General features: G+C 41.0%; 1 protein-coding gene across 5 annotated transcripts; it reads right to left on the bottom strand.

The window, feature by feature from the left end:
• Positions 1–25,050: 25,050 nt before the first annotated feature.
• On the bottom strand, positions 25,051–122,735 carry CHST15 (carbohydrate sulfotransferase 15). 5 transcript variants are annotated; one of them, XM_048858268.2, is made up of 8 exons: positions 122,398–122,735; positions 61,483–62,558; positions 58,732–59,071; positions 52,890–53,036; positions 49,157–49,313; positions 33,846–34,002; positions 27,948–28,095; positions 25,051–26,708 (listed from the first exon to the last, which is right to left on the bottom strand). In XM_048858268.2, exons 2-8 carry the CDS (start codon positions 62,023–62,025, stop codon positions 26,518–26,520), a joined length of 1,683 nt encoding a protein of 560 aa, XP_048714225.1. In that variant the 5' UTR covers positions 62,026–62,558; positions 122,398–122,735; the 3' UTR covers positions 25,051–26,517. The 5 variants fall into 5 exon arrangements, with proteins under 5 accessions (XP_048714225.1, XP_048714224.1, XP_048714226.1 ...); XM_048858267.2 differs by lacking the exon at positions 122,398–122,735 and adding an exon at positions 121,458–122,199; XM_048858269.2 differs by lacking the exon at positions 122,398–122,735 and adding an exon at positions 121,590–122,199.
• Between the last annotated feature and the right edge of the window lie 21,444 nt (positions 122,736–144,179).

The following is a 144,179-nucleotide window of genomic DNA, read 5'->3' as shown; positions in this document are numbered from 1 at the left end:
AACCTAGGAGAACAGCACTTTGGAGGACAGGATTAAAATTCAGAATAATCTTGACAAGTTGTAGAATCAGTCTGAATGCAACATGATGCAATTCAATAAAAGATAAGTTCAAAGTATTTCACTTAGGAAGGAAAAAACAAATGTACAACTACAGGATGGGGAATAACTAGCTAAGTGGTTTTACTTCTGAAAAGCATCTGTGGTTATAGTGGATCACAAATTGAATGAGAGTCAACAATGTCAGGCAGTTGTGAAAAAGGCTAATATCACTCTGGGGTGTATTAGCAGGAATTTTTCCATGTAAGATATGGGAACTAACTGTCCCATGCTACTTGGCACTAGTAAGGCCTCAGCTGGAGTACTGGGTCCAGTTTTGGGTTCCACCCTTTAGCAAAGATGTGGACAAATTGGAAAGAGTCTAGAAGCGAGCAACAGAATTAAAAAAAAAGTTTAGAAAAACCTGATCTATGAGGAAATGTTTAAAAAAAAACCTGGATATATTTAGTCGTGAGAAAAAAAAGACTGAGGTAGGACCTGATGCCAGGCTTCAAATAGAGCTGTTAGAAAGAAGAGGGTGATCAATTGTTCTTGAGGTCCACTGAAGGTAGAACAAGAAGTAATGGGTTTAATCACAGCAAGGGAGATTTAGGTAAGATATTAGGCAAAACTTTCTAACTATAAGGATAGTTAAGCATTGGACTAGATTTCCAAGGGAGGTTGTGGAATCCCCATCACTGGAGACTGGGTTGGACAAACATGGTTCAGGTTTACGTGCTCCTGCCTCAGTAGAGGGGGCTAGACTTGATTACTTCTTAAGGTCCCCTCGTGATGTCCTGTACCTTTAAATGTTTGCATTCCATCCCACCACCAACCTCAGCCTGGTCCAGTCCACACAAGAGATCCACTTCCTGGACACTACAGTGCTAATAAACAATGGCCACATAAACACCACCCTATACCGGAAACCTACTGACCGCTATTCCTACCTGCATGCCTCCAGCTTTCACCCTGACCACACCACACGATCCATCGTCTACAGCCAAGCTCTGCGATACAACCGCATTTGCTCCAACCCCTCAGACAGAGACAAACACCTACAAGATCTCTGTCAAGCTTTCTTACAACTACAGTACCCACCTGCAGAAGTAAAGAAACAGATTGAGAGAGCCAGAAGAGTTCCCAGAAGTTACCTACTACAGGACAGGCCTAACAAAGAAAATAACAGAACGCCACTAGCGGTCACCTTCAGCCCCCAACTAAAACCCCTCCAACGCATTATTAAGGATCTACAACCTATCCTAAAGGATGACCCAACACTCTCACAAGTCTTGGGAGACAGGCCAGTCCTTGCCTACAGACAGCCCCGCAACCTGAAGCAAATACTCACCAACAACCACATACCACACAACAGAACCACTAACCCAGGAACTTATCCTTGCAACAAAGCCCGTTGCCAATTGTGCCCACATATCTATTCAGGGGACACCATCACAGGGCCTAATAACATCAGCCACACTATCAGAGACTCGTTCACCTGCACATCCACCAATGTGATATATGCCATCATGTGCCAGCAATGCCCCTCTGCCATGTACATTGGTCAAACTGGACAGTCTCTACGTAAAAGAATAAATGGACACAAATCAGATGTCAAGAATTATAACATTCATAAACCAGTCGGAGAACACTTCAATCTCTCTGGTCACGCAATCACAGACATGAAGGTCGCTATCTTAAAACAAAAAAACTTCAAATCCAGACTCCAGCGAGAAACTGCTGAATTGGAATTCATTTGCAAATTGGATACTATTAATTTAGGCTTAAATAGAGACTGGGAGTGGCTAAGTCATTATGCAAGGTAGCCTGTTTCCTCTTGTTTTTTCCTACCCCCCCCCCCCCCAGATGTTCTGGTTTAACTTGGATTTAAACTTGGAGAGTGGTCAGTTTAGATGAGCTATTACCAGCAGGAGAGTGAGTTTGTGTGTGTATGGGGGTGGGGGGGATGTGAGAATACCTGGATCTATGCAGGAAATAGCCCGACTTGATTATGTAAAGAGTTGTCACTTTGGATGGGCTAGCACCAGCAGGAGAGTGAATTTGTGTGGGGGGGTGGAGGGTGAGAAAACCTGGATTTGTGCTGGAAATGGCCCACCTGTTGATCACTTTAGATAAGCTATTACCAGCAGGACAGTGGGGTGGGAGGAGGTATTGTTTCATATTCTCTGTGTGTATATAAAGTCTGCTGCAGTTTCCACGGTATACATCTGATGAAGTGAGCTGTAGCTCACGAAAGCTCATGCTCAAATAAATTGGTTAGTCTCTAAGGTGCCACAAGTACTCCTTTTCTTTTTGCAAATACAGACTAACACGGCTGTTCCTCTGAAATCTTTAAATGTTTGAGCACTCTTCCCCTCCCCAGTGAAATGCATCAGTTTCCTGCTGGCTTCAATTGTGAACAATTAACATTTCCACAGCAGGTAGCTGTGCTTAAATGAGCTCCTCTGTGTCTGAATCACCTTCTCTACTGGGTCCAGAGAGAACACCTTCCATCCCTACCTTTCTATGCTTGTATGATTTACACGGAGCTTCACGGAAGTGACTCATTATATAGTGGAATAATGTTCTTATGGTGGAGCACTCAGTTTGGACTTAGGAGAGGTGTGTTCAAAGCCTGACTCCACTATGGAGTTCCTGTGTGAACTTGGGCAAGTCATTTAATCCCTTGGTGACTAATTTTCCCTGTATATCATGGGGATATGTTAATATCCCCATCCTCTGTCTTGTATATTCAGACTGTAACTTCTTTGGGAGAGGGATTGTCCTCCTATGCGTATGTACAGTACCTGGTATACTAGGGATCCAATCTTGACCTCTACGCACTACAATAATAATTATTCTTATATATCTTATAAATAAAACATATAGATGTAGTGACTGATACACATGGTGAACAGAGGGGTAAATATTGATTGCACGCACAGGAAATCGCACAGCTAAATCGGACATTAAGAATCTCCTACAGTCATGGAAAGCTAAATTTTCAGCTGGGTTTCACTAAAGTCACCATTGGCAGCCTCCATTTCAAGAAAACGTTTCGCAACCCCCTAATTTTGTTGCTACGTGTGTGTGTGTGTGTGTGTGTGTGTGCGCGCATGCAAGTGAATTCCAAGCACAAACCCTAAGCATTAAATAGAGAAGTACACTACGTATTTAGCTAATACTTGTGTTTGTAAATTTTGTGGGTGGCAAAAAGTACGGGTTGAAATCGTGGTTACAAAAGAAAGGCCATTAAAACTAGTAGAAAAATTCTAAATTTAAAAATTCTTTAACAAATAAAAGGACTTATCTTTGGGCAAAATTTCACAACTAGCTCTGGAAGCTAACCTTTTGAAAACATAGGCTGAGATGTCATATTAGGGTGAAAGTGAGCAAAAAATTACAATAACCCTCTGTGCACAATGCATGAGGACTTACTGTGGTCATCTAGACTCTATAAATAACTAAATATAAGGAAAGCAAAGGAAACTCTGAGCCCAACTGCGAAGATTATTCATGATGATTTATTCATTTCAGATGTAGCTTCCACATGCACCTACATCAGTCTAACCTGCAAACCTGATGCTTTGTTATCTGTATCAGTTCTGCTCATTAAAACAAGGCTAGTGTGAAAGATGCTTTGAAGATCACAAGGAACAAAAGTCTGCTTATCATGGTGGACTCAGGTGGGCTGCAGAAATGAAAATCTATAGAACTCGTCCAGGTTTCAGTCACTTTGAGGAAAACTAGGACAAAAGTATAACGGCAAAATGGGACTAAGTGCAAATTAATAAAATACAATACTTTCTTTGTGGTTGAAATACCTTAGACTAACAATAAATTCTATACAGCCTAAATAAATTAGAAATTTTGCTCGTTAGATACTCCCATAGACATAGTACCAAACAGAAGTTAAACAAGGCCTCCGAAAAGAGCAATAGCACACAAAAGAAAGTTTATAGGCCTTTGTTAATCTTGCTGACATGCTCTAGGGAAAATGTGAGGTACTGCACTGGTAACCTGTGTTGTTAATTGAAACATTCCAAGCCCTGAAAGCAGGGAAGTTGATATCTACTATGGACATTGCTCCATTGCGTTGAGTACTGTTACTGCTTTCTGACCGTTTGAAGCATTAGTACAGAAGACTCATATCTTCGGAGGGGAGGGATAGCTCAGTGGTTTGAGCATTGGCCTGCTAAACCCAGGATTGTGAGTTCAATCCTTGAGGGGGCCATTTAGGGATCTGGGGCAAAAATTGGGGATTGGTCCTGCTTTGAGCAGGGGGTTGGACTAGATGACCTCCTGAGGTCCCTTCCAACTCTGATAGTCTATGATTCTGTTTGCAATTATTCCATACAAGATAAATAATGGATATATAATAAAAAATATTCAGTAAGAAACTAGGCTCAATTGCATGTCTATCAACCACATGACTCCTTTGGGAGAGGGAAAAACTGTGTGTAAAATGACAGTTAAGAAAAGAAAAGTATGTTTATCTTCTCTGGACAGAAATTTGATAAAGCAGCCAAAATGGTTTCATTACACTTAGCTTCAAAGACACACAGTAGCTGGCTGCTTTCAGATTGTTATACTGTTGTACCCCTACTGTGTGAAAAAGTCTAATTTTAAAAGGACATGGTGAAGTATTTGAAGCCCAGCTTGAATATATTTTTCAAGTTGCATAGTTTAAAGGGTTTTTCTGTTCATCATATTACACTGCAATATTGTTGGTTTTAAGTCCATTGATCCAGCAGGAAACAAGCTGGTCATTTGCAGCAGTAAAATTTCTCCCGACATTACCCCATACCACAGGCCTTACAAAGCTAGGCTAGGCTCTCTGAAAGCAGACTTTGCTTTTCTCTGAGGCATCTGACTTTGTGCTTGTACAGCCCCCTATTAGAGCAGAATCTCAACACCTGAAAAATGGTCATGAATTCTGCCTCACAACACCCCATGTGTGGGAGGAAACTTTTATTGTCTCTGCAGATGGGGAACCAGGGCACAGAGAGAATTCCTGGCATGCCCAAGATCACATAGGAAGTGTGTGACAGAAGCAGGAATTGAACCTCCCTCTCCTGAGTCCTAATGTAGTGTGTCAGCTGCAAGACCCTCCTTCCCCTGCGTTAGTTACTGGCTACTGCCTACACAGTTGATTCGCTGGAGCAAATCTCTGATCCAACAAGGCACTTAATAAAAATTAAGAAAATTTAAACAAAAACATGTGCATATAGCACCACATGTTCAATAGAGCTCAGGGCCACATTTTCAAGCACTCGGCATTCACCACTGGGGACACCGTCAGCTTCACTATTATATATTATAAAATAGTTTAAATTAAAAATCATCAGTTAAAGCGACATAGCTTTAGATCGAAGCTAATTTACCTTGGACTATAGCAGGTCTTGTGGGGATACCATATAAACGCCCCTGGTTGGCACACTTACAGTTTCAACCATTCTAATCTCTGAGTCTCAACCCAGGATCATTTCTTAATTCCCTGAAGCCAAGTGAGGACAAGCAGCAGCCCATATTGTTCGAATGAAGAGTTCTTCAGTTCTCTTTACAACACAGCCAAACTATTCCGGCGTGCTGGTGGAATCCCACTGGAACAAAGTGGCCTCTGCTGCATACTAGAGCTGTATCTGGCCCTTTCACGGGTCTGGATCTTAAATCTTCTACTCCTTCAAGTTCCTGAACCTCACTACTAAAACCGTAAACTTCCTGCCTCCTACAGCTCCTGTCTCCTAAAAGTTTTATCACACCCAAATTCTTAATGCTCAGAATCTTCTGGATGCAGAAGCTTCTGATTTTGATTGATTGCTGAGTTGTTCTCTTTCAAACACCCTTCTTAGTTCATGTTGTGTTTCTTTCAGCCCCCACCTCAGCTAACATAAAAATGCTCCCTTACAGGTATGTTAATTTCTGCTTAAGTAATACAGACTTCTATACTCATAAGAATAAAGACCTTTTAAAAACATTTCAGATGAATGCAAGCACATGAAAACATTCTATCGCAAATACAATAATCATAAATCATTACAAAAGTTATATTGTCCTTAAACCAAAGTTAAACTGCTCAGGACTGCCATCTAGTGACACTAAGGAGTACATTTAACATACAATCAAACTTCCAGAGCTGCCATAATAAGAGTTATAATTATCCTTGTAGACAGCATGGCTACTTAGCTTTGTGTTTGGAATAAAAGCTTGGGGAACGATCCTGTTCTGTGATACACAGCGCTAACCAAATCTTTCATGGTACATACCTATGCAAGGATGGGGACCTTAAGTGTCTTTTGGGGAATTATTTAAGTTGGTTTTTAAAGTGTATTTACTTCTGCGGCATGGTAAAACTGAAACCTGCAAAAGATAAACAATCATTTCTTATTTTAATGTACAAATGTAAAGCCAAAATATGTTTGGGGCCTTAATACCAGACACATTTGGTATATGACTTTGCTGGAAAATAAAAATTTTAAATACCTTTAAATAATTCTGTAAAGTCATAAGCTGATGGCTTTATATAAACACCAATGTGTTACAGAATAAATGCATCTGTGAAGTAGATATATATAACAGATGTGTCAGTAGGGATGATGAGTATGTCTTTTTTCTGTTATACGATGCTGTGGGATATATAAATAATGCATCTGAATAATAAACTGACAGAAGTAAGGCTGTCAGATTTAGGTTTGCCTCCAATATTGCCTGGCATCATAGGAAAATGAAGTTGTCACTTAATGCCATCTAAATACTGTAATTTATTGTGTACAGATTTGGGGCCAGATTCTTCAGTGCACTGGATTGGAGTTATTTTTAATTTATACTGGTGTAGCTGAATGGCCAGAATGTGGCTGTTGCTCTGTATATCAGTTTGCCTTTCAAGTGATCGACGAATGTGTGTGTTATGTATGAGAGAAACAGGGGAAAAATCATAGTTAATGTAAATATCTATGTTTGGATACAGTCAATACTAGGTCAAGTCTCTCAGGCCTTACACTAAAAACCCAGAGACTAATGCTGTTCAAGTTCTTTTGTTTTTGTCTTTTCCACAACTCTCCCAAGGAACTTTTTATGCTGGTGAAATTGAATCTTCAAGTCGAGGAAAGGAAAGTAATAAATGTAACTGAAGTTGCCCCTCATGCTTTCCTTTGGGGCTTTCAGACAAAACCAAAAGAATGTGAATTCACAACACTCTCATCTCATTTTTGTGGCCCAGGTTGTCTTCCAACATTACCCTCATGGAGAATCCCCCTCCCCACCGCTATCCAAGGATCCCATTTTTCCACACAGAATATATTTGGTGGGGAAGAGAGTCCCCTATAGCACCATTCCCTTTCCCGGGATGTCACAGAGCTAACAGTGTGACGGAGGAATGGGTGGGGCATAAAGTGGAAGGCTGGGGTGGGCAACTGGACTTCAGAAAAGCAGACTTTGACTCCCTCAGGGAACTGATGGGCAGGATCCCCTGGGAGAATAACATAAGGGGGAAAGGAGTCCAGCAGAGCTGTCTGTATTTTAAAGAATCCTTCTTGAGGTTACAGGGACAAACCATCCCTATGTGTAGAAAGAATAGTAAATATGGCAGGCGACCAGCTTGGCTTAACAGTGAAATCCTTGCTGATCTTAAACACAAAAAAGAAGCTTACAAGAAGTGGAAGATTGGACAAATGACCAGGGATGAGTATAAAAATATTGCTCGGGCATGCAGGAATGAAATCAGGAAGGCCAAATCACACCTGGAGTTGCAGCTAGCAAGAGATCTTAAGAGTAACAAGAAGGGTTTCTTCAGGTATGTTAGCAACAAGAAGAAAGTCAAGGAAAGTGTGGGCCCCTTACTGAATGAGGGAGGCAACCTAGTGACAGAGGATGTGGAAAAAGCTAATGTACTCAATGCTTTTTTTGCCTCTGTCTTCATGAACAAGGTCAGCTCCCAGACTACTGCACTGGGCAGCACAGCATGGGGAGGAGGTGACCAGCCCTCTGTGGAGAAAGAAGTGGTTCGGGACTATTTAGAAATGCTGGACGAGCACAAGTCCATGGGGCCAGATGCGCTGCATGTGAGAGTGCTAAAGGAGTTGGCGGATGTGATTGCAGAGCCATTGTCCATTATCTTTGAAAACTCATGGCGATAGGGGGAAGTCCTGGACGACTGGAAAAAGGCTAATGTAGTGCCCATCTTTAAAAAAGGGAAGGAGGAGGATCCTGGGAACTACAGACCAGTCAGCCTCACCTCAGTCCCTGGAAAAATCATGGAGCAAGTACTCAAGGAATCAATTCTGAAGCACTTAGAGGAGAGGAAAGTGATCAGGAACAGTCAGCATGGATTCACCAAGGGCAAGTCATGCCTGACTAATCTAATTGCCTGCTATGATGAGATAACTGGTTCTGTGGATGGGGGGAAAGCGGTGGACGTGTTGTTCCTGACTTTAGCAAAGCTTTTGACACTGTCTCCCACAGTATTCTTGCCAGCAAGTTAAAGAAGTATGGGCTGGATGAATGGACTATAAGGTGGGTAGAAAGTTGGCTAGATTGTCAGGCTCAACGGGTAGTGATCAATGGCTCCATGTCTAGTTGACAGCCGGTATCAAATAGAGTGCCCCAAGGGTCGGTCCTCGGGCTGGTTTTGTTCAATATCTTCATTAATGATCTGGAGGATGGTGTGGATTGCACCCTCAGCAAGTTTGCAGATGACACTAAACTGGGAGGAGAGGTAGATACGGTGGCAGGTAGGGATAGGATACAGAGGGCCCTAGACAAATTAGAAGATTGGGCCAAAAGAAATCTGATGAGGTTCAACAAGGACAAGTGCAGAGTCCTGCACTTAGGATGGAAGAATCCCATGCACTGCTACAGACTAGGGACCGAATGGCTCAGCAGCAGTTCTGCAGAAAAGGACCTAGGGGTTACAGTGGACAAGAAGCTGGATATGAGTCAACAGTGTGCCGTTGTTGCCAAGAAGGCCAATGGCATTTTGGGGTGTATAAGTAGGGGCATTGCCAGCAGATCGAGGAACGTGATCGTTCCCCTCTATTCGACATTGGTGAGTCCTCATCTGGAGTACTGTGTCCAGTTTGGGGCCCCACAGTACAAGAAGGATGTGGAAAAATTGGAAAGAGTCAAGCGGAGGGCAACAGAAATGATTAGGGGACTGGAACACATGACTTATGAGGAGAGGCTGAGGGAACTGGGATTGTTTAGTCTGTGGAAAAGAAGAATGAGGGGGGATTTGATAGCTGCTTTCAACTACCTGAAAGGGGGTTCCAAAGAGGATGGATCTAGACTGTTCTCAGTGGTAGCTGATGACACAACAAAGAGTAATGGTCTCAAGTTGCAGTGGGGGAGGTTTAGGTTGGATATTAGGAAAAACTTTTTCACTAGGAGGGTGGTGAAACACTGGAATGCGTTACCTAGGGAGGTAGTGGAATCTCCTTCCTAGACATTTTTAAGGTCAGTCTTGACAAAGCTCTGGCTGGGATGATTTAGTTGGGGATTGGTCCTGCTTTGAGCAGGGGGTTGGACTGGATGACCTCCTGAGGTCCCTTCCAATCCTGATAGTCTATGATTCTATGATAATAGAACATGCATTCCCAAGGCCCTCAGAAAAGTCAGCAGAGATTCAGTGCTGCTTGGGGGTTCATTAACAGATCCACCACAGCCCTCTGCACTGGGGAAACCTTTACAGAGGTGTGTGTGTCCTGCATGGTGGCAGCTGGGGGAAGGACTAGAAGTTCAGTGCCACTGGAACTATGCTCTTAGGGTGCCAAGGAGAGCCACATGGGGTCTTGGAGACAGTGGGGAAAGCCCTCTGTAATGTGCAACAGAACCACTGCTCATTATTTAGAAGGGAGGAGCAGAACCCATCCTCAACCCGCTCCAGAAGAAATGACTCAAGGCAAATTCCATGATGGAATCTTCCCAGAGATTTCTTCTCCCATGCATACTTCCATGTCAGGTTATGACCAGTTCAGTTTGATTAGCCATGAACTCATAGTAAAGTAACTTTCCAAATGCCATTCCTTTCCCTCACATTCCTTCCATCAGAAAGGGACCCAATGAAATCCACCAGCAGCAGCATCACTCTGGTATTAGCCTGTGCTGAACTTTCTCTAGTTCTTCCATTAATGAGTCATTTCTGATACTGCTAAATTTCCAGGTGTTTCCTGCCCTTTTGTGGTACTTTGTTTTGTTAATCCTACACAAGTCCTCAATGATACTGTAAAGGTACCAGAAGTTTTAAAACTCTAAGCTATATTTGTGTGCATAGGGGAGATGGATCATTGACCATCCTTGCTGTCATTTGAGAACATTGCTTTGAAAGGCCCTGTAAGATGCAGCAGGCTGTTAGAAATTACATTTTTGTAATTTCCGCCTCCAGGCCCAGCATCCCATCATTTCCATCAACAGCTTCAAATTGGGAAATCCAAAATTGTGAGGATAGCCTTTAAAATAAAAATTAAAACCTTCTTTTTGGCATCTGAAAATCCACAGTGTTCCAACTTCCCCCAATCAGAACCTGCTTCTCTTGAACAGCTACATCACTGAAATGTCTCTATCTATGAGTCAGGACAGAGAGTCACCTGAAAAAACTACCGGCATGGACCACAAAACAATGCCAATCTGAGTAAGGTCATATAATCTAGCCCTTCCATGTGGAGTAGCGTGGTACCAACCCTACAACAGTCACAGGACAAAACCATCCTTCTGGTGCTGAGCAGAATGGCTCAAGATGGACAGCAGCAGCACTCGCTGCTGGTAGAGCTGGGAGAGAAATAGTTTCCCATCCCACAAAACTTTTCAAGATTTCAACAATTTTCCCATTGCACATCAAGACAAAGCCAACACCTTCCAAAGTTCTCCACCAACACACGCGTGCGCACACACACACGCACACACACACCCAGAATAGCCAACAACCCATTGGTCATGCACTCCATTAAATATTCATTGGGCCAAAGAGCTAGGATGACTGACTCTATAGCCCAGTGGGTAGGTCATTCATTTAGGATGTAGGAGACCTAGGGTCAAGTTCCTGCTCCAATGAACATTTATTTATACAAAGTGGAATAGCTCCACCAGGGAAGACTGAGAAAGCACCCACTCCATAATAGCCAATAGTCTGGTGGTTAGGGAACTGTGACCCAAAGACCTCTTGGCACCAGAGGGCAAAGCAGGGCAGTGAAAGGGTGACAGGGATCCCCTGGGTCTTGCATCTACATACTAGTTCACCAAAGGATGTCATATAAGGTCTGTACTGAAAGCCTGTGTCACACTGGTCCTCATAATCATTGTGAAATGTACATATAAACATGAGCGAGCAGTTATGAATATATACGACAAATTATGTTCTCTATGTCTGAGAGCTAAGGCAAGTCACCAAAAGGTGATTCACATACTCCTGTCAGGCAGGGGGGATGCTTCTCTCTCTCTGGCTGTTCCTGGACAAATAAAGTACAGTAGAATTTCAGAGTTACAAACACTTCGGGAATGGAGGTTGTTCATTATTCTGAAATGTTCATAACTCTGAACAAAACGTTATGGTTGTTCTTTCAAAAGTTTACAACTGAACATTGACTTACTACAGCTTTGAAACTTTACTATGCAAAAGAAAAATGCTGCTTTTAAGAATCTTCATTTAAATGAAACACTCACAGAAGCAGTTTCCTTACCTTGTCAAATCTTTTTTATAAACTTTCCCTTTTTTTAGTAGTTTACATTTAACACAGTACTGTACTATATTTGCTTTTGTGTGTGTGTGTCCCTGCTGCTTCCTGATTGCATACTTCTGGTTCCAAATGAGGTATGTGGTTGACCAGTCAGTTTGTAATTCTGGTGTTCATAACTCTCTGAGGTTCACAGTAGATGCTTATTTACCAGCAGGCTACTGGCTATTCTGGTCTCTCTCTGTTTTTGACCAGACATTCCATCCTGTGCCTGAGAATTCTTTCCTGACAAAGTTTCGTAAAAACTGGCACATTCCCGCAAAAAGTTTTGATTTTGATAAATCGGCATTTTCCAATGAAAAAATGGTTTGTCAAGAAACTCGCTACCAGCTGTAACTACTGGTCTTCTGTAACAGTGCGCCCTGTGCTCCAACTAGCTTGATGGAAGCTTGCTTACAAACTGGTTGGCTAACTGGCTATGCTCCCTGAGCTGGACAACTGCACTCCTATAATGGCTTCTGACGTCTCAAGGAGTCCAGCTACATGGCAACATTTCACACCTGGTTTTCCAGTAGCTGTGCAGCTGCAGGGTGCTAAGAACAGCATGAGTACTAGTGCAGAGAGGGACCAGGTGTTTTTGTCATCATGTCATGGAATTCTGTGCCCTGTCTCCTCTGGCAGGAACACTGTGGCTAGCACTTTCAACCACCATAAGATCTGCCACATTATGCGCCTTTATGGGGATCTTTCATGTAATCTCAATGAACTGTCCACCATCACCACCAATGCCAAACACTGTCATTCAGTAAATATCTCCTCCAATGTTGTTGCAGCTGTGTTGGCCCCAGGATACAAGCATCCTGAAATAAATCTTTCCCAACTCCCCTCTTCTGGCCTTCAAACAAACCCTGAATCTCACTAAGCCCATCATCCAAAGCAAGTTCCCCACAGACCAGGACACTCCAACTCAAAGCAGCACCAGACCCCACCAGAAAAGCAGATGCAAAACCTGTAGACAATCTCCACTGCTACAATGATCAACACCCCCCACGACACACCTTTCAAGATTCATGGTTCTTACACATACCTATCAGACCATGTAGCATACCTCATGCAGTGCATCAAATGCCCCAATAACAACTGTGTGGGTGAAACCAAACAAACAATCACTACATCCTTGAATGAACTCACTCAGAAAAATTATAAAAGACACCATATCATTTGTGGGTAAACATTTTTCACAAAGTGATCACTTCGTATTTGATTGTTCAATACTCGTCCTCAAAGGAAACCAGCACAACACCTTCAAAATACAAGCCAGGAACTTAAATTCATAACTCTTCTAGACACCAAAAACCATGGACTTAACAGGAACACTGGTTTCATTTCTCATTATAATAATTTGTAATTCACCCCACTGCTTGACTCTTAATTGCTTACTTCATTTTAAATGGTTTCCTACAATGTTTCAACTCCTTATGCATAATCATCTAAATTATAATCCTCAGTTGCCCACTTCAACAAAGTGATTTATGCTTAACAATTTGTTCCAACTTGTATTTAGCTCAGACACGCTGATTTCCTTCCCCAGACCTGTAGAAGAGCTCTGTGCAGCCCAAAGTCTTGTCCCTTCCATCAAAAGAAGTTGGTCCAATAAAAGATATTACCTGACCCACCTTGTCTCTTCATCATAAATGGTAATACAGAAATACGAGAGAGAGGCCATGGCCTATTCTTTGAGTTAATAGCTTTACCCCTGCAATATTTGTTACCCAAATATTTGTCAGGCTCTTTACAATGATTTATAATAGTGACTTGTCTAGCTGACACTGTCCTTGATAGTTTTAAATTATATATTAAATGACTTGTGTAACAGTCACACAGAATATCTCTAACACCCACTCTTTCCTCTTCTTAAATTCATATGTAGATTTAGCCTCTCTCCAGAATTCTTAATACTACAGAATATCCCTTAATTGTGTTTTCCCACAGAGAATACAGATCAGAACTTTCTAACTCTTCATAATTTGTTCTTTTCCCAACTTGAATGTATACAGTGCTTATTAAAGTAAGGACATGAAAGCACTTGCTGGAAGCAGCTGTAATGCAGTTAGACTGTGTGCAAGAATTTCTAGGGACCCCTTTCTATCATGCCTCATTCCAGACCTGCACCTCCTTTGGTATTGTGTGGCCAACTCTTATGATTTTGTCATAAATCTCATTATAATTATTGTTTTCCTTAAAGCCCCAGCTCCTGAAGTCAAGTGGATATGTGATGATTTCAGTCTTCTTTCTTAAAGAAAAAGTAAGTTTCTAGCCCTTATGGCTTTGGAGAAAGCTTCATAATGTGACCCCAGTGCACGCTAAAGGCTCAAAAAGCAGAAGGCAAATAAAAATAACACCAAATTTATTATTTTTACATAATCTCATGATTTTAAAGCCAATATCATGATTTTTTTTTGTGAGCCGGACTCATGGTTTTTGAATATGTGGAGTTGGGAAAACTGTTTGGTAGTTAGTTCTGGGGCATTTCTGCAGTAGAGAATGACAGTGGTTCTGCGCAATGAACTGCAGAATGGTTTTGATATTCTCTGGGGGTCTAAAATGAAACCTCCAGGGCCATGTTCATATTGAGACTGAGGACCCAATTCATCTTTAAGTTATTCTATTATCAATATTTATTTGTATTACCAAAGGACCTAGGAGCCCTAGTCATGGCCCAAGACTCCATTGTACTAGGCACTGTACAAACGCAGAACAAATTGACAGTCCCTGCCCCAAGGAATTTACAATCTACGTATAAAACAGGAGACAACAGACTGACAGACTGTGAGCGATGAGAACAAACTGGTGAGTATGATAGGCAGTAGTATCCGTGTACCAACAGCTTAACCGCTGTCAAGTTTGTTCTGGCATCCCAGCAAAGGAGAGTTTTGAGGAGGGATTTGAAAGTGAATAATGAGGCAGTTTTGCCGATGTCCAGAGTGAGCATCTCTCAAGCTGTTGGGCAGCATGGGAGAAAGCACAAAGGTACTTGTATGAAATTTAACAAATGATCAGAGGTGAGCACTGACAGCTCAATAACGAATGAGAGATGATAGATAGGGTGGGGATTAACCATCAAGGGCCTTGAAAATGAATGCAAGCAGCTTATGTTTTATTCAATAGACAGCGGGGAGCCCCTGGAGGGTTTCAAAGAGAGAGGTAGCATGATCAAAGTGATGGGTTAGGAAAGTGATCTTTGCAATAGCTTTCTCAATGGACCTGAATGGGGAAAATTGCATTTGTCAAGGCCAGAAAGAAGGATATTTACGATAACATAGATGCAAGAGGATGAGAGCTTGGATAAGAGTTTTAACTGTACGGATAGACAGAATGGGTGTCTCTTAAAGATTTTATGCCGAAAGAATCTGCAAAATGTAGACATAATGAGGATCTAGAGGGAAGTCCAAGTCAAAGATGATGCCCAGGTTACTGATCTGGGGGACAGACAGATGGTGGTGTTGGCCATAGTGATCAAGTCTATCCCTATTCAGAAAAATCCTTAAGAATATGCTTAACCTTAAGTATGTGCTCAAGTCCCACTAAAGTCTGGGATTTAAGCACTTGCCAAAGGTTAATCATGCACTTAAGTGCTTTGCGGAATAAGGATGGATGACTGACTAGTTGGCAATAATTATTCTTTACTTAATAATCTTGTTCCGTTACCCTTTCTCCTAAATTGATGTCACATAAACCCTGAGAACCATGACCATGTACATAAATAATGTCAATATTACCTTTTTCCTCTGATGAACTGCTCCTATTCCACGTGTCCCAAGCTAAAGGAAAATTTTTATTAATACAAGGTTAGAATCCCAAATAATCACTTGAAATAATAAATCACAATACACCTCACTAAAATGTTATAAATGTAGGACCAGTGCCACTAAGGGCATTCCAACTACATCCATTTACAACACCCAGAGATATGGCATGTTTGATGTTATAAGGTTTTTGTTAGTTTGTTTTTTCTTCTTTCTTGCAGCCATTTCAGCTTATCAAAAATTCCATTTTTCTTTTTCCCACCTCCCCCCCTACAAAAAATAGGTCTTTACTCTTTTTCTTATTTCTCAGTCTGATTTCTTCTTTCTTCTTCTTCTTCTTCTTTTTTTTTTGGCTACATCTCCTGGTTTTATTTTCCTCAGTGCAATTTTGACCTATCAATTTCTCTTACCACTCTAAGTTTTTATTTGGCTCAAGTGCATTTTTATGAGCTTGCTTTCTTCATTTTCACTCCTTTATGCTATTTTGTAAACGTTATATGTTGCATCTTTTTATTGCTCTTTTATTTAGAATTACACTGTTATTCCATATACTTCAGGAGAGTTATTCTTCACTGTGTCCTCTTTATGCATAGCTGATATAACGTTGGGTAGTGCTTAGGGTTTGATTTTATGGAGGCCCATAATTATTTCTAACTCTCAAGTCAAGTATTTCAATGTGTACTTCATTTTTTCAGGTTTCAGAGTGGTAGCCGTGTTAGTCTGTATCAGCAAAAAGAACGAGGAGTTCTTGTGGCACCTTAGAAACTAACAAATTTATTTGAGCATAAATAACACTGACCCCTTTTATGGCTCCTTCCATATCAGAATTTCACAAGTTAGGTTGAAAACTAGAGAGAATTTTTAAAAAATAATTCTCAACATTATTGCAAATGTTGACTACTGTACAAACTGATAAAAACCAAAACCGAAAAAAAAGTGTTATAAAATATTTTAAATTTTTCCCCACAAATCATTTGTTTGAAATTTCAAAATCTGAAAACTTTTGACCACTCAACTCTTTGCAAACAATAATCAATTGGGACTCACAGTACCCCAGGATATAGGTAACCCCAACTATCTGATGGTCTCTGGGGAAATCCAAACATTTTGCACAATGACGGGGACTGACCAACAGGTTTTAAGTCTGATCCCTTAGAGTTGCATTTCCCTGGAGCTCATCCTTCAAATCCTGTTTACTGGCTTCCTTGGTAATATATATTGTGAGACAACTTCTTCAAGGCCACAAATAGCTAGGCTGTGAGAGTCCCCCTAGCTTAGAGTTCAGTGAACAGGATCCTCTGCAGCAATCTAGCAATGCTGGTTGTCTCGGCTGGAGGAGACTGGAGCTGTGCTGTGGAAGGTGTGGAGCACAGTTGAGAGAGGATATATTGGCTTGGGAAGTAAAACAACCACCAAGACGCATAATCAAGCTCTGGTTCACCATGTTGGTATTGTATTAATTCCTTTTTCACGGTAAAGAGAGGTTAGGTAATTTACCCAATATCAAAGTCAAATCCATGACACAGGAATAGAAAATTTGAAAATCTTGAGAACTAGTCTTTAGCTCTAATCCCTAGATGATACTGCAGTATAAGCGAGGTGAGGGTTGGGGAGAGGGTGGTTTGGCAGAGAAGAATCATACGCAAATATGTGGGCAACCCCTGAAATTCACACAGGCAGTATCCTCATGAGTCACCATTTCTGTGTGTTATTGAGGCCTGATCCAAAGCCACGGAAGTCAATGGAAAGATCCCAGTTGATTTTAAATGGGCTTTGATCAGGGGCAGATAGCTCTTCCAAATGCCATAGGAGCTATTGTCACATCACAGCACTGACTCCCTGACTCCAACCCCTTCCCATCCAACTTCAAATGCAACGCTTCCCCTTTCTTAACATAGAGGGAAATATTTTTCAAAGTGTGCAGCACCCCAAATGTATTTCATTTAAAGAGAACATGTGACTTAAACCATATTATTTTGTGACACTAAGAAGCAGTGTTCTCTGAGAGCACATCTGTATTTTTCTTTAAAAACGTGTCATGTACAGTAGCTCTCAGATGCCACAAGTGCCATGTGATGAGTTACCACAGCAACTGCTGCTTTGGTAACAAATAGCCGGCTGAAAGCTCTTGTAGTTTGTACATGCTCTTTCATCATTTTCACCCTTGGTTTTCCATGTCTGTTATGCATAACCAAAAGGTAGCCACATAGTGTACCATGTAAGGGGAAGGGGAAGGAATTGGTAAGCTTCAGGAAATAGTAAATTGTGCTTACAGCACGTTCTGTGCTCTCTAAGCTTCCCCCCACCCATTTCTGCAATCTACATGGAAAATAAGTCTTTTTCCTGGGAGGGAGTTTGGTGCAGGAGGGGGCTGAGGCAGGGGATTGGGATGCAGGAGGAGGTGTGGGGTCTGGGGCAGGAGAGGGGGTGGAGTTTGGGTGCAGGAGGGGATTCTGAGCTGGGGTAGGGGGTTGGGATGCAGGAGGGGGTGCGAGGTGCAGGCTCCGGCTGGGAGGCGCTTACCACAAATGGTTCCCGGCTGGCGGTGCAGCAGGGGTCAGGCTGCCTGCCTGCCTGCCATAGCCCCACACTGCTCCTGGAAGCGTCTGGCTGCTGGCACGTCTCTGTGTGCCCCTTGGGGGGAGGGGGACAGCAGGTCTCCATACACTGCCCGTGCCCACAAGCTGCAGGGATGGTGCTGGGGGCAGGGGCAGTGCACACAGCAGCCTCCCCTGCACTTGCCAGGGGCCACAGAGACGTCCCAGCAGCCAGCTGATTCAAGGAGCAGCGTGGGACTATCCTATTGGGATCCAGGAAGTGGATGCTGCTAAAGGATCCCCCTCCAGCCTAAGAGGGGGATCCACAGGACCTGGAAGGCAAATGAGTACGGGGGACAACTAATGAAATAACAGGGACAGGAGTGCGGTCAAGGGTCAAACGAAGGGGAACTAGATGGGGGACTATGGCAGGCAGGTAGCCTGCCTGAGCACCCTTTTTAGTGGCCCAGAGATCGCTTCCTGTAATTTATTTTTGCGCCCCCCCCCCTTGAGCGAGGGTCCTGGGCTGCAGTCCTAAAGCCCCTGCCTTAATCCAGCCCTGGCAGGGGGCTAGAAGAGATGGCTACCTCCCACCCAGACTTCACTGCAAAGATTAAAGGAGCAAAAATGCCATACCTTTCTTATTTCTCCTTCAGTATGGTTCTGCTTATTTTCTGTGGCCTGAATTCCTTCTCTGCCCCCACTCCCCAACCATTGCCTGCCTTCCTGGAGCAACTTTAAGACAACCCCACAAAGCTGAGTTGTCAGTTTCAGAAGATTTGAAATGCTGCTTTTGCTGTGTGACAGTCTAGTAAGCTGGAAAATAGCTCTTGTGCATGACCGTTGGAAATGCATTACAAATGAGAAGGGTTTTTGTTGTTTTGTAAAGTGAGCTTTTCCAATGTCACTTGAAATGGGAGCTACTCACCATTTCTCACATAAGACACTAACCAGCGAGCTGGGGCATTTTAGAGTACTTACAACACTATGGACCTGTTTTAGAGCCCACTGGAGTCAATGAAGATTCCCGTTGACTTAAATGAGCTTTGGACCAATCTGTACAAACTCAGGTTTAAACACTGCCGCTTTGCACCCCATGCTGGGCTGCTGCCTCTATATAATTTAGGCCAAGGAGCCCAGCTAAGTTATGGTAACCTCCTTGGGCTGCCTTACGGACTGCAGCACTGCTTGGAATCGCTCCAGCACTGTGTTGTGGCTCTGCTCCAGATATGCTCCTGTGTCAAATCACCTGCCCTAGCCTGCTCCCCCTACACTTGGGCTCCTGAGAGGATCCTCTGAGGTTAGCCTTATGGCTGCCTTCTGCAGTGCCTATGCAGGAAGAATCCTGCCTTGCCAAATCCAGAACACTGAGAGCCCCTTTCTGCTATTCCAGCCCTTTTACCCAGAAGTATCCTCCAGCACCGCAAAGTACACGGATCACAAATATCCTTGCCCCAGAGGATTAGCCTGTGCCTTGTACCTCAGAATCTGAACTATTTTTATTTTGTTTTACTTTGCCATATCAAAAAAGCCTAGCCCCCAAGAGCAAGTCGTTACAGTGAAATATATGCTTGCCCTGGAAGCAAGAAGTTGAGGACTAAGGGCCTCCAGTGGTGCTGAAATGCATACAGCTCACTACAACTCCCTGCCAAAGGTGTACTAGTGAGAGCAGCACTTGTTCTTATGAAATGTTTTTGCAGTGCATTTAACTGACTGAGGCATTAAGAAAATTATATGTACTTTACACAAGCAATTGTTTTTATTGAGCATATGCATACTAAAATGGCAAAAAATATCTCCTTCCTGTGAAATGTAATGTGGTGATTACCGCTTGGATCTTTTAAAAACATTATTTCTGTTAAATGCAGCTTAATATATACACTGCAGGATCCTAATGCTGTACCGCAGACTTGAGCCTGGCAGTCATTAGACCCCTGCCGTGCAGACTTGACCAATAATCATTTTAAATGCCTTTGTATTGATTGATGCAGAGCAGAGAGCAGAGTTTTTACGAAAGTTGATATTTAAGAATAGAGGTTCCCTGCAGAAGCTTACCAGTGCTGAAATCAACTGAGGCTAGTATCTGTCAAAGGATTGCACATGTGGGGCCTGATTCAACGCTCAGAGACTTATAATGTAGTCTTTAAGGCCAGAAGAGACCATCCTAATCATCTAGGCTGACCTGCCCATCGCAGGACATAGAACCTCACCACCCACTCCTGCAATAGGCTCATAACCTGGCTGAGTTACTGAAGCCCTCAAATCTTGATTTAAAGAATTCAGGTAACAGAGAATCCACCATTTACTCAAGTTCAAACCAGCTAGTGGCCTGTGCCACACTCTACAGAGAAAAGTGACCCCCCCACCCCAGGTCTCTGATTGGGGAAAATTCCTTCTGACCCACAATATGGCATTGTTAGCCCCTGAGCATATGGGCAAGACTCACCGGCTAGACACCTGGAAAAAATTCTCTATAGTATCTCAGAGCCCACCCCATCTAGTGTCCCATCTCCAGCCGTTGGAGATATTTGCTAATAGCAGTCACAGATAGGCCATATGATATTGCAGGCAATGTCATCACACCAGCCCCTTCGTAAATGTATCAAGCTCAATCTTTAAACAAATGGAGTCTTTCCATGGGCTTCAATGGATGTTGAATCAGGGTGATAAAGAACAATGTAGATTGCCAGTGGAAGTGTGACAGTCTCCTCACCAGAGCTGGCTTTAGGATTTTACACCACCACCCCCATAGCCACAAGAATATTTTTGGCAGCTGCTCTGCCCCACTCATTCTCCTCTGCCTAAGGGTAAGCACATCTACAAGTACTGATTACTATTACTAAGCAACAGACTTCACAGTCCTATGTTGAATTAAGACTTTTGGGTCCCTGGCACAGGTTTGGCAATTGCCAGAAGTTGGCTCTACCTTTAACTAGATCTGTGCTAATGAACCCCTCCATACAGAAGCTGACATTTTATCATAGTCTGTTATTTGAGCTACAGTAAAAAAGGATCTTTCAGAATGAGGCAATGGGGTCTAGAGCGTCAGTTTCCCCACTTCTATAATGGGGATTGCAATACTTTTCCTCTAAGAAGCATTGTGAAGAATAATTAGTCAGTGGACATAATCCTGAAAGCCAGACATACACGGAACTCCCACTGACTGTACAGGGGAGCTCGGTGAGTGTCAATTGCTGCCAATGTCAAAACTCCCACTGACTTAACTGGCGCTGGAACAAAGTCATGGTATTCTTACGGGATCAGGTCCTATGTGTGAACAGTCCTCCATAAATGGTTCGGCTTGGGCTCACAGTGGATTGTACCAATGGAATCTTGGGGACAAGGGCCTCTGGTGGGGGAAAGCCCACTTGGAAGGCATTTGTTGCAGCACGATGTGCTTGCAGTGACTTCTCTGAAGGGAACCACCCATGGACAGAAACAGACTGAGCTCACCTCCCAGACAGTATCTCCTGGCAGGGCTCAGAAGGAGCCTGAACTAAAATGTAAAGCTATCCTCACCCATGGTGGAGCCCCCAGGGAAGAGCAGCTGTGCAAATGCTGCATGTCATTCTCCAGTGCATGGTCTCCATTACTGGAAGGCTGGGCAATTTAAATCTTTCTGCACCAGCAGGGATGAATTAAATCCCTGAAATGTTCATCATTATTGTATCAAAGACTGAAAATGTATCCATGGAGTGGACATTAGCAAATATGCATAAGACCTCATGACAGTAATTAAAAAAGGTTTCGCACCTCCTTTTCCATCCCCTGCAGACACAGGGTCGAGAAATAAATTCCTGTTTTATACAGTAGGACAAATATTTGTGTAACTGAAATATTCTTATTTTACTCCTTAGAAGAAACAGAAGTTGGTTTATTGGACAAATAATATTTCCCCACATTGACCATAAGATGGCACTGAAACATAAGCATTTTTTCCTAAAGGAGGCACCATAATATTTCAAAACCCTGACGAAACACAGTCACGCACACAGTACAGCGTGTTAATATTACACAGGCCTGTATTAGATTTACATGTTGTATCTACGTGAATCACTTTCTGCCACACAGTTTTGTCTTGCCCGTTACAGCAGACCCTTTGGCTTAGTTGGAAATTATATTAATTCTTGGCAGGAAGACATTTTCAAAGCTGTAACAACTTCATTGTTTATCGCCAGTTTATTAAGCTGAAGCATACAAGCCTATATAGTGGAATCAATAGACAACAATGTATCATTTTCTATGTAAATAAGAAAGTCTGTTTATCTTGGTAAGAGGCTTTTGTTGTTGTGTTTTTACTTCTTTTTTTCCACCTATAAAAAAATACTAAGATTTAATGCCGAGGGTCTTACAGAAAGCACATTTTGCATTCTTCTGCCGTGTTGCTGAACTTTACTACAGTGGAGACAACATTTGGAAATGGCCCTTCCCTTAGTGACTCTGGGACCAGGGTATCTCCAGCTTTCCTGATTAAGTGAAAACAGTGGGTGAGACACATGTATTCTATGTATTTCAGGTTGTAAAGAGCCACTGACACACTCTGGCAAGCCTTAAAACACACTATACTGAAAATATATACATATTTTAAAGTGAAGTACCATTATGTGGGTGCTGGATGGCTCTGGGCTAGAGCAAACAGCACTACTACTTATGCCTCCCCCACCTGGTTTACCTCTTAGAATCCAACCCCCACCCATAGTGTCCAACAGCTACCATCACTGAATTATTGTCCCGCAGAGGAACAAAGGATCTTGGGAACTGAACTATCCATCTTCTGACCCACAGAGAGCTTCTTGCCAAGTCAGGCTTCAAGTCCCTGGATAGGCAGCACTGGGAAGCTTGCATGATGCCGCCCATACTATACCTGTTCTCTGGCTAAACAGAGGGTTTGGATCTCGAGAACTGTCAGCATGGCATCTTTGAAGACTACTAATTTACCAAACGCTATTCTACTGAGAGAGACACTAGTTTGATATTTTCTTTCCAATCCTGGGAATCAACAGTGATATCCGCACATAAATGGAAAAGTCCCACCTTACCAACCTGCTCCTGCTGTTTTACCCAGTGATGTCATAAACCTGTGTTATGATGCCGCAATTTGTCAAATTGTGATGTCACTTTTAGGCAGCACCTGAAGAGATGGGGCAATAAAAGCAGCCTAGTTAGAAAGGTGGTCACTTCCATTTTCCTAATGACTACAGTAACCTGAGAAATCAGTAATGATAATTGGCATTTGATAAAGTACAGAGTTTGTTGGAGCGCAGCAATACATCTTAAATGCAACCTTAGGACACAAAACCATGTATAAATGCATGATGATAACCTTAAAACATCCTAGCTCTTCTCAGATATTTCTCTTTGTTTTTACATTCAATGAAGGCAAACTTAGACAGAGATCTAGCCTGTGTACATTTAGCAGCACTTCTTTTGAGCACAAGTGAAATCTGATCTTTCCAAATCTTCAATCAATCATTTTTTGGAATATACTAGTTCCCCTCCCCATTTTCCATTTTTGAATCCATAACCTTTGTACCAATTATCAGCTGGCATCCTTCCGATATGTTGCAGTACATGATCTGGTTGTGACCCAATGGTCTCTGGCTGTGGTCCCATTATTGTCCAAACTTGAGTAGGAATCCTCCAACACAAAGTCAGGGTGCTCTGGGCAATAATGTTGGTGAACAGGTAGGATGTGTTCTTCTGTACCATGAGTTAGAATTGAGTAATGTCCCAGCATGGTGCTGGGGGCAAATAAGTCTTAATACAAAAGTGTTGATCGCTAAAGGTTAGACTGTGATTCGGGCTATGCCCCACAGACTGGAACTAGGGCAGGAAGCCTGGAACGCAGCGTTCCCCAAGGACGGACGACGGCCAGCTGGAATACAGAAGGAGGCAGGAAGCGACCCAGGGAAGCTGACTTGAGGCTGACACAAGATACCACAGGGTGAGTGAAGGTAGAACCTGGTGGAGCGGGAGGGCCCGTGTTCCTCTTCCCTCACCAAGAATTGTACCCATTCGGTGGAGCTGCTGCCTGGAAACTGAACCCACTAGGTGGGGTTGCCGCCAAAAACTGTATCCATTAGGCAAAGCTGCTGTTTGTGGACTGCACTCACAAGGCGAGGTTGTCACCAGAGATGAACCACTGGGTGTAACAGCCACCTGGGGCCCTAACTGCCTCCCGCCCACAACCCTTTGCAACCACTGAATTCAATGGGACTATTTATGTGAGCTAGCGCTGCTCAACATGGATGAATGCTGTACAATTCTAGCTCAATGCAATTTGGTCACAGTCATTCCTGATACAAAGTGCTAACAAAAATATCTTTAGCATTTATCACTGGTGAATCTGTACCACCAGTTCAGGATCTGTGCTATTGACAACTGAATGGAAACCAGAGAAAACGAACCAGTACAGTGAACTCCCACAGAAAAATGTTTTTGGTAGTTTTCATCCACCTTTCCTGACTACTGATTCTGGTATACAATAGGGCTGACCACATTATTCAATGTAAATAATATTTGTTGAAAGTTTAGACCTTATTTCTGTTCACAGAATGTTTGAATCAATTCTGATTTCAGCAAATGTGTCAAATATCATAAGTATTAATTGAATAGTTCTCATGAACAATTTTGAATATAAAATGTTTGTGACCTAAAGAAGAGCTCTGTTTAAGCTGGTCTCTTTCACCAGCAGAAGTTGGTCCAATAGAAGATATTACTTCTCCCAACTTGTCTCTAAACTATTAACATTTGCGCTGTGAGAATGGGTCACCTGAATCCCATGGTATTTTTTCTGCTCTCAGATTGGATGACTGAATCTTTTTAAACAGGAGATTTGCAAATAGTGAATACCCAATGATGAACTTCTGACATGAATTTTCATTTGTGAAATGTTCAGAATTTGTGAACAATTTCCACACTATGTGTCAGTCAAGGGAGAGGTGGTAAATAATAAATATGACTGCAGAGACAGCAACGCAGTGAAGTCAGTATAATTATTTGCAAATATGTTTGCGCATCTGTTTTTTATTATTATTATTCAGCCAGCTCTACTATGGACACAGGCACAAGAGCAAAATAACAGTATCCAAAAGTAAGAGCACAATATACTAGTTAGAACTGGTTCTTTGGACTTTGGTGCATCAGCTTTAGTTGATCCAGTTTGGAGTCATTTCAGTGAAGATATCACGCAGTCCTTGAGAGAAACTGTACTGAAATAAGTGTCTTTATTTGGCTATAATCCACTCTAATTTTTTTTAAAATCAACTTTACAGTTCGAATATGCTGGGCCAAATTCCACCTTCAATGAGATTCTGTGGGTGTAACTAAAAAGTGAATATAGCTTGCTGTATTTTAAATAAAAAACATGAAATATTGCGCAGCTGAACTTACTTAAACAAAGAATGTTGTGCAACTTCATCAGTTTATCTGCACCTATCCTACTAGAATGAAAGGCATTATATTGTCATGCATGATACTGTATGATACCAGTGTATGAATTTAGTGATTAAGTTTTAAATGGTTTCAGAAAATCAACATGTTTCTTTATAATGGAATACTACACAATAATTCATGTAGGGCCTGATCCAAATCCCACTGAAATAAAAGACTTCCACTGATATCACTGGACTTAACATGAGACCCATTATTGGTTTCTTGGGAAAATAGGTAGATGAGTGGACTCTACATATGTGCATTTAAATAAATAAAATTAAAAAAATCAAATAGAAACTTGTGTATTTCTGTTATTCTATATTATGCCAAAAAGTGAATAGCTTTTTCTTTAACTTAATACTTTCAAATTACTCATTCTTGCACTGAATATGCAATTCCTCTCTTACTACAAACTGTAGCATATTGGAGGAGTTAATTAGGTTTGGGAATTACTTAAATGCAGTAATATATAAACACATAACCAAGTGACTTTTCAATGTATCAGATTAGTTAATTAACGTAAGGTAATACCATTAATCTGGGTGATTCTGCACTGTGTTGATGCACTGTAGTTATAAAAAAAGAATTTTGGATTTAATTCAAATAAAGATTTTAATGGCTAATGGATATTTTTTATTACTTTGGAATGAATGAGGGGAGAACATACCTTGAAAGTGATGACATAAGTGTAGTTCTAAGAGACCAATGCTAATTATGTATTGTACTGTTTTAGAGAAGATTAAACTTCAAAACCACAGTCAGACAGTGTAAAAGAACTCCTTCATTCCAAGGCTATTTCCATACTGCTCTGTTGCTGGGGGGGAAAGAAATGGCAAGAGATTGATAAACAGGATGTTTTACATTCTCACGAGGAAAATGTGATCTAGCTTCAGTGAAATATCGTATGCTAATGGAAGAGAACTCTCATCTCATTAGTTTTGCTTCTCCTTGAATGGATAAAATGTAAATGTGCACGCAAAAATAGACTTTAAAAAATAAAAACTCCTTAAAGCACTGTATTTGTGGAAGTGAATTTACATATTATGTCTTTTTCCATAAAAAAGCATCATCAAAAAGAACCTGCGCCAGTTTTGTATTAAAAGGCCTATAGAAGTCTCTTAGAATCGCCTTTGTTGTTGGTAACATGGGTCCCAGATTTCGGTCTTCAGGACGTCTAGTGTTTGAAGCAGGACTCTTTGTAATTAGAGCTTCTTGTTTCTCACTTATAGGCCCTGCAGTCAACAGAAAATTATTTTAATGTATTTCTTCCCAAAATGTTCATGGTAAAGAATGTAAATGGACAAGTAAATAGGTTTGTCAAGAAAAGATTAATGGAATTTTGGTAGCAGTGGTTATGTTCCAGAATATTGGCTACGGGTTTAGTTTCGTAAAATACATCACAGTTCGAATACATGGAAATACTTTGTTTTCCTTTCATATCAATTAATCATCCATGCAATAAGCAACATAAATCATTTCTAGAGGTAGAGATGTGTTTTCAGAAAACAAATAGGACAGTAAAAATAACCATTGATGTGCATTCTTCGGTAACAATTATTTCATTTTATTTCCTAATTTTTGTTATGTTATGAAGGAGCCACCTGATACCTGTCAGGGTGAACTTCACCCAGTTAAACAGTGCAGCACTTATTTCTGACTGTAGTCCTCTTTAAGGACTTTGGTGGGATAAGTGGTGTTATGACGACTCTCAGTATAGGAGCAAACTTTACCCCTCCTGAGTGGTACTTGTGCACCGCAGGCCTGATTGTGCTAGCACTGACCTCTTTCAATGCAACTTAGATGAGAGGCGCAGGGGCCAGACTCCTTATCTGTCCAATCTGCTAAATCTAATTACCTAGACCAATGTTTGGACTCAACCAGGTTAATGTGCAGCCACATCTCCATCCTCCTCCTGTCTTCCCAATATCAGGCATTGTTCTGTCTGCCAATGTTGTTCTGACAATCAGCAACTGATGTCTCAGTCAATGACAGTCAAAACATATTCCCCAAGACCCTAGAAATGCTGCCTTTTATAATACTCAGATTCTGGATTTGCTGATTTGGCAACAAAACACATCATACCATTGAAGCATTTCACCTGGCTGTCTAGATCACTTGGGCCAGCTCTTGCTCCTGCTGCAGTTCATGACAAAAACTCCCACTGACATTAACAGAAGTAGGATCAGGCCCTACATGCTCAAACACATGAACGAAGTACCAGGTTTCTGATTTTATAACATCGTTATTAATTCTTTGTACACTTTCTTGCACTGTCCTTACTCAGACAAAACTCCCATTGAAAACAATGCACGCTTTGGAACCAATGGTAATTTTGTTTGAGTTAGGACAGCACAATTTGCCCCTCTGTGAACACAGATGCACATCTTGGATGTTGTCTCTCCGTAAGCATTAACAATCCAGAATGTAAGCATGACTTTTGCACTTCACTCAAAGAGCTAGATGATGCCTACCTAAATCCAGAAACTGGAACACAATATGCATGGTGTATTTAACATTGGACGCATGATCCTCTAAGCGGAGAACTAGTATCTGACCCTTGTCAAAAACAGTCAGCCAGTCCAAGAGATACACAACATAAAGGCCAACCTGTAGCCTCACCTACAAAAAACAAAACAAAAAAGTTGAGTTAATTCATTGATTCTATCTTGTATCAAAATTAATGAATATTCAACCCACTGTTCTCCATGGGAAGGAAAATCTATTTTGGATTTGATCTAGAAGATTTTAAAAATATGATGCCTAGAAAAAATTTAAACCTTGATCATGTAAGCTCTTATGCATGAAGCAGTGCTATTGACTTCAGTTGGGCTACTTACATAATTAAATCCTTCAGAGTTGGACCCCTAGATTTGTAAAATTATATCTCAATTCAGTAAGGGCCTGAGCCCAGGTGCTTAGGGCCCTGTCTTGCTAAGTGCTGAGCACTCTGACCCTCAACCATTGAACTGAATAGGTATTCATGGAGATGTTTAAAGCTAAACATATGTACAAGTACACTCACCTTCATCAGGGCCAAAAGGTGCAGATCTGTGCACAATGGTAGCTGAAGGCACTCAGCACCTTTCAGAAATGTCTTACAAACCTTATGATGTATTGGGGTTGCAATTCATTCCTCTTATCAAACATGCATTCTGTAAGGATACTTTATACTCACAGAATATACCAAAGAGAAAATACTTCCATAAAACCTCTTCGGTTTTGATATGATCAAAATATCTGCACCACCCTTCAGCTGTTGGACTATTCCGTAGAATGGCATGAATTACTATGGCACAAGCCTCATTTTTTCAAGCCAATTAGAATCTGTTATCTTTTGCTTGATGAAGAATGATCACCGGACAGTTGGGCCTGGCAGATTCAACCTCACAAATGTCCAGAAGGAAAAGGTCACCAACCTTATCTTAAAATGAAGATGGCGGAGGACTTGTGTACTATTAAACTATACTCCTGTTAGTCAATATTAGTAATTCCTAGAGAACCAAACTAAAGTTAGGGGCATGGCATAAATACCTAGATAGATTTAGTAGTACACCGGCTAACTGTTCAACAGAAGACTTATACTGTATTATACTGTAGAGGAAAATATGATCCTTCTCTTTTATGTGAAGGGACAAATTTTCAGTCTGACATTAACCTGGTCTCCATTTTTGCTCGATTTTGCACGAACATTTAAGGGTGCAGTTTAGGCTTCTTAAAACTCCAAGTTCCTGTTTGTACCTGTGTTTGTTTCTTTTTTACCCATTCAGAAACAGAAACAGAAAAGAGGATGTGAAAACCTGCCTTTGATAAAAGAAGCTTGGTACATCTTGGAGTCACAGTCAGCATAGAATTGACAAAAGCAGACAACTATGTCTTGTGCTCTTTTAGTTGACTTGAGTAATTGCAGTTATGACCTAAATACTGCTGAAAGAAGTCAAGTTTTGAATCATTACTACAGCAATGGAAAGATTATTATAATTAATCTATAAAACAACCTACACTTCCTGTTTATTGATGTGATTTGAAAAGAAACACTCTGCTTTCTGAATTGCCAGTAAAGCATAGAAGGAACATTAATCTGATCCAACTATTATCGATCATTGTTATTAAATTACAATTACAAATCAAGAACATAAATGGAATATTTTGGTTTCTACTTTTATGAGATGATGACAAGTAGAGAAACTAATCTATTCAACCTGACTCAAAATCTATTCAAACTTAAAGAGCCAATTTTCCAAAGCAATCTCTGCATATGCACTTTCAAAACTGCACATCTACATTTTTGGGCACTTAAGTTTTAATACCTGAGTTTTTGCAAGCCGAAAAACTTTTAATTTGCATTAGAGTAGCTGTTTGCACATACAAAACAGTCTTTGGGCACACAGATTTAGAAACTGACATTCAAAAGTTCTCTCGACAAATTCAGTCCTTACTCTTGGCTCAGATGTTATGTGGAATATTTCCTTTCTGAGTAAACAGTTCCCACAGTTTATTAACTCATTGTATTATTATTATTTATTTGTACCATATGTGACAAAGTTCCTCCTCTGCCTTGGTGGGTCCTGCGCTTATTGGTGGATTTGCTCGCCTCAGAGATTCACGGCAGCCCTCAGTTTGGCCACTTTTGCTATGGCTCAAACCTGCCGTCCACTCAGCTGACCTCATCACTGGCCAGCAGGGGAAAAAGGAAGGAGAACAATTTCTGCAGTCTCTGCTGGCCCACCTAGTGGGTCGGGGGACAGGCCAGGGACCTTCCCCTCTGGTGGGACAGTCTAGGGCAACTCCTCCTGTATCCAATAGGGAGTTGGGGGGATTGGGGGAACCTGGGTCCTCCCTCCACTCTGGGGTCCAGCCCAGGGCCCTGTGGATTGCAGCTGTCTACAGTGTTTTTTGTAACAGCTGTGTGACAGCTACAACTCCCTGGGCTACTTCCCCATGGCCTCTTCCCAATACCTTCTTTATCCTCACCACAGTACCTTCCTCCTGACATCTGATAACGCTTGTACTCCTCAGTCCTCCAGCAGTATGCTTTCTCGCTCTCAGCTCCTTGCGCCCTCTTGCGCACGCCTCACTAACTGAAGTGAGGTCCTTTTTAACCCAGGTGCTCTGATTAGCCTGCCTGTCCTAATTGATTCTAGTAGCTTCTTAATTGGTTCCAGGTGTCCTAATTAGCCTGCCTGCCATAATTGGTTCCAGCAACTTCCTGATTATTCTGGAACAGCCCATTATCTTACTCAGGGAAAAGGGACCTGCTTAACCTAGGGCTAATGTATCTACCTTCTATCACACTCCTGTAGCCATCTGACCTGACCCAGAGGTATAATCATGATCATTACAAACCATTATGCCAGGTACTGAACAAACATACAATAGAAGACAGTTCCTTTCCCAAAAATCTTACAATCTAATAATTATGGTTATCTTAGAAACTGTGACCTGACATTAGTTTTGGGCTGCTTGTGAGTTACAGGGTAACCTATGCAGCAAAATTCCTTAGGTACATATTGTATATAATGCAAAAATTTAGGAAAGTATCCCCACCACCACCATTACATGCCAGAGCTATAAGCTGTAAATAATTTATTTTAACTATTAGCCTCACATATTGCAGTATTACAGGATCAGAGCCACATTATTCTAGGCACTGTACAATCATACAGCAAATCATCTACGTGTATTCCTCATCTTTATTCCTCTTTCTCCCAACAGGATGGTACTGGGGCAAGTAAGAAACCAGTATCAGTTGTGTAATGTAGGTTGGGATACTGTATTTTATAGCATTACTGAGCTTCTACCCAAACAGAGAATTCTGGGATAGAATTAACACTCACTTAATCCAGTAAGAACTTCAAACATAAAGTCCCTTTGTTGCCCAGGATAGTCACCTTCACTTCTTTTTGGACATCTGAAAAAATGGCATGATATACAGGCCTGTGTTTTGCCACTGTTGTTCCAAAACAAAATCCCCTTTTCAGGAAAGTCATTTGCTTTCCCCCTATAAATTATGCAGTGCAACTGAGCATTTTCCAAAGAATCCTCCCTGACTGCAGTCTCTCCAATTTTAGTTTGACACCCCTGGCTCTCCTTCCCTTTCTTTGGTTAATATACTTTCTATTGATGGTAAGTGAAGATAAATTGACGAACGCCCCTTCTCTGTACAGAGGGTTACTTATCAGCAGTGGCAATCGCTATGCTACTTTTTCTTCTGGTCTCTTAGGAGTACTTTTTTTCTGCTGTAGTCACACAGCTACTGATCTAACATCCAAGGTCATAGAAAAAAAATCTAGTCTTTCAATATATAACAAATTACACATATATAGACTTTGCCAGCTATGCCTGAGAGGAAGCTGAAAAGTCCATTCAGGAGCCTAGCTGGCATTCCATGCTTTATTAAGGATACCCATTGGTAGCTTTCTGGAAATATAAATGATCTCAAAAGAAAGAACAATGAGTTAATTTTCAGAAGTACCTTCTTCAAGGTGCTGTCTAAGAAGAGGAATAAACTGTGGGACAAATGATGATGGTCTAGGCACCTGGGGGAATACGAGGGGTCTGAGCAAGTGTATTCATGCCACAATGCAACTACATTTGTGCAAGGGAGACAGTTTTTTTGTTCATTTATTGTGCGATGTTATGTTTAACTAATATATGTCATGTCATATATAATCATTGTATGATAAATAGAGTTAAGTTGTAGGATTATAGAAGTACAAGATGGATCAGTAGTTAGAAGTGATAATTATGTATTAGGTATCTAAGTATGTAGGGCTGAAACACAAGGCCTACAGGCTGAGACCTGTAAGATGTCATCTTAGCCATACTAGGCCATAGGCTTAAGAAATGCTTGGCATAAGTAAGTGACCAAAGATACTGTGATACTGTGAAAAATTAACAGCAAAATGTTTTGCTTACAAGATACCCAGTAGTCATATTTTTCTAATACATGCCTTAGCTGCAGGGTACACTATGCGCATAAATACTAATGAGGTATAGTCAGAATCTCATTATAAAAAGAGGGTGTCCAGACCAGGAAAACTGAGCTCCCTATGGGAAAACTCCAGCAGGAACCATCTCGCTACTAAATGATCAACTGGCAAGGCAGCCATCAGACCGTAAGAATATCATTAAGGATGTGAGTATAGCTATATTTATAACTTGTGCAGAGGTCTTTATAGAATTTTTATATGCATGAGTAATCATAACTTTAGTTTTAACTTGAATAAAATTTGTAAAACAAACTAGACCTTGTACTTGTAAATGTGGGAGTGGTCCAGATCCTTGGTCTTTATGTGTTCCTAGAGACTAAATCTGAAACAAGTAGCAGAGGTGACTTTCTTTCTGTTGAGCTTGAAACTGTAGCCACTAGAGCCGAACCCCTGCTGGTGTAATACCACATTACAAAATTCACTTTAGATAAAAAAAAAGGCTATTCTGTGTCTCTTTCAACTTCCATTTCTGGATGACGAGAACAGCAACAGTAAGGAACATGGGGCTTGATTCCCATTCCCAGTACTGGAAAGACTCTCACTGACTTCAATGGGCTTTGGCTTGGGCCTATGATACATGATTTCCTCTGAGGTTACTTTAGTAACTGGAGGAAATGATGATGAGATGAAATTTACTGTAGTCTGGAGAGAGAGGAGGAGTAAAGTGTCCTTCCACCCAAATCAAGAAAATGGGAGGTAAAGGGCTAGATCACACACACCTGGTGCTTTACAAATGCATCCCATAGTAAACATGAGATACTGCTATGTATCTCTAGATAGATAGATATTTGCAAAAACCCTTTTTTCACCCTCAAACAAAATATAGAAACAAATCAACACTAAAAATGTGGATTTTGGACCAAGCACACTGAGATTCAGCCCTTTTCTGCTGTGCACAGTTTTAAAAAAGCGTGAGAGAGAGCACATTTAATCTAGCTATCAATAGCCTTTTCCTGGGAAAAAAAAATCCAGCATAAATGATGTATTCTTACTTGCAGTTCGGAAATTGCCTTATCTTTGCCAGAGCTATTTTTTGGATAGGTTTGCAAGTGAAGATTAAACTGTAATCTTTGCTAAATGTGTTCTTCATGCTCCTGCCCACGAGAACCAATGTATTTTTACTGCTGGCGCTCATCAGGGAACAGACTGAAGAGACAGCTAAGCCAGCACATCAGTTTTTACATGTATGAATATATTTTTATGTCACCAACTTAAAAAAAAAAAAAGGAGGAAAGTTTGTTGGTAGTCACAAACTGAACCACATCTTGATTATAATTATAATTATTATTAATAGTTTGCTAAGGATCCTGGTATTTTAATAATCCAGACAAAATGTTCTATTGTTAAGCAAGGAATCAAAATGTTACTGGAAATACATACAGGCATGGCATTGTTAAGAGTGTTGTTGTAGACACAGGCTCTCAGTGAGTAATCCAGCATGCAATTTTCAAACAGCTGCAGGGAATCTGCCACTTTTTCATGAAAGTCTTCTGCGGATTTATTCGCACTTGCAAAGTACAGATAATCCGAGTACAATCTGTGAATGAAATACATGTGTAAATGATGAATGAAATTCAAGAAAATCAATTTATATTATTGAAAATAAGATAGCAATGTTACTTGAGACAAGAGGGCCTGAATGTAACATTTACCCTTTAGTAGCTTATCCAAAACCTGCTGAAGTTGATTTCAGCGGGCTTCGGCTCAGACCTTAAGGGTCCAATCCTGTGAGTTGCTAAGCATCCTCCACTCTTATTAAAGTCAGCATCTAACAGGATTTGGCCCTAAGTAGTTAGGAGCCAATCCTTTTCTGAAGAGAAACTCTTGAAATATATCTTTGTTTATTTTGTATTAATTATTGTTATTCTGTATTGCAGTAATGCCTAGAAGCCCCAACTAAAAAGGGTCCTATTGTGCTAAGCTCTGAATGAACCCATAGTAAGAGACAGACCCTGCCTCAAAACAGCTTACTGTCTAAACAGACAAAATGGACAAAGAGTGGGAGAAGAAACCGAGGCAAAGAAAAGTAGAGTGACTTTTCCAAGACAGCCCGTAGGAGAGCTGGAAATAGAAACCAGGTTTCCTGAGTCCTAGTCCACACTGCCTCTCTGTATGCTTGGTATGCAACGTGATGAGGAGCTGTATCATGGCACAATCTGTGGTCTCACTCCTGCTGTCTCTATTCAGGCAAAGTTCCCATTTAGTTCAATAGGAGTTTTGCCTGAGTAAGAACTACAGCACCTACGGTCCACATATATACACAATACCAATATTATAAGCAACCATGCTGCAATACCTTGCTCTGCAGCTATTTACTAGCCATCTCGGCCATACAAATTTGAATTACGGTGCAAATGGCAGGGTGCACTGTGATTTCAAATATGAAATATTTGTGCAAATCATTTCAAACATTTATAGTTGCTTAAATATTACAAGACAAAGATTACTTAAATTCTGGTTCATTTGGATGGACATAAAAGTGTAAAATGAAATATTTATTTTATTTGTTTTTAATCCCTGGGACTCTGATTAGAATCTCTAGATGTCAACATCATTTTAAAACCAAACATAAGGGAAATGCCAGGATGTGACAAACAAAAGATAGTTTATCACCCTTTGAATGAGATACATATGTCATTTTCACCTGTTTGGGGCTCATGAGATATATCCAGAGTCCTGAAAATTCTGCACCACTTCAGAGCCAATCTCTGCAGCAAGGGTGAGAGTACAGAAGTATTAGGAGCCCAAAGAATCCATTCTTGGACACAGAATTTGAGAGATCCTGAATACACTTCACTCTCCGTAAGAGCATACGTTTATGTAAATCATGATCTAAATGTAAAAGTGGATTTTATTTCACAGCTATAATGCTGGAGGAACACTGAATCCACTTCCATCTTCGATGCCCTTCCCATTTTTATTAAACCAAAAATATCAGGCTGGCCAGAGATTTCCACAGAAGCTTTAAAATACTACTTTTTATTTAGAGAGGTTAGGCCCTGTTTCAGCAAAGCACTCCGTACACGAGCACTCCCACTGGAGTCAAGCATGTGCTTCAGTGCTTTGGTGGATCAGGGCATTTATCACAGTATGAGTTTATGAACTCCTAACTCATCTAAAAAATGAAAAGACAGAAAGAAAGGACAAATGAAAGGGTGAGAGTAAGTAGAGGAGAGAGAGGTTGGAGGAATAAAAGGATAGCGTTTCATATAGACAGACTCTTAATTTCTGAACTTTTAGATTTGTTTTTAATTTCATTTTTACATATTCAAAAAACAGTACTGAAAACTTGAGAAAAATTGAGAAACTGATGATGAGACACTAAGGGCTCTGTGCAACCTTTTCTCAAACCAGTGAACATGGACTCATGCAAGTAGCCCTATTGACTTCAAAGAGTATGTCTACACTACAGCTGGAAGCGTGCCTCCCAGCCCAAGTAGATGGACTTGCACTTGGTCTGCTTGAGCTAGAGTGCTAAAAATAGCAGTGTGGACATTGCATGGGCAGCAGCTCAGGCTAGCCACCCAAATCCAAGCCCACCCAACACCCTGGATCTGAGCTCTGGTGGCTAGCCCAAGCCACTGCCCATCCCACAATGTCCACATTGCTATTTTTAGTATGCTAGCTGGAGCAGAGCTAGTGCAGGTCTGTCTATCCAGGCTGGGAGGCTCTCTCCTAGCTGCATTGTAGACATACATACCCGGTGCTCGCCTAAATAAGACTTCACCAATATGAATAAGGCTTGCACAATCAGATCCTTAGCTGGCAATGTCAGGAGGAAGGACATGATTTGTATTTACTTCAAAAAGCAAAAGATAATCTGTAGCTGTCTGTCACCAGAGACCCAATTAAGAGCCCTGTCCAGTATGGTTTCTAATTTTTGGCCACTCCCCAGCCCAGCAATTCTGTTAGCAGATTGAAGAGAATTTCCATAGAGAAATATAGATCTTGTTTGGAAAATTTAACTGGTAGGCAGTCAGAGCCTTCTGTTATTACATTTCTGCTCCTTGGCAAAATTTCAAGTGTGCATCGATTCCTCTAGATTTATCTGCAGAAGTGATATGGGATTGGGCCTACATTAGTTGCATCTTTCTGTTTATGTACTGAAACAAAACTGGTTCACCTGTGTTGTTGAAGTTAACAGTTTTTAGCAATATTCTACTACAACAGGAGAGAGGATTAGAATTCAAAATGATCTTAATAAGTTGGATAATTAATCTGAAAACACTAATATGAAATTCAATAATGACAAGTGTAAAGTTCTGCACTTAGGAAGGAAAAATCAAATACACAAATACAACATGTAGTATGACTAGTTAGGCAGCGGTACTGCAGAAAAGGGGCTTTTAGTGGATTACAAATTAAATGAGAGTCAACAGTGTGATGCTGCTGGAAAAAAGGCAAATGTCACTCTGGGTTGTATTAACAGGTGTGCTATATTTAAGCCATGGGAAGTAATTGTTCCACTCTACTCGGCACTAGTGAGGCGTTAGCTGGAGAGTCCAGTTTTGGGTACCATACTTTCAGAAAGATGTGGACAACTGGAGACACTCCAGAGGAGAGCAAAAATAAAAAAAATTAAGTAAACATAGGGAAAATGTGAAAGAATTAGGCTTGCTTAGTCTAGAGAAGAGAAGACTGAGAATGGATGTAACATCTTCAAATATGTAAAAGGTTGTTATAAAGAGGACAGAGATTAATCATTGTCCATGTCCACAGAAGGTAGGACAAGAAGTAATCAGTTTAGTTTGCAGCAAGGGAGATTTAAGTTAGATATTAGGAAAAACTTTCAAACCATAAGAATAGTTAACCACTGGACCAGGTTACCTAGGGAGGTTGTGGAATCCTTCTTGGAGCTTTTCACAAACAGGTTAGACACACATCTGTCAGGAATGATCTAGGTACACTTAACTCTGCCTTGACACAGAGGGATAGACTAGATGGCTTCATTAGGTGTCTTCTCGCCCTGCGTTTCTGACTGTGCACAGTCATAGACACATTTCAATGCTCTGTTTAAGGACTGCTTGTATAATTTCTCATGGCCACCAATGGATTTAATCCTGTCCTTTTATTTTTGCTTATAGGAAATACTGATACTTTTTAAGTATCAAGCGCCTCAGCTTCTCTACTTCAAAATTATTCTTCTCTTTAAGGAGAAGGCCATAGAGTTTAAAGTAAGCAATAATTGTAACTGTATGATTCTCAAGCACATCACTCCAATCCAGTTGCAGAAACACCAGTTCTCTTAAGGAATGTGTTGACAAGATTCCATGATGAGAAGTGAAGGGAACAGGCTTTTGGCAGGAAAATCCTACTATCCATCCGGAAATTTCAATTCCCCCTTCTAGCACCTGAGGGAGAGAACCAAGGCTCTGCATATTTCCCATCCATCTGCAAAGGTGAGGAGGGAAATACCAGTTGAGCAGCCAAATGTTGGAGATGGATTCTAGGAAAGCCATGAAGATGTAGGAGGGTGGGGGATCTTACTCTCTTACAGGCCTCCATGCAGTCCTGTAGGGTCAGGCCACAACCTGCCCCTAAATAAACTGAGTAGTGTAATCTGATTAAAAAAAAAGTGTGGTAATTGTCAGAGTAGAAGGCACCAGCTTTTAGTGTTTGGCTGATAAAGGCAGGCAAGGAAATGTATGCCCCTTTAAGCCCCTACTCACTGACAAGAAACAGCCACTAAGTATTTGGCTGCCCGGATTATTTTGCTGCCTTAGGCATCTGTCTGTTCTGGTGTATATGGAAGATCAGGCTGCAGAGTAGAGGATATGAGAAAAAGATGGGGGAGAAGCTGAGGGACAGAAACAGCAGAGTTTAGTTATATGTGGCAGGCATTAAGCACGCAGCAGTATCTTCTCCTGGAAGTGCATAGTAATACATGTGCATGGAAAGACTGCTGTTTGATAATGGCACGTTAACAAAAACCCTAAATGAGGATCAGGCTGGAAGAATCTCTCTCCAGGAGAATAGGATCAGGCTGACAGTTCTTGCCATCCAGGGTACAGGAGAACTGGCGCTTGCAGGAGGAATGGAGCCAGCAAGAATCATTTTGAAGATGAGCCATAACTGCAGTTTGTTTAAAAGGTTTAATTTTTCTGATTATTTGTTCTAATCATCTAAAATAATGTTTTTTAAATTGAAGAGCTGCTGACACCTTATGGAAAGCATTTCTCTCTCTACTCAACCGCCTACATTTTCTATATTTTTTTCCATCTGTTTTTCAATTCTAGGGACAGCTGCATGAAAATAAAATCTTTGTTGATTAGGATTTCAGCTGCTCCTGGTACTTATTGCTCACTTGAAGTCATTATACTCAATCATAAGTTCACACAAGTAAATAACATGGCCATGACTGTTATGGCACCCACAAAGGATTATGAAACAAGTCAACCCTGATATAAGCACGTGCGACTCCAACTGAAACCAGTGGGACAATTTCTGATCTCAATTGCACTGGGAATCTACACAACTGATGTCACTGGGAACTTTCCCATTGAATTCATTGGAAGCAGAATCAGGCCCTAAATGCAGAATGACTGTATTGAGCCAAAGGACAGAATAAGGGGCTCATGCGGTGTACTGGCTGTCCAAGGCCCATATGAGCCTTGCAGCAGCTGAAGACAAGCCTGGCCACACCCCTTCCCATAATCCTGACTGCACCAACACATTCCAGAATGCCCTCTGTACCAGCAGTCTCTTAATGTAATTGACAGCAGAATCTGGACCAATGAGAGTTGCAGCCTTTTATGACAGGGCTAAACTTGCTCCTATGATTTCAGATGAGGCACAAGCAAAAAGGGCAAATGAAATCCTAAACAGACAGAATCTACTTCCCAGTAAATACCAAGTTAGTGAAATGGAACCCACTTTTTGTCTCACGCATATTACAACTGGCAAAGTGAAACACCCATATTACAGAGGATGGTAAAGTAATGAGAAAATTCTGGATAAGTAACATGAGGGAGGTACTTCAACCAGCTCTCTTGCATAAAATTACCATGTCTTAAACCCTAAGGTCAGGAGGAGCATTTAACAGTTGGGAAATGCTCTTCCAGTCCTCTGTGTCAGGAAACGCTGGCATGGCTCTTTACAGCTGACAAACAGGGAGGGACCACTCTGGCAGTTCCTGTTTTGCAAAGTCATGATGTCAGGAAATCTAGTCAAGGAGAAACCACAGCAGATGACCTGCCACCTAATACCATGCAACCTGACTGGATACGTAAGCATCATGATATGATGCTCCTGGGTTAAACATTTCAGTGCCAACTTCCACTCTCCTCCACCAGTGCAAATGGAAGGGATGTGCCCTGCTTTATTACGAAACATGTTCAGAAAGCCTGCCTGGGATGACTTCTTATTAAATATTTATATGTTGATTGATGTAAATCAAAGCAATTTAGATAACTGATTTTAATCATGATTTCAGATCAACAAGCAGGAAACTTTGATTTAAGTCATGCTTTGCATTTGTACTTTAGTTATTTTTCTGAAGAGTTTGATTCTTATTGGTTGATACCAATAAACCATATTGACTGGCAATTAAATATAGCCTTCACACTAATTTTGGTGCTTCATTTGGCTCACAAGAAGGATACACTACACTACTCACACACACTTATTTAAGTAGTTATATCACTTATTTATTAAAATTCCTAAATTTTATATTTTTAATTTGTTATAAAATGGTGAATGATGCATTCTTTATTTATTAAAAGGCAATTAATTTTTACTTGAGATTTGTGTCAAGTTATATTTTGATGGAAATTCAATTAAATATGCACAACACTAGCATTTTAAGGTCTTTTTATTGAATAAAACTACTGTAAAAGTGCTGGATAAATAAGGAAAAAAATTATTTAGAAGCTTATCAAAACATGTTTTGCATTTAAAACTAACTGATTTATTATACAAAAGCAAGTATTATTGGTAGTTAGAGTGAACTGAATGGATTGTTCTGATTAATATGTCCTTCAAGATGTTAGGATTAGTAGATCTCATCCTCTCCAATTAATTTTTATTCATATGCTGGGAAAGGGAAGCAAGCATTCCTGCTTTTTCAACTCCCAATTGGTTTCTTAACTTTTAGTGAACTAGTCACTGAACTCAGCTTGTTGAATAAACTGAAATAAAGAAAATATTCTCTCTGCAGCTGCTGTTGTGAAAAGTCAGTTTTTCATTTCAACTAACTTTGTTTCTAGGTACTTATATAGTGGCTTCCACCAGCTCAATAGTTTGACTTTCTTTAAAATTTGGCAGCACACATGTGTTGCTTAATATTTTTTGTATTTAATTTAAATAACTTGAATAGATTATAATAAGTTTAGGCCTTAGCTTAGGTTGTCAATTTCCAATTGAATTTTAATTAAATTGTATTATGTTAGCACCCAAATGTCCCAATGGGGACCCATTGTGCTGGGCGCTACACAAACATACAAGAGACAATTCCTGCCCTGAAGGGCTAGTCTTCACCCATCACCTCCTTCCTCCAGATGTAGTTTAGCGCATGGTTTCTAGCACAGTACTGATAAAATAATTATCAAAATTTACAGGACAGGAGAGAAGATGGGTTTGCTCTTCCCTCTGTTGATGAACTGGAATTTCACTGCTGACGTTTATCTCGGACTTAGTTAAAAATGGAATAAAACTCTGTAAGAGTGATAATGGGATATCACCTTGTAATCACTCAATAACATTTAGCTAGTTCATGTAGATACAGGAACTGATTAAGACATAGGCACTATGGGTATGTCTACACGCTGCATTTAACAGGCACGGCTGGCCCATATCACCCAACTCAGGCTCATGTTTAATTGTGGTGTAGACATTCAGGCTCAGGCCCCCAATTAAACAGCTCCTTAGCCCAAGCCACACGAGCCCATCAGCTTACATAGGCCAGCCATAGGTATTTAACTGCAGTGTAGACATATCCTATGGGGCCAATCCAATGCCAACCGAAGTCGATGGCAGTCTTCCCACTGGGTCAGTGGGTGTTGGATCAGACCTCAGAGGCACAAGCCTAGTGTCTCAGCTCAAGAGTTATGTGAGGACATCAACTGATGATCTGACTTTATATTTCTAAAAGCCTGAAAACGTGACCCAAGCGATATCAGTGCCTGAGTCCGTAGACAGCCTTTAACTATAGTTCTGCTCTCAAATGGGAGAGCTGCCCCATGCATTTTAATGGGTTATTAATTCAGCATACTGCTGTTCTGGGGGCCTCTGACAACACTCACTCACAGGGATAGTATGCGTGGGTAGCCCTTGCTGCCATCACCCTATAATGTTTTTTCTGGGGTGGTAACCTGCCCAAACAAACATGTTTGTGGACCCTACCAGCGTAGTAGATGCCTTTTCTGTGGGTGAGCCATGGCAGTGTGGCAGGGCACACTGAAACCCATGAAGCGTGTGTCTAGCGCTGGAATTATTTGGTGCAGCCCTGTTTTGGATAGCCTCGTTAGAATTATGTGCTTCCCCTCACCCGCATTTTTGTGGTCCTCAATATATTGCCTTTATCTTTGAAACTGTGTATCTGGCCAGATGTGTCTAGCTCAGTAGTAAAGGAGAACTAACGTCAAAAGTTCTCCAGTGCTATAAAAAATTGGAGGAAGTACACCACTGTAGATTCTTGCCACTTGTGTGTGGCATTAGAGGCTACCTAGAGAGGCATGGCCCACAACCACAAGCTACAGCATACATGGGAAACTTTGGCTCAAACTGTGTGGTCCTTATAACATCAGTGAAGACTATCTACTCTTCCACTAACCTCTCAGGTCCCCTCACCGCTTTCCTGTGCAAGGTAAGGACCTTTTACCGGAGACCTTGTCCTTGAAGGATGGTGAAGCCCTACCCTGCAGGTGGTTGAACTGCCCTGAAAATATATATTTGACAAAATGTGTTGTTGCCATGAAGGGACTGTGGATCATGCTGCACAGCTTCACTCTGCTCCTCAGGGCCTCTGTTCTTTGCCTTTGCTACCCTCTGCACCACAGTGCAAACGAGAGCACAGTACAAATCCCTCTCTACTGACAGCCTGCTAGGGCACAGCTGCCCAGGGAAGAGCTAAAACATAAATGGAAAAAAAAGCTGTTTGTGTCTAATACACAGGAAAAATAGTTCAAGAACAGTTTATCTTTGTAAAAGTTCAACCCCATACCACTGCCAAAGTCAGCAAGTCCAAGGATGACCTGTTAAGTAAGTGTTAGCTGTGGAAGTTAAATATGCCCCAGACATTTTAGCTTAGTACTTTACCAAGTCTTTCCAAGATTTTAACAAACAAACAAAAAAACCTTGTATAAAGAAAAGGAGGACTTGTGGCACCTTAGAGACTAACCAACTTATTTGAGCATAAGCTTTCATGAGCTACAGCGCACTTCATCGGATGCATTCAGTGGAAAATACAGTGGGGAGATTTATATACACAGAGAACATGAAACAATGGGTGTTACCACACACACTGTAACGAGAGTGATCAGGTAAGGTGAGCTATTACCAGCAGGAGAGTGCGGGGTGGGGGGAGGAGAGGAGGGAAGAAAATAACAGAACGCCATGAGCCATCACCTTCAGCCCCCAACTAAAACCTCTCCAACGCATCATCAAGGATCTACAACCTATCCTGACGGATGACCCATCACTCTCACAGATCTTGGGAGACAGGCCAATCCTTGCTTACAGATAGCCCCTCAACCTGAAGCAAATACTCACCAGCAACCACACACCACACAACAGAACCACTAACCCAGGAACCTAACCTTGCAACAAAGTCCGTAGCCAACTGTGTGTCCACATATCTATTCAGGGGACACCATCATAGGGCCTAATCACATCAGCCACACTATCAGAGGCTCGTTCACCTGCACATCTGTGATATATGCCATCATGTGCCAGAAATGCCCCTCTGCCATGTACATTGGCCAAACTGGACAGTCTCTACGTAAAAGAATAAATGGACACAAATCAGATGTCAAGAATTATAACATTCATAAACCAGTCAGAGAACACTTCAATCTCTTTGGTCACTCGATTACAGACCTAAAAGTGGCAATTCTTCAACAAAAAACCTTCAGAAACAGACTCCAATGAGAGATTGCTGAATTGGAATTAATTTGCAAACTGGATACAATTAACTTAGGCTTGAATAAAGACTGGGAGTGGATGGGTCATTAAACAAAGTAAAACTATTTCCCCATGTTTATTCCCCCCAACTCTCCCGCTGTTCCTCAGACATTCTTGTCAACTGCTGGAAATGGCCCACCTTGATCATCACTACAAAAGGTTCCCCCCGCGCCCCCACGGCTCTCCTGCTGGTAACAGCTCATCTTACCTGATCACTCTCGTTACAGTGTGTATGGTAACACCCATTGTTTCATGTTCTCTGTGTATATAAATCTCCCCACTGTATTTTCCACTGAATGCATCCAATGAAGTAAGCTGTAGCTCATGAAAGCTTATGCTCAAATAAATTGGTTAGTCTCTAAGCCCTGGTCTACACTAGGATTTTAGGTCGAATTTAGCAGCGTTAAATCTATGTAAGCCTGCACCCGTCCACACGATGAAGCCCTTTATTTCGACTTAAAGGGCTCTTAAAATCGATTTCCTTACTCCACCCCTGACAAGTGGATTAGCGCTTAAATTGGCCTTGCCGGGTCAAATTTGGGGTAGCGTGGACACAATTCAACGGTATTGGCCTCCAGGAGCTATCCCAGAGTGCTCCATTGTGACCGCTCTGGACAGCACTCTCAACTCAGATGCACTGGCCAAGTAGACAGGAAAAGAACCGCGAACTTTTGAATCTCATTTTCTGTTTGGCCAGCAATGGCAAGCTGCAAGTCACCATGCAGAGCTCATCAGCAGAGGTGACCATGATGGAGTCCCAGAATCGTAAAAGAGCTCCAGCATGGACTGAACGGGAGGTATGGGATCTGATCGCTGTACGGGGACAGGAATCCGTGCTATCAGAACACTGTTCCAGTTTTCGAAATGCCAAAACCTTTGTCAAAATCTCCCAGGGCATGAAGGACAGAGGCCATAACAGGGACCCGAAGCAGTGCTGCGTGAAACTTAAGGAGCTGAGGCAAGCCTACCAGAAAACCAGAGTGGCGAACGGCCGCTCCGGGTCAGAGCCCCAAACATGCCGCTTCTATGATGAGCTGCATGCCATTTTAGGGGGTTCAGCCACCACTACCCCAGCCATGTTGTTTGACTCCTTCAATGGAGATGGAGGCAACACGGAAGCAGGTTTTGGGGACGAAGAAGATGATGATGAGGAGGAGGTTGTAGATAGCTCAAAGCAAGCAAGCGGAGAAACCGGTTTTCCCGACAGCCAGGAACTGTTTCTCACCCTGGACCTGGAGCCAGTACCCCCCAAACCCACCCAAGGCTGCCTCCTGGACCCGGCTGGCGGAGAAGGGACCTCCGGTGAGCGTACCTTTTAAAATACTATACATGGTTTAAAAGCAAGCATGTGAAAGGATTAATTTGCCCTGACATTCGCGGCTCTCCTGGATGTACTCCCAAAGCCTTTGCAAAAGGTTTCTGGGGATGGCAGCCTTATTGCATCCTCCATGCTAGGACACTTTACCACTCCAGGCCAGTAACACGTACTCGGAAATCATTGTACAACAAAGCATTGCAGTGTATGTTTGCTGGCGTTCAAACAACATCCGTTCTTTATCTCTGTGTTATCCTCAGGAGAGTGAGATATCATTCATGGTCACCTGGTTGAAATAGGGTGCTTTTCTTCAGGGGACATTCAGAGGTGCTCGTTCCTGCTGGGCTGTTTGCCTGTGGCTGAACAGAAATGTTCCCCGCTGTTAGCCACGGGGAGGGTTGAGGGGGTAGCCACGTGGTGGGGGGAGGCAAAATGCAACCTTGTAACGAAAGCAAATGTGCTATGTATGTAATGTTAACAGCAAGGTTTACCCTGAAAGAGTGTAGCCACTGTTTTATAAAATGTGTCTTTTTAAATACCGCTGTCCCTTTTTTTTCTCCACCAGCTGCATGTGTTTCAATGATCACAGGATCTTCTCCTTCCCACAGGCTAGTGAAGATTAGAAAGAAAAAAAAGCGCACTCGTGATGAAATGTTCTCTGAGCTCATGCTGTCCTCCCACACTGACAGAGCACAGACGAATGCATGGAGGCAAATAATGTCAGAGTGGAGGAAAGCACAAAATGACCGGGAGGAGAGGTGGTGGGCTGAAGAGGGCTGAAGCTCAAATGTGGCGGCAGCATGATGAGAGGAGGCAGGATTCAATGCTGAGGCTGCTGGAGGATCAAACCAGTATGGTCCAGTGTATGGTTGAGCTGCAGCAAAGGCAGCTGGAGCACAGACTGCCACTACAGCCCCTGTGTAACCAACTGCCCTCCTCCCCAAGTTCCATAGCCTCCACACCCAGACGCCCAAGAATGTGGTGGGGGGGCCTCCGGCCAACCAGCCACTCCACCACAGAGGATTGTCCAAAAAACAGAAGGCTGGCATTCAATAAATTTTAAAGTTGTAAACTTTTAAAGTGCTGTGTGGCATTTTCCTTCCCTCCTCCACCACCCCTCCTGGGCTACCTTGGTAGTCATCCCCCTATTTGTGTGATGAATGAATAAAGAATGCATGAATGTGAAGCAACAATGACTTTATTGCCTCTGCAAGCGGTGATCGAAGGGAGGAGGGGAGAGTGGTTAGCTTACAGGGAAGTAGAGTGAACCAAGGGGCGGGGGGTTTCATCAAGGAGAAACAAACAGAACTTTCACACTGTAGCCTGGCCAGTCATGAAACTGTTTTTCAAAGCTTCTCTGATGCGCACCACACCCTCCTGTGCTCTTCTAACCTCCCTGGTTCTGGCTGTGTGTAACCAGCAGCCAGGCTATTTGCCTCAACCTCCCACCCTGCTATAAACGTCTCCCCCTTACTCTCACAGATATTGTGGAGCGCACAGCAAGCAGTAATAACAGTGGGAATATTGGTTTCGCTGAGGTCTAAGCGAGTCAGTAAACTGCGCCAGCGCGCCTTTAAACGTCCAAATGCACATTCTACCACCATTCTGCACTTGCTCAGCCTGTAGTTGAACAGCTCCTGACTACTGTCCAGGCTGCCTGTGTACGGCTTCATGAGCCATGGCATTAAGGAGTAGGCTGGGTCCCCAAGGACAACTATAGGCATTTCAACATCCCCAACAGTTATTTTCTGGTCTGGGAATAAAGTCCCGTCTTGTAGCTTTTGAAACAGACCAGAGTTCCTGAAGATGTGAGCGTCATGTACCTTTCCCGGCCATCCCACGTTGATGTTGGTGAAACGTCCCTTGTGATCCACCAGAACTTGCAGCACTATTGAAAAGTACCCCTTGCGGTTTACGTACTCGCCGGCTTGGTGCTCCGGTGCCAAGATAGGGATATGGGTTCCGTCTATGGCCCCACCACAGTTAGGGAATCCCATTGCAGCAAAGCCATCCACTATGACCTGCACATTTCCCAGGGTCACTACCCTTGATATCAGCAGATCTTTGATTGCGTGGGCTACTTGCATCACAGCAGCCCCCACAGTAGATTTGCCCACTCCAAATTGATTCCCAACTGACCGGTAGCTGTCTGGCATTGCAAGCTTCCACAGGGCTATCGCCACTCGCTTCTCAACTGTGAGGGCTGCTCTCATCTTGGTATTCGTGCGCTTCAGGGCAGGGGAAAGCAAGTCACAAAGTTCCATGAAAGTGCCCTTACGCATGCGAAAGTTTCGCAGCCACTGGGAATCGTCCCAGACCTGCAACACTATGCGGTCCCACCAGTCTGTGCTTGTTTCCTGAGCCCAGAATCGGCATTCCACAGCATGAACCTGCCCCATTAGCACCATGATGCATGCATTGGCAGCGCCCATGCTTTCAGAAAAATCTGTGTCCATGTCCTGATCACTCATGTGACCGCGCTGACGTCGCCTCCTCGCCCGGTATCGCTCTGCCAGGTTCTGGTGCTGCATATACTGCTGGATAATGCGTGTGGTGTTTAACGTGCTCCTAATTGCCAAAGTGAGCTGAGCGGCCTCCATGCTTGCCTTGGTATGGCGTCCGCACAGACAAAAGGCGCGGAACTATTGTCTGCCGTTGCTCTGACGGAGGGACAGGCGACTGACGACATGGCTTACAGGGTTGGCTTACAGGGAATTAAAATCAACAAGGGGGTGGCTTTACATCAAGGAGTATTTCAGGCAGGACTTCACGGACGGTTCCAATAAGAAATGGTGCACCTAAGTTATTGTTCTTATTGGAACAAGGAGGTTAGTTTGGCCTCTGATTGATACATGGCTAGATTACCTCGCTGCACCTTCTCTGTGAGTGACTGCATTGTGACGTAGTGGAAGGAGTCCCCTAGACGGGGGTGGGGGGGAAGCAAATGAGTACAAAACAAAGCTGGTCTATTTCTTGTTTTGATCCACTCCATCTATCTTTTACATCTTTGGCTGGCAGCAGACGGTGCAGAAGGACTGCAAGCCATCCACATCTCATGGCTGCTCGGCAGAAGATGGTACAATAGGACTGCTAACCATTCTCATCTCTTGCCTGCCCGGCAGAAGATGGTACAATAGGACTGCTAGCAATCCGTATCGCCTGCCTGCTCACCATAAGATGGTTCAATAGGACTGACTGCAGGACTAAAGAGAATGACCTGGTCAAGTCACTTCTAATGTAGTCCCTGCACCCATGTCTGCCCAGGCGCTCCTGGCCGACGTGACCAGGAGCACCTCGGACATGATGATGACGGCTACCAGTCCTATTGTACCGCATGCTGCCACAAGGCAATGGGTTGCTGGTGCTGTGTAGCAATGCAGTACCACGTCTGCCAGCACCCAGGAGACATACGGTGACGGTTACCTGAGCGGGCTCCATGCTTGCCGTGGTATGGCGTCTGCACAGGTAACTCAAGAAAAAAGGCGCGAAACGATTGTCTGCTGCTGCTTTCACGGAGGGAGGGAGGGAACGGAGGCCTGACGATATGTACCCAGAACCACCCGCGACAATGTTTTAGCCCCATCAGGCATTGGGATCTCAACCCAGAATTCCAATGGGCAGTGAAGACTGCGGGAACTGTGGGATAGCTACCCACAGTGCAACACTCCGGAAGTCGGCGCTTGCCTCGGTACTGTGGAAGCGAGTTAATGCACTTAGAGCATTTTCTGTGGGGACACACACACTCAAATATATAAAACCGATTTCTACAAAACAGACTTCTATAAATTCGATCTAATTTCGTAGTGTAGACATACCCTAAGGTGCCACAAGTCCTCCTTTTCTTTTTGCGGATACAGACTAACACGGCTGCTACTCTGAAACCTTGTATAATTTGCTTATTTGGGGGCCATTACCAATCTTCCTTTTAAATATTCTGCCCCTTTGGAGATGTAAACCCTACTACCCATTGTTCCTAATCTGAATTGAAGCACTACCCAGTGCCAGTTATTTTTTTTCAAATGTTATTAAAATTGAAAATTTCAAAACACTTGGAATGAAGCCATAAATATTTACAAAATCTAAAGTTAATTATAAATCAATAAAGCTACAGGGATTTTACAAGTATTAACACTTATACCAGAAAAGAACTAGACCTCGGGCATATAAACAGTATAAGTACACTTATTACAGCTTAAAAAAAAAACAACAACTCTTGTTTCTAGTGAGAAAGAATTCCACGCATTGCTTTATTGCTAACCTTTCAACAGGATCCCTTAGCATGACGATAAGTTTGGCATGGGGCTGGAAAGCATGGATGAAATCCTGGATTAAAAATGGAGGTTCTCCATCAGTACTGTTGTCATAGAAGAAAACCCAGGCATTGTTATCCCACATTGTAGAAGCACTGGCCTCTCCTAGAAATGAAAAGTATTTACAATGAGTATCTTTGACTAATTTTTTTTCTTTACATTGGCACAAAAGATATAGATCCTGATCCTCAGCTGGTGTAAATCAGTCTGGCTTCATTGACTTTGATGGACTTATGCTGATTTACACTGGCTGAAGATCTGGCCCATCTTTCTGCAGAATCAGGAAGCTCTTACTGTTTAAATGTAGTTATAGTTAAAGACATTTATATAATTACACAAATTATCACTATCATTATGCCAATATATTTAACTTTAAAAGGGTGTGATCAATTATATAATGCACAAAATTTGTACTCTAGTGGTACTATAACTATTTCCTACTGTCCAGACAGGAAGAACTTATATCCCATCAAGATTTTCAATTCCACCTTATCTTGAAGGTACTTTCTAAGAGTTACTTTTAACACTTCCCTAATTGCAGGGAAGTAAGCCCTAAGTGAATGACATCATTTGTAACTGGCCAGCCAGATAAAAATGTAAAGAACCAGACCAGACCAATCAGTGTTGCTTAGCCCATGAACTGAGGATCTGAGAGATCCACAGGCAATGTGGGAATAAAAGCATCAGTCAGCTTTGCTGTGTTACAGTGTATTGAATCTTTCCTTCTCCTCTGTTATTATTGGAGCTTTATTGTACACCATAAGAGATACTGTACAATAGCATCATGTCCCATAGTCTCAAGTACAGATATGCACTTAAAAGGAAGACAAAATAAACTGATTTCACAATGAATAATAAAATACAGTTAAAGACCAGATTCTGATGTCTTTAGGTCAAGAAAAAACCTTACTCTGAAAGCAGTGTTATTTATTTTAATAGGACTACTCCTGGAGTAGGCTGCTACTCAGTAACTACTCAACTGAGTAAAGGATATCAGAATCTAGCCAATAGTGCCACATACTACATCTATCTTTTAAAACTGTACTGTCTCCTTCTGCTGAGTAACACTAAAATTTATGAGACAAAATTTGATTCAACAAAATGTATGCTTTAGCCTTTTTCAAGCTCTCTCTTTTTGCCAGTGTGGGAGGCACTAATTTCTGTTAATGAGTTTTTGAACCAAAAGGGATGAGGAAAAAAAAACACCTTGTAATTGATAGTTCTGTGATTTAATCATGTACAAGTACATATATGCAAATATATTCTTATTGTAAGGAATTTTCCTTTTCTCTTTCTTTGCCTCCTCTTCTTCTTTGCATTTGAATCCTCATTTTGGAAAAATCCAATCATGTTTTTAAATTTAAAATAAAAATTGCCAAAGCCTTTATACTAAATAAGCATTTATCACTTTCTTTAGGCTCCACTTTTACTTAATGTACTTCCCTAAAAGAGCCTGGAAGTCATTAGAGACCAGAATTATTTACTGATATTCTCATTCCCATTGTTTTGACAGGAGATGCTGGGGCGCTACAGTCTAAGACTGGAAGTCCAGAAGATCTTTGATTTCTCATTCCAAATCAATTATAAACACTATTACTTGACCTTGAGCAGATTATCTGACATGTTAGTTCAGTAGCGGTCAGTTCAGCTCAAAAGCTGGATAAAGTGGAACCGCAAAAGACTAAATGCAGCATTGGAGCAAAATCCCCCCACCAAACCAGGAGTGAGAGTCTGTATTTGTATTAGCAGTGTAACAAACAAGGTCCAGTGCTGTAAATATGTGTGAAGGCATATGTGGAATATAAATCTTGCATGGACTGAATAAGAGCAGTGCATTTAGATATATGAGTACTCTGACAATCCAGATTGGCACAGCTTCACTGAAGTCTATGAATTACACCGATTTTAAAACAGAGAATTTGCCCCACAGCTCCAGCCAATTTAAGAGCTCTGTTAGGCCCCAGATGCATTGGAACTAATGTTGTCCTACTGTGTGGGAAGAGGGTAGGAAGTGAGGAATCCAGACAGACAGTGGGCTCCATCCATCCTATTGCACAGAGGTGTTTGGGGGGCCAAGCAGCTGTCCAGGGCACGGGTGCAGGCACAAGCATGAGTCCATATATTCATGAATCTACCCCCAAGGAAGCAGTGGGCAGCAGCTACAGAGGCTACAGTAACTGTGCCAGAAAGCCTCTGAAAATAATCAGCAGCCTTTCATCCATCTAGCCAGCCAGCTATCCCACAGACATAAGCGTGGTGTCTGAACAATTAAAATATTCCTTTTCGCCTTCACTCATTTGGAACTCTTCTGCACAACAACCCACATAGGACCAGAATCTGCTGTCCTTACCTACAAGAATAAGAATAGTGGAGTCTAGTCCTTACTTTGCATGTGGATTTGGCCCACATGTTTACTTTTGTATACTTCCTCTCAGTTTACTCATTCAGGGGAGTGAACTTTAAGCTAAAGATGCTGTTTTTTGTGCTGTTAATTCAGTATAGCTTGTGTTCGGAACCAAAACAGGATGACTGTGAGGAGCTAAAAGGAAAAAGAAATTAATTCCTACTCATTTGACAGTGTCTCTTTACACCGAATACAGATCTAATATCTGTAAAGAGAGTACCCTATTCAACACATGTTGAATTAATCACTGTTCTATCCACTGCATTTATATATCAAATTATCATAGCACAATCAAATATATACTAATTTTTCCTATGGACTTAAAGCACATATTGTATGATTAAACTGCCTACTTTCATTAAAGAATAAATTTACACTGTCCTTATCTTGAGATTAATGGAATAAAATCATGTCATGTTTTCATAAAACATTCTTGTGAATTTATCAGATTAATGATTGTAAATAAAAAAGTCCTGCTTAGAATGCCTGAAGCTAGAATAGCAGTGTACTTTATAGGTCTTCTAAAGATCTACTGTTTTATTTGAGAAAATATATTACCCAATAAAGGTATGACTCAAAGATGGTTAGAATTTGAAAATACTGTTACATGACAAAGTTAAAGGAATGTTTATAGTTTTAATTAAATTTCCCTTTTTAATAATCTGAAGTTTAACAATGCAGCATTCTAAGGAAACCTGATTTTCATGCATCATGTAGACTGTCTCTAGACTAGACTGTTTTTTACTGAGGTCATAAAAAACTGATTTAATGAGCATAATAATTCAGAACTTTTCCTGCAAACTTAATAAGGGCCAAAGTAACCTTAGCGATAAGGGAAACTGAGAATACAGAAAAAACATGAACTTTAGAAAAAGTTGTAACAAGAGGTAAAAGTACTTAAAAATGTACGCTGCTAATTTAAATAAGTGAACTGAGTTTATCTAAGTGTTCAATACTGTGAAAGTATTGTAGACTGTAATATAAAAAGCAGGACTATCTGCAGATGTCCCTGATGGCAGAACTTCACAGGACCCAATACTGCAGTCTTGCCAGGCACAGCACATCCATTTAGGTAAATGAAAGCAACCTGCCTCCAGAGGAAAACAAATAATGCACCTATCTGTGGATGGGGGCCTTAACTGACATGAATGACCCTCTGCTATGATTAACTTACCCCGGACACAAGACACTTTGATTAAGCTGATTTTACCATCACTATAAATGTTACAACTAATATAGTACCATTGACATATTTTCATAAGTAGTATTTGCAGTACCAATGATGATGTGGTTCATCTTGCTGTGCCCTTTTGTTACATCACTCTGTAACACACCCTGAATCTGGTGTGCAGCCAAGTCAAACAGATCAAGGTAATCTTCCACTGGGTAGCGATCATGAAATCCATCCCTCAGACGAATTATTCCTAAAAACAAAACCCTAATGAGTAAAAAAAGAAGCTAGAAAATGAAACTCAAAAGCCAGATCCACAGTTGGAGTAAATCAGCAAAACTCCATTGATATCAATAAATCTACAGCATTTCACACCAGCAGAGAATTAAGCCAAGGAGCATAACATTAAGATAAAAAGCCAATTATGAAGTAGTTGTGATTCAAGATACTACAATACTAAGATATAAATTCATTCTGAGAGGAAATATTTTGAAGTGCTATGTTTTATAGACCCTGAATTAATAGCTTGAACTTTCTTCTAAGGTTAGGTTTTGAAATGAACATAGAGGGCCAGATTCTGCTCATTTACACCAGGGTAACTGGAGTCACTTGACTTCGGATTTACACTGATGTGCCTAAGAGAAAAATCTGGCCCTGAATCTGTCAATTACACCCACATTTAACAAATCAGAAAATCAGCAGATTAACAACATGGACTGTCTTCCAAATTTGAAGCAAACAGCACCTTTCTGCAATTCTTGGCTTCGACAACAATTTTGCCTAAGGGTGAATGGATTTCACAGACACTTTCAAACAAGATGGGAAGGGGAATTAAAAAATCTGGAGGAGATGTTTTGTTTATTAATTCTTTTCACCTATCAATCTAATTAACAATAATAGTAAATTGAACTGGTAACAAGATTATTTCAAGGTATAATTCCTATTTTATTCTTTTGGGGTGGATCCAATTCCTATGAAAGCCAATAGCAAAACACTCCAATCCCTATGCTACTTTTTCCTCTATATTCACCTTGCAGTATCACCAGCCCTCATTCTTCATCTCCAGCATCACCGGCCCCTCTTAGGTATACTCTGCTCCTTTTCCCTTTTTTGTGCCTGCTCTCTCCACTTGTTGCTGATCCTCTTCCCATTTCCCCATTCCCTCTTGTGTGTTCCCCCCAGTCTCTGCATTCCTGCTTCTTATTCTAGAGATTAGTAAGGCCCAGCTCTAAGAAGCTGCCCTTGCCTTACTTTGATTTACCCATCCTGGCTCTTCAATTGCAAATTACGCCAATTTAGATCTTTGGGAGTCTAAGTGCTAGGGAGTTTGTTAATGTAAGGAAATCTAATGTTACACTTTACCTCTGAATTTGGCCATCTCTCCCATATGCACCATCATGGCAGACACAATCAGCCGAGATGCTTTGGCTGACAAGCTCTACGTTTAAACATCTGGAGATTAGAAGCGGGGTATTCTCTGTGGAAGGTTCTAGGATCTGAAATTCACTCCCTCCATTGATCTGATAGAACTTGAGCCTATTAACCATCAGGTCATGATATATGGCTTATCACTTATTTCCAGGCTTTTGCCAGAAGGGCTGACTGTGAAGAATGAATTTGATTTTAATAGATTTTTAAGACTAGGCGAGAATGCATTATGATCATCTACTCTGACTTTCTGCTTTGTACAGCCCATAGAATTTCACCCAGTGATTCCTAAAGTAGAAGGAATTGTTTCTTTCCTATTATGTCTAATTTGGTGGGGGGAAATCTATTTGATTGTACTTGTGCTATACTGTGTGATTCCTAAATTATGACTGTGCACTCAAAATATCTGGTGGGCACATTTTAGAAATCTAAATATAATAATAAATTAAATACATTATTTATGGTAACAGACAAGGAAAAACTAATGTTGAAAAGGAGATATCTATCTATCCTTTCCTTCATTCATTTTGTTTCCCCGTGTGTATGTGTGTGAACACACACAAATATAAAATGTGTGTGTAAACAGATATAGATACCTCCTTTTCCATGTGTGCGGGGTCAAGATCTATATGTCTAGCCAGAGAAATGCAGAGTGCCTCCAATCTCCATTCAGCCAAATACTGAAATCCTAACTCGGTTGTACTCAGTCTTCACTCAAGGATATTTATATAAATAAACCATTTGTGGTACATATATGAACATTACACAAAATATGACAGATGTTATTAGAAGTGAATCAGGAAAGTTGGGCTTTTCTAAAGTCTAGCCTACAGAGTTAGGTCAATGTAAGCTGTCTTGCATTGACCTAACTATGGAAGTGTCTACACTTAATTTCACTCCTGCTGACGTAACTGCCCTGCTATGCTGACTTAACTCCACCTCCATGAGCGGTGTACAGTCAAGGTCAATATAGTTAGGGCAACGCAGTGTCAGCGTAGACACTGCATTGCTTATGTTGATTGTTACTAGCTTTCAGGAGCTATCCCACAATGCCCGACACTGACAGTACAATTGATACAAGTGCTCCCGGTGAGGATGTGCACCGCTGACATCAGGAGCAAACTGCAGACATGCACAAGCAATGTGATTACTGTGGTGACTGTATGCCAACATATGTTAAGTCAACTTAATTTTGTAGCGTAGGCATGGCCTAAGTCTGAGCCAACTTTCTACCGAGCTGCTGTTCCAGAAATGAAACACTGTTGTGTTTTCACTAAGGGCTACTTTTCAAGGGAGTTTAAAGAAGAAAACAAATAAAATCTAAAAAGGGCACGTAACAATTTCCCTGTGCAGGATATAAAATCCCAGCAAAATAAAAAGATAAAACACGTTAGCATATGCTAATGCAAAAAGTATATGCTTTTAAACCAAACTAAGGAATACAATCATAAAAATGTACAACTTGAAAGGACCTAAACATGTCATTTGGTCCTGTCCCCTGCATTGAAGCAGGACAAAGTACTACCCTGACAGGTGTTTGTCTAACCCTTTTCTTAAAAACCTCCAACGATAGAGACTCCCCAGCCTTCCTAAGTAATTTATTCCTGTGCTGAACTACCCTTACATTTAGGAAGTTTTTCCTAATGTCTAACCTAAATCTCCGTTGCTGCAATTTAAGCCCATCGCTTCTTGTCCTGTCCTCAGTGGTTATAAAGAACAATTTATCACCCTCCTCTTTATAACAATTTTTACATACTTGAAGACTTATGTCCCCCCTCAGTCTTCTCTTCCATAGACTAAACAAACTCAGTTTCTCCCTCGTAGGTCACTTTTTTTCATAGATATTAAGGTCAGAAGGGACCATTATGATCATCTAGTCCGACCTCCTGCACAACGCAGGCCACAGAATCTCACCCACCCACTCCTGCAAAAAACCTCTCACCTATGTCTGAGCTATTGAAGTCCACAAATCATGGTTTAAAGACTTCAAGGAGCAAAGAATCCTCCAGCAAGTGACCCGTGCCCCATGCTACAGAGGAAGGCGAAAAACCTCCAGGGCCTCTTCCAATCTCCCCTGGAGGAAAATTCCTTCCCAAACCCAAATATGGCAATCAGCTAAACCCTGAGCATATGGGCAAGATTCACCAGCCAAATACCCAGGAAAGAATTTTCTGTAGTAACTCAGATCCCACCCCATATAAAATCCCATCACAGGCCATTGGGCCTATTTACCATTAATATTTAAAGATCAATTAATTGCCAAAATCATGTTATCCCATCATACCATCTCCTCCATAAACTTATTGAGTTTAAACTTGAAGCCAGATAGGTCTTTTGCCCCCACTGCTTCCCTTGGAAGGCTGTTCCAGAACTTTACTCCTCTGATGGTTAGAAACCTTCGTCTAATTTCAAGTCTAAACTTTCCAATGGACAGTTTATATCCATTTGTTCTTGTTTCCTCATTGGTACTGAGCTTAAATAATTCCTCTCCCTCTCCGGTATTTATCCCTCTGATATATTTATAGAGAGCAATCATATCTCCCTTCAACCTTCTTTTAGTTAGGCTAAACAAGCCAAGCTCCTTGAGTCTCCTTTCATAAGACAGGTTTTCCATTCCTCAGATCATCCTCGTAGCCCCTCTCTGTATCTGTTCCAATTTGAATTCATCCTTCTTAAATATGGGAGACCAGAACTGCACACAGTATTCCAGGTGAGGTCTCACCAGTGCCTTGTATAACGGGACTAAAACCTCCTTATTTCTACTGGAAATACCTCGCCTGATGCATCCCAAGACCGCATTAGCTTTTCTCACGGCCATATCACATTGGCAGCTCATAGTCATCCTCTGGTCAACCAATACTCCAAGGTCCTTCTCCTCCTCCGTTACTTCTAATTGATGCGTCCCCAGCTTATAACTAAAATTCTTGTTATTAATCCCTAAATGCATGACCGTACACTTCTCACTATTAAATTTCATCCTATTACTATTACTCCAGTTTACAAGGTCATCCAAATCTTCCTATATGATATCCCGGTCTCTCTCTAAATTGGCAATACCTCCCAGCTTTATATCATCCACAAACTTTATTAGCACACTCCCACTTTTTGTGCTGAGGTCAGTAATAAAAAGATTAAATAAGATTGGTCCCAAAACCGATCCCTGAGGAACTCCACCGGTAACCTCCCTCCAGCCTGACAGTAGGACCCGCTGTAGTCTCCCTGTTAACCAATTCCTTATCCACCTTTCAATTTTCATATTGATCCCCATCTTTTCCAATTTAACTAATAATTCCCCATGTGGAACAGTATCAAACGCCTTACTGAAATCTAGGTAAATTAGATCCACTGTGTTTTCTAGGCTTTTAATCATTTTTGTTGCTCTCTTCTAGGTTTTCTTCAATTTAGCTACATCTTTCCTGAAGTGTGGTGCTCAAAACTGGACACAATACACCAGCTGATGTCTTGTCAGTGCTGAGTATAGGGGGGAGAATTACTCCTCATGTCTTGCATGCAACACTCCTGCTAATACATCCCTGAATGATGTTCGCTTTTTTTTGCAACAGTTTAACATTGTTGATTCATATTTAGTTCGTGATCCATTATAACCCCCAGACCCATTTCTGCAGTCCTTCTTCCTAGGCAGTCATTTCCCATTTGGTATTTGTGCAGTTGATATTCCTTCCTAAGTGGAGTAGTTCGCATTTGTCCTTATTGAATTTCATCATTAAATTCAGACCATGTCTCCAGTTTGTCAAAACCATATTGCATACTAATCCTGTCCTCTAAAGCACTTACAACCCCTTCTAGCTTAATATCAATTACAAATGTTATGAGTGTACTCTCTATGCCATTATCCAAATCATTGGTGAAGAAAATGAATAGAACCAGACCCAGGACAGATCTCTGAGATCCCACTCAATATGGCCTTCCAGCTTGATTGTGAACAATTGATAACTATTCTCTGAATATGGTTTTCCAGTCAGTTGTGCACGCACCTTATAGTAGGTTCATCTTGGCTATACTTCTCTAGTTTGTTTATGAGAAGGTTATGTGAGACAGTACCAAAAGCCTTACTAAAGTCAAGATATAACACATCTACCGCTTCCCCCCGCATCCACAAGTCTTGTTACCCTGTCAAAGAAGGATATTAGGTTGGTTTTACATAATTTGTTCTTGACAAATTCATATTAACTGTTGCTTATTACCTTATTTTCTTCTAGGTGCTTGCAAACTGATTGTTTTATTTGCTCGATGATCTTTCTGGGTACTGAAATTAAGCTGACTAGTCTATAATTTCCTGGATTGTCCTTATTTCCCCTTTTTTAGATGCGTACTATATTTGCCCTTTTCCAGTTCTTTGGTATTTCTCCCCTCCTCCTCGGATATACTCCTCTATCATTTTATCAAAAGTTAATGGGGGACTTACTCATAATTTGAAGAAGGGACTACTCTTTGAAGAGCTATGCTTCCATTTCAGTAGCTGCACTTCTTTTGAAATGTTAGAATACATGTTTACTCACCAAATCGCTTTCTTGTCCACCAGTGTGGTTCTTTAATTGCTGAGAATCTAACGTCTGGGTGTAACCTGAGCCTGTCATAAAGATCAGTTGTTCCACATTTTGGCTGGCCTATTATGTAGAAATGAGGAAGACAGCGCAGCCGATAGTGCTTATCCTTATAATGATACAAGTGGTTCCAAAATACTTTTCTGAGGTAATCAAATATGGTCCGAAAACGCTTTGAATACAGTGCATATGAGTTTGTTGTGTAAGGATCTGTGGTAGTATTGCCTCTATATTCTTCATACCAACAAGGATTCTTGCTATTTGGAAGGAATTTATTAGGAATTACTGAAAACATCTGCAACATAAAGAACAGTAATTTCAGTCAAGGCAGCAGCAAAGTTTATAATCACACTTTCTTATTTAACATAATTAGTGAACACAATGCAACCACTATCATCATAATCTTTCTATTATTTATTTATTTATTTTGGCAATTGCACAGTAGAGATAAACCTCTCCTGCTGACCGAACTGGAGCCAGATCCTGCACAGCTGCATGAGGTGGAGAGAGGGTGCAGAGCTAGATGGAGAAAGGAGAATATTCATACACTCACTGGTTTTAAGGCCAGAAGAGACAACTATGATCATCTAGTTTGACTTCCTGCATAACATAAGCCATAGAATTTCACTCAGTAATTCCTACAGTGGAGGAATACTTCCTCCTGAATCCATAAGTGAATGTGATAAATCCCAGTAATTTACGGTCAAAGTACTGCACTTAATCAAGAGTCATACAATGCCTCTCACAGCTCCCCCGGAGAATATGCATCCCCGAACCACCCCAATGGCTGCTGGCACTTTTAGAGTCCAGCCCAATTCCTGTCGAAGACAATGGAAAGGCTCCCAGTGACATCAGTGGGGATTGGCTTAGGTCCTAAAGAAACAACTGAGTCCAGAAATATTTGAGAATAAAACTGAACAGATTTTCCATTGTATTGTATCACTTAATACCAGAAGTTTTGTTTTTGTTTTGTTTTGTTTTTTGGGGGGGGGGAGGGTCGCTGGGGGCGTTAATGAAGGAAAGATTGAGGACAAAATCAATGTAGTAAAAAACCGTCTTCTGCTGTTAGCTCTATCAGGTCTAACCAGAGGCACTGTATGATTCTTTCTTAAGTGCTGTACTTTGATGACAAATTGAGTGCTTCCAGCCTCCATTCAGCCAAATCCTGAAATCCTAACTCAAGTTTTACTCAGCCTTCACTCAGGGATAAATCCCATTTCTGATTTTACTGAAAGACTTCCCAATTTAGCCCATTGACTCCAATGGGAGCTGAGATGCTCGGCCTTCTCAGGATCAGGCCTTATCTTTATGCTGCGAGCTCAGCTAAACTCTGTGGAGCCTGCTGGACTCTGCAGTGCTACTTAATTTATGGAATCCTTAAAATAAGCTTGCAAAGAATAATCATTAGGAACACTGATTTAGCCAAAGATAAAATACTCAGATCAAATTAACTTCCAGTTTTTAATTCTGAAATACAAGATTTGCATGAGTGATTGGAATACCAATTACTAGATTTCTGGGAAGGTACACTAGCATTCAGTTATTAAGGGAGGCTGTTTTTTATTTTATCAGTTAAATGTTTTGGCACATCTGACTAACTCCTCTGAATTATTTTGAATAAAACGACAAGGAATAAGTTCAATGTAATTATACTACTCTTGCAAGATTGTCAGACTTCTTGTCTCAGATGTTCAGATCATTTATATAATCCATCTCTTTTGCCTGTGGCTCAAATACAAATAATACATACATACATACATGCATACATGCATACATGCATACACACACACACACACAGAGAGAGAAATGTGCATGGAATAACAGCAAATTATTGACTAAGGTGAAGATGCAAATTTACTAGACTTGTGTGCGGTCATCCCTGCTTTATGGTTCAGTAACGTGGACTACACATGCTAGGCACATAGGGAAATTGAATAGTTTCCACATGAGATGCCTGCACAAGGTCCCAAAAATAAAGTGTGAGGACAAAATACCAAACACAGAGGTGCTGGAGCATGCAGACTGACACACTTAGAAACCACTATCCAGAAGAAGAGGTTGCAAATGCTTGGTCATGTCAGGAGAATGGGAGAAGACTGTATCCTCAAGAATATTTTGTACGCTGAGATTCGAGCCAGCTCTAGAAAGTGGGGTCACCCTTTATGTGTTACAACGATGTGTGCAAAAATGACATGAAGTTGTTCAGCATCAATGTAGAAAGCTGGGAGGAGCGCACAGAATCCCAGTGCAGAATGTCTGGCACTGGATACAGCTCAACATGAAGCAGCTTTGATCTAGAGGATGGAAGCAAAGCAAGAAAGAAGAAAGCAGCGTGCTGTAATCTTGGACTACAACTCAGACAACACATGAAACTGTGAAATTTGTAACAAGCTGTGTTGCTCTCGTTTTGGGCTTGTCAGCCATAAGCGGATTCATCAGGCACTTGATTAGACCACTTATGCATATACCATGGTCCAGTGATTTGACAGTTGCATATTATAAATATACAGATGTATCTATTTATCTATCTGTAGAGACAAGTCTGCAGCAGTTGGTGTTCCAGATCCTCAGCTGGCATAAACTGGCATATCGACTTCAATTGAGCTATACTGTTTTACCTCATCTGAGGATCCAGCCCAGAATACTTGAAACAAACAAACAAAAAAAACATACATCAGTTTCAGGGGGAGTTTAGTTTATACTTACATGCAGTTCTTGTTTCTTCAGGTCTTCTAAATCTGGATGTTGTCTGTTTATAAACTCAATCTTTGAAGTAATAGTGTCAATAATTAATTTAATGCTTGGATAATCCTTTACATATGAAATATTAATTTTAGAAGGCTGGTAATGGTCTTTCATTTCACTAAGGCTTTCATTGTCCATTAAGTTTGGATTGCCAGTAAAAGCTCCATAATGGAATGGCGAAGGTATTAGCAATAGGCCATGTTTGGCTCCAGTCAGTATGTATGATGCCATCACTAAAGTCATTATTATCAACCCAAATATCAAGCTGCATAGCTTCCCTTTCCTCAAGCAAAAAAATCCATTCCAGCTTTCATTATGATCAGTCCTTACTTCCAAAACTGCAAGCAAGTTCATCTGCTTACTATCCACATACAAAGGAATTATATTTTCTTGTTTGCACACAGGACACTTCTGGTTATTATGATTAGACCCACGGCATCTGAAACAGTGTTTGTGCAAGTCATTTGGTAATAACTGTATGCAACAATTAATGCAATGCCTCATATTAGTACCGTTAAACTGCTTATTAATGAGCTATGAATAGCCAGAAAATATTTCTGATGCATACAAATTATTTTCTGAAAACTTGAAATAATTTAATTCCTTGCATTATTATGATGTAGTAATTCAAAAAGCCAGGTTCAAACCAAAACACCTAAAATATGCTGAAATTAATACACTGCCTCAGTCACAAATGAAAAAAATACAAATAAAGGTACTGTGGACATGTTTCATAAAGATTTGGCTCCTTAAGGGAAATCTAGTAAAATAAAAAGCAACCACAAGTCTTGCTCAAGTTTTTCCCATTGAACAAAATGAGATGGAAGAAACTTCACTATATAGTGTGAAAGTACACAAAAAATAAAAAGACCTCATTGTCCTCTGATGTATTTAGGAGTAAGCAATATATGTAGCCCAGACAGAAGGTGCCTTGGAAAGTCCCATATGCTCTCAAAAAAGGTAGGTTCCAAAATGGAGTGCTGCTTCTGAAAGTTTCATCTACATAAAGGTAGCTTCAAAGATCTGTGTTGCATAACCTAAAATAAAACAAAACAAAAATATATATGGATATATGCCAATGGATAAGCCATTACATTAATCAGCTGCAATACAAGTACGATCTATAACTTGCAAACAAATTCTTAGTTAATTTAGCAACCTTAATTGAAATGTATCTTCTACTTAAAGACAAAAAAAAGTATAGTTACAAAACTTAAACACACTGAAAATTTGGAAACTCAGCTAAAAGTTTCCAATAAACTATCACTCTCTTTAACCCGTAATTAGACTCAGATTGAGAGCCCTTTGCTCACTCTCTTGATCTGTTACTCGTGTTCAAGTTGCACCACTGTCTTCAATAATTGCTCACCACTGTAACTAAACAGTTTATAATCTGGCCCTTTCTTTGGAGACCTCTTCAATTGAATACATGAAGGCCCTTAGGCATCACAAACTAAAGTGTTAGGGCACCTAAAGTACCTAGAAAATCATAGGAACAACACTGATCCACAAACCTAGGCTCCCTATACGATGAATGGGAAGAGACAGGTGCCTTAGAATATGATTCACAAAAGAGAGCATGGTAGACGGCTCCTTACCTAAACCAGCCAATGGGAGATGCTGATGTGCTAAGGCCCACCCCTTTCTCAGAGATAAGCACCTAAATCCAGGCTGCAGGGAGGTGCCTACCTCTAATAGCTATCCACGAATGGGAACCCCTCTCCTAGCTTAGGTGCCTATATCATTTCTTGTAGGAACCAGTTAGGTGCCTGACTCACTCCATGTGAAACAGCCAGAGCCACAGACAGTAGGGGTTTTTCATAGAGTCATAGATTCCAAGGCCAGAAGGGACCACTGTGGTCATCAACGCTAACCTCTTGTATAACACACGCCATAGAATTTCCCCCAAAATAATTCCTACAGCATATCATTTAGAAAAACGTTCAATCTTGATTTACAAGATGTCAGTGACAGAGAATCCACATGACTCTTGGTAAATTGTTCCAATGGTTATTCTCACTGGTAAAAAAGTATGCCTTATTTCCAGTCTGAATTTGGCTAGCTTCAACTTTCCACCATTGGATCATACTATACCTTTCTCTACCAGAATGAAGAGCCCCTTATCAAATATTTGTTTCCCAGGTAGGAACCTATAAGGTTAATCCAATTACACCTTAACCTTCTCTTTTATCCATCCATATTTATCCATCAATTGCCCAAAAGTCCTACAATGATTAACTGCAAATTCCTTTATGTATGATATGTATCCTCTGCATTTTCATTTCTCATGACATGAAGATTTCCCATTAACTCTAAATATAAAACCACTGTATAATGGTAAATATTTTGAATCAAAGATGAAAACTCCCAATACATTTATCATCCAAATACAACTGTGTAAGTCTATATGTCCCTTCATATAATATTGGCACTCCATTCACCTGAGGCTCTCCAAATGTTAATGAACAATGAAGCTTTACAACATCCCTCTGAGGTAGGAAAGTATTATATCCATTTTAGAGATGGGTAAACAAAAGCTTATTTATTTGGTAAAATAAACAGACTGAGTTCCTTGAGTTTAACAGTATACGGCAAATTTTCTAACCCTTTTTATCTTCCTGTGGTTTTCCTTTGAACCCTGTCCAATTTATCAACGTCCTTTTCGAATTGTAAACACCAGACCTGGAACAGTATTCCAGCGGGATTTACATCAGGGCCATCATGTCAGTGGTGATGACCTAATAACTTTTAGCCCAGTGGTTAGAGCACTCACCTGGGAAGTGGGAACCCCAGGTTCAATTCCCCCTTGCCTGGCAGAGGGGAGAAAAGATTTGAACATGGGTCTCCCACCTCTCAGCAGAAGGCTCTGGTGTCTGAGACTCCAGGATATTCTCATGGGGCTTCCCTCAGTCTGTCCTTTTGAATCTGCTTGACTGTACAATAATACTTAAACAGTCACTGGGCGAGACACACACACACAAATAAAATGACTCTGTAGCCCAGTGGTTAGGGCAGGGGTGGCCAACCTGAGCTTGAGAAGGAGCCAGAATTTACCAATGTGCATTGCCAAAGAGCTACAGTAACATATCAACAGCCCCCCGTCAGCTTCCCCCCCCCAGCACCGCTGATCAGCACCTAACCCGCCATCCCTGCGCCTCCCGCCTGCTGCGATCAGCAGTTTTGTGGTATACAGGAGGCTCGGGGAGGGGGAGGAGGAGGAGCAATGGCATGGCAGACTCAGGGGAAGGGGCAGGGACCTTTGGGGAAGGAGAAAGAGCTGCATGTGGCTCCAGAGCCACAGGTTGGCCACCCCTGGGGTAGGGCATCTACCTGGGGGGCAGGAAACCCTGGGTCAAGTCCCTCTGTTCCAATCACTCTTCATTTATCCACTGTGGAACAGCTTCAAGAGGACCATAATGAGGGACTTAGGCACCCAAAAAACAGAACTTATTTGCCTAAATCTGGGTTTAGGCACTAAGTAGCATCTGGATTCCACCCCTTCTGCTCAGTGTTCAAGAGTCTAATATGTGAATACCCAACCCTCTTCCTGTTCATGGAAACTGCCTCTATTATATTCCCAGATCAGAGACAGCATCAAACAAAAAGCAAACACAAACAATTTGCACAAGCCCCTTTGCTGCTCAATCCTTTCACAGGGCACCCACTGCAACCAGAGCTGTCGCCTTTGACCTCCTCAGCAGACTGTCAATCCTTAAAGGAACAGAGCAGAGGTAAATCTAACCCTGATATTCCCTTTTGAGTGCTACAAATCCATTTAACCAGAGGGGAGGGGTAATAGAAGCAGTGGCTCAAAAGGTTGGAAAGTGGTGTTTCTGACAGTTTCTTTCAACACTGCAGGGCCTTTTAAAGACAGAGTGGAGTGTCCAGTTGAGTGAAGGTTGTGGATGTGCTGGCAGTCAAGAGCAAGAACTCAAGATAGGAGCTCTGGTAGTTGGACTGGGTAGCTCTGGGATGTTGTGGGGGGCTACAGATGACCCATGATGTACAGAAAAGTCATTGAGAAACTTACCATTAGCAGTCAGTTTACATTTTGGAAAGGCAGTTTTGCAATGAAATGGTTAGGAATGTTGTGTTTCTTCAATAAAAATATATATTAGCAGTGTCATTTGAGAGCTAAGGCCCCAGCAAAAGCACTTAAGCATGTGCATATCTTTAAGTATGGGAGTAGTCCCACTGAAGTCATAGTAGACGGAGTTCCTTTGATCAGGGTAAAGGCTGGATACAGTATCTCATGCAAAGACTTCCAAGCACTGAAGTCTTCAATGGCACTACTCACAAGCTTAAGTTTACAGGTGCTTAAGTGTTTATTTAGATTGGGGCCTAAATCATTGCCATTTAAATACTTCACCACACAGGTGCTCATGTAAAATCAGAGAGCAAAGTCATTAATAACTTCTTTATTTAAAAGCAGTTTTGTTTGAAATTACCCTACTACAGGAAGAATTCAGAGCAGAGAAATCAGAAGTGATAAATCCAAGCATTAGCTTCCCAAAAAGAGTTACATTCTTTTAACTAAGGCCAGAAACTTATTTTTTTAGTATCTTAACTCAGAATCAGATATGCTGATTTGCTTCAAAGCTTTTATTTTATTTATTCATTTAGTTATTATCTTCTTTTAAGTTTCCACATATTCAGGAAAAAAAAATAATTTGATTTGTTTTGTTTTCGACAAAGCTAGGAGGGCAGGGTGTCCAACACAGAGCTTTTGGGGTAACAAACAAAATATACTAGCCTCTGGTATATTTAACATCTAATAATCCTTTGGTTTGGGCAAAGTAAGCCAGAAAAGCTTTTAAAATAATTTTGGGGAAAAAAACAACAACACTACAGTGAATGTAAAGTGAGAGGGATAGCAAAATGATGAAGGAAGCCAAGGAGGAAAACAGCTGGGATGCATTGTTATTAATGGGTAATATTTAATTTTGTTTTTAATATACCAGTAAACAGTGTAAACGTCTCTGTTGAGGGGGATCTTATTGAAGTCTCTCCCTTTCTCACAGTCTTCAGAAAAAAAAAGATAATAAGAATCAAATACCCATAAGTTAGAACTTGGTACAAAGCCTACTGAAGACATTGGCAAGACTCCCATTGATTTCATTGGGCTTTGGGTCAGGACACTATGCAGTGGAGATGTGGACACTGAAAGAGTTACCACTCTGTAGCATGAAACAATACCAAAATTACAGTTCTGATTAAATGTATTTTGACATACAGCATGAAGCCAATTACGGCTTCACCACTCCTTAAAGAGCTGAAGATTAAAAGCTACTTAAATACTCAGTCTCCCTGCTAAGTGATACCATGACAAGAATGTGCACAACCTGAGTATATACAGTACTCCAAAGTAATCCAATGCTGGGCAAGAACAAAGATGCCTACTTCCAGAGGGTGAATATGCTTGGTCTGACCTAAGTGTTCTATGAAGCTGAATACAAAGTAACAATTGAAGACCTAATACCTCTTTACAAATCTCTGCTTTTGAAGTATTTCTCCCTTGAGCCACTGTCACCATTGTCAGACAGGGGAATAACGTGACTCACTTAAATAAAAAAATTGCACACTTAAGTAGGCAAAATGTGATTGATGAAGGAGAAATAGTTGAATCTGTGACAGTGCTTAAAAAGCATATTTCCTATACAGGAGTCTCAAAAAGAATTACACATCAAGAGCCAAATGGCCTAAATAGGGAGCAGTGAGGTCCATCCTGTCCCATAGCGAGCTTTGGGGGAAGGGGTTGTCCTCATTTAGGAGGGTACAACCTGCTCCCCCACATGTGGCTGGCTTGGCCCACATGCTTTTAGAGAGTGAGGTAGGCACATGATCCTTTCTCCTTGCTTACCATCAGGTTCTGTAGGCTTCCAAGAGCACATCAAGGGCGTTCTCATTTTTTTTTCCTCCACTTTCCCTGTGCCATCCACACAATGGCCTGCCACAAACTGAGCTTCAACAAGGTTGCCATTTAGAGCAGTGATTTAACTGGATTTTACAAAACATCAATTGTCCCCGATAGCTAGTCCCTGAACTCAGAAAGGGATAACAGCCTCTGTTCTCCTCCAAAGTTCCATAACTGTGTTTTCTCTAGTCCTCTGTCTCACAAGACTAGAAAGAACAGTACAGTATTAACAGATTACATTTACCACCTAAGCAAAGAGAGTAGCTTGGGAAACTGCAGTTCTCAATACACACACACACAAAATAATTCAGCTAAGCAAGTTAGATAAGGAGGAAGGGGCATATGAGATGGAAGTATTGAATGCCTTATGGTCCCGAAATACAAGCCAAAACATCGTTATCTTGGTCCCTGTTTTCTATTTCCTTCTTCTTCGCACACATGAAAGGAGATGGCATTTACTCCGCATTGCTCTAGCACTTTCTAAGCCACATTGCATCGCCAATCATCATGCACCCTTCATACATAGTTTTTATTTCAAAATCAGACAGTTATGTTCCAAAATAGGAGCTGCAAGGAGAAAATGGAAACTAGAGGCTGAACCACAACGGTGGGTTGTGTTGGAGATGAGATAACTTCCACAGAAATAAAAAAGCATTCTATTTTCTAGTCTCTGCGAGGGCAGCCTCAATATTAACGTGAGCAACAGAAGGATCATTAGCAAACCATTTATAAAAAATTGTCATTGAGAAACCCTGCAGGTTAGATAATTGAAAGTCCCTTGCGTGCAAGATCAATAAAGGGCATCCAGTTTCCCCATAATAATCATAGGAAATTATTGCAGATAAAAGCTGAGATAGCAGAGAAGAGAGAGCGTGAAGAGTTCAAGAGAACATTAACTTTAATCCGGCGGGGGGAGAGAGAGAGAGAGACACACTAGGTAATTAAATGATGGTTTTAATGCAATTAATCTATGGCCTTGACTAAGACAGAGAACCTTCTGCCAGCTTTTATGGTATCCCTAAAGGCTCAATACCATCTTCTGACTATTAAATGAAAATACATTTTTCAAGGAGCCTTAATCAAAATATGAAATAAAATAGATGTTTGGTTATTCATATTTAAGAAAAAATGATTCAATAATATCAGCGTGGCATAGAAAATGTACTAAGGAATCGCTGTAATAAAAAGCAACATGTCATCTGCAAATAGGTCCAATTTACAAACAATGTCCCCAATACAGACATGCCTTGGTGAGCTCTGACTTCAACCACTGTGATGGTCTCCCTGCTTCCCAGCTTGCCACGGTCCATCAATCCAAAACGCTGTTGCTATGATCATCTTGCTTGCCTGCTGCTGCTATCACTACCCTTCTCCTAACCCTTTATTAGTTTCTTTTACTACCAAGATCTCATCCTCATTTTAAAGGCCCCGTACAACTTTTTCTGCTTGACTTCCAAACATCTTTGTTCTCTCTTCTTCCTTCATTCTATCCCAGATTCCAGCCTAATTCATCCTTTTGTTTCCTTTTCTCACTATTGCCTTCCTCCATGCTAACCATTATGACTAGTTTCAGAGTAACAGCCGTGTTAGTCTGTATTCGCAAAAAGAAAAGGAGTACTTGTGGCACCTTAGAGACTAACCAATTTATTTGAGCATAAGCTTTCGTGAGCTACAGCTCACTTCATCGAAAGCTTATGCTCAAATAAATTGGTTAGTCTCTAAGGTGCCACAAGTACTCCTTTTCTCATTATGACTAGGAATCAGTTCCTCTGCTGACACATCAAGGAACCACCACTTCTTTCAAATCCCACCATAATACAATTTTCCCACAAAGCTTATTACTGTTAATCCACCAAGGAAAGAAGGGTCAGAAAAAAATTGCTATATTTTAAATCTATATAAATATATATGTACACACATTTATAAAGTGCACATTTTGCACTACTTTAAGATAAACCTACCTTCTGATCATCTAATGTATTATTTCTTATTACTGATGTGTCATAACGTACGAGTCCTGGCACTTAAAAATAACAGGTCCCTACCTTGAGGGATATGAAATCTAACTAAAATATTCCACAGCAAGGAATGACAATACACAAAGGGTGGAGAAAAGGGTGAGAGAGGACATGGGTGAAAGAGCCTGAGATATACTTGCTTTCAAGTATGTTTCTTGAAAAATCTATTTTTGTTTCTGATTTTAGAAACCTGTATATATTTATCTTAAACAATACATATTGAAACTCAAAGCAGTGTCCAGAATAAAGTCTAAGGTGAAGGTCAGTGATGAATCTAAGTTCTGAAGAGGGTTATGTCAACACTGCAATGAAAGACCCATGGCAGTGAGTCTCAGAGACTGGGTCAACTAACTTGGACTTGTGGGGTTCCACCTGCGGGGCTAAAAACAGCAGTGAAGATGTTTGGGCTCAGGCTAGAGCACAGGCTCTGAAATGCAGTGAGGGAGGTGGGTCTCAGAGCCTAGCATCCAGCCCGAGACTGAACATCTAGACTGCTGTTTTTAGCTCTGCAGCCGCAGGCCCAAATCAATTGATCTGGACTATAAGACTCGCTTCCACCTGTTTTTTATTGCAGTATAGACATACATGATGCTGCATGTTACACAGGGTTAGGAGGTGGTGTTTCAGGCATAGGAGCAACATACGAAAACAATAATTAACAGGCGCTTTAAAACCCCAAATCCCATAATATAAGAACTAGGGGCCACCAAATGAAATTAATGGGCAGCAGGTTTAAAACAAATAAAAGGAGGAGTTCTTCACACAGCACACAGTCAACTTCTGGAACTCCTTGCCTGAGGAGGTTGTGAAGGCTAGGACTATAACAGGGTTTAAAAGAGAACTAGATAAATTCATGGAGGTTAAGTCCATTAATGGCTATTAGCCAGGATGGGCAAAGAATGGTGTCCCTAGCCTCTGTTTGTCAGAGGGTGGAGACGGATGGCAGGAGAGAGATCACTTCATCATTACCTGTTAGGTTCACTCCCTCTGGGGCACCTGGCATTGGCCATTGTCAGCAGACAGGATACTGGGCTGGATGGACCTTTGGTCTGACCCAGTATGGCCGTTCTTATGTACAAAACCAATAATGAACAGGGGCTTTAAAACCCCAAACTCAGAATGATATTACAGATGAAAACATGCACCTTGGGATGAATAAATGATCACAATAATACTAAATTGTGACTGAAGGGACAGCAGTGGTGTCCTGGGGGGGGGGGGGGCGGGGGGGGGGGGGGATAGGCTTGATCTCATCTAACTAGAATGATTAACTTATCTAGGTGTAGTCTGCACTTGGATGGTTGACTAGAGAATGAAAAAGTGGAGTTATTATAGGGTCTTCTGCTCTGGTCATTAAATGTAATAAACTAATACTGCTACTAATGATACAACTACTTTACTATTTATAAGCATCATTGTCTTCTATTGTAGCAATAGCTATTTTTGCTGTTTAAAAAAATCCCTTAATCAGGGTGCAGAGCAACTACTACAGAACAGAAGTAATCTCTCTCATATTACATATAAATAACCCAAATTCATAGCAACATTGGCACTGCAGCAATCCAGGCAAGCACCAATTGCAGCCATATAACAATAGCCAGGAAGATAGTAACTAATGCAGGATCTGAAGTGAGATGTGATTAAATACTTTTATAAGCTCCCCAAAGGAATTCTACAACTTCCAAATATGTCTCCCAGTTAACAGCAGTTGTGTATGGGTAGCTCCTGCATCCAATCTAAGTAAGCAGGTGAGAGGTCCAACTGGCCCAATACCCACAGGCTGGAAGAGAGGTATATGTTTTTCCAAAAATTCCAGAATTAAAATGGCCAGAGAACAAAATACAAGGCAGGTTGGCCTGCTGCTCTTAATACCTTTGGAATTTGCTGTGATTCATTAGTGATGCCTTGCAGAGATCCAGTAAAATCTCCTCAAGATCTCGTTTGAAAAAAGAAACATAGGGATAAGAAAACTTAGGGTATTCATTCGCATTAAAACAAACATTTATACAAGATCATGAATTTAAATGCTACTTCGAAAATATATATCCTACAACCCCTTATGCAAGTGTTTAACGTTACTGACATGAGTGGCTTCACTGACCAACAGAATTCTTCAGGTAAATAAAGTTAAACACATACAGAAGCATTTGAGAGATCAGATCCTTAGTGAAAGACATGTTTCCTGCCCAAAGGAACTTACAGTCTCAATCAAACAAATCAAAGATAAGACAAAGCATAACCATTTATGGAAGACACCATGAGGAGATATGATTAAAGGGGAAAAAAAAAAGAGGAAAAAGCATTCCTGGAAGAAATTAGAGTTTTAATCCCTGTTCCAAACAGTGGTGTGGGTATGATTGTGATGGAAGGCTGAATGACTAGAAAGACCAAATCAGAGACTCAGCAGTATCATAGTATTATATATGATATATATACAAAATATACAAAATCAAGAAGTGTACTTTTGTAAACGCATAACAAAAATCCACAAAACAAAGAAATATCCAAAAGAAAAACGGAAAGCCTTGACAGAAGCAGATTACAAAAAAAAAAATCAAAGCAAGAGATGACCAAGGCACAGAGAGTTTTATCAGCAGAGAAAAGAGAGAAGGAGAGAGACGGTCCAAGGATTACACTAGGATTGTGACCCCAGGCTACGGGAAGGATAGTGGAGTAATCAACAGTTATAGAGAAGGGAGGCAAAGGGGAGGGTTCGGGACAAAAGAAGTTCAATTTTGGCAAGACTAAGTTTCAGATAGTGATGGGGCATCTGAGAGAAGATGTCGGAGAGTGAGTTTAGGAGATGCGAGACTGGGCAGAAGAGGAGAAGTCAAGGGTAAGCAAGGCAGATTTGGGAATCTTTAGTGATAGAATACAGGAGATTGAAGCAGATGGGGTCCCCAAGCATGAATGGAGAGAAAGAGAAGAGGAGGGACCCCGAGGGACACTAAAACATAAGAAGAAAAGGAGTACATGCGGCACCTTAGAGACTAACCAATTTATTTGAGCATAAGCTTTCATGAGCTACAGCTCACTTCATCGGATGCATACTGTGGAAAGTGTAGAATATCTTTTTATATACACAAAGCATGGAGAGGGAGGAAGAAGAGCCACCAAAGGATACACTGATGGAGTGATCAAAACTGGGATACAAATAACTATGTGGCATACAGCATGTCTCTTCCCTATACAATATCCATACTAGAGTTAACTCCTCTGATTTCAGGAATCCTATATGTTAATGCAGTGTCAGGTGAATAGCTCTAATCTAGTCCCAGAACACTCTTCTTTAGCTCTTTTCCTTATATTCTCAGAAAGACCCCATGTCGTGCATTGCCTAAAGAGAAAGTTAATCAGATGTTATTTTCCAGTCCTTTGTTAAGAGATTTAGAGACTTGTCTTTTGATGCCATTAACTGAACAGATTTATCTGAGCCACCATTATCTGACCACTAAAGTCCTATATGAGAGGTATTTGACTGATATTAATTCTCATTCTTTTTTAAAAAGAGCTGTCAAAACTATACTATCCAATGCAGGGTTTGTGGGTCTTAGAGAAAGTACAGAAGGCTTCCAAATCCTATGGAATTAATGTCCCTATGTTAATAAAATGGACTAGAATTTATTGAACTCTTTTCAGGTGGAGAAACTTTTTACGCAACTCGGATATAAATATTATGAACTGGAGGAGAAATAGTGCTAACTGCCTCTTTGATGGCTGAGGAAAATGCTTTAATAGGAAGTTGAAATATGCCCCCCAAAAAAACTATGCTAATACCACTGTAAGGTTGAGATTTAATCAAACAAGTAATGAAATTGAGAGTTGAAGGAGGTTCCGTCAGCAACCATAACTGCCAATCTGTGCATATGCATTACAAAAGGGCTTTTTATTACATGATCAATTTGAAGATCCACCACTGGGCAACATAAAAGACTACTCAGCAAACAGAATAAAAATAAACTGATTTTTTTGTAACTGTTAGATGCCTTTTATATTATTACACATTTGTCATGTTCATGTAATGAAATACCCATCTGTAGTGCACACATAAAAGGGTGGAGGTAATTCCTAAATATAATTATCTCCTCTTTCCTTGCCAAACAAGGATCTCAAATTTAATTAAGTTCATACCACAGTCTTTCACTACCCCATACAGGAAAAAAGTAGTCAAAACAAATGTTACAACTAATCTAGCAGCTCCATGTTATACAATAAGCCTTGGACTGTTTTCCTGATGCGACTTCCTTATGTTTTCCTGCTACATATGGATGCCTTCCTTCAATATGTATCTTATATTCTGAGATCTAACATTTAGCACTTCCAGTACACAGCCCTGATCACAGATATACTTTCAGCTTTTACGTTTGCTATATTTCAGGAATGAAAGTAGGATATGACTTGAAGAAGGATGTGAATTTTAACCAGAAGACAGACCATGAAACATTTGAGTTAGAAATAAACAATTTTGTGTATTTTTTTGTTTTTAAGTTCCCAGTTCTAAAACTTCAGCCAGAATATTACTTGATTTACATAAGGAGCAATTTATTTGGCTATTCTTGAATAACAGCATGTAATTTCCCGCTGTTGAAATGAATGGTACATTATTGATGGCCATCCCCATACAGCGTTTGACAATTGTATATAAACGTATACCAGTCTTAACCTAGTTCACCAGCCTTTGAGATTCAGTATCAAACTTTTGCAGTCCCCTTGGCCAGCAAGCGGTCCTCTTCATAAAATAAAGGAGGAGCTGAGACTCCAGACTGTAGGAAGCATGGATTGGGTATAAGGAATGATGCAGAGGAGCAGAAAGGGGAAAAAAAGAACTAACTATTTTAAAGACACAACCCAATCTCACAGAAGTCTACGGGAATTGCTCCACTGATTTTGGTGGAAGGATCATGCTCCTGAAAACATCTGTTGGTAATGGGACAGTTTTCTCCAATTTCCCTTTCTACACTGCTTTCGCTGGCCTGTCATCCGGGGATGAATTGGGCAGAACAGGCAGCAGATACCAGAGAGACAAATGTGACAGGTAGTACTTATCTAAGGCAAGAAGCTAACAATGTATGGCAGATCTGCTGTGCCTAAGAACTTTGAGAGGAACAAAGTAATGATCCTGGAACATCAACCAGCTTCTGCTCCAGAGCTATTTAATGCAACAAAAACTGGCCAAATCAGCAACATAAAACAAGTGAAATCATCTATAATTCCCATTTTTTTGTATTTTGGTATCTAGAAAGAAGATATTACAAGTTTCTATTTTTAAAAATTAAAAATCACAATAGCTCAAAGAATTCCCCCCCCCCATTTTTCTCCTCTTCCATAAATGTAAAAGAAGCAGACTACAATAAATATATGGCTAATACAAATTGCTTTCATATGCTAATAACTAAATCACTCATCTATATAATGGCAGGAGATAAAACAGATGGAGTAGTTCCCATTTTTCAAAACATGATAATATATTTCTTTTATTTTTCAGTTCACTGGTCTTAATATTTGATGTGTTATCTTTCATATAATTCTGTAAAATACAGATGTAACTGAAACTTATAAGACTTGCATTAGTCTTCTTTCCTGAACCCCACATTGTATACTGACTTCATTATTCTTAAGTAATTTCAACCTCCCTTAGTATCACATGAAAGCAGCATGCTTTTAACCTATTTTAAACATATTTAAAACATACCAAATTTATAGTTGGCCAAATCATCAACTGGCATAAATTAGGATCGCTCTTTTGATGTCAATGGAGCTACCTCTCTTGACACCTCAGTGTCAGTCTAAATGACGATCTGGCCCCAAGACCTTTTAATAAGAATCTCTTTTTGTGCATTTTAGGGCCATACACTCACCTGCCATGGAGAAGAGAACACACAAATATAAAATAAGTTAAAATCTAAATATGAAAGATAGAATTGAAGATGTCACATAGCACTCCACTTACAAACACCATGTAGCAGATCTTGTTTAAAATCCAGCCCCAACTCTGTGGCCAGAGATCCCATCAGCAGTGGAAACAATCTGGTGCTGCTGTGTAAGGGAGTGGCCTGGATTTGGATTGAGAATATACAGGGAGTGGGCAACCCAACTGCAGTGGGTTCCTGCTACAGAGTTAGGGGCTTCACAGGACTACTCCAGCCACAGAACTTAAGTAGTCTCCATGGAATGGTTGAGAACGGGCTCTGTGGACTTGGGAAAATGATGCCTTGTCCTTTCTCCCAAGATGCTGGGCTTCTGCATTAGGTTGAGGACTTGGCATTTGATGTTGTTACTACAAGTGTTTGAAAAATGCGCTCTTTTCCAAGGAAAATTTTGATTTTTTTTTTCAGGAAAAAAATGAAAATTGAAAAATTTCCATATGGAAATACTGCCATGGTGCCTCATGCTCCCATTCTCCTCTAAAAGACAGGCTCTCTCACCAGACTATCTCCCATGATGCGCCATGGTCTCTGATTAAGGGGATGTGAGATATCCCTGGCCATGGGTACATTTTTAGAAGATGCAGTCCAGCTGGGGGGTGTACTGCCCATGGAGGAGAATGGGGACATGAGGAAACCAAACTACACCTCCATGAGGCACCATGCCAAGTATATGAACAGAAATACTTAGGTTTTCAGGCTTTTGGTTTTTCTGTTGAAAATTTTGATTTTTTTCATCAAAAGTTGATAGTTCCATGAAAAACTTCCTTGAGTCAAAAAAACTCTTTTGATGGACAATTTTTGACCAGACCCAGTTTTATTTTATTCCACAGCTGCATTTTCTAGGCATGATAGGCCTGATCCAACTGTCACTGAAACCAACAGAAAGACTCCGACTGACATCAGTGGGAATTAGATTAGGCTCCTAACACCTTCGCCATACTTAGCCATCAGTATATCTTGTGTGAGATGAAACATTCCTGTTTCAGTCTGCTCAGTAGTTTCTATGGGAACAAATGGCCTCTAATATAATAAACCTAATGCCCTTCTTCAGGCCTAAAATAGGTTTTTTTATCAATAGTTTTATAATTGTTTTGAGTGATCTGGACAAATGTTTTCAATACCTGCTTGCTTTCCATGACAAATCAGGAAGATATATGCAATTCTCAACTGGGGCTAGTGTTAACATTTGTTTTGTTGAAGTCTTAAAAGTAAAGCAAACTTAACATACTCCACTACAGCAACTCAAAAATGCACCTCTTTTTTATTAATATGGTACCCTCAAGATACTGTGAATTCAATGTTGTAAGTAGTTTATAAAAAAGCTGTGGGTAGCCTTAAGCGAAAAAGCTATCTACAGCTATATAAGGATAAACTCTCTATTAATGTGAAGGCAAAAAAGGAAATAAGTTGTTTTTCTTAATTGAGACCTTTATAACATTATCAGTCCTTTAAAAGAGTTGAATTTCAGTATCCAGGCAGAACATCAATAATAATATAATTCCACCTCCCACCCACTGCACTGCATTTCCAATTTACTGGATGCAACCTGGTTCAGGTTAGCAGCAACTTGCCTTGTCGTTGTCTGGTGATAATTCAACGGCATTTTTAAAATGAGTTGATGAACTCAGTTTTGCTGATAAGTGTAGTAAAAGACAAGTGTTAATAAAAAAAACCTGAACACCATCATCACTGACCCTTCCTAGCTAGTGATTTCAGCAGAAAGGGAAAGGATTGAATGGGAGTGGACACTGAATTATGTTTTCTCTAAAACAGGTTGAGTCATTTTGGCAGGTCAGTGTGGGGAAATTTACACTACTGCTGCACATGCTGTACCTGCTCAGTGAATAAACATATAAGCAATTAAAAAATCACCTTAAAGAGGAAAAATGGGGGGGGGGGAGGGAACAGAGGAGAACTAATTCTCCTTCTGCTGGATGATGAACATATTTGGCTTCTCACGTTAACCTTCTGATGATAAACTTTGCCTGAACTCACAGCTATTTACTTCTGAGTAATCAACTAATCTGCTCCTCTCCCAGCCACAAAAAACTAAATGACATAAGAAATTGTTGATCTCTGCAACTTCACCACAAAAACTTCTTGTAATGGTTTTGAGAGCCCACATGACTCATTATGAAGGTCAGCAACCTTCTGCAAAAAGCTTACTTCCTTACCTGCTAAAAATGGTCAATCCACGGGGAAAAAAAATACTGTTAAAAAAAAATGCTTGTCAAATGATTTCCTTAAGGGAAGCACTAACATATTCCTTTTGTCAAAAGCTAGAACATTTGGCAAAAGTCAAAAGATTATATACACAGCTTGCATAACAGTTGTTCAATTCTTATCTTGCCATAACTGTTTAAGGCCCCAATCTTGAAGTCTTTAGTAAAGCCGGAAAACTCCTACTGAAGTCAGTAGTTTTGACAGTAATAATGACTTCAGAATTGTTCCCTAACACTTAAAATTTGCCCTAACAGATTGAATCTAAACATGTTCCAATTCCTACTCACCAGCATACTTATATAAAAAGTGCACACACTGAGCCATATCCTCATTTTGTGTAAACCAGCAAGCTCCACTGAAGTAAATGGATCTACAGCAACTTAAACCAGCTGAGGACTGGGCCCAGACTTTTTGCATTTATTTCTTGAAAGAAGCTTGACAATTTTTGAGCCTGGTTCTCTTTTCATTTACACTGGATTTTAGAGCTGGTCAAAATCTGTGGGGAAGGAACCCCACAATTATATTCTGTTCTGAAATTTCCCATAAAAAAATTTAGTTACAGAGGGCATTCACAAGAAAAATTATTTTTTTAAAAACAAAACCCTATTTTTAAGTGTGAAATATTTTTGGTCAAAAAACTTTGCCCAGCTCTAGAGGTTTTACACCTGTGCTTCTCCAGTTTACTCCAGTGTATAAGTAGACTGTCCATTTCTATATTTTATTTTCAAAATAAAATTATTTCTAGTCAGAAAATACAGTAGAAATCTTGTGTATTGATGGGAATCAGGCCAATGGCTTCTCTGGTATTGACACTGAAGATAGGCTAAGAAAGATTTTAAGGCTTGCCTGGGAGTAAGACTCCCATGATGCTTTGCAATTAGATGAAGAAGTCTAACCAAGAATGGAATTTTACTGAACAGTAATCCTTAACCTACTTTGACAGCTGTTTTAAGACATATATTTTTATCATGTGCTAACCGCAAGATGTATAACCAATGAAATTATCCAAAAAGGACAAACACTGACTAACCATCAGGTGCTAAGACAGATGGAAAGTTGAGATGGGACAGGGAACCTTGGAAATAACAAATATGTATCAGAAAGAGGAAATCGATATGGATCAGAAAGATACATAACAAGGGTAACAAGAGCACAACAGCCCCTAAATTACAGGGGAACTAAAATCAGCAGCAGACTGGATGCAAGCTGTCAGAAACTACAGGGAAGGTCTTCCACAGCTGTTGGCAATTATATGCTTCTCTGAGTATGTGCTGTCTTTGCTAACTGTTTGATTAATAAATCCAATCAACGTATCGGTGTTCTATTATTAAACTAAGCCGAACCGGAGAGAACACTCTCACTAAATGAATAATCACAGTTAAAATTCCTATCAATTCTTGATTTACAAATGATTGATAATTGATTGATTAGCCACACAGTTAAACACTGTGCTACATTAGAACCAGCTCCTTAAACTACCATTAGCATTTGGACTACATTGTTATTGATCTGTATTTGGGGTAGACAGATTGTGTATCTGGCTAACAACAAAAAAAGACCAACACAAGGGCCTTTCCCAAAACTGAATGCCATTTAATATTCACATCAAAGATTTTAGTAGGAGCAACAGAGCCTTGGGCAAGGGCTCTGCCCTGGAGTGAATTGGACCCATAGAATATTTCCAAAGAAAGGGAGGAAGAAAAAAAAAAGGCATTATTGACAGTTACCTGGCCCATGATACTATATATTTCAGATGATGAGAATGCTTTGACATATGTCAGAGCCCATTGCCAAGCTAGTATACCTGAGTCCTTCACCTCAAAAACACAGGGTGAAATTCTGTTCCCACTCACACCTGAGGTGTAACAGAGCAGAATTTGGCCTATAACACCTCATCCTTTCAAACACTTTTAAAAAAAACATTGTGGCCCCTGATGTGTAACATCTCTAGCCATTCATATTTTAATATAATTTAGTTTCTATGTGTATCACATATATTTTCACTCCAGAAACACTGACTCAGATTTATACTGAATAAGAAACAAATTGCACTTTAGTAAAATTTCATCTTTACATAAATTACTCCAGCACAAGTTTCCACAGAAGGAAACGCACAAAAATGGCCACACTTAGTACAAAGTTTCCAAAATTGATGTGTGGTCAAGTTTAATATAGCTTTTCCATTCTGATAGCTACTCTTAGCAAACCTCCCTATATTGTCCTTGAGGTCATACCACAAAACTAGAGATGGTCTAAAGGAGGCATTCCATTTGGATCACATTCTTTTCTCAAAACAGCAACTTGGAAACATATCTAAAACCACAGGTATTCAGAATAAAACTAGAAATCAAAGCAGTGTAGGATGCCTCCATTTGACTACTGCTGAAACAGTTCCATACCACAATTCCTCATTAGCAGGAATTAGGGATTGGGTCAATCAAGAAATGTCACAAATGCTACAAAATACCACTGTTTATAGTAATTAAGTTTCATCCATAATCAACAGAAAGCATATAGTATTCACTTGATGATCCAGAATGACAGCCAGCTTTCCAGTTACAGTAAAGGGACCACCTAAAAAGAAATTATACTCACATCAATTTGCACATTCACTGACATATTACCACTGAGGAATTTTCAAGTTGCATTTGCCATATTTATTTTTCTTTGGTTATATTACTAAAGGAAAAGAATCAGCTTTTCCCATGATAAGGACAAAAGGAGTCTCCAAAATGCAAGGCCAGTTGGAGCTAACAGTGTGACAAGTCCAACCCCACAGCAATTTATTTTAATTAATTTTAAAAGGATCTAACAATCAATATGCTTTTCTAAAGAATAAATCACACTATCATCCCATGCTAAAAGGAATAAAATAAAGGAGAGATTTAAAGTCCCAGTAAACATGAAAACAGATTCTGTTATGGAGTTCTTCCACTCAGGACATTTTTACCACCACAGTCTATGGGGTTTGGGGGTTGGCAGGCAGGAAAGACTATTGTGTCTAAATACAGCTCCCCTATCATAGAATCATAGAATATCAGGGTTGCAAGGGACCTCAGGAGGTCATCTAGTCCAACCCCCTGCTCAAAAGCCGGCCCAATCCCCAATTAAATCATCCCAGCCAGGGCTTTGTCAAGCCTGACCTGAAAAACTTCTAAGGAAGGAGATTCTACCACCTCCCTAGGCAACGCATTCCAGTGTTTCAACACCCTCCTACTGAAAAAGTTTTTCCTAATATCCAACCTAAACCTCCCCCACTGCAACTTGAGACCATTACTCCTTGTCCTGTCCTCTTCTACCACTGAGAATAGTCTAGAACCATCCTCTCTGGAACCACCTCTCAGGTAGTTGAAAGCAGCTATCAAATCCCCCCTCATTCTTCTCTTCTGCAGACTAAACAATCCCAGTTCCCTCAGCCTCTCCTCATAAGTCATGTGTTCCAGACCCCTAATCATTTTTGTTGCCCTTCGCTGGACTCTTTCCAATTTATCCACATCCTTCTTGTAGTGTGGGGCCCAAAACTGGACACAGTACTCCAGATGAGGCCTCACCAATGTCGAATAGAGGGGGACGATCACGTCCCTCGATCTGCTCGCTATGCCCCAACTTATACATCCCAAAATGCCATTGGCCTTCTTGGCAACAAGGGCACACTGCTGACTCATATCCAGCTTCTCGTCCACTGTCACCCCTAGGTCCTTTTCCGCAGAACTGCTGCCTAGCCATTCGGTCCCTAGTCTGTAGCTGTGCATTGGGTTCTTCCGTCCTAAGTGCAGGACCCTGCACTTATCCTTATTGAACTTCATCAGATTTCTTTTGGCCCAATCCTCCAATTTGTCTAGGTCCCTCTGTATCCTATCCCTGCCCTCCAGCGTATCTACCACTCCTCCCAGTTTAGTATCATCCGCAAATTTGCTAAGAGTGCAATCCACACCATCCTCCAGATCATTTATGAAGATATTGAACAAAACCGGCCCCAGGACCGATGTCCTGCAGTCATGCTATAGTCAAAAATAAATAATGAGTACTTCTCTTGAGAAAACTCCAAAGGCAAAGAATTGGTCTAGTATTAACAGACTTCCCCCATCAAACACAGACTGTTTTTCATCATACATTTCTTTCTGACAGCTGAATGTCCCACTTTATTTTCAAGCTTCCAAGTCTCCTTCCTCATCTGAGTTTCTGGACAGATATTGCTTGTAATCATCTAAAGTAGCTCTTCTGCAGCACCTATTTCAAAAGAAGGGAAGGGTGTATTTCCCCATATTCAGATAAAGGAATGGGAACAAATGTATCTTCCTTCCCACCAAACTAAGTTTTAAATGGGGGAGGGGGGGAGAGATACATTTGTTCCCATTCCTTTATCTGAATATAGGGAAATACACCGTCCCTGTTTGTTCTGTATGGCTGGGTTGCTTGGGTCTGCAGAAAAATAACATGCCAATCAACATTAATGTCCTTTATAGTTGTAGCTGACTGCAGCATTCAATACCTGCTGTGGGAATCTGGAAAGGATATAGCAACTGTGTCCCCTCTTCCCACGCGCCACACCAGGTTGCTGCTGGGAAGTTCTACTCATGTTCCTAAATGTTCTTTTTAAGACACATGAAGACTTCTTGAATAATTAGAGCCTAATTTTCAGAAATTCCGAGCACCCAGAACTCCAACTGAAGTCAATGGGAACACCAGGTGCTCAATATCTCTCAATACCAGTTGGCACCTCTTCCTCTGCAAAAGGAACTGAGAATTTAACTTTGCTTTCAAATGTATACATGCAGTTCTCATTTGAGACAGATGTAGTACTGGGCGCATATTTAACTGGTTGGGGCCAGATTGTGAGCCCCTTACCTACACTGGCAAGCCATTACTCATAGGAATAGTACTAGTGACCAATAACAGGCTCACAACCTGGTCTTTGGTTACTTCAGTAATAAGCATGATAGAAAGAGCTCTCGGAGGAGAATTTGATCTTAGTCTTTATTTTTTTGTATATATAAAAAGATCAAGAGAATGCAAACTACAACTGTGTCCTGATGCCCTAATTCCCTGGTGATGAGCATGTTGCAATAGCCTAGACAGGCTTCTTGTTCATCCCTTGAGTGAATGTTGCAGAGGCTAAACACAATCTGGCCCTACAATGTTTAGAGATATATATAAAAAGTCTAGAAACAAAAGAAAAGATGCCATTTTCCCTGTCATTACTACTCTTGAGATGAATGAACATATTTTCCTACTTCTTTTTAGGAGTTTACTATAAGGTCCATCCTTCCTCTCAATTCACAGCAGATCTGAAAACACAACTGGTCGACCCTTAACTTTTCAATGCCAAAATGTTATAGAAAACAAAGGCTTCTTAATTACAGAGGTACATGAGCATAGATCATGATGCAATGTAATCTTCTATGATCTACTAAACTGCACTTCAACTCAAGAGTATGATTAATGTAGAAAGGGTAATAAAAACTGCATATTCTCATCTCCATCAAATTAACTTTTTGAATTGGAAACAGGAGATTAATTACAATTCTTCTTAAGTGGCACTTTGCTGCTGTAGCCTAATTTTCAACTGATATTCTTGTATCTGCCTGCATCAATCAAGAGTTATTCAAACAGACGTGTTCAGATTTCTTGGATCTGTTCAACTAAACTAGATCTACATCCAATCCAACATACTGTATTTGTAATATTTTGACTGGATATAAGGTTATTAAAACTCACATTCCAGGAACTTGTTTTGCAAGCAAAAAATCACATGAATTTAATGCCAGGAAAGCTTTTAAAATCTCAGTGTGAAAAACAAGGGAGAAACAGGAAAATACTGAAGAATTTACAACCTGGGTGCTATGTTGGAGTAAGGATTTCTGCATCTGGCCTTTAAAGAAATAAGGACCTGAACCAGTGAATGTTGAAATTAATGGAAGGACTCACCTTGACTTCAGTGGGTCCCAAGTGCTTAATTCACTAATACAGCTATAATTTCCACTACACTCTGTCTCCCTTCTTTGCTAATGGCAGAAAAATTCCCTTCATCCAGTCCTTCAGCCAATTTCCAGTTATCCACACATCATTACAAATTGTCCAAATAAGATCACTACTGCACTTTTTAACAATTCTGCAGGCACATTATCTATCCCTGGTGCTTCCTCAGGCTTCATTTTCATAATAGCATACATCACTTCCTCTCACAGGATCGATGGCTCCGGCTCCCATGCTCTCTTTTCTGTCATCCTCCATTATGAGTGGCTCTGGTAAGGCATACAGATTGGCACAATAATTTCAACACCTGAGTTTAATATCATCAGTGAGAATTCTGCCATCATGATCTCTTATTATGTCTGATCACAGGGAAAACCTTTCAGTAAGAAGTCTTACCACTGGGAACATACCTTTTGGATTATGACTCTACTTTAAAATTCTCAGATTCCATACTTTTTTGCTTCATATTTGTTCATCTCGCCTCTGACTCGGTGTGCTCACTTTCTTATATTCTCTCCTATGTTCTTCCATCTCCAAGTCATTCTCTTTCACTCTGTCACTTTTTTGCCAGTACAAACACCTTCTCAGTTAACCACGATGCAGTCCAATGCTGACTTTTCAGAAAGTGTGCTTTGGTGGTTTCAACAACAACAGTTTTGATTTTATTCCACAGTTTGCAATCACATGTCAGCAAAGTTCTGCTCTCCATAATTCAGGATCTCAAGAAATGATGGGTACAGACAGAACTATCACTGCAACAAACTGGTTTCAAAGAGGCTGAGGCATGCATGACCAAATAATGAATATCCATCACATCACTGAAGAATGCGGAGAGTACAATCACCCATTGATCATGGGCTTTATTGACTATTCAAAAGCATTTGATATTGTCCAATATGACCATCTTGGGAGGCTACCGGCAGACATGAAGATTCCAAAGCATCTCACTGAACTCATGACAAGTCTCTACCACCAATAACAGACCACAGTAAGAACAGTAGTTGGAGACAGCGAGTGGTTTTCCACTGGTCAGGGTGTGAGACAAAAGCGTACTTTGTCCCCAAGCCTCTCTAACATGTATGCAGAATTTATTGAGAGACAAGCCTTGCAAGGTTTTGACAAAGTGGAAGGAGTTGGAATTTCCATGGTGGACACCTCTTAACTGACCTCAGACAGGCTGATAACATGACATTCTTTATTACAACCACCAATAGAATGCAACATATATTGGAATATGTAAAAACAGTTAGTGAGGAACATGGACTATTCCTGACCGGGATGAAAACAAAATGCATGCATGTTGACATGACTACTAAAACAGAATGCAAGAAGACATCACGATTAATGGACAAACTTAGAGGCAGTGGGTTAATTTAACTATCTGGGATCATATATATCCTGTCAAGGTTCCTCCCCCACTCTGAACTCTAGGGTACAGATGTGGGGACCTGCATGAAAAAACCTCCTAAGCTTATCTTTACCAGCTTAGGTCAAAACTTCCCCAAGGTACAAAATATTCCACCCGTTGTCCTTGGACTGGCCGCTACCACCACCAAACTAATACTGGTTACTGGGGCAGAGCTGTTTGGACGCGTCTTTCCCCCCAAAATACTTCCCAAAACCCTGCACCCCACTTCCTGGACAAGGTTTGGTAAAAAGCCTCACCAATTTGCCCAGGTGACTACAGACCCAGACCCTTGGATCTTAAGAACAATGAACAATCCTCCCAACACTTGCACCCCCCCTTTCCTGGGAAATGTTGGATAAAAAGCCTCACCAATTTGCATAGGTGACCACAGACCCAAACCCTTGGATCTGAGAACAAGGAAAAAGCATTCAGTTTTTTACAAGAAGACTTTTAATAAAAAATAGAAGTAAATAGAAATAAAGAAATCCCCCCTGTAAAATCAGGATGGTAGATATCTTACAGGGTAATTAGATTCAAAAACATAGAGAACCCCTCTAGGCAAAACCTTAAGTTACAAAAAAGATACACAGACAGAAATAGTTATTCTATTCAGCACAATGCTTTTCTCAGCCATTTAAAGAAATCATAATCTAACACATACCTAGCTAGATTACTTACTAAAAGTTCTAAGACTCCATTCCTGGTCTATCCCCGGCCAAGACGACTACAGACAGACACAGACCCTTTGTTTCTCTCCCTCCTCCCAGCTTTTGAAAGTATCTTGTCTCCTCATTGGTCATTTTGGTCAGGTGCCAGCGAGGTTACCTTTAGCTTCTTAACCCTTTACAGGTGAGAGGAGCTTTCCCCTGGCCAGGAGGGATTTCAAAGGGGTTTACCCTTCCCTTTATATTTATGACATATCCAAACAAGGAGGCTGTTCCAAAGACGTCAGAAGACAACTAGGAATGGCTCATTCAGCTATGGCCTCCCTTAAGGAAGTGTGAAAAAAGTGATATCTGGAAATGTACAAAGGTGTAACAGGTGAAAAGCCTAATTTTTTCCATTCATGGATGTGAATCCTGGAAAGGAAATGCTGCTGACAAAAAAAACCTGAAGTTTTTGAAATGTGGTGCTGGTGAAGACTCTTGCATACCTCCTGGATGGACAAAAAGGTGAATGCTTATTATTGGACAGAAGCAGACCCTGATGATGGAAATCGACACAAACTTATGTACTTTAGTCACATTAGGACTAGAGATGGAAATAATCTAGAGATAGTCATAATGGAAGGAATGGTGGTGTGTCACTGTTGTAGGTGTGGCTAGTAAGGAGATGGATGGATGGTGTGCAGCAGGTCACTGATAGATCACCTGCTGAGTGCTCAAAATTAGCAACAGATTATGAGGGCTTCTAAAAATTCTGCTGCAATATCACTGATATTTAGACATAAATAACTGGATTTATCTACTTAATTTCCATTAAAAACTGCCCTTGATACATTGCACAATATTATAGACTAACATTCTGCCCTTAGTTCCATCTATGCAAAACCACTGAAGCCATAGGAAGCTGTCATAGGTGGAACACAGGAGAGTTTAGCCCACTGTATTAATAAGCAATGTAAAGTGAAAATGTTAAAGAGTTTTAAAAAAGGTTTATCTTTAGCACTATAGTTTAGAATCAAAGTGCGATAATTTCATGGCATGAATAATCTTGGATTGTCTATTTCTCACCCAAATCGTTGTAAGAATATTGCATTGGCACTACTGTGGTAGCACCTTGTTACTGAAACTGGCAACGGTTAAATGTCAGGAGCGGTAGCTTCTTTAATAATATATATTTACAGGGGAGAGAACACCCTGTACCTTTTTGTCCGTGCTTCATTAACTGGGTAATGGAAAGAGTACAGGAATACACCCATGAAGAAGCCAGGTTAAACATTGCTCTAAGTCACGTGTCCACAAGACTACTTCAGTTACGTCTGCCATAGATACAAGATGGAAGTTAAGCCAATTATGCAGTGACAGTAAGGTTTAATGAGCATGCTAGTAAAACAGAACAAAACTCTCACGGCCTGACATCCTGTCTGCAGGATTAAAGATTTAGGCTGAATTACTGTTTACCAAAGATGTGTAACAGTAAGGAGGAATAAAGTATGTTGACCTCAGAAAGGTACAGGAATCATTCTGCTGGGACAGGAGAGCATGGTTTACGGCAGCTGACTAGCAAGGAGTCACTCCTCGATATTGTACCAAGAAAGAGTAGTGTTTATCCCCCCACACACTCCCCACACACACACTTTATTGCACGCTGAGTATAGGCTGAAGTAGGCAGTGATACACCGCCTGAACTCAAGGTGAAACTGTCACATTTCACTCCCTTTGGCTGCAATATGTAAGGGAAAAAGAACAATGGCAGGTCCCCTAGTCTAGCTCTACCATGAGTGTCAGATTACCATTCAGCCCTGCTATTTCAGCAATTAGAAGGTGAAGGTGTCCTTAATCTTAAAAATTGAAGTCAGTAAATGTTCCTAGTTTGTGCTAGACAAAAATCATTCCATTACTCTTCATTACAAGAGACATCAACTCCTCTTCGATATTAATTCACTGCTGTTCTACCGAGATATGAAAATGCAGCATAACATAGCTGAGATAGTAGAAAATGTTAACACTAAATCAGCCACTTTAAAAAGGGATTTATCTCTCTCTTCTTGATTACCAATATAGGGCCATTGCTTGGAAAAATTTTGTCCTAAAGGTATTTGCACAGCCCGTGCCAAGCATTTCCAGCTTGGCATATTGCAAAATGGTGGACATTTTAAAAAAATCACATTATTTTTATTACCATGTTGTTCTTTTTCCACTTTAAGGCTTACATGATTTTTGCCAGCTGCTATCTCAAGAAAATTTAGACCTGGAAACCAGTTCTTTACACCATCTGAAAACTAATGCTTTATGCCAGTTTTCACTGGCATAAAGCATTAATCGCTAACTGTAGATGTTTTTGAGTTATCAGCTGCTAACTTAAGGATTCTTTAGATGGATGAATACCATTATGAGTAAAAGGAATAAATGGAATGTGAATAACATAACATCGTCATTGTCTCTTTATTCTGTGCTTTGGTAAAACATGTTTTTGCATACAACCACATGCTTCACTGAAATAATGCAACAAAATGCTATCTACTAGAATCCACTTAACAATACTTTCCACTCTGCAATAAATCAGTGTTCTTGGTGTAGGGGGCTGTTTTAAGATAGATTCTTAATATTGGTATAATGTAGTTGTGACCAGAATCCCAGGGGAGCCAGCTGAGGTCACGCAATTAGGGTGAACTGCAAAGAATGGGGCAGCCAATCCCCAAAGCTGGTGGATATTCCAATACTTAGATTTACCAAACCAACTTCTATTATACCTCACTGGTTACTCCGAAGTCAACAATACAGTTTCCATTAAAGTAACCCAGCTGCAGGCCTCCACCTAGACACCCAAGTCAAAATGATGAGGATTACTGAAAATCTTATTCACCACATAAAAAAGGTTCTACCAATCCCAAAGGATCAGACACATTACTTCCCAGGTTAATGAATATTCCGGACCTTTCCCAAATACACACTTACAGCCAATTCTTATTAACTAAACTAAAATTTATTAAAAAAGAAAGAGAGAGAGAACTGGTTAAAAGATCAGTGTACATACAATCTTGAAACTCATTTTCAAAGCAGAGATGGAAAGCTCTGTAGATGCAAAGAGTTCTTTCAGAAATAGTTCATAGGTTATAGCCCAATGTTTGTATTCAGGGCGGTCCAGTCAGAACTGGGATCTCAGTCCTTATGGTGTAGGCTTCCCCTGCATGAAGCCTCAAGCAGATCCGAGACACACAGGATGAGGACCCAAGCCATTTTTTACACAATTTCAGGCCTTCTTTGACAGGTTGGAGTCCCTTGGCGAACAACAGACACTCATTTCCTAAGCATCACCAGTAATTATTCACACAGATCAACATAAGTCAATTGCCAGTTTTTCTACCATTCGCAGGTGATTTGCTATACATTTCAAAGAGAGATGAATACAGTAATATCCTATATTTACGGTTCATTTAAATGTTAAGATGTTTTGTTGACCTCTGAATTAACAGAATACAGCATAGACAGGGACTGTCTGATTACACTGTTGACCTCATATATATATATATATATATATATATATATATATATATATATATATATATATATATACACACACAAAAACAAAACATTATCTCCCCTTATGTTTTTAAGGGTTGAATTTGAGTGATTTATCCTGCAGGATGCTTCTGGTCATCATCACAGTAGTATTTGTGTGACAATTCTAAATCCCCATGTATTTTAACAGCTGCCTACCTGATCATTACACTACAAGAAAAGGGATTTTCTCCACATCCTGAATTGATTTCTCTTAATAAATCTGTTTGCCTAAACCCCACAACGAAATTAGATTTATCTTTATGAGTCAAATATGGAATCTTCTCTAAAAGACATGCGTTAAAAATGGGTGGAAAAAATGTATCTAGACTATACATGACTACTGTGTAAGTATTTTTTTCATGAATAGGGCACTTCATCTACTGCTGAGTGGGTGAAAAGAAACATACACAGCTGCATCCTGAAAAGACAAACTATTAGAGTCTGTCATTAAAGTTTCTTGTAAATTCAAACAAAAATTAGTCTACCAAAACTAATCACTGATAGCAAATGACAACTGTGGTTTTGCTTTAATAATTTTAAAAAAAGTGTTCCATGCTTAGCAGTAACTTTTACAAATTTTCAACTTATGTTTTTAAAATATTAACACAAGGTATAAAAATCCATCTAATTAAAGCACTAAAGGATTACACACTCGTTCCATGGATAGATGGCTGATTAGTAAATTACAGTCCAGGGACAGGACAAAAGCAAGGTCTAAATATTCGTAAGAACACACAGTAGGGAAGCCCCTGTTTTGGAATGTAAAAGTAATGTGGCATCACTGGATGAAACCCAAACTTCCCACAAATAACTTCTGGCTACAACCAGAAGCAAACCTTTCCTATGAAATATGTGGCTTCCGAAGTCCTAGACAACGTGTTTCTATTCCAGCAGTCTCATGACATTCATTTCCGGCGTCTCCTTCCCCATTCAACAACTACACACCAACGAATCTAAGGCTTGAACTCTATCACTTTTCTCTTATTCTTTCACCCATTCCTTAACAAGTGTAATAATTGTATTGACCACTTTATAAGATACTACTCCTCTCAATTGTCTCCATATGGACACGCTTAGTTTGTGTCACAATTAGTATTTTTCTATGTGGCTTATGCAAGAACTGTCACTCACACTTGATATAGTGCTTACGACACGTTCGTAATTCATAAAAACAAAATCAGAGTTTAAAAACTAATCACTACCTACATCATCCACTTCCACCAACACACACATGCACTATAACATACAACTCACCCTTTCTCCAGCCTGTCAGCATTTAGGAGTCTCCAATATAGGACTTAAATCACTATGGACATGTCTACACTGTAGCTGGGAGCAAGCCGCCCAGGCCAGGTAGACAGACTCGTGCTAGCAGGGCTCAAGCAGTGTGCTAAAAATAGCAGTGAGACCATTGTGGCTCGGGCTGCAGCTTGGGTTCTCAAGCCCACTCAACCCCTGAGACTTAAGAGCCCGAGCTGAAGCCCAAGCCGCAGCATCCACACTGCTATTTTTAGTGCAATATCAAACCTTGCTAGCATAACTCTGTCTACCCGGACTGCTCCCAGCTGCAATGTAGACATATCCTATGAGACCTGGTCTATCAACCTATAACTTGGTCAGGGGACCCAGTTACAACACAGCAAAATGTTGTAGCATACATGGGCCCTAACCAGGCCCCAGTAAATAGGTTAAAACTCAGAGAAACACAGGACAGTCCACACCACAGCTGTGTGACAAACTAAGACACTTGACTTTAATTGTATTTTTAGTACAGATCCTATCCTCAATCCTATCCTCAATATAAATGTGTGTGTGTTTAGTTTCAAACTCCTAACTTTGCACGTGGAAAGAATACAACCAATGATATCTGAACACAAATTATGATGTACATAACGTGCACTTTACATCAAACAAGTAAGATAAAAACCTCACATCTTTCCCCACCAAAAATTCACATGGAAAGAAACCAGGAAAAAACACCAATTTTGCATAGTCATTAATGAGTCAAGAAGAATTTGGCATGCACTCTCTCACTCTCTCTGCTGAAAAGGCAACATTTGCTATAGCACAACAGACAGTGTTAATTTGTAGTCATGAGCCAAACCAAAGCAAGTACCTCAATAGATTTATTATTATTTTTATTTTTCAACAGAGGTGTTAACCACTTAATTCTTCTCGTATTAGAAATATAGACTGGCTCAAACTAAACCCAATCTAAATTGTAAATTATAAAGGGCTCAAGGGTGCTTTTAAGGCCCAGTCTTGCATTGAGGGGGTAGAGAATGGCACGCACCCTCCACCCCCACCAAAAAGCAGAATGTTTTCTGAAGCACCATAGGGTGAAAAGGAGCATGCCTGATGCTATGCTTCTTCAGGGCATTCTGTCTCCTCCTCCAGCCTGCTAGCTGGTGAGCAGTAGGGAATGGGGCTGTGTCCCTGCCGGCGCCCTATTCCCTTTGGGGTGTGTCTTGTGTCTCAGGGGACACATGGAGGAAGAAGTCATGGTGGGAAGTCACTGCAATTTTTCCCCAGTATCCCACAGAAGCACAGGACACAAATCTTTCTGCCCTCTAAAAAACGCCACATGCTCTGCAGAGCAGCAGGACACACTCTGACCCAAAGTGAGCAGAGGAAATGGAATGACCTCAGGTGCTTATTCTTATATAATAGTTAACTGATCATCAGCTCTGTACAAACATATTGAGACATAGTCTCTTCCCCCCAGAAGTTGCAACTGAAATCAGACAGACACATATAATACGGAGTGTTTTCGTTCGACTAACAGAGAGATCACTTGCTGAAATGTTTCTCACGGGGAAATGTGTTTTAAGGAAAATGGAAAGAAAAAAAGATGATCATATTGTGAGCAGTCAAACATTTACATTTGATTAAATGACACAAATTCTATCAATTACTGTTGGCAGCTAGCCTCTCTCAGAAACACAGGTAAAAGCTTGTCTGTTGGTAAGTATTCAGAAGCTGGCTGTTCTGTTGAAAAGGATTCCAATTACTAACAAATATAGGATCAATTTACCCATTTAAGGGCATCTCGTTCCCAGACATCCCTAAATTTAGTTGTTACATTTTCTTGTGAGATTTTGCTTCAACAGCAAAACACCAAAATATATGGAATGGGTTCAGTTTGTTGTAGCCACCCATGATTTCAGTCTCCACCCTACGGCATCAGCATGAGCAATATTCAAGGCCCACTGTCAACACAGTTTTATGAAAATCATCATGGACTCTCAAAGATGCAAGGAACTTCACCTCGGAGAACATAGTTTCACTTCTGATCAACTCCCTCAGCATTCACTGAAGGAGACATGGGACCCTTTCATGAAATATTCCATAGAGGAGAAACCAACAAAACAACCCCAAAATTTCAGTCCCTGATGCCAGAGTAATTGAGTTAGAACATTTGACCTAAAAGGCTCTATAGAGACCTAAATAAAAATCTCCAGAAAAATTCCAAGCAAATACCACCCAAGGTTCTATGAACCCAAACTTTAGTATTGTAAAAGTGTTTAATCCAAGAACCATCTTTGTTTAAAGGAATTCCTAAGTATTGGAAGTTAGCCCTCATTTTAGAGTACGGTCCCATTAAATATTTTGTGACCCATCAGAAATTTGCCTGTGTTGGTGGCAACATGGTGAGAGGGAATGGACTGGGTAGAGGGGGGAGGGTGTCTTTGGGAATATAGCTTGCTTTGCCACTTGCTGGAAGGCACTATGCATGTAGGTTTTCTTGTAATTATTTATTCTATTAAAGTAGCATCTAGAGACCCCAAACGAGGTCAGGGCCCCATTAAGCATTTCTCAAATGCCCCCAGAGGCTTTTCTTGCGACCACAGACTCCTGGGCTGTGATGTGGGGGAGGGCAGAAGCAGCAGCACCTCCCCATCCCTGTTGCTCCTGGATGCACCACTTTGGTGTTGGTTTCTGGGGCCACCAGCAGGGGTTAGGCCCTGCCTCCCTCTGGAGACATGTGGGGCACAACGCTGGAGGAACAGGCAGCCAGTGAGTTCCTCACCTTCCCAGGGGTGGGGGGGCTCAGGTTTTGGGCTTTAGCTCTGGTGTGGTGGCAGTCTCTGGCTGCTGGGCTTTGGGTTCCAGCCCCAGGGTCTGGCCACATGGCTTCGACCTCTGATCCTGGGCCCCAGTTGTGGGGCTTCAAGCTCCGGATCCCTCACGGCTCCCCCAGCCACCCACCCATCCCCACTGCCCCTGGTGCCCGCTGCCTCCCCAACACCTCTCATCCAGGGCTTAATTTGTCCCCAGACTTTCCAGGGCTGAGTAAGTCTGCTGTGAAAAGTGATACTTATGTGTTTGTTAATATCACTTTTCAAAACAGACTTATTAGCTAGAAATAAATAAACTACAATGATTTGTACGGCTATACGTGCATCTTAATTAGCTTTAGGAAAAACAAATAAAGTATTTTAGGAAAAAGCGTGAGAGCAGGCCACAGGCACCAACTCCGTGGGGAAAAATTGGTGGGTGCACTCCCCGCCCCGCCCCATCCTGCCCCAGCTCACCTCCACCTCTTTCCCGAGCTCATCGCATCCCCACTTCTACTCCTAACTCCCAGCGCTTGCTGCCGTGAAACAACTATTTCATGGCGGCAAGCGCTGGGAGGAAGAGGGGAGGAGGGGGAACACGGCGCGCTCAGGGAAGAGGTGGGGCCCGGGATTTGGGGAAGGAGTCCAGTGGGGCAGGGGGGGGCCGAGTTGGGGAAGGGGTTGGAATGGGGGCGGGGAAGGGGCAGGAGGCGGCGGAGCAGGGGTGGGGCCGGGGGCAGGTCGAGCACCAAACGGCCCCGGGAAAAGTTGGCACCTGTGAGAGCAGCCACCAGCAAGAGTTGGTGGCTGCACTCCAAGGCCACCAAATAATGTGTCCTAAGAACCCTTAGGGGTTGCACATATACATAGTAAGAGACTCTCCCAGCCCTGAAGACCTTATATTTTAAATTGATGACACAAAGGGTGAAGGAAAGGAAATGTTATTATCCCTATTGTACAGATGGGGAACTAAGATACAGAGAGATTAAGTGAATTGCCAAAGGCCACAGAAAGCCTGAGGCAGAGCAAGGAAACTGAAGCCAGGTCTCTTGTATTTCAGTTCAATGTCTTAATAGCAAGCTTATTCTTCTCTTTTGAAAATGTATATGGCAGTCAGCTAAAGATGACAAAACCAGCTATAAATAAAATATCTGTTTTTTCACGCAGACAATGCTATAAAAAATGAAAATGATATAAGTAAGGTATATGAAAGTTGACCAGTACTAATAAGAGTCCAGATAGTTAGTCACATTGCAATTCTATAGATGTTAGAAATGTGTTATTTTGGTAAGTGCCTCACAAGAGTAGAGAGGTTTGAAAAATGAATGCCATGTTGATTTGTTTCATAAGCAATACCACAATGATGTATGTGCCAATGTTTTTATGTGATATGAAGAGCACCCTTACAGTCACAGAAATATCTCTTCCCGCATCATGATAAAAACTCAACTTATTTTTATGCTTTTTTCTTTCCTTCTCAGGAATGCTCTTGTCCCTTTGATTGCGTATTTTACTGCACAACACAATGACTTTCATAGCAGCCTTACTTAACTGTTAGTTTCAACAGAGGGTCAACCTGGAATACCTTCAGAGCTAGTGGTTGTTGAGCCAATTATAGTCCCAAGTACCTCTGGCATGCTTCTGCATAAAACTGATCCTTGTAGCCCTTGAGAAACTTTAAAACAAAAACAAAACAAACTAACTTTTCCTGCAACTTTACGTAAACCAATTTCTCAGGGCTGTAAGGAACATTTTCTAAAAAAAAAAACAAACCACAGACGCATTTGGGTAGATGAGGAGCTTAAGATAACAAACAACTTGTAAAGTATGGTTTCAGAGGAACAGCCGTGTTAGTCTGTATTCGCAAAAAGAAAAGGAGTACTTGTGGCACCTTAGAGACTAACCAATTTATTTGAGCATGAGCTTTCGTGAGCTACAGCGTAGCTCAGTCTGAGGCCAAATGGAGTTGACAGTGTCACTTTTACCAAGCTTATTGAAGCTCTTAGGGATAGCAGCCACTGCTGCAGGGATGTTGATGTCTCCACAAACATGCTCCGTTTACCTGCAGAAGCAAGGAGGTAGTTCTTTTCCTCTCCTATTTTCTCTAAATAGATATAAATAATTTAAAAAATATATATGTTTGCACAAACACCACAGCAAACTACTATCAATCCCTCTGTGATGAAAATTATGATCTAGACAGAGAGCAAAGAAAATCTGTATTGGACAAAGTCACTTAGACCTCTACTCTATACTGTACTCTATTAAAAAAAAAATTCCTCAGCTTTGTCCATGGAGCTTCAATAGACCTTCTCAGACTCAGATCCAATGGAGCTTCATATGGATCCTAATGCAAGAGCCAATATTTTTGGCACTGTCCCCTTGGGACATCCCCAGCTTTTGGAAATCTCCTCTTTCTACTAATTCATCTCTTCCCACATGCCATTAAAAGGAGAGCTGCATCTGATTCTTCTGTCACTTACACCAGTTTTCTACCACTGTAGCTCCAGTGCAGCAGTTCTTTATTTACTCTGCTGTAACTGAGATCAGAATCAAGCTCATGGCTGACTTTATAAGACTGACCGAACTGGACATGTTAAGAGAGAAAAAAGGAATCAGGATATAGAAAAGAGTTCTCAGATGCTGTTACAGGAAAGCCTTGCAGTAGATCAAATGGAAACATACTATTTCTGTCTTATATTTGGAGGGGGTATACCAAAAAGAGGTATTTTCAGGCTCCAGACTGTGACAGCCACAAACTGCTTCATCATTTCTTAATAGAGAGGGACCTGGAATGAGGTTAAGCTGCTGAAATTTTGCAAAGCGGGGGTTAGTAATGTGACTACAGTATAAGATTAATCCATAAAAAGAGGTTCAGGAGAGCTGGCAGTTTCTCAAGGAGACAATATTAAAGGCACAACAGCAAACCGTCCCGATGCAAAGGAAAGATGGGAAAAATAGTAAGAGGCCAATATGTCTCCATTAGGAGTTCTTTAATAACCTGAAAATCAAAAAGGAATCCTGCAAAAAGTGGAAACATGGACAAATTGCTAAGGAGGAGCACAAAAGAATAGCACAAGAATGTAGGAACAAAATCAGAAAGGCTAAGGCACAAAATGAGTTAAACCTAGCAAGGTATATAAAAGGCAATAAGTTGAGATTCTTTAAATACCTTAGGAGCAAGAGAAAGAGAAAGGAAAATCATAGGTTTCCTACTTAGTGGGGAAGGAGAGCCAATAACTTGATGACTTCAAGGTGGCTGGGGTACTTAATATCTATTTTGTGTGACTGTTCATTAAAAAAGGCCAATGGTAATCAGATACTCAACACAACTCATATTAACAAAAAGAGGGAAGAAACGCAAGCCAAAATAGGCAAAGAACAAATTAAAGCATATTCAGATAAATTAGATGTATTCAAGTCAGCAGGGCCTGATAAAATTCATCCTAGTGCACTCAAGGAACTAGCTGAAGCAATCTTGGAACTATTAGCAAGTATCTTCAAGAACTTATGCTACAGGAGAGGTCCAAGAGGGCTGGAGATGGGTAAATATAGTACCATTCTTTAAAAAGGGGAAAAAAGAGGACCCTGGGAATTACAGGCCAATTAGTCTACCTGTAATACCTGGAAAGAGACTGGAACAAACGACTAAACAATCAATTTATAACCACCTCAAGGATAATAAGGACTAGCCAGCATGCATTTGTCAATAACAAATGTTGCCAAATCAAATGAATTTCCTTCTTCCATAGGGTTACTGACTTTGTAGAGGTAGAGAGGAGGAAGCAGTAGACATGATATATCTCAATTTTAGTAAGACTTTTGACACAGTCCCACATGACATTCTCCTAAGCAAACTAGTGAAATGCAGACTAGATGAATTTACTATAAGATGGGTGCATAACTGGTTGAAAGACTGTAAAAGTGTTATCAATGGTTCACTGTCTAACTAGGAGGATGTACCTAGTGGGGTCCTGTAGGAGTTAGTCCTGAATACAGTACTATTCAGTATTTTCATTAATAACTTGGATAATGGACTGAAGGCTGTTGCTTATACATTTTGCAGCTGACACTAAACTGGAAGGGATTCCAAGCACTCTGCAATACAGTATTAGAATTCAAAAGGACCTTGACAAACTGGAGAATTGGTCTGAATTTAACAAAATGAAATTCAATAAAGACAAATGCAAAGTACTAGAACTTTGAAGGGAAAATCAAAAGCATTACTACAAAATGGGGAATAAGTGGCTAGGTGGTGGTACTGATGAAAAGGATCTGTCGATTATAGTGGATCACAAATGGAATATGGGTCAACAATATGATGCAGCTGCAAAATGCTAATTCTGGGATATATTAACAGGAGCGTTGTATGTAAGACACAACAGGCAATTGTCCTGCTCTACTCAGCCCTGGTAAGGCCTCAGCTGGAGTACTGTGTCCAGTTCTGGAAGCCACATGTTAGGAAAGATATGGACAAGCTGCAGAGAATCCAGAGGAGAGAAACAAAATTATATAAAGTTTAGTAAACTTGACCTATGAGGAAAGGTTAAAAAAATGGGCATTTAGTCTTGAGAAAAGACAACTGAGGAGGAACCTGATAACAGTCTTCAAATCTGGTAAGAGCTGTTATAAAGAGGACAGCAATCAATTGTTCTTCATGTCCACTTAAGGTCGGACAAGTGGTCATGGGCTTAATCTGCCACAAGGGAGATTTAAGTTAGATATTAGGAAAACCTTTCTAACTATAAGGGTAGTTAAACTCTGAAATGATTTCCAAGGGAGGTTATGGAATCCCCATCACTGGAGGTTTTTAAGAACAGGTTGGAAAAATGCCTGTCAGGGATGGTCCTGCCTTAGCATAGGGGGTTGGACTTGATAACTTCTCAAGATCTCTTCCAGCCCTACATGTCTATGATTCTATAAGCCTAGCTAAGTACACAGTTCTTTCCAAAATAAATCATATGCTGATAATATTTCTTTATTACGTGTCAGTATTATAAACGAGACTGATACTCAAACTCACAAAGAAATAAATCCATCAATTTTTATCTATATACACACACAATGTTTGGTTTTGAAGTTATATTTAGTTTAGTTTTCTTCCGATATTTGCATATAGTACATATACACGTTAGTTGGTCTACTGGAGCTAGTCTTCTGCACTAGAGCAAAGAACTCTTCTCAGTATCATCTAGTTTGGCACCCTTTCCCTGATTTCTATTTAAGATTTATCATATAACTGAGGGCAGGACTGTCTCCTCAGTAAAAGCAGTTGGAGGAAGTTCAGAAGGAGAAAAAATCAGCAAGGTCCTCCTTGAAGAGCTTCTCCTACATTATTCACCCTGAACCACAGATCTGGCCCCCAAACTCTGGGCTCCGCAGAGGAGGAATTTTGCCTCCATCCCAGATCTGGGATCCCAGCACTCTCCAGCAGCTCAGCTTCAATGTAGCCATCAACTAGGAAATTACCTCTTGGATCTCCAACATGAAGATACTGCATGGAACCGTACTACCTTCCTACCTAAACTCTGTGAGACAACTAGAGGCCCATCCATTTTCAGTCAGGTACCTGCCTCCTCCTCCCATGTGGAGATGGCTCTCCCTATCCATACCTTCCATGCAGATGGCAGGAGATCCATGATCTAGTTCATTCAATGTGTGAACCATGGACGTTTTATCAAGCCATGAGTGATTGTGTTGTGAAGACTGGTGGTTCATGGGACTGTCAATGGGGCATAGAAATCTACAACATTAATCTAGCCCAGATCAGTAGTGAATAATACTTGTGTTCTGATGGGACAGACATCCCCATTTTTGTTTTATTTAGTTATTTTTCATTGATGGTGGGGTACATGGCACTTGAAACTAGCACATATTTGTATATTTTAAAAATCAAGATAAATAAATACAAACATCACCACCACCACCACGGCACTAAGCAATGCTCTTACAGGAAGTCAAACCTCAGAAGCCAAGGACTGAACAAGTCCTAAGAACTAAACTCCTGATTCTTAGAGGTGCTGACTTTGGCTCAGGGCTGAAGCATAAATGTGCAGTTTGCTCAGCCATTGCCCATGACTGGGCTCCAACTCTGACAGTATAGCACCTTTGGTAAGCAGCAACAAAAAATACATATATCATCAGTACTTAAAACACAGAGCCAGACTGATCCCCTCACTTCCCTTAGTGAGATGTCACACATAGGACCAGTCTAAATGATTTAATTAACGCTATTTATGTGAGTAACTACTTACTAATATCAGTAAGGGGTTAAGAGTTTGTGCAAGTGACTGTTTTCCCACATTTCAGCTGCTTTTACAGTAATCATTCTTTTACTCTCTGAAGAATTAAAAATTGTGGATGAATGGCCATTAATTCAGAAGTGACCCTTCACTTCTCTACAGACACTATTTTTTTTTAGTCTTGCTTTCACTTGCTGTCAATATACTTGCTTTGTGTTATTTACCCAGTCCCGTGTTAGTTTTTGTCTTATCTTGTTTCTTTTAACTTTCCTGGGGATGTATGCATATTTAAAATGCTATATTTATCTCTAATTCTTGGACATTTCATATGGTAAAGTTACGCAGGGCATAAAATGTCCTTTTATCCGTGTGAAAATTCAATGAGCCAATTATTTTTTAAAAATGAATGAATTTTAGAATGAATGTTATTGTCATTTAAGATTCTTAAAACATTCATCTCTCTTATCTATGAGAACTAAGTGGTATACACTCCAGTATGAATGCAAAACTCTTAACCCCCATTTTCCCTACTCTTTAGTAAAACTATCTTCCACTGTGAACAGATTTCTTAGAAAGATCCATGATAAATTAAAGAGATGTTCAAAAAGTAAAATAGATTAGCAGCATCCTGATCTAGATTTCTTGGTAAACTGGGTGCAAGCAAACAATGTGTGTTTTAATATGACTAAACGTAAATGTATGCATCTGGGAACAAAGAAGGTAAGTCATACTTACAGGATGGTGGACTCTATCCTGGAAAGCAGTGACTCTGAGAAAGATTTGGGGGTCAGGGTTGATAATCTGCAGAACACGAGCTCCCACTGTGAAGCTGTTGCCAAAAGAGCTAATACAATCCTGGTGTGCATAAACAAGGGTATCTTCAGTAAGAGTAGACAGGTTATTTTACCTTTGTATTTGGTACTGGTGAAACGATACTGGAATACTGTGTCCATTTCTGGTGCCCACGATTCAAGAAGGATGTTGATAAATTGGAGAGGGTTCAGAAAAGTGCCACAAGAATGATTAAAGGATTAGAAAACATCCTTATAGTGATAGATTCAATCTATTTAGCTTAACAAAAGAGAAGGCTATGGGGGACTTGATTACAGTCTATCAGTATCTGTATGGGGGAACAAATATTTAATAACAGGCTCTTCAGTCTAGCAGAGAAAGGTATAACATGAGCCAACGGCAGGAAATAAGGCATACAGTTTTAACGGTGAGTATAATTAACTATTGGAACAATTTACCAATGGTCATGGTGGAGTCTCCATCACTGAATTTTTAAATCAAGATTCGTTGTGTTTTCTAGAAGATATGCTTGAAGAATTATTTTGGGAAAGTTCTATGGCCTGTGTTATACAGGAGGTCAAATAAGATAATCACAACGGTCCCTTCTGTCCCTAGAATCTATGACTATATGGAATCGGAGTCCAGTTTAAGGAGGAAATTTTCCCCCCGACACACAAAAACTACTACAAATTATAGACTAACGAATTGCCACACAGATTGAGTTTCAACTTTGTGTCCTTTGTTTACCTGGGGCACAAACTGCATGGAATTCTATACAGCATACAGAGACATCAAGTGGATGAATAATATACTGCTAATAAACAAGTAGTTTCAAACCTAAACTTCAGACTACCTTTTTCTCTGGTTATTTTTAATTTGTTGCTTCTTAATAGAGACTTGTTTATTTATATTTATCTTATTGTTAGGTACTATGATCCATGAGAATGGTGCCATCTAAAGCATACAATAGATATGGGAGTGACATATGCATATCAGGGGGAAAATATGCGTCAGGTACACTTTCAAAGCATTACACAGGTTTAGCCAGGCAACTCCAATGAAAGTCAATGAGAGCAATGCAGCTAAAATTTCTGCGTAGAAAATTTTGAAAATTTACCCCTGAATCATGCTTAAGGAATTTAATATCAATTCAGTGTTCTCAGAACATTATTTCTTTTCAGAGAACCCTCGTGCACAGATAAGAGTTATTCTTTTCATTCCAAGGTTAGGAGCACTGCGATCACCAGTGTGAATATTTAAACATGTTAAACAAGATCTTTGCTGTCTTCTTTTACTACTTCAACTGTGACTGCCTCTGGTCAGTCAAAGTCTTATTTTCCCAAACATGCACGTCAAACATAAGACAATTAGCATTCAGCACCTATTATGGGATCAGGCTGAAATAAAATCCCTTGGAAAGCAAGATCTGTGCAGGATAATTAAGACTACACATATGGCCCAACCAAAACTAGAAGTACAAAACTTACAACACTGCAATTTCAAGGTTCATAATCATGGCTTCATCAGTAATAAGTATTTGGGTACACAGAATTTAATTCTATAAATATCATCCTTGTGGAAGGAAATGGAATATAAACACACTTGCTGCATTTAACCACACGAAAGTTCAAGGATATTCCTACTAAATAAAGAGGATGGCAAGCTACCTCTAAACAATGCAATGTTCTTATGAGGATGTGCTGGGAGAGACTTCATTTTAAGCTTGAAAAGGAGGAAGAAAGGTCACTTACATAGAAAGTCATGTTGCCAACAGACAAAGCTAGGAATGTTGCCATGACTAGTTCTGAATACTGCTACTTAACAAAGAAGACTCTCAGAGCTACCACCAAGACCATGAAATAAAACAATATTTTTAGCAAAAAATTGAGACTTGGGAATTTCACACTTTGTTTTTAGGGCCTGACGCTCCTTAAAAATGCACAGCTCCCTCAGGATGCTCAACACCCTCAGCATCAAGGTGAACAAAAGATACTAAGTGCCTCCATGGTCTGCACTCCTTCTGCTAGGCAATTACTGATTTATTATTTCAAAAGAAAATATTACTTCATTCGTTTTCACACATTAACTACCATCCTGGTTGGTAGTATCTTCTATAGAAGACTTCCTGGATGATCTAAAGAGGAATGGGCAGCCCTCATTCCAGGCTCAGTAACTCATCAAGAGCTAAACATTTCAAGTTTACCTCATTCTGAGAGTGAAATCCTGACCCCACTCAAGTCAACGGCAAAACTCACATAAACTTTAATCAGGCCAGGATTTCACCCTGAATGTTATCTGGAACACATCCCCCATACACAATACCTAACTTTAAATCCTATATTGTATCATTAAACACAACATTGCAAATAATAGTGCAATGGGAAATGTAAGCATTTTTTAAATGAAAGAAACAAAAGGTCATCAAAATAGTAACTTTTTAATTATTTCTATTATTTGAAAAAAAATAAATTTGGAGAATTTCTTGATTCAATAATACGAAGGTCTTTAAAAATGAACAAACAGAAATTGTCATCAAGTTTCCATTTATTCAGGTTTCCATTTATTCTCTAGCTGTGAAATAGCTTTTTAATAAAAAGAATCAAATTAATCTGGCAAAATATCTAAAGGGGTGTGGGATACCTACATGAGCACTTGTATTTCTACAGTACGTTCTTAAATGTTTTTGTCATTTCTTAAGCAATGTGCCATGGCTGAAGAAGAGCCTAAAAGGCTCGATAACTTACTATATTCACTTAAAGGGTACCATTAAAAAAACTATTAAAAGCCAGCAGAAGCTTTTTACACATTTCATTGTATAATTCCAGAACAACTTATTGTAACATTTAAAAAAGTACATATTATCAGCAAGAACACTCTGAAGTGCTAAAACTGTGTCTAGCAATCATCAATGAGTGACTTTGAAAAAATATTTCAATCATAAAATGACCTTAATCTGATTTAACAAAACTAAATAGCAGTGACATTAAGTTAAAAGCTACTCATTACTGAGATCTAGCAGCATAAAAGTATTAGACAGTTACAGTAGACTGTTTCTTAGGTTTTTACTACCTTACCTGGAAAAGGATATGCCTTATTCATATATATCCTACAATACTGCTTAAACCACTCCTTTGTAGGCTGGCAAGGTGAGTCAGAGTATCACGGGTCCTTTACGTCCTAGGTCAGCAGATGTGGGTATTCCACAAGTGTACAGAATGGAGGGCTGAATGCCACTGCTGGTACTTGACCTAGGTGGCTATATAAAAATCTAAGACATAGATGTGACATCCCCGAGGGTGTGACCTGAACCACTGAACTACTGTCATATTAATTCTCCAGACCAGGGTGTCTCTTACACTGCTCTCCTAGTGAAAAGCAGCCTCTCCAGGACCGGCTCACACAGTCATTAGCGCACAACCAGAAAAGTTACATGAATGCTCTCCCTGCCACTCATGAACTACGCACAGGGAAACCCCAGTCAGTTCTCTAGTTCCAGACTTGCATCCCGAGAAATATGCATCTCGCACTGCCCAGTTCACTCACTATGTAGCCTAAGCTCATATAAAGTTCATCACTCCATTAAAGGGTAATGAATATGGAACAGCCTTTGTTAATCTGAGTAAAGATTCCCCAGACACTTCAATCAAGAACATATTGGTTTAGATAAAACATTAAAACAAGTTTATTAATGAGAGAAAGATAAATTTTAAGTAATTCTAAGTGATAATGGCATACAGGTCAGAATTGGTTATGAAAAAATAAATACACAAGCTATTTCCTAAACTTTACCAAGGTTAATAGTTCTAAAAGCAAAACAGGCTGTGTCTCACCATAAGCAGCAATACATTTCACAGGCTGTCTCTTTCCATCCTGGGACCACCCATCCCACAGTTCAATGATGATTCCTTTTGTCTTCCAAATGCTCGTCACCGCGTATAGATAGGGGAGGAGAGGTGATGGGGAACCCACTGTCTCTTATTTTATAGGCTCCTCCTCTCAGTGAGTAATACCTCCTCTCGCTCTCGCCACCGCCCCCTAACCACCCCGGCCAGGGTGCAGACAATCTTTCAAGTGTCTTCTGCTCTTCTCCAAAAAACAGGAAACTACTCTCTCGCAGATATGCTCATATTCGGTGCCTAACAATACTGAGCAACATAATTATATGCCACTGAAAGAAAGGACAGATACTGTCCCATTTTCACCAGTGCAAATTCAGAGTAACTCTAGCAACTTCAGCTGAGCTAAACCTGATTTACTGAGGTGCAATAGAGATCCAAACTTGACTTAAAGATGCCAATATATATCTATTTCTCAGACGAAATATTCTCAATTTTTGCTGCTATACTTGGTAAAGTTCAAAGTCTTCTCTGCAAAGAACATAATGTGATGGGTTCAATCACAGAAACCCCCTTAGGACTGTCACCTGATGTGTGATGTGTTGAGACTCCTTCTGAGCCACTTTCTCTGCCAGTTTGGGCCTCCAGAACCCTGCCTCGTTGAGCCATACACACCAGTCTGCTCCAACACAGACCCAGCGTCTGAACCACGCACCCCAAAGCTGCAGACATAACTGAAAACAGCTTAAGAAGTGCTCCTGTCTCCAGCACCCAGACACACAGCTTCCAAAGGGATTCAAACCCCAAATGAATCCGTTTTACTCTGTATAAAAGCTTATACAGGGTAAACTCAAATTGTCCACCCTCTATAACACTGACAAATATGCACATCTGTTTGCTCCTCCAGGTATTAATTACTTACTCTGGGTTAATTAATAAGCAAATGTGATTTTATTAAGTATTAAAAGTAGGATTTAAGTGGTTCCAAGTAATAACAGACAGAACAAAGTAAGTTACGAAGCAAAATAAAATGAAACATGCACATCTAAGTCTAATATATTAAGAAACTGATTACAGATAAAATCTCACCCTAAGAGATGTTCCAATAAGCATCTTTCACAGACTGGACTCCTTCCTAGTCTGGGCCCAATCCTTTCCCCGGTACAGTTCTTGTTAGCACCAGCTCAGGTGGTAACTAGGGGATTTCTCATGACTGGAACCTCCTTTGTTCTGTTCCACCCCATTATATAGCTTTGGCACAAGACAGGAATCTTTTGTCTCTCTGGGTCCCCACCCCTCCTTCTAAATGGAAAAGCACCAGGTTTAAGATGGATTCCAGAACGAGGTGACATGGTCACATGTCCTGTGAGACCCCAAGCCTTCTTTCTTCCTGGCCTGACTCACAGGAAAGCTTGCAAGTAAACAGAGCCATTTACAACCAATTGTCCTAGTTGACGGGAGCCATCAAGACTCCAAACCACCATTAATGGCCCACACTTTGCATAATTACAATAGGACCTCAGAATTATATTTCATATTTCTAGTTTCAGATACAAGAATGACACATTTATTCAAATAGGATGACCACACTCAGTAGATTATAAGCTTTGTAATGATACCTTACAAGAGACCTTTTGCATGAAGCATATTCCAGTTACATTATATTCACACTCATTAGCATATTTTCATAAAATCACATGGAGTGCAACATTACACCCTCCTCCTGAACTTATTGCCAGAGACTTGGACACTGTCCATGGTGAAGGCAGTATACCTAAAATTCCTCTTTGAGCTCCCCTCTGGGTCAGACACTCCTGTGTCTTCCACAAGGGAAGATGACCCTGATCCAGCTGTGGTCTCACAGCTACTAGCTATGACAGACCCTTCACTGGCCAGAAAAATTGCCCTCTTTCACTCAAGTTGGGCTTGCTTCCAACTACAGAGTCCTTGGGGTCTGTTCCCACCGCAGCAGTCACCAAGACCCCAACTTCCACTCTGTGTACCTCTTCCACTCCAATACAGCCAGTTCATGCTTCTGGGTCTCAATTTCTTCGTCTTTTAAATCCAGGGTTTGCTTGTGGGCAGCCTTTTCTTTTTCCAGGGCAGCATTTTGTGCTTCAATTTGAGCCTGTTTCTGGGCCTCAAATTCCTTGTCTTTTAAGTCCAGGGCTTGCTGGCTCTCTCTCTTTCCTTCTTAGAAATTTGTAACCTGTGCAGTTCTAGCTTCTTCCGAGCTTAACCTATTTTGCTGATTTTCCTGCCTCAGTTTCCCTTACCCGAAATAAGCAAACAGAAAATAACAAACCAGTAACCACTTTGTCTGTTCTCCAGCCACCACACTCAAAACTCACTTAAAACCACTACCAGTGTCTCAAAGCAATCAGTTGTGCACAGACCCTGCTTGACTACACCCCTGTGATGGGTTTGGTCACACAAGTATTTAAAATAGTCTGGTAGTGTGCAAGTGAATGTTTTCCCTTTCTAATAATGGGACTCATTTAGTTTAGATACACCTTCTCACATCTAATTTCTTGTTTAAACTATTTTGAAGCTGATATAAATAGCTTTGCAAAGAAATTCTAACACTAAATGTCAAAAGTGATTGTGGTTTCATCTTGATTTATTCTTCTATATTCCCCAGGAAGATTAATCCTCAATCTGAGGTACTTAACTGTTTTATAGCATTATTATTTATAAAATTTCTCACTTTTTTTTTTTTTTAAACTTCAGGAAAGGCTCCAATGAGACACTCAGAACCCGGACCAGTAATACTCAACCTTGAATAGCTGCTTTGATATGGAAGAGAGTTGCAAAAAAAAAAAAAAAAATCACACCGTAATTGTGAAGTGATGATCCTTGTATTACAATGTTGTTTTTTCCCAGTGAAGTTGAGTCATTGTGACCGATCTTTATATATGCAATAAATAGAAAGCCATGACACAACGATCATCATGTAATCTCAGGCAATCACTCTGATTTATTGGCTTTCTAGAGCCCCAATGCCAAATCAGGGTCTGCTGGCATAGATCCATGCTCCTGTGCAGAGTCCAATTGACATCAACGATGCACGGATCCAGCTGCTGATCCCAATGCACAAAGAGAAGGTCACTCACCCTGTGCAGTAACTGAGGTTCTTCAAGATAGTTGTCCCTGTGGGTTCTCCACTTTAGGTGAACCTAAATCCCTGCACCTGTGATCGGAGAATTTCAGTAGCAGTGCCTGTTTTGGTCACACATGCGCTGTCCCTATCTCGTGCCACATAGCGCTGTGCGAACAAACCCCGCTCCGTTCCTTTTCTACCACAGAGTCACTAGCAAAAAATGCCTCTGAAGTAGAGGGGAGGAAGGTGGGTAGTGGAGCACCCAGAGACAACCATCCCAAAGAACCTCAGTTACTGCACAGGGTGAGTAACCTTCCCTGAGGGTGACTGTAGAACAGTGCCCTTCGTTGGAAGGAAGGGGCTTCAGAGTTGAATTTGTGAAGGATGATAAGACAGTAAAGTCCAAGCAGAGCATCTGATGTCAAGTCCTGCTCTATTGCATAATACTCTGTGAACGTATGGGCTGATGCCCAGGTTGCTCCTTTACAGATATCCATGATGGGTACATTGTTAAGATAGGCTATCGACGTAGAAAATGACCTGGTGGAGCGTGTGCAAGTACCTGGTGGGGATGTAGATGCTCTTGGTGATAGCAAAGGTCAATGTATACAGACCATGAAAAGCAATCTTGGATGAAGCTGATGTTTGTAAAATGTCCCACAGCTTGTGTTGAAACTCTGAAACTTCTTCTAATGGTATTTCTAATGAGTTTGCATCCTCTAAACTCCTCTTGGAATTGTTTTAAATCATCACCCATCATGGTTGGCGGGGGCGTGATGGCTTCGTCCAGAGACGAGGAGGAGAAATTGTAGGTGGGGTAACCTCCTGATCAGAAGTTTCCTCCAGCTCTTTGAATGCCTCTTCCAGGAGGTCAGAGGGTCCAGGTATTGAGGGTGATGAAGAATGTCTCAAACTATCCCTGTGGGTAAGTGGAGGCTTAGAATACTGCTGTCGCTACGCCACCCACAGATCCCAGTAGGGCCACTGGGGCTGGAATGGCATTGGTAGTGGTATCCATGGATGTCTATACCACCCATGGGTTTTGGCCCTGGGTTGTTATCCAGGTTGTTCAGGTGGACCCAGTCTGGTGGCTGTCTGGATGGGCAAGGAGTGACGTGATGAGTAGATCTCCCCATCCTCACTGGAGAAAGGAGGAGCTGATCTGGATGTAACTTAGTGTGGTACCAAGCATGCTGCAGTAACATTGGTACTGAGGAAGGGAGATTCTGGTGCTGAAGAGACCAGGAGGTCTTTGTGTTTCAGTACCAAGAGCATCGGTATCTAGGAGAGCATTGTTGGCGGTGCCGATGGAATTACAGCAATTGTCAGTACCAATGATTGAGCGCTATGCACTATCAAGGCAGAAGGTGGGGACATAGACTGTAGCGCTGCTCAGTGCTACATGTTTGAGCAGCTCCGGGGGAACCAAGGAATGGAGCATAAGTTGCCCTTTGCTGCTTCTCTCTGAGCCTGCCCGCTTGGGTCTTTGGCTGTCACGGTACCCGTGGTACTGGAGGGTCCTGCCACCCCAGAGGTAGTCGGCCTCAGTGAGGTCGGTACCGAGAGTATCTGACAGGTTGGGGATAGTCTCTTTTTAGCTGATTCCCATAAAGAAGAGGTCATAGCCTGTTTTTTGGCCACCTTTTTGCAGGAGTGATCTTTCCTCTGTGAGGGTGATGGGGAATGTCTGTCAGATGACATTACTGGAGACTATTGTTCAGAAGGGGTCCACAATCCTGGACTGGAAGCCAGGTGCATGACTTCTCCATCAAGAGAAGTTTTAGCTTAAGATCCCTTGCTCTTCTGGTGCGGATTTTAAGATTATGGCAATGAGAGCACTTTTGCGGAATGTGTCTCTCACTGAGACAGTGGACAAACTGAGTGTGTCGTCAGGGACCGGGATTGATTCCTGTCAAGTTAAGCAGTGTTTAAAACCCAGGGATCCAGGCATGCCACTTAGAATAAAGTTTCTCCCAAGGGAGGGTATCTATACTCTGCTAAAGAATATAATAAGAAATGATACTTAGTCTAATAAAAAAAATTCTTCTAAATAAAGAAAAATAAATGAGGGAGAGAAGGGTAACTAAGCTAACTAACTAACTGGCTTCTAAAATTACTAACTCCAAATCTACATTTTAAGATAAAGGCAAACTTGGAGGCACTGCTGATTGCTCCATCTCAAGCCAAGGGCAGCAGACAAGGAACTGGGGCGGGGGAGTGGTCACACAGTGATATATAGCTGCCAGAGGTAGCGCGAGATGGGGACAGCACATGTTCGACCCAAATAGGCACTCCTACTGAAATTCTCTGATCGCAGGTGCAGGGATGCAGATTCACCTAAAGCACCCACAGGGACACTTCTTGAAGAATAGGGCCTATTACTCCTCTAGTTTAACAAATTGGTATCCATCCAAGAAACTGCATGATTAGTAGTTCCAAAAACTCTCTCATACCTCAGCCAGCAAGCCAGACTTGATTACTTGTGGGATGAGCAGTCAAGTCGTCTATAGTCCTACAAATATAAGTCACTATTGGCATGAGGGGATTTGACCTGAGGGGCTCTCCCGGAAAATCTGTGAGGAATATCTACCAAATTCCTTAAACAGTTGACACTCCTTGGGGAAATGCTATCTAAAGTATAAATCAGTTGAATGAAAAGCTTACAAAAGTAGAACTTGATTAGATATTAGAATCAAAAAAGTCAGAGATGGATAATATCCTTAGATCATTCATTTTATATTCATGCAAAAGTGCATTCCTCATAGGACATTTTCTAGTATTTTGTCCAGTCTACTTTAAGAATTCCGAAGGAATGAAGCTTCCACCAGTTCCTTTGGGAAGCTACTCCAAAGCCAAGCACATTTCACCATCTGGCATATTTTCCTAATATTCAGCCTAAATTGTTCCTCTTTTAATTTAATCCCATTTCTAGAACTATCTATACTGTACCACACAAAATAGAGAGACTCCTCTTCTGCTTGGGATGATTTAGATAGTGTTGGTCCTGCTTTGAGCAGGGGATTGAACTAGATGACCTCCTGAGGTCTCTTCCAACCCTAGTATTCTGTGATTCTATAATTGGTGTTAACACCTTCAAGAACAGATTTGTAAATCATTGTCATGCCCTGCTTAAGTCACTGATGAGTTTAATATTAAATATAAAATCAACTTTCCTCACACACTAATTCAAATTTTCTAGAACCCAAACAATTTGTTGCTTTCCCTGAACTCCCTCCAGTTTGGTGCAAAAATTAAACACAATATTCCTGGTCCAATCAACCACAGCTATGTTGAGACAGACTATTCCTACTTGCTCCATGAAAGAGATATGCAGCATACAATGGCATTCGTTTTTTTTTTCTGAACCCATACCACATTACACCTCATGTTTAATTTGCTGTCCAATATCTCTCCTAGCTCCTTCAGTATTCCCCCATCTCTTCCTTCTCCTAGATGAATGCATTTCAAATAATTCTCCTGTTGTTTTAAGTTTCTTGCTATTTTTCCCCCAGATGTCTTATAGAAACTTTCATTTTTCAAAGGCAAATCTTATTTTGGTACTTTCTACTCATGTTTCTTATCTCTATATTTCTGTGTATTATTTCTTTGATCTCACAGCTCCTTCCTCTTTGGGATAGACTGGGTCATCACAGTTGTCCAAATTTAACCAAAAGGATTTTAATTAGACTACATGCACTCTGTAGACTCTGGTAAGGGACCATATCTATGTATTTGTACAGTACAAGCATAATGGGATGCTGATCAAATACATGTAATAAGTAACAATATTGATGAGGCCTTCTGCAATCTTATTAGCTTTGTTAAGCAGTAATCTTGGCATAAGGTTAAGTTATATTTAAAATGACTATTTTCTACAAGATGAAGATGGAAGTCTTTGTTAAATGTATATTTCTTCATACTGAAAAGTATGAATAGAGTAAAAAAAATCTCAGTTTTAATGAGTTTCTGTTAAAAACATATGTTGCAGACTCTGTATATCACAGAGAAACAGTATACTTAAAATGCAGACAATGTACAACAAAATAGAAATATTTATAAAATTAAGTATGTGCATTATAAATCCAAAGGCTTGTAAATTAGCTTATAAAAGACACTCTGTATATACTGCACACTGTCAAATATACGAGAACATCTATCATCCAGTAACTGCAAATGCGGTGTGGTTTCAAATCATTGGGCCCCATTCTGCAATTCTTAGTCAGCCAAAACTCCAGTTGGAATCATCATAATGGTGTTATTTTGAAGTAAACAGGAGTTCTGCTTAACTAAAGCTACAGAGTTGGGCCCATAATGCAGTAACTGAGATTTGAGGGACATTAGCTTTTATATTTCAGCTTGCTTTTGACCCACCTGCATCTGTCTAATTTTGCACATTTTGGCCCCTGAGCAGTTACAGTCAATGAATTCTTGATCAACTGCGGAACATTATTGCTGACCATCTTCATTAATACTGACCACCACAAAAACGAACAGCAATTTTTTATTTTTTATTTTTTTTTAAGTACATCAGAAGCAGGAAGCCTGCCAAACAATCAGTGAATGATCTGGAAAGGTGGGGAAAAGCTGTGAGGTTGCAAAGTTTGCAGTTGATAAAGTTACTCCAACTAGTTAAGTCCAAAGCAGACTACAAAGAGCTACCGAGGGATCTCACAAAACTGGGTGACTGGGCAACAAAATGGCAGATGAAATTCACTGTTGATAAGTGCAAAGTAATGCACATTGGAAAACATAATCCCAACTATACGTACAAAATGATGGGGTCTAAATTAATTCTTACCACTCAAGAAAAATATCTTGAAGTCATCATAGATCGTTCTCTACAACATCTACTCAAATGTGCAGCAGCAGTCAAAAAAGCTAACAATGTTAGGAACCAGTAGGAAAAGTACAGACAATACGGCAAAAAATATCATAATGCCACCACCTAAATCCATGATAGGCCTACACTTTGAATACTCTGTGAAGTTCTGGTCACCCCATCTCCAAAATATATATTAGCAATGGAAAAGGTATAGAGAAGGACAACAACAATTGTGTGCAAGTGCGTGGAACAGCTTCCTTTGGAGGAGAGACTAAAAAGACTGACTGTTCATCTCTTAGAAAACAGATGACGGGGGGGGGGGGGGGGGATATGATAGACATCTATAAAATCATGGCTGGGGTGGAGAAAGTGAATAGGGAAATATTATTTCCCCCTTCATATAACACAAGAACCAGGGGTCACCCAATGAAATCAATAGGCAGCAAGTTTAAAACAAACAAAAGGAAGTACTATTTCACACAATGCACGGTCAACCTGTAGAACTCATTGCCAGGGGATGCTGTGAAGGCCAAAAGTATAACTTGGTTCAAAAAAGAATTAGATAAATTCATGGAGGATAGGTCCATCAAAGGCTCTTAGCGAAGACGGTCATGGACACACCCCCATTCTCTGGATGTCCTTACACCTCTGACTGCCAGAAGCTGGGACTGGAGGACATGAGATGGATCGCTCAATAATTGCCATGTTCCATTCATTCCCTCTGAAACATCTGGCATTGGCCACTGTTGAAAAACAGGACATTGGGCTAGATGGACCATTGGTCTGACCCAATATGACTGTTCTTATGTTGTTTCACAGACACAATCTACTTGGGATTTACATCAATTTCACACAACAACTTCTGGCAGACACACTGACTATGTATGAGAAACACTGGGTGGGAGGCCCAATAATGTTGTGTTTGTTTTTATTAACATTCACACTACCATTTTAATTAATGTTCACAATCATATTTTGGATTCCTGGCCTCTGGCCAGAGTGGAATGAGCACAACTACACTGTTTCGCTCCTTATCAGCAACCATTATTACTTGGCATCTTAATTCTGTTTGTTCTTGCTAAGAATCATGTGCTAGAAGTTCTCTATTTTATGATCATTATCTAAACTATCATGAAGGATGGTATGGTCCTTAAAGCTAGCATTTATAAGCAGTGTTCAACAGAGGCTAGAAACGAGGCATAATATAAATGAATATTCCATGCAAAAGCCACATTAACCCTTTGCCCCTAAAGTGCCATTCATTGCCTACAATGGCTATGTAAGCAAAGACTTGCAGTGCTCTCATTGCACTCAAGTTCCCAGATAGCCTGCCTCTCCTGTTCATTATGTAAAAATCAGATCAAGCAACCAGTCCAAAATCATGATCACATTTTCAGTTATTTGGTCAAAACACACAAGTGAAATGGTCATAAGGACAAATAACTAGCGTGGCTGTAAAACATGCCCTTAATTAAATAGAAACATTACGTTCTACCATACATACACTAGACTGAATTAACAATCTGTACATAACTGTGCAATACTGATAAATGTTCAATCTTATGGACACATCAATGGAATCTCTAGACTTCAGGTTGCATGGAGATTTGCACTTTAAAGCACTATTAAAATCTCTCAGTTTCACACTTTAATTGTTGAATTTAATTTCCAATTTTGCTACAATAACCCTTCAGACGACAATGGAATTTTAGTTTTTATTTAGTAAAACATTCAATTTAGTATATTTTTTGTAAAATAAACTAAATTTGGACAGGATATATTTTTTAATGCTCCCGATTGAAAATGTCTTCATTTTCCCCCATATTTCATTAGGCTCCTCTAGCTAAATAACCAGAGTCCCCATCAAGGAACATGATAGGACTCCAAGTCATTCGTCAGCTGTTCAGGATGAGGGGAAAATAGGTGGACTATGTGTGTGGTGGAGGGAGGCACTGAAGGCTGAGAAGGGGAACTGATGAGTGCAATATAAATGGGAGACAAACCCTCAGCTGATGTACTTTGTTGTATCTATGACAAATTACACCAAAGAATCTGCCCTGGAGTGTTGAATCACTTAACTGCATATTTCCTTGAAGTTCTGATCCATAGGCTATAAAGTCTAGTAACCTTAATGTTAATGAAGATTCTTGTCTGAGAATGTAATGGCACATATTTTAGGTCTGGTTCTTTTCTGCTGAGTTGATGTATCTGTACAGAAGGAGTTAAACATGTGGCTGTTCTAACTTCCTAAATCAATATATCATTAAGGCAAGTACAGTTCATTGGTGTTAGTTTAAATCTAAAGAAAGCACATCGGACATTATTAAAGCGAACAATGGAATTGCAATGAAAACCTAAATACATTGCTAAGTACAAGATCTACAACTTTGTTTTTTATCTGATTCATACACAAATGTGAGGAAGCACTTAATAATGCATGGTTTGTTTAAGAATTAATAGGCTATATTTACACCTGTTTAGCAGAGAAATTTTGGTAAGATCTGCAGTTATTTTTTAATTTTTGTGTATTATTTTTTCTTCAATGTGGAAGGGCTAACACTCCATCCACTTAACAACCTGGTCTTAAATATAAATAAATCCTTAGAGAAATGTATGAGTGTTGTTAGGAACATCGATCATCATTGGAAAAAAACCCTGCACATGTAATTTTGCTGCAAATGTAACTTTCAAAAACAGAGGCACATTTTCCCCCAGTTTCTGCCATATGCTGCCTAGTGGCACCAGTATTAAAAAAAAAATCCCCCATATTTTACAGTATTTACAATCATTTAAAGGACACTTTGTGGTTACTGTGGGGTGGAGATTAAATGACATGTCAATTGATTTTGAAACTGTCTACGTACGTCAAACTGATTGGTTTCACAACTGGTTTTGAACTCTGAATAATATAAAGTTACATTTTTTGTTGAGAAACAAAATCTGCAAGGTAGACAGAAAATGTATCTCCAGCTTTAATTACGCTTCAGACGTTACTTTTACTTAGTGTTCCACATTTTCAGTTTCCTTTTATCAATCCACTCAGTATTTTTGGGATACTTATTTTTGTTAGACACTAAATCTTTATGTGATTGTTGTGTCCTGCAGCTCTGAAGCAGTTCCACGGTGTAAAACACAGAACACATACTAAGTGGAGGTCGGAAAACTAAACAACGTTAATATCGTGCTATGATTGGCTCACAAGGAGACACTGCCTGCCTATCTCTTTGTGTCCATTTAGTTTGAATTTAAACAATCAATCCTCCACAGATAAAGATATGTAATGTCCCCTATCCACCCAGTGGCTTCCTTTACTGCCAATCTTCTAATGGGTTTGGATGGACGGGCATGGGTTCTTCTGGATCCCCACACAGCCAGTCCTGTCCTTTCTGTGGCTGGGTCCAGATTACTCCCAAAATGGCTTCTCCCCCCTCCAGGGCTCCCAGGGGCAGGCTTCTCACTCCCTATTGATCTGGCTAGCTCTTCTTCCTGGGCTTTCCCTTGTCAATGATGTGACTCTGCCCCTTCATCTGAGCTGGCACGCCCGCAATCCTTCCCCAAACCAACAGAGGCCCCCGTTGTTCTACATAATGTCTCTCCTCTCTTCCTCTGGGTTGCCTAGCAGACTGAGTCTGCCCTTGGCTCCCCCTTGCTACCTGGGATTGTGTGCCTCTCCCTGAACTATCAGCATGCAGAGCCCTAGGAACGTAGGTAAACTCCTTGGGGTTACAGATAGATACAGTAAAACGGTAAATATGCAAATCTTTCAAGAAGATCAGTGGTTAGAAATTTGCAAGAAAAGTAAAGATGGGAGTGATGCATTGTGCTACAAATACTGCAGCATTGAGGTCAGTGATCGCACTGACAGAATAAAGGAGCATATTGAAAGCAAGCAACACAAGTAGCTTAAGGAAGAAAGTGGGCTTCAGCATAAACAGACAATATAAGGAGCTTTCACCAGAGCTTTAATGAAAGAGAGGACATAGCACAACTGTGTCAATGAATTTGTGTGTGTTCTTTGTTTTACCAGGTAACCACTGTTAATAGTAGAGGGGTCTATTGGTGACTTAGTGCATCAATAATGTCCAGCATCAAAAACCCTTCCTAATGAGACTTACCAGTGAGGTTGTATCTGAAAGAAAAAGAAAATGTTTTAGTATCTAAGCTGATGGAAATATGGTGTCTAGTCTGATTTTTTGATGAGTCTCCTGATGCTTTGGACCGTCCGATTCTTGGCCTTTTGCTTTCTTTTTTTTATTTCAAAGTGAATAAACCTACATTGTTTTGTGCTGATATGACAGTCATCCCCTCTGCTGACAGACATTTTCTCAACACAGCAATAACTGACATGTTTGAGATGTACCAACTAACTTGGGAAAATGTGGCCATAACTAACACAGATTCTGCTTCCTACAAGGCTAAGTTTTCCCAGGAGATTACACTCAATCAGAAACCGGCACTGCTAAGTATTACCTGTCCTGCTCATCTAATTAACTTTGCACTGTCAGCAGCTACTGCTACAGAAGAAATGAAAGACGTGAAATCTTTATAATTGGATTTGGGCCGTTTTCAAGCATGCAAACAAGTCGAAGGCTTTGTTTAACACAGAGCGAGATGAGTGCAGATTACCTACCCCTGTTGTGCCACACCTGTGGATGAGCTTGTACTTCACTGACTGTCATGTAAATAACACGCAGACTATGCTAATGTGTCTCCTAGATCATCCTGAGTTTGTTGGTTCTAAAGCACAAACTCTGAAGGGACTGGCAAATCCAAAATAACTGCCAGATACTCAGCACCAAGGTAATGTTAATTGCTGAAAACCTGGAATCATTATGTGACATGCAGAAAACACTGGCGTTTTCTCTAACTACTGCCCACATGTTTGCCAATACAGATGTTTACCGGATCTTGACAACCAAAATCTCAACTGAACTGAGCACAAAAACTGAAGGAGAAACACACGGTGAGAAAACTCAGCTGTTTCTGGAAATCTTTCCCACTCTGGAACATGCAAAAACCAAAAAAAGCATTCAAAACCTTCAAACACAACACTCAGTGAGAAATGGGAAATGACCGTGGCCCATAATCTGAATTCCCCAAGTGTTTGGTGCCAAAAATATATTTTAGAATGCCCAGGTGTTGCACTTCTTCCTCAGGGTGAAATCTGCAGCAGACTATGGTCTTTACGCCACTGTGTTTCAACCATTTGCCACTAAAGAAGAAATTTCAAATCTGAAAGGGGAGTTTACTACATACATGAACTTGCCTAATCCTGACAATGCAAAACTGGATGTGCTGGTTTTTTGGAACAGTCATCAAGACACACTTCTCAGCTTCAGCAAAGCAGCACATCAAGCTTTGAGTGTACCCCCTGGATCTGTTGAGGCAGAGTGCATATTTTCAAAGTTGGACTACCTCCAAGCAGCAAGAGGCTCAACATGAGTGAGGATACTTTGAAGAAAATTATGCGTGCGTATGCAAACCAGGATTTCTGGAAAAACAACTAGCTCTGAGAGAGACAAAATATACCTTTGTACATTAAAAAAAAAGTTTCAATTATACAGTAATAAAATGTGTATATTACAAAAGTTTTTTTTGTTTTTCTTTTCCCCAACCCCAATTTCCCCCCCCCTTTTTTTTTTTTTAAATTTGAACCTGATTTCATCCCAGTTTTAATGTTTGGAAAGAAAACACTGAAAAAAATCCCAATTTTTTTTTTTTTACAAATAAAAACTGAAAACATGAAACAGTACTTTTATTTTAAAATTACCAGCCTGTCTCTAGCAAACAAATTAAGATCTGAGCAGTTTCCAATTTCTATCTGGACAGTAATTTTAGGAAAACCTAATGTCAAAAATGAACAGGTAAGAAAAGCAACTGTCAAATTTTGCTGCACTAAACTATTTAAGCAAATTGCCTATATTGATTAAATGAACTGAAAAAAGTGTCAATAATATATGATGCATATATACAGTACTGGACTATGCATCTATAACGAGAGTCTTGTTAGTACTTGTGGTAGACTGTCTAGTCCAGTCCTTGTATTTAGCCACATGAAATAACCGAAATATCAACATTCTGCTTTTATCTCCTCCTTTGTACACTTTCCAACCATTGTAGTTTTAGCTTAGTAAAGATAATTAAGTCCATTATAGCATCTTCGGTTATACCAGCAGAATTATACGTATTTTGTATTGCAAATTTCAACTGGTTAGCCACATTCCTCTTATAAACCCTCATGTAAAACATTTTTCATTTGTAACTGGATTTTCTATCACAATTCTTGAATCATAAAATCAGTTTGTGGTTGACTTCAGAATATGGCACTGGACTTGATGTTGACTGGATTTACAAACACAAGTATGTTGTTCTGGATCCCCAAGGTTCCAGTATCATCAAAAAACTGGTAGTGTTCACTGACCTTTCATACAAGTTGTTCCTTCTTCTCAGCATTTAAATTCATTTTCTTTTTCTTGGCATGTGAAGAGCTAATTGACTACTCTGACTCAATGCCCAGGAGTGTGAAGTGGCACCAGCAGCAGAGAATACGAAAGGAGCTCTCGTGGCATCAGAGGTGACACCATTTGCATCACTAACATGAACAGAACATTTAAAAAGAAAAGGAGTACTTGTGGCACCTTAGAGACTAACCAATTTATTTGAGCATAAGCTTTCGTGAGCTACAGCTCACTTCATCGGATGCATACTGTGGAAACTGCAGAAGACATTATATACACAGAGACCATGAAACAATACCTCCTCCCACCCCACTCTCCTGCTGGTAATAGCTTATCTAAAGTGATCACTCTCCTTACAATGTGTATGATAATCAAGTTGGGCCATTTCCAGCACAAACTACGTCCCCCCCCAGACGTTCTGGTTAAACTTGGATTTATGCTGGAAATGGCCCACCTTGATTATCATACACACTGTAAGGAGAGTGGTCAGTTTGGATGAGCTATTACCAGCAGGAGAGTGAGTTTGTGGGGGCAGGAGGTGAGAAAACCTGGATTTGTGCTGGAAATGGCCCACCTTGATTTTCATGCACATTGTAGGGAGAGTGGTCACTTTGGATAAGCTATTACAAACAAGCAGGAGAGTGAGTTTGTGTGTGTGGTTTTTGGAGGGGAGGGGGTGAGAAAACCTGGATTTCTGTTGGAAATGGCCCACCTGGATTATCATACACATTGTAAAGAGAGTGGTCACTTTGGATGGGCTATTACCAGCAGGAGAGTGAGTTGGGGGGGGGGGGGGGCGCGGAGGGTGAGAAAACCTGGATTTGTGCTGGAAATGGCCCAACTTGATTATCATACACATTGTAAGGAGAGTGATCACTTTAGATAAGCTATTACCAGCAGGAGAGTGGGGTGGGAGGAGGTATTGTTTCATGGTCTCTGTGTATATAATGTCTTCTGCAGTTTCCACAGTATGCATCCGATGAAGTGAGCTGTAGCTCACAAAAGCTTATGCTCAAATAAATTGGTTAGTGTCTAAGGTGCCACAAGTACTCCTTTTCTTTTTGCGAATACAGACTAACACGGCTGTTACTCTGAAACAGAACATTTAAAGACAGTTATACCACAGTACAGAGTGAAAAATACCAATTTTTACGATTACTGGTTTAAGGAGAATGTCCCCTTTTTGGCAAAAATCAAAAGTAGTGTATAGTCAGCATTAAGCCAAGTACTATTCGATTAGATAGTTGTTGACACAAATGAGTAAACGAGGGCATTTTTCAGCTACCCCTTCAAAATATTTACTCTTCATGAGTAATTCCAATGAATACAGGGCTTTGAATTTCAGCCTCTAACCTGTTCTTTTGATTACTCTATTTTATAAGTAGATGATCATTTTCTGGACACAAAACAAAAGGTGTATGTTGGAGCTGCATCAGATGATAAAGATCTTCCATGGCTAATCATTCCAACTGATTCTATTTTAATTCCACATTTACAAGCAAACTAAAGCAGTGTCTCCAAATCAAGGGTTACAGAATGAAATCTATATCTGAAGGTTTCATAACTATGTAGACAGTACCATGCTAAAATACTGTCCTGTTAACCTACAATTCAAACTGTGATCCCTGCAGAGCAAGGCTGTAGTATTACGATAAAACAAGGACTACAGCAAAAGGAAGATCACATGTGACATCTCCAAAGTTCAGACTGATTCATAGCTTAAAAGAGTCAACCACAAGCGGTCACTAAACCTTGACTACATTCTCAATAAATGCATACTATGAAGCTATTTTTAATTGTCAACAGCTTGCCCTTAAGAAACATCTTTCAGCATCTAAAAATATGCATAACTGAATGACAATAGCCATCCACAACTTTATTCAAGGTACGCGCATGCTGAGTTAACTGAAGGAAAACGCTCCAGATAAAACCTGTTTTACAAATGTCTTCTCTGACAAATCACCATAAAACTACTGTAATTAGCCAACTGGCAGTTCTTAGGCAGACAGGCATCAACCCAATAGGCAGCCCAGCACAATGACAGCAAAAATTGCATTACTGAAATACAGTAATTATGCATTTCTTCCAAGGCCTCGCTACAGCCGGCTAACATTTTCACATTTTAAAAAAGTCAAGTACCCCCGATCTGTTTACAGAATGGAAATGCTGAATAGCTCAGCATCCAGGCTAAATCCCTGAGCATGCATATTAAGAAATGACTAACCAAGAATGTACATAAAGAAGAGTAGATTACACACCTTAGCATGTTACCTAGTATTTGCCCAGAGGGGGTTTAACACTTGTCTGTTAAGGCCTCAGAGGTAGTCCCTGCTCAATCAAGGATGCTGGTCCTGCTGTCTTTGATGCAAAGATATTCTGGGCAGTTACAGTCATATTTCACTTTACAATGTGGGGGAGGGGAAAAAAGTTAAAGCATCTTGCCATCACCAGCAGTTGCTACTGAAAATTGTCAGCAAGAACCACCAGCACATGACAAAAATCTCTTTTTCTCCTTCTGTATGGAGAGTGTGACCAACACAAAGAGCATCAAACCCAACAAGAATGGATACTTACAGACCTCTCTCAAAGCAAATAAAACACAAACTCTTTCTAGCAAGAAATCTGATCACACAAATCTACATACCTGCACACAGAAACCCAACTCCCCTACAAGTACCCCATAACCCTCTGTTATAGACACAGCCCATCCTCCCTAATTCCTGTATATCTACATCCCAACACATATTCGCATACACACCCCTGTAGGAGCACTCTCTCAACCCCCTATGCATACACACCTTTAACCCCTCCCCCAGCAGATCTTATTACATACTTTACTACAATACATAAAGTAATAGCTAAGCTGATCTTAATGTAAAGGTTGAACGATCACAGTATCAGCAAGTCATTTCCGTAACAAAGCAAAAAACCGCTACCTCACAGCTGTGTGTGGTTGCACGTCCTTCGGGCAGTAAACAGGAAACGCAGACCTCTAAATAGCGAATGCAGTAATGAAACAGATATGCAGAAACGTGTGGATGGTTAGGTTAAATGCCTGCTTTACACACCTCATTGTGTATGTTCCACGGGTAAAATTCCTGCTCAGCCCTCATGAGTCCCGTGTGTGTGTGTGTGTTGTGCAGGTACAATGCCCGCTCTGCGCTCCTCAGAGAGTGTGTGTGTGTTGTGCAGGTACAATGCCCGCTCTGCGCTCCTCAGAGAGTGTGTGTGTGTGTGTGTGTGTGTTGTGCAGGTACAATGCCCGCTCTGCGCTCCTCAGAGTGTGTGTGTGTGTGTGTTGTGCAGGTACAATGCCCGCTCTCCGCTCCTCAGAGAGTGTGTGTGTGTGTGTGTGTGTGTTGTGCAGGTACAATGCCCGCTCTGCGCTCCTCAGAGAGTGTGTGTGTGTGTGTGTGTGTGTTGTGCAGGTACAATGCCCGCTCTGCGCTCCTCAGAGAGTGTGTGTGTGTGTGTGTGTTGTGCAGGTGGGCTGCTGGGTCTGCACTCAGAGTGTGTTGTGCAGGTAGTACGATGCCTGCTCTAGCACGCCGGCTGCGAGGGCAGCGGCAGCCCTTCTGCAGAAGTTCCCGGCGCCTCTCCTCGCAACGCGGGGCGCCTCCCGTGATCAAAACTCGGGGCGCTCCTCTGCTGGTCGCTAAGAAATGCAAGTCGGGTCCCTGCCTCCCCCCTGCCCCGCCCGCAAGCCCTGAGGCAGCAACTTCTCCAAGCGGAGCCGGCCAGAGACCGGAGCCGCTGCCGCCGCATCCCTCCTGCCGCCCGCTGCACCCTCCCGAGCTCCCCGGGCTGCAGCCGCTCGCCCGCCCGCCGGCTCCTTCCCACCCCACCCCGCTCCGGCCGGCAGAGCGTGGCACTCACCGCTTCCCCGCCTCTCGCCGGTCTCCTCGCCACACTTGCCCCCGGGGGCGAGCCTGCCCGGCTCCGCTCGGTTTCCAGCCCCGCAGCCGCGAGGCGGGCAGTGCGGTGGGTCCGCCTGGTCTGTAGAGCCAGCCCGCTCCGGCCGGCCAGACGCCGCCGCCGCCCGCCAGTCCCCAGCAGCGGCGGCTCCGAGCCCAGCCGGCACTGAGGAGCCAGGCAGCGGCGGCCACGTGAAGCGGCGGCGGCAGGCTGGGGCTTGCCAAGCGTGCGGCCGCCGCGGGGAGCGGGCGTTACCCCGCCGCGCCCCTTCCCCCGGCCTGGGCTAGGGCAGGGGGCGGAAGTCTGGCTCGTTTGTTGGCGCTTGGAGAGGAGCTGCGAAGCCCCGGCCGAGCGCTGTGCAGCCCACGCGAGACTCCCTCGCCCTGGCCCGGGTATAGCGCCCTGCGTGTGCCGCGCCAGGGGACTCCCACGCCCAGCCAGACGAGCAGCCCGCCTGCAGGCAGCGGCCCGCTACAGAGCCAAGGCAGAAAGCCGCTGCTGAGGGGTTGCTCCAACCACTGCAGCTGCTGGCCCTTCCAGGGGACCTCCTCTCCCCCAGCACGCACCCCACGCCCAACAGACTCTGCTTCCCCACCTGCCCCCTCCCAGCCATTTGCACTGTGCTCTTCAGTGGGACAGACTGAGCAAAGTTAGGAGAAGAATGATCTGGACCCAGGCCCTTGCCCATCCTTTTCGAGTAGAGGAAGGCTTCAGCCCTACTGCGCAGCCTGCGAAGACAACCTGGCTGCAGCTGCCCCCTCAGCTCCCATCACTGTGCTTGTTCAGGTTGGGCTGGGAAGGCCCCAGTTCCATTGCATAGGCCAGGTGCGCTGGGGAGGACCAGAAGCCTAGCTGCTGCCACCCACTTTAAGTCCTGGGGAGACAAAAGGCAGTATCTGGAGCTCATCCAAACAGTTCTCTTCCTCTCCAAGGTTAGAAAGGTCCCAACCTCACTGCTTGGTCTAGGGACCTGAGGGGTAACACGGCTTTCATTGTCAGCTCAGCTTTCATTGCTAGTATCTCAGAAACAGGCCCATCACATAGTCCAGGGAAAGGATAGGCCATGAAGGACCTTCAAACCAGCAGCAACATCAGCTCCTGGGGAGGGCTCTATTACCCTTGTGAACAGATGGGCCTTGCCCAGAAAATGTGGCTGCTTTGGGTGCAGGTTAAAACCAACATCTTAAATTTTAACTGGAAGCCAGAAAGTTGCCTGAGCAATTGATGGAGCACAGGTGTGATATGCTCCTGAGAAGAGGCTCCACTCCCCCAGCAAGCAGCCACATTTTGCAATTGCTTCCAAATGGACAAAGGAGATGCTGTTGTCATCATGAATAGGTCGGAATATGAACAAGAGGCTGCTCGGCAGCTCTCCAACACCACTTTTTACAAGCCATTACCCTCTGATCCCACTGACAGTTACCAAAAGAAACTACAGCATTTGCTCAAGAAACTCCCTGAAAAAGCACAAGATCAAATCTGCATAGACACACCCCTGGAACCCCGACCTGGGATATTCTGTCTACTACCCAAGATCCATAAACCTGGAAATCCTGGGCGCCCCATCATCTCAGGCATTGGCACCCTGACAGCAGGATTGTCTGGCTATGTAGACTCCCTCCTCAGGCCCTACGCTACCAGCACTCCCAGCTACCTTTGAGACACCACTGACTTCCTGAGGAAACTACAATCCATCGGTGATCTTCCTGATAACACCATTCTGGCCACTATGGAAGTAGAAGCCCTCTACACCAACATTCCACACAAAGATGGACTACAAGCCGTCAAGAACACTATCCCCGATAACGTCACGGCTAACCTTGTGGCTGAACTTTGTGACTTTGTCCTTACCCATAACTATTTTACATTTGGGGACAATGTATACCTTCAGATCAGCGGCACTGCTAATGGGTACCCGCATGGCCCCACAGTATGCCAACATTTTTATGGCTGATTTAGAACAACGCTTCCTCAGCTCTCGTCCCCTAACGCCCCTACTCTACTTGCGCTATATTGATGACATCTTCATCATCTGGACCCATGGAAAAGAAGCCCTTGAGGAATTCCACCATGATTTCAACAATTTCCATCCCACCATCAACCTCAGCCTGGTCCAGTCCACACAAGAGATCCACTTCCTGGACACTACGGTGCTAATAAACGATGGTCACATAAACACCACCCTATACCGGAAACCTACTGACCGCTATTCCTACCTGCATGCCTCCAGCTTTCACCCTGACCACACCACACGATCCATCGTCTACAGCCAAGCTCTGCGATACAACTGCATTTGCTCCAACCCCTCAGACAGAGACAAACACCTACAAGATCTCTATCAAGCATTCTTACAACTACAATACCCACCTGCGGAAGTGAAGAAACAGATTGATAGAGCCAGAAGAGTTCCCAGAAGTCACCTACTACAGGACAGGCCTAACAAAGAAAATAACAGAACGCCACTAGCCATCACCTTCAGCCCCCAACTAAAACCCCTCCAATGTATTATTAAGGATCTACAAGCTATCCTGAAGGATGACCCAACACTCTCACAAATCTTGGGAGACAGGCCAGTTCTTGCCTACAGACAGCCCCCCAACCTGAAGCAAATACTCACCAGCAACCACATACCACACAACAGAACCACTAACCCAGGAACCTATCCTTGCAACAAAGCCCGTTGCCAACTGTGCCCACATATCTATTCAGGGGACACTATCACAGGGCCTAACAACATCAGCCACACTATCAGAGGCTCGTTCACCTGCACATCCACCAATGTGATATATGCCATCATGTGCCAGCAATGCCCCTCTGCCATGTACATTGGTCAAACTGGACAGTCTCTACATAAAAGAATAAATGGACAAATCAGATGTCAAGAATTATAACATTCATAAACCAGTCGGAGAACACTTCAATCTCTCTGGTCACGCGATTACAGACATGAAAGTTGCGATATTACAACAAAAAAACTTCAAATCCAGACTCCAGCGAGAAACTGTTGAATTGGAATTCATTTGCAAATTGGGTACAATTAACTTAGGCTTGAATAGAGACTGGGAGTGGCTAAGTCATTATGCAAGGTAACTTATTTCCCCTTGTTTTTCCTACCCCTCCCCCCCCCCCGACGTTCTTGTTAAACCCTGGATTTGTGCTGGAAATGGCCCACCTTGATTATCATACACATTGTAAGGAGAGTGATCACTTTAGATAAGCTATTATCAGCAGGAGAGTGGGGTTGGGGGGAGGTATTTTTTCATGCTTTGTGTGTATAAAAAGATCTTCTACACTTTCCACAGTATGCATCTGATGAAGTGAGCTGTAGCTCACGAAAGCTTATGCTCAAATAAATTGGTTAGTCTCTAAGGTGCCACAAGTACTCCTTTTCTTTTTGCGAATACAGACTAACACGGCTGTTACTCTGAAACCTGTCAAATGGAGTTACTTGTAGACTCACACCAAAGGGAACATTGCAATGGCTTAATGTTGAGGTCACAAAGGCACAGATGCCAGTAGCGAGAGCTGTGTCCAAACTCAAAGGCTGTACCCCTCCTGTCAAGTATAAATGCGGGGGAAGGCGGAAAGCTACTTTGGCCATCACTTCTCCTTAGTCATCCAAATGTAGTTGTTAGTCCAACTAGGCACTTAGATTATCTACTGGTCAGTAATGGCAGGCAGACACCTCCATCATCGGCTCCAGTATAATCTTTCACAGCTTTATTCTCCCAACCCACCAACAGCACCTCTTTTTTATCATTTTGCTCTTTTCAGTGTCCATCAAACCTTAGCTCAGTTACTCTTGCTAGTCCATCAAGATGAAGACGCAAAGCTATGTGTCATCCAAATACAGAAAATAACTAAACTTCTGCAGCTTAATCTCCCTGCATATTCCTGAAGGCATCAAACCACAAACAGATAGATATAGCACAGTGTCAGAAGATGGAGACAACTCAAATGACAAAAAGCTGTTTGTGCATCTAACAAGAGATAATTCTATCCCTTCTGGCAAATCTTTCCTAAAAAGGAAATTCCCGTGTTCTTATATCCGATCATTTGTAATATCTTAGAGAAAGCATCTTTGCAATTATGTCCTTTCAAGGGAAGAAAGTCATTATTTCCCTCATTCTTGAATAGATGAATGACCATTAAAATCTTTTAAGATGTGTTTAGGTTCAGAGGATGGACTTTACTCCTTTCCTAAATCCTGTTGTTCCAGGATGGTGCCCCAAAAACTTACTTTCACTTGGAACGTGACCAGCTGAAAAAGCAAAACTAAACATTAAGACACCTGCAGTATGATGCTTACATTGTAGAGGGAAAATACGAACCGCATGATAGGATTCATAGCAGCCTAAATGAGAGCCGAATGCCTTCAGCAGTACCAGTCCAATCAGGTAGATTTGCATGCAGTCCTAGGATTGGGGCCCCAGAAAAAGGTTTAGCAGCCAATTTAAATTCTTCCCAATGTGGGGAAGAGGGAGATGTCTGACCAGCTTCTGGAGAGATCACAGATTTATCCATTAAGGCCCACCACATAGAAGGATTTGGGCTGTGTAGATGCAGCCCAATCTCAGCCATCACTAATGTAGTAAAAAAACAGTTATTCTCAGAGCATGGTGATTAGAACATTCAAACTCAGATTGGAGCACTCATCTTTTGGTTCATGTGCATTTTTCTCTTCTACTGTGGGCTACATGCTGGGCCAGTCTTATCGGAGCAGCAAAAGAAAAGGAAGTTATGCCCATACTTCTGTCATTTATAAGGGAAAGAAATTTCATAGGGAGTAGACCAGAGATTGACAGACTGCCATGAGGATGGGATGGTTATATTGTACCCAATTAATATATATATATATGCTGCTGGTGTATATACCAGCAGCAAAATAAATGTTGAGAAAACATTTTGCTATTCTGCTGAGCAATAAAGGCAAGAATAGCTCTCAGTCCAAAGCCTCCTGCCTTGATTAACAAATCACAATGGAGGAGAGGCTTGTTACTGGATTATTCACGCAATGTAACCAGGCACATTGTCTGGGTTGTAGACAGTAGAGTTTCCTTTAAAAAGCATTAATCACCAAAAGTTGTGGTGTTGCTGTGAGTTGCATGTGCTTTGCAGAGGCTGCATGTTACCAGAATGGGAACTGTAGCCCTTTGCATTTCTTTCCCAATGGTGATGTGCTCAGTGATTAGCTTTAATGTGCATGTTCAATATTCTATAATGTTAGAATTAACATTTCATTTACTTGTAGCTAAGTGCAAAGCTGGTGAATACTACATCCTAGGGATATCTAAATTTGTGGGGGTTTCTTTTGAAGTGAAATCATTTTTGGTATAATAAAATGCAAAGCAGAATGTTTCTATTATTATGATGATGACGGAATCATCACTGGGAGCCAAGCAATTTAAGTATTTCCAATGCATGATTATTCACCCACAAAACTAAGTTTAACTCTAAAGGGCTGATTTAAACCCATAGCTGCCTACAAATTCAGTTTTAAGGCCATTCCTGTGCACATATGGCTCTGGGTGTATCAGACAGTCTCATTCCATGTCAGATGTAAATTTCTCCTAACCCTAAGATTAAAAAGAGGTTTAAACAACAGATTCCAGTTCACCACAACTGATTTTAAGACATCTCCCTGGGTAAAACACCTGGGTAGATACATGATACAGCCTGTAATTTTAAAAAGTTACATATTCTGTGTTCCTATTCTGGGTTAAATATGACCTGCTTATGCCTCAAGGACTCTGGACATCATTCTGCTTAGTAAGAATTTTGCATAATCATATTTTCAGACTTTTTTCTGTCTTTTTTTATTGGTGTTTTAATATCTAAGACATTGCCATAAAAACAGGATTCATCTGCTCACATGGCTTACTCCCCACGAAAGTCATAGGGGCAGATCCTCACCTAGTATAAATTAGCATAGTTCCACTGACTTCAGATTTACACCAACTGAGGATCTGTCCTGTAATCGATGTAGGGGCCTGATTCTGTTCCCACTGAAGTCAACAGGAGTTGGATAAGTTCCTAGGTTCTAATAGTACTAGCAAATAGGTACTCCATAATGGTAGTCTTATCACTCCACAAATGTGAATGAATTTATGTTTGCAATACTGCAGTGAGGTAGAGGAGAAAAAAATATAAACCTTCTGTGACATAATAAATCACCTCTGTAGCAATTAATTGTGATGTCACAGAACATTATGGCTTCAGAAGGGAAATAAACAGCAGGAGCAAATGAGTTCTTTAAAACCAAGATCCTGTTCTCACACAAATGAATCATTATTAAAAGAAGGAAGGGAGGAGAGATTTATACTGAGTATCAGTATAACCGTCTCTAAATAGATTGATTTTCATAAGACATCAGCTGGTGGCCCCCCTCTCTGTAAATATAATGCATCACTAGTTCCCACGTGCACCTTCCCCAGCACACAAAGATGAAGTCACTTTTCAAACAAGTTTGTTCATATTGCTTGGCTCTGGGCAGGTTTATCTGCTGGGAAAAGATAATGGAAAACTCTTTACTGATGTTGATGAAAAGAAGGCATGTAACTGGCAGCATCAGTGTGTGGGTTCTAAGGGGTGTTTTATACACATGTACTTCCCATTGATATTAATTGGACTTAAGTGTGCACATCTGGAGAAGAAAATAGACCCCTTAACTTGGCAATCAGCAGTACAGAGTCTTGATAGCCAGATTTGTCAATTTTAAAATTAAGGTCAGTGTTTGTGCACAGCTGTAATGGGATTCTGATTTTGGGGGTGGGAGTGAAGGTCTGTTGTTCTGTTTGCCTATTATATTGTTAGGGTCTCTAAGTTATTCCCACACACAGATAGAAATTTGGGAGTTTCTGCCTTGTCATTTTTTTCAGAAGATGGAGATTCAGAGAGAAAAAAGTTCAATCTCTCAAAGCTGCACTACTCAGGAGATCCACTGAAGGTCTGGTCCATCCATGCTGTACCTTATGCTTCTTTCTACATCACATCCCAGTCTCACCTGCCTCAATGGTAGCATTGGCCACTGTCTCACAAAACCTTACTCATGGGATTTTGCTATAAAATAAGAGGACCAGCATAAATTAATGCAGATAAAGGCAACACTCACTTACACCTACACTTCCGGTGTGTGTAGAGAGGAGGGGACATAATACCTCCAAAGCATGTGAGTCCTCTGGCCTGTCCCCACCCCACAACACACAAAGCCCATTGTCTTTGGAGCACCTCTGCAGATGGAGGAAAATGTGGGGGAAGGGGTATGTTGTCAATGAGGCTGCACTTTCCCTCCCGAGAGTCCTTGAGTAGTATCTACCTGAACAAGCATCTCACAGCTCATGGAAGCAAAGAGATAACTGGGGGGGAAATAAAGTTACTACTAAATGCATCCGATGAAGTGAGCTGTAGCTCACAAAAGCTTATGCTCAAATTTGTTAGTCTCTAGGGTGCCACAAGTACTCCTTTTCTTTTTACTAAACAGTAGTTCCTTCCAACAGGTGGAGATCTCTGAATGGGGAATGGGAGTTTTCATGTGGTGGATCCAAAAAATGCAATGTGCTGTAAATTACGCTCCTGAGATTCCCACAACACCACTGATCTATAGCCCCCCGAGCAGAAGTTGTGCATGCCCCTGGTGTCCAGCAAAGCTCAGCTTTACGGGGGCACTAACTGCTGCTGCACATAGTGTCTCTTTTGGGCAAGCAGGGGTGAGGAACACCAGCAGCCCAATAACCACAGAGGATACTCCAGCCCTTAGTCTGAGTTATCAAGCTGGGCTCTGAGGAAGGATATAGTGCTGTGGGAAGTTAAAGGAAATGATATTCTCCTTAATAGTCTGTTCTCCCCTTAGTACTATTGTGTATGTCTCATTTAAACTAATAGGAGAGAAGTATGCTGCTGAGGATAAGCTGTTGATTTTGTTATTACCATGGTGACAAGCACACTGACAGATAGACCACTCACTTTAATTCTGGGGAACAGGAAGATGATCTCTTAAAGCTTGAAAACAGATTTTGCTGTTTTCCTTACAAAGTTGCCCTTGGGAATGATGCTTATAGGCACATAAACTCCTGGACCATACCTGGAGTCCTTTACTTTGTCTGAATTCTCACTGAAAATAATGGGAGCTTTGTCTGAATAAGAACAGAGTCAGAATTGAGTAAACATGTCAGCATTTGGCCTATCTGAAAATACATCCCCAGCCTTCAAATGTTCAGATTCAGTTTTTTATTCCTAATGGTACATCCTTGTAATACCCTTCAAGAAATACTTGAAGGACAAACATCAGCGAGGCAAAGGAATTATTTAGGGTATAATTTCCCCTAGTCATTATTTAGCCAAGTTATACATATTTTGTTCCCTTAATCTTTCTTCAAAAGTCAATCTCTTCAGCCCCTTAATTATTTTTATTGCTGTTCTATTAATTCCCTTCCATTTGTCTACAGTTCTCTGGTGCCCAGATCTGAATGCAGAATTTTATATGTGATCTCACCACAGCAGCACAGAGAGGGGATATTACCTCCCTGCTACCTTTATCACCAATAACTTATTGGAATCATGGAGAGCCAGAAATTGATTCAAATAGCTTTAAACGGATAGAGGGTTCAAAAATATTGTAACGCTTTTGTGGCACTGCTTACATCAAGCCAAACATCAAGCCAAGTTTAGCATGATAATTTACTACAAATGTACAACATTTTAAATGCTTGGGGAAATTAAACCATTAAAACCTGACTCAAGCACAACCATGTGATTCTCTAAAGGAATATGAATAAAGAGTTACACCATTTAGAAGACAAATGAATAGGGTTCAAAGTAGTACTAGAAATAGCTCACACATGCACATGTCCTGAGGGTTTCCATTACTGCACATTCTGTAATTCACAGGTATATGACAGATCAATCAAAGATGACTCGGAGTAACAGACCAGCTGGAGTGAAAAGACAAGACTATGTCTATTAGGAACTGGGCCTGGCATTAGGGCTGGTGCAGAGCTGCTCTACCTGAGGAAGAGCATGTGTATCTCAGGATGGCAGAGTTTCCAAGAGTGCAGGGGGTGGGTGCACACAATTAGAGTACAGCATGCCTCCCATGAGCTCGCTGTCTAAGTACACCTGGCTAACTGGGAAGGAGCAAGCAAGGCCATTGCCTCATCTCCTGCCCAACCTTTTCGGGTGACTAGCACCCCAACAGGCACTTGGAGGAAGCAATTCCTGTGCTAAGTGTGCTCAATACCCGGAGTTAGTCTGATGCCAAAGTATGGGGTGGGCACAGAGCTGAGAATTCTAAGAAGGCTAGAGGGAATTAAAGAACTACTTACTTTCCTCATGAGGAGGAACCCCCGTAACAGTGAGACCAAGAGGCTTGCAGATATGCTATGAGCTAGCAGCCAGAGGGGTTAAATTTGATTGGATCAAGCCCTTATTTGCATTGAACTTAACATGGCAGAAAAGTCTGCAGAAAACCTCCTGTTAAATGCATGACAATATACAGCACATGAAAAGATGGGAGTTCATGTGCTGTATGTTTATACCTACTTACTGTATTTTCTACTCCATACATCTGATGAAGTGGGTTATAGCCCATGAAAGCTTATGCCCAAATAAATTTGTTAATCTCTAAGGTGCCACAAGGACTCCTTGTTAGGGGGCTTATTCCTTCACCCGCTTACTTCCCTGGTCCTTCTCGCGTGAACAGAGAGCAACAATACCCAAAGTCCAAAGGTGCAAACAATTCAATGTTTATTGGGGTGAACTTCCAGCAAGCATGATTCCAGTTTCCTTCCTTAGTATCCTCCTTCCCAGCTCTGACACTACAGAGCCTTACACCTGTGTCCCTGTTCCCATTCCTGCCCTTAGCCAAACATGATTCCAATTGCCTTACCCCCATTCCCTGTTCCCATTTCCCCCTTTAGCAAAACATGATTCCAATTGCCTTACCCCCATTCCCTGTTCCCATTTCCCCCTTTAGCAAAACATGATTCCAATTTCCCCACCCCCATTCCCTGTTCCCATTTCCCCCTTTAGCAAAACATGATTCCAATCTCCCCCACCCGCACCCACCCACTCACTCACTCACTTCCTGATTGACTGCAGGCTATATAGTAAAATTTGAGTTCTGCTTTGCTATACCTTAACCAATCATTTTCCTGAAATTTAACTAACTAATCCTAACATATTGTAACATGATTATGTAACCAATTATATCCCACCACCTTAATTTGTTTACACCCAGCAAAATTAATTATACAGCAGAAAGGAACAATCACAGAACCAGACAGAGATTATACAGACAAACACCAGCAAAGTGGGAACTATAATGACAAGACAACACAGAAGTGAGGATTTCACATCCCAGCTATTGATAAGTGAGTTCTTGCCAGACAGGATGCTATCAAACTAAGTTTCCTTTTACATTTTCTAGGCACTTCCCTTTCTCTGGAGGTGATAGGAATACAATCCTGTCCTGATAGTGCCTAACAGCCCAATAGCACCTTATTTCAGTGTGACTAGTTTGGAATGTGAGGATGTGACTGTTCGCTTCCCAGCTTATGGCTGCCTCTGCTGCTTAGCCAAAGGCCTGAGCCTAAGCACAGGGCCTCAGACTGTCACAGTAAGAGAAGGCCCTTACACCAGGAGACAGTGATTTTGATTCTTTCTTTTATACCTCTAGAACTAGCCAAGTGATAAGAATACACCTAAATTCTTAAAGTACAGGCCTTTGCAGACAGGCCTGAATATCTATATCCTAACACTCCTCATTGTTTTTACTGATACAGACTAACACAGCTACAACTCTGACACTTATTCTAAGCAGTCTGTTCCACTTTACATTTAGCTGTGAGCCTTGAAGTACCTTTCCCAGACCTGAAGAAGAGCTCTGTGTGGCTCAGAAGCTTGTCTCTATCAACAGAAGTTGGTCCAATAAAAGATATTACTTCATATACACACACACACACACCCCTCTCTAATATTCTGGGACCAACATGGCTACAGCTATACTACATATTCCACTCTGTCATAGATGCAAAGACTATCACTTCCCAGAAACATTACATATGCTAATGTATTTCATTGCTACAGATAAGGAATTGTAGGTCACTGGGCCATTTTGTATGCACTTCAGTGCTCAGCATAGCTTTTCTTTTCATGTCATTTATTATTCCTCCCCCAGCTCCTGACTACAAAATGCAGTGTTTAAAATTTGATCAGTGATGTATCTTAACTTGTCCTTGAATTATACATGTTTCTTATTTCTCTTTCCTTAACCCCTCTTTTCACCTTAACTACCTCAAGAGAAATCAGAATGAAGTTTATTTTACAAGCTGCATTCCCCTCATACAGTACTTTTCTATCCTTTACCTCTGTTACTCCTCAGTCAGAACCTGACCATGTGTTTCTTGCACACGCAAAGCCACCATTTACTTCAATGGGAGCTGTGGGTGTTCAAGAAGCATAGATCAGGCCCTTTATATACATACACATTCTCTCTTTTCAAGTGACTCATAAGAATTATTTATTCTGGACAAATATTTCCATGCTGCTGGACAAAAATTATGTCTCCGTAAGCCATAAATCAAAGATATTTTCAACTGTCCTAAGACCATTTGGTTAATATTGATTCAGCTGCTATAAGTGTACAGTTTATGGAACTTACATTGACTTCATCGGGATCTCTGTACAGAAAGGATGAGATTCATCCCTATGTAAAGAGCAAGCTTAAGGCCTGCTCAAAATGGGACTTAAATAGTCTTATGCAGTGCCGCTGTACGGGCTGAATTTTCCCTGGAGCACTTAACGGATCAAACTCTGTACCATATTCCAGGGGGGTGGGAGTTGCTCACTTTTAGGATATAAAAATACAGTCATTTGATTTACCAGACACCGTATGGAAATATGGAGATGGAGTACCTCTTGTTTCATTTTAAAAAAAAAAAGGGGGGGGGGGAATGAAAATCTCCCTGATACATACAAACTCATCTTTCCTGAACCAATAAACTGAATAATCCTCCTTTTTGGGGGGGGGGGGGGGGAAGAAGAGGTGGGGGAGGCAGGGGAATGGCTAGCTCAGCCTTCATCACATAGTTGCTTCATTTTGCACAGTTTTCAATACATTTTAAAAGATAATTAAAAATACGTATCAACATCATCATTTTCAATTACTACCATAGTTGCAATGAAATTCTGGCTTCAGGAATATTAAAAGAAACATTGGGAAGTAGACAATAAAAGTTTAGGCCAAATTTACTCCATTGAGAAATAGGCCAGGAAAGTAGAGCTTAAGCAATGCAGAACACCTGGGCTAGCATTCTGTATAAGGGTGAATTTCATGCTAAGTGCACAAACCTTTGTTGTTACCCCATTATCAGTACATATGTTTCTATTCATAGGTTAAAATATTGGCATACTTGCCTTTGCATGAAGTCTCATCTTACCAGTAACTTTCTGCAGCCTGGTTCCTCAAAAACAGAAGTATAATAGAAGAGCTTCTTCACACAAGCTAATTTCTTGCTGACTCAGACAGTTTGGTGTGGAGCCAAATTTCTCCAACTTCTGTGGCTTTGCATCAGAAATTACTATTGTTGAAGAGATCTTTGCTTGTGACTTACAATATACTCCAAGAGCATCACAAGGAATTTTATACATTTTGCTACTTTTTGTACACGTATAATGCCTTCCTCTGAGATTTAGACAGGTTTTCCTTCTCTTATTCTCACCACTATTGGACTTATCAGGGCAGGAAGGAATTTAGAGGTAGTGTCTGTGAGTAACCTCATGCAGCTCATTTAAATTCTTTGTCTGAACTTCCTAGTTCACCCATCTGTACAATGGGGGTGATAAATAATAGTCATCATAATAAGCACTTTGTCTCTGACATCACACTCAAATACTCCCATTGATTCCAGTGGGACTACTCACATGTGTGGAGTTCAGCAGGTCTGTAAATGGCTGCAGGATCAGGGCCTTACCTACCATCCAATCATTTTTGTGAGGATGAATTAATCATTTAGTGTTTGAACAGTGCTTTGAATGTGTAAAATGCTATAGAAGTGTTATTAATTATCAGTATTGTTAGTCATTATTAGTGGTTAGATCAAGGAACTATGAGTCAGAATCCCTGGGTTTTATGGCCAGGTCTGCTTCTCACTGAGAGCTACGGAACAAAGAGCCATGAATAAGAGCTCTGTGTAGCCTGAAAGCTTTTCTCTTTCACCAACAGAAGTTGGTCCAGTAAAAGATATTACTTCACCCACCTTGTCTCTCTAATATCCTGGGACCAACAAAACTACAACACTGATCCTGAACAAGTCATTTAATTTCTCTGTGCTTCATTTTTCCTGTTATTAAAGTGCCTACCTCTGTGTGATGAGAAGTTTAATTATGTTTGGGAAGTGATTTGAGAACCTTGTATGAAAGGTGATATATAGATGCAAAGCATTATTATACAATAGACACAAACAGGTTATTTCACCTCTGTACAAAGAGTTAGCACTAGTCCTATGCACCATTTCATAGATAGTGGGGCTTTGCACTAGGCCTCTGTAGAGGGGTGAATTTCATCCACTAAGGAATGAGATACTGTGTGGAATTCTGGCTCAGTATGTGAGAGTCAAGGTCCATGCACTTTTGCATTTCATTTGGAAAACTTCTTTATGCAACTGCAGGAACTTCAGGACACTGGTATGCACAAATGGGGTATTTAATGATTTAAACATTCATTTCTGGGTATAAACGTGGAATTTGTATGTTAACTACAAAAGAATGTGGAAATAAAAATGAGCCTCTGTTCTAGAAAATCTCATGTACAGTATTCAATGTTACGGGTAGTCTTTGTGATGATTCTATGAATAAATCCACGTTAAGGATGATTTTAGTGTCCCCGTCTGAAAATTAATGTGCTTCGTGCATAAATATATTGACCCAATAAGTTCCACGTTCCATCATCAAAGTGTCCGTGACTATTTCTGATTTTCTGACAGTTATCAGATGATATATTTATTTTAATTGCATATTTCTGGAGACCTAAAGTTATGCTTTTGGTTCTGGACACTTGATACTCTAGTAGCTTGACACAGTTGTTTTCCCTAGTGCCATATTTGATCACATGGTTTTGGAACCTACCTACCTTTTTTCACAACTTGGGTTGTCGTGATAACCCATGGCAGTTTTTAATCTATTCAGCTCACTTTTTGTGCCTGAGAAACTGGCTGCTTGTTTCTGTCTGTTGGGAAAAGTTGCATTTGGACAAAATAAAGAATGCTGTCAGCATAAACCCCAGTAGAAGGTCTTTTCTGATTTTAAGGACCACTGTAAATCAGAATGGTTGATGAAGCAGCAACAGCACATTCAGAAAGTTGAGAGTACAAATATATTTAATGATATTTATGTCACATAATATGTATACATATATGATATAAAATGCATCTATTTATCATTGCAATAATAGATACTAATAGTGATGCAAAGCAAAGTTGACAAGTGGCCATTCTGAGAGCAACATAAAGCCCTCAGGACATATGTGACAATCCGACTGAAGTCACCGATGTAGTGAGTACACATTCAAATCCTCTTGATCCTTCCCCCACACACACTCCAAAGAAAGACAGGCGTAACTATTTGCAGCTGTCACAACTGCCCAGCCCCAGGGACAAGTACTGTATCTTCTTCCAGCTTTAGGAGCTGTCAACTTTCAGCCTCAAGAAAACTGTCTTTTCCCAATGTAAAACCGATCTGGCTTCCCCCAGTGACATCCATACCCCAAATGTGTTGAACATGCTACCCTTAGATAGTACAGTACCATGCTCATGTATTTCATCATTTGTTCAGTCCCTTATTGTCACCTTCAATAAGTATGAATAATCCAGTAATGTAATCTACTATAAACTCTCGGGAAATTTGACCCACAGTGTTTCCCTGGAAGTTGCTGGGGGATATTAAAATGTTGACTGCTTCTCATTCCCCCCTACCCCCCACTTCTTCTTTCTTTACAAACACAATGACCCTAGGATAATGAAATGCAGAAACATACTATAATGCAATGTCATGGCTGAGCTTCTCACTGTGTTAAATGGGGCAATTTTAAAGTTCCTGACCACAACCATAGCTTGAGGGCTTTTGCCCATACTATATGAATTATTTTCCTATTACCATTTATGCTGTTAAATTTTCTGTATTAGTATATAAAATGTCTTTGAACTATACAAAAAAATATATGAGCAGTGTGACAGAGTTCAGTGTGGTAGGTATAATAACTTTAAAATACCTGATTTTTGTACATTTAAAAGAAACAGTGCCTGCCCTTGAATAACTAGGTTTTTGCATTTAAAATATCTATGCTTGACATACTGGAAATATCCTTTGATTGCACTTTCAGTAGTTTGGCTTAACTTCCATATTTTTGATTGCTCTTTTTCATAATGGATTATGCTGTCATAATAGATTATGGAACATACTACTTGAGTATAATTGCTCATATAAGAGATTTTAGCTCAACAGGGTTTATAATAAACCTAAGCAAAAAGCATGCATGCCATTACACACACTCATAAATTTGAATTTGACCTTCAGATGAATGAACGGTAAATATTTTGGACATATGCTTAATTCCCTTATGCTTTAATATTTTAAGTATTTATTTGGAGAGGACAGTCTTTTTTGTTTAAAATAGACATGTGAAGGGGCCTGTGACAGAGCTCTCTACTCACTGGTAGGATGGCGCCTTCTGCTGCTGCAATGGGGATTAGCATCGCAAGGTCAACACTCCTTCCTGGGGTTGCACACTGACTCTCTGCTGTGCTCTCCTGGTTTGCAGCCCCTCACTTGCTCTACGAGCTGCTACTGCCTCTTTGTAACTCAGCCCTCCACCCAGGTCATTATATGCATTTTGTCTTCTGGGATACTAAAGTCTTCCTTCAGCAGTCCTAAGCAGGCTTCCCATATGCTGCCCGTTCACCAGCTACTCCATGTTTTGGCCCAGGGACCCTCTAGCCAGTAGTCAAGGTCTGTTCCCTCCTGGGTCTTACTGTCTTTCTTTATGGGGTGAACACCCCACCACAAGGTCTCTAATAGCACACCCTTACCACAAGGCTGCCCCATTTCCCCATGCCTGGACACAGCATTGCAAGGGGTCTTCATCATTGGTGACCCCTCAGAGCCACTTCTTTGGCTCTGCAATGGCCTGTCTCTCTCTGTCTTTTCCCAACCATCTATCTGGGTGCTCCAGGGCTTGGCCCTTTAGCCAAGTCACATAAAAGTTCAGTCCCCTTTCATAGTAACAGAGATCCAACCATGAATTGGAATGTCATCCAGTTAATAATGTTGCAGCGCCTCTTGGGCTACACTGAAGTTCTCCATTTATTAGCCCCTGCAGAGCTTCCCATATACGACTTCCCCTAGCAGATTTTTCCCCCACTGCCTCCCCTCCCTAAGGCCTCTAGGAGCTTCCCTTCAGGGCTTTCCCTGCTCCTTGTAGGGCCGAGCTCAAGGATCCCCCACAAAAACCTACACAGATCTTAGGGGGTCTTCAAGCATGGTTTCCCCAGGTCTTTCCCCAAGAGACAGAGAGCTCTCCTTATTTCTTTCTCCTGAGTTTTTTCACCCAGACCAAGTTTATAGCTCTATCTAAGTAGTCCTGACTCTGATCCATGGCAGCTGGGATCTCTCCTTATAATTAAACTCCATCACACCCAGCGGGGATCACTAATGATCATTACATTAATACCTCACCAGTGTGGCTGAGGGATAGCTTCTAGGTCACAAGCAAGGCTGAGTCTTAAAGGGCCACCAGCCTGCAATAGGGCCCAATACAAGAAGGGAAATGCTGCTGTTAGATGAAATGTTACTGTGAGATACATACAGAGATACATGATTCATCATCTTTTACTCTGTTTTATTAGAAAAATTAGGACCAAATTCACTACTAGTGTAAGCTGGCACAGTTAAGTCAACAGATTTGTGCCTTCTTATGCCAGTGGTGAATCTGGCCTGCAAGGTTTGGACTAAACCTCCTGTAGCTGTATGTTGGCATACCAATTGCAAGGCAAATTTCTGCATGAAGAAAAGCTGTTAGCACTAAGGCTATTGGTCAGGAACAGTGAGTCAGTGTACAGTCATGGTGCAGCAGCAGAGGATACCACCTAGAGACCTGGCAGGCCTGGGTTCAATAGCAAGGTCCTTACAAAAATGTCTTCCATTACCATGGCTTACTGACAGACTGGGGACCACAATTCTCATGGGAATTTCTCAGACTCCTTGGTGTTGAGTCTCTCACTTTGTCTGCCTATAACCCACAGACCAGTGGGAAAACAGAGGCAGTCAAATTTTGGAGCAGTATCTTCACTGCTTTCTGAGTTACTGCCAGGATGACTGCCTCCCCCTGCTGTGCTATGCCAAATTAATATAGAACAATGCAATCTACGCCTCAACCCACCATCGTCCATTCTCACCAGCTGCTGAGAATTTAACCTTCCACATGCACTGAGAGCTCAAGAAACTCCTGCTGTCCATCAAAGAAACCTATAAATACCATGCAAACCAAGACTGTCAGGCTGCCCACAATTTGACAATAAGGTGTGGCTCTCTGCCCAGAACCTTAAATTAAGCCTCCCAACTGCCAGGCTAGACTAACAATACATGGGCCCCTTCAAGATTATAAAATGGGTAAAGCCAGTGGCCTTCTGATTGCAGCTGTCTGAATCCTTGGTGTACCTCAACTTTCATCTCTCTCTTTTAAAGCCCCACCCTGAGCACACATACCCAAAGCACTACCCATAACAGTCTGTGGACAGGAGAAGTATTGGTCCACAGAATCTTCAAGTCTTATGAATTAAGGGAAGGCTCCAGTACTTTGTGTACTTGGAAGGCTACAGTCCAGACCTATTGCAAGAGTGCCACTGGAAGTATCCTGAGAAACTGGATCTGAGGCCTAGGAAGTGCCCTCAATCAGGGGGCACTGTCAGGAATCGGGGCCTGCAGCAAAGCCAGTCTCCAGGCCACCAAACAAGTACAGCTGGTGTGTAGTAGATTGCCTGGTTGGATACAGATCCTGACTGGTGGGCCCACAAGCAATAGCTGCTGGACGGCTGCTCATAGCATTTGTCCATGGCTATAATAGCTCCCAAACCTGTTTGTTCCCAGCCCTGCTCCTGCCTTGCCTTCTCTCCAGGTAACCTGGCTTTGACCTTTGGCTCCAATTCCTCACTTCAGATTTCATATCTGACCCTGGTTCTGATTCCTGACTGCTGACTCCTGCCCCAACCATTAGACATGACTGCTCACATCCTAGTCTGTGATATGCTGGATTTGATGACCTCCCAAGGTCCCTTCCCACCCTTCATTTCTATGATTCTATGATTTTGAGGAATAACAAATTACCCATATTCCATGCATGTATATCTATTTGTTGCTTGTAAAGTCCAGCAAGAGAGAATCTAATGGCATAACGATAGAAATAATAGACCAATACATTTATACTAGCAAGTTGCTATGAAACGTTCTGCCCATGAATATATTGGCCTCAATTCTCTACTCAGTGACACAATCTTTATGCCTGCATAACTCCTCTAAGCCAGGGCCATGAAGTTTTCCCCTTGTGCATTTTGATACTTCTAAACCATAGTTTCAGAAGCCTTTTTCAAATGTCTGGGAGGTGAAAAATCATGTCATTCTATTTTCTTTACGGCTGCATCAGCCATTTTGCATCGTATTATGTTTGCTTCTTGAACAGGCTTATGAATTCTCTAGCCAGTTCCTTAAATGTGTTTGTGTGATCCTTTGGAAAGCTACAGACATATCATTACAAAATATATTGTGATATGATAAATATGGCTTTCCATCTGTACATAAAATTGAATTTTCCTCTTCTACTTGCAAAGATTTGTTGAGATAGTTTCAGATAAGGTGTATCATGGTTTATAGGCTCAATGACTATGTTGTCCTAATATATTAAGACACTGGCTGATGCACAAAAAGTTTATAAACGCATGGTCTGAACGTATTATAATTACACTCTATGGGCCAGATCCTCAGATGGTGTAAATAACAGGCTCCCTTGATCTGGCCCATTATTTCTGTAGTACCAAATGAAAGAAGAAAACTGAAAAAAGAATTTTTTTCTCTTTCAAAACCATACTAGGACAAATATACAGTACTAGGGCTAAAAACTAGAGTTCTTAAGATCACCAATACCAGTATTCTGTGAAGCTATTATTGATTTATTTATTTATTCATTCATTCATTCATACCTATAGCCTGTGAGTCACTGATCTTCATGTCAAATAGATTGGCCATATTTGTTATAATCAGTTCCTGTTTACAAAATTCACAACTGGAGAGTGAGATGCGTCAGCTTTTAACTTGCTCTTTATTAATTACAGCTTGTTTGTCCATAGCAATTTCAAATGTATGCTGAAGACATTGCTCTACTAAATAGTTTCTAAATTATGCTAATTTTAATTTAATATCTTTGGGTAATTCTCTCTGTCTTTTTCATACTTCAGTGAAAATAGATAATTTATATTTGAAATGCTACTTCACTTCTACATGAGAACAAGGACATTGTGGGAGACATGAAGGTGAAGAACCACAACTAAAAGAATATCTGTATTCTATGTCCCACATCCCTTTGCTTTTTTTCTTACTTTCTGAGTTCTGTTTTCCTTTCATATTATAGATTTGGCTTTGATCCACCCCAATAGAATGAATGATCTTTTGTAAAAATTCTTTTGAGTGTGAACCCTTTTCATCCGATGAAGTGAGCTGAGGCTCACGAAAGCTTATGCTCAAATAAATTGGTTAGTCTCTAAGGTGCCACAAGTACTCCTTTTCTTTTTGAGAATACAGACTAACACGGCTGTTACTCTGAAACTTTTCAGGAAAGTGATAAGAAGTGAAATGATAAAGAAAGACGATTTAGATGGTTTATGTGACTAGACTATTGATCCCTCAGTTCAGTAAATGAAGAAAAATAAAAAGAATATGATTCTGAAGAACATGAACCTGACCAGGACAAGAATGGGTTTTAACAAACTAAATCATTGTAAGGGTTTGTTTTGTTTTTATTAATATGGAAACTTATCCTGTAGGAATGCAAACCGTTTTAGGAAATCAGGCTCAAAACTACAGGTGTTCTGTATGCAGAATTCTAGCTGAAGCCCCTGAGGAGCCCTGGTTGTCCACTTCCCCGCTTTTCTCACAAACATCTTTTGTGCTTCCTCCTTTGCTGTCCCTTTCACTTGTGAAGAACTTGCCACCAAAATTTGCAAAGCCACTAACTTACCCTCTTTTAGGCTCCATGGTGGTTAGCACATGCCTAATTTTTGAAGCATGGGAATGTCACAATTACCATTCTCTCACACTTAAAGTTAGGCACACATCTAAGTAGATTGCTGATCTGGGCCATAAATCCCCCTTTCAGACCTACCCTTGCTGTAATGCCTACAAATTGCTACCATCTGGACTTAGTTTGGCTGATGACCCTTTGTCATGACTACCACCTGTGGCCACTATGCCCTCCTCTGAGAATATGTACTAATGGAAATGCTCCTGTCCCTGCTGTTATTTGTCATGCCACCGGCTTCTACCTCATTTGTCTGTTTATTCACTAGTTGCAAGTTGTCTAAATCCTAGACAGTGAGCTGTGGGGCAGAGACTGTCTTTGTTATTTGTGCAGAGCCTAGGAAAACGGACCCTACTCCCTGTCTGAGGACAGTAGGTGTCACCACACTTTAAATAATTATTAAAAGAGACTGCAAGATTGGAATCTGTTGATCTCATCATGATCACTTTAGGTACTTACATTGCCCCCTTTGCTATAGTGTCTGAGCTGAGTGTCTTTCTCCTAAAAATCTTCTAACCGGAGGTGGAACCCCCAACTCATTCTCAAAAATGCAAAAGTAGCTTCTAAAAGACAAGAACTAATAATACTTGGCATTTATACAGTGCTTTTATGTTCAGTGTACAATCACTGACTGGTATATATGTCCCATCCATCATGTAACCATAGTGTGTGGTGGTAATGTCTGTGTTCAGTATTAAGGGCACACAAGCCATCGTTTTGGTACCTATGTGCCCGTTTTTATTATGCTGCTTTTGGTTGTTCATTGTTCATGAGGTCAAAGCTTTTGGCTTCTGTTCTTTGTTGACAGTGCTCCTGATGGTTTTTTCCCTATCCTTCCCTGCCACTTTAAAAGTAGATACAACTTACCTGCCTGTATCCTTTCTTTTCCATTTCCTCAAAAACACCATTCTTGCCACCCTTGTTGGCTCTCAGTTTGCACTGAGTCCTAACTCAAATAACAGCCCCTGCACTGTCTGCCTCTTTGACACACCTGCTGGCCTCAATAGATTGGAATCCATTTACAAAGATTTCTCTAGGGACCATTCTGTGTGTTTTGTGCTGATGCCATGCCAGAGCTCCAATGTTTCTGCATGGATCTGGATACTGCTCCTCTGAATACGCCATAGAGGAATACAAGGTAGGATAAACAAAAAACTTGTTTTTACCAATATCATCTACTTGTGTAGCATGGGTAGTAATATCTTCTGGTCTGCAAATGAAGATCCCATGCCCTTGGTATTCAATCACCTATACCTATCATACCCATATGCCAGTATCCAGTCTTCTACCCATTGGGTGAACTAGTCTACCCCAAATCAGTGCAATTAGGGATTGATCTGCACTGAGCACAGTGCACTTTTCTGAACCTTTTGCATTGAATTTTTCCTTCAGTAGAGAAAATATGCCC

Source organism: Caretta caretta, chromosome 7 (assembly GCF_965140235.1).
Source record: "Caretta caretta isolate rCarCar2 chromosome 7, rCarCar1.hap1, whole genome shotgun sequence".
NCBI lineage: Eukaryota > Metazoa > Chordata > Testudines > Cheloniidae > Caretta > Caretta caretta.
This window is presented reverse-complemented; position numbering and strand designations above follow the sequence as displayed.

What these genes read in the sequence shown, in the direction of transcription:
- CHST15 (XM_048858268.2), bottom strand. Translation starts at nt 62,025, where the DNA reads ATGAGGCATTGCATTAATTGTTGCATACAGTTATTACCAAATGACTTG. An exon ending in CTAAGGGATCCTGTTGAAAG is followed by an intron (nt 34,003 to 49,156) that starts GTTAGCAATAAA and finishes TTTCATTCACAG; the next exon opens with ATTGTACTCGGATTATCTGT. An exon ending in CTCTTAACAATGCCATGCCT is followed by an intron (nt 28,096 to 33,845) that starts GTATGTATTTCC and finishes TGTTTTTTGTAG; the next exon opens with GTGAGGCTACAGGTTGGCCT.